The 129,330-nt window shown below is 44.0% G+C and overlaps 3 protein-coding genes across 3 annotated transcripts; all 3 read left to right on the plus strand.

Moving 5' to 3' along the window:
• The first annotated feature begins 48,908 nt into the window (after window positions 1-48,908).
• On the plus strand, window positions 48,909-53,105 carry LOC127585970 (probable G-protein coupled receptor 139). The gene is made up of 3 exons (XM_052043726.1): window positions 48,909-49,049; window positions 50,129-50,303; window positions 52,198-53,105. The coding sequence occupies exons 1-3, from the start codon at window positions 48,909-48,911 to the stop codon at window positions 53,103-53,105; spliced, it is 1,224 nt and encodes a 407-aa protein (XP_051899686.1).
• Window positions 53,106-78,317: 25,212 nt separating this feature from the next.
• Window positions 78,318-89,703, plus strand: LOC127585971 (probable G-protein coupled receptor 139). The gene is made up of 3 exons (XM_052043727.1): window positions 78,318-78,369; window positions 80,588-80,671; window positions 88,796-89,703. The coding sequence occupies exons 1-3, from the start codon at window positions 78,318-78,320 to the stop codon at window positions 89,701-89,703; spliced, it is 1,044 nt and encodes a 347-aa protein (XP_051899687.1).
• A 14,977-nt stretch (window positions 89,704-104,680) lies between these two features.
• Window positions 104,681-107,200, plus strand: LOC127585972 (probable G-protein coupled receptor 139). The gene is made up of 2 exons (XM_052043730.1): window positions 104,681-104,750; window positions 106,293-107,200. The coding sequence occupies exons 1-2, from the start codon at window positions 104,681-104,683 to the stop codon at window positions 107,198-107,200; spliced, it is 978 nt and encodes a 325-aa protein (XP_051899690.1).
• Window positions 107,201-129,330: the final 22,130 nt, after the last annotated feature.

A 129,330-nucleotide genomic window follows, 5' to 3' on the forward strand; every position in this document is an offset into this window, starting at 1 on the left:
GCACATAGCATCATATAAACAGTATTCACAAAAAGCATAAACTAAACATAAATTATACACAATTTTCCAAGGAAGAACACAATGAGAACTAGGAAAACAAAGTCCATTTTAGGACAAAGTGATCAAACTTTTGAAAGTATTTCTGAACTGTCCTGATTAGGTTTATACGGGTTGGTTCAATAACCGAATGGTTGAACGGCTGTTCTTGAACCTGGTGGTGTGGCACTTCAGGTTTCAGTACCTGCTGCCTGATGGTTGCTGTGAAAAGATGGCATGGCGTGCATGGTGTTGATCTTCGACGATGAATGTTGCCTTCCTGGGGCAGAGCCTCCTGTAGATACTACCAATGGTTTTCTGAGACAGTGGGGATCTTGATCAATTTGCGAATCGGGCAGAGGAGTGACAACTGGATTGCAATACAGACAAGTGTGAGGTGATGCATTTTGGAAAGTCATATCAGCGTAGGACTTTTATTGTGAATGATCGGGCACTAAGGAGTGGAATGACACAGAGAGACCTCGGAGTACAAGTGCATAGTTTAGTGAAAGCGGCGTCACAGGTTGATGGGGTGGTGAAAAGGGCATTCAGAAGGCTGGCCTTCTGAAGTTAGGGCACTGAGTATAGGAGTTGGGACATTATGTTGCAGTTGTATATGTTGTTGGTGAGGCCGCACTTGGAATACGGTGTACAGTTTTGGTCACCCTGTTATAGGAAAGACTTGGTTAAACTGGAAATAGTTCAGAAAAGTTTACACGATGTTGCCAGGATTAGAGGACCTGAGTTATAGGGAGAGGATGCCTAGGCTCGGTCTTTAATCCTTGCAGTTTAGGAGAATGAAGGGCGATGTTATCGAAATGTTTAAAATTATGAGAGGCGCAGATAAGGTAGATGAATACAGTCTTTTCCCCAGGGTAGGGGAGTCCAAAACAAGGAGGAATAGGTTTAGGGTGAGGGGCGGGGAGATTTAAAAGGGACTTGAGGGACAACTCCTTCACGCAGAGTGGAGAATATACGTAAGAAGCAGACAGGAAGCGATTAAGGCAGGAGAAATAGCATAATTTAAGAAGCAATTAGACTTGTACATAGAGCGGCAGGTCTTGGATGAATATGGGCCAACCCCAGGAGATTTGGACTAGCTAGGTGGGCAGTGTAGTCGGCACGGACTGGGTGGGCCGAAGGGCCGGTATCCGTGCTGTATTACTCTATGACTCTATGGTCAGCTGCAGGTTCAGGACCAGTCCTCAGTGGGAATATCTCGTGATACAGGTTGTGGAGATTGAAGAACAGGAGTCCATCGGAGAAATAAATGTTCCACGGACGGGATGACCCGGGAAGTGCACACCACGAAGGCAGAAAGAGAAAGCGTGGCACAATCATTCGAGGTACGAAAGGTGCAGCTGGGCAAAAGTTTGATAGTTCTGGTAACAGAGCAATCATTTACTGTCACGGAAGAGGATGTAAGGCCTGTGTTGATCAGATATGATTATATTGAATTTCGAGGAAGGCTTGAGCGACCAGCTGGCCTACTTATGCTCCTATTTTCTGGTGTTCTTCTGGTTTTGACCACCAGACAAACAATTGCACATGGAATATAATTCTAAAAGAGATGGAAAACGGTTCAGATTCAGAGTTTTTAAACTAACAACTTTCATTGTACATCCTTTTGACTTTAATTACAAAGATTACTTGGTGTCAATTGTTTTATTTCAGCACAGCGCACAGTCCGAACCTAGAAATGCGAGGCACAGTGTGAGGAAGTAAATGGTTAAGAAATTGTGACTGTACATATAACTAATGAAAAAAAATACCATGCACGCAAGCCCCTGACTCAAGACCAGGTAGTTTGTATTAAAACAATGAGTGTGTGTTTTTTCTTAAAACAATGAGTGTGAGGTTCGTCTTAAAACAACGAGTTTGAGGTTTGTCTAAAAACAATGAGTGTGATGGTTGTCTTTGTATCCTAGGCTTACCAATTGAAATTGGTGTAGCTGCATTGTTTAAGTGTGTGACAAGGACTGTATAATGTCTGCCCCTCTGTAATGTGGAGACCTCTGATAAAGACTACATGAGAGTCAGGAGAATTCTCCCTGGCAGTATACTGCTAATAAAAGCGTTTTAACAGAATTAATCCGTGGCACTGTGTGATTTTGCAGCAGGCCGGAGTGGGAACTTAAAACTGGGATAACAATTTGGCGAGCCAGCCAGGAGTCCAAGAGGAGGTCTCGGAAGCGGCGTGAGCGATCGACGGGGATAACCTACCTGAGACGGAAGGGCCCACAAGGTAAGATTCACCTTGATCCCTCTCAGGGAGTCGGACACTTGATCGATCCCTTAGCTTATCGAATATCCTCTGACGGACTCTTCGTGAACCTGTCTGAGTGCCACAGGTAAGAGGAGGTTAGAGTCCTCCAGATAAGTTATCTGAGGTTCGAGTCCTCGGAGTAATAACAGTAAGGAGTTCGAGTCCCCAGTTTCGGGTAAGGGGTTCGAGTCCTCAGTTTCGGATTTGGTGTTCGAGTCCCCAGGTGTGGGTTTTAAGTTTGTGAATTTTGAGATTTTGAGCTTTAAGTTTTGAGATCGGTTCTCCTGTACTACCACCCTGCCTTAGACCGGTTCTTAAGAGGGGAAATCCCCCACGGCAAGGTAAGGAACCTGAAGTGGGTGAAGGGAAGATCCCAATCTTATAGATAATCGTAGCGATTTGTACCTGACGGTCGAAAATTGGAAAAACTCTCAATAAGTTTGGGTTCAATACTCCACTATTTAAACTATGTAAAAATGACCCGAAAAATGAGAATAACTTCTGTAAATTATCGGTATGCCTCAATAAGAAATTGGGAAATTAAATACGGCCATTAGGGGGAACCTGGGATGTGGATAAGTGCCTAAAGGCAGAAATAGCGATTTGGGAGCGCAATACAGGGAAAGCATTGAAAATATTAATGTCTACTTGGAGAAAAGCGGCCGAAGACCTAACAAATAGATCCAAACAGAGTAGCTGGTAACATAATGCACGTAAAAGGAGGATTAGTGTATGTGATGAAAAAGGAAATCCCAAGAGTTGGGAAGTTCTGAAGTCTCTCGATGCTGAGAGAAGGGTGAGGGAAGGGGTAGATCAGAAGAATAAGGAAAAATGTAGGAATAAAAACAGAAAAAAATGATAAAGTGGAGGTACCTCCCGACGTCTGGCATGCCTCTGTTGTTCCAAAGTAATGATACGGACGAAAACGAGGAGGATTCGATGGTCCGAACACAGCCCCTATCTCCCCCCCAATTTCACTGCCGCCCCCATATAATGTAACTATTCTGCAAACCGTTCCGCTCTCACCATCAACGACTGCTAACCAAGTCCCGTCCCAAGGACAATTCCATGACCCTATTGCTTCCCGAACTAGAAATCAGCTTAGACGGAGAGGAAGCCCGCATACAAATGGTTCTAAGGCCACACACAAACGACGGAACTTTTTGGTAGGGGACAGACCTTCATAGATCCTCATTTTTCAGTCGGACACCGATTATGACTATGATTGTACCACTGATAATGACGACCCTAAAGATCCCAACCCATCACCTATGTTGAATAAGGTAAAGGGAGCCAAGGCTAAAAGACAGTTCCCCAATAGGAGTGTTCCCAATCCCGATCCAACCCAAGCAAGCGCTAATCCTACGATCCAAATATGCACCCCTTGGAAACCTCAGGGGTTGTGCCTAATTATGAGTCAGGCACCCAACCGTAAAACAAACCGGACAATTTTACTTAACACACTCCATTCTTGGGGATACGTAATACCTCCACAGAAAGTAAAACGAACTCAGCGCCAGGTTAAATTTGTGGGCACCCTTTTAAGTGCAACTAGGCGGCAGCTCACTCCCGAACGTATTGCACCCATCATTGCTACCCCACCGCCGGCTACCCCGAAGGGTATGTGGGCCTTCTTTGGTTTAGTAAATTTCTGCAGTCAATGGCTACCTAACGTGGCCCTCCTTTCTAAGCACCTCACAACCCTGGCTTCAAGCCAGTCCATGGGACCTTTTGAACTTACCAAGGAGTAAAAGGAGGCCTTTGATAAGCTCAAACAGCGGCCCTGGGACGTCCTCTATATGATCGCCCATTTCAGCTTTTTGTGAATTCCTGGAGGACTGCGCTACAGCCGTCCTTACTCAAACCCATGGGGATAGAAAAAGACCGGTGGCATATTACTCTACTCGGCTGGACCCAGTTGCTAGGGGGCTCCCACCGTGTTCACTGATGCTTACAGAGATCTACTCCTTGGTAACAGTAGCCTCCAGTATAACCCTGCAACAGTCAGGAGTTGTTTATTCCTCCCATACCCTAACAGTACTCCTGACCTCCCATCGGACGCAACACCTTACCCAGGCCCGCTTAAACAGATATGAGGTAGGGCTCTTGAATAACCCACTCCTCACTTTTGCCTACTGCACCATCATTAACGCTGCCACCTTTCTAGAGGCCCCACCTGAGGATCTTGAAGATTCCCCACATGACTGTTTAATGCGTAACCACTTTTTGACTACACCCCGTCCGGGCCTTTCGGATGAGGCCTTCCAGTTCAGCAGACTTAAACCTGTACGTCGACGGTAGTTCCTCCGTTTCTGAACAGGGAATCTGCTTTTGGGGCTACCTGTCCCCGGGCAGGAGGAAGGGTACGTGTTCCTCTTCAATGGTACTTACAGTACCGCCACCCCCACTCTGCCAGCCTGGTTTGCAATGGGAACGATCGGGCCGATCAAGGTCCCCTGCCCCCAGAATGCTCATGTCCGACGAAGACTCGTAGCGCAGTCAGTTATTGAGGAGTTCTATGAAGATTGGAGAGATACTATTACGTTGGGATCTGCCTTATCGTCATTAGGCTATGGGTTTCTGAGTACTCTCTCTCTCGGGGGGGGGGGGGGGGGGGGGGGTTCGGCAGGAACTATAGCCGCAAAAAACCGGAACGACCTTATTTGTGAACCGACCTTGCTGGGAAACAGTACCATACAGGGCCTGGAGGCAGAACTTCGACTTTATGCCCAACAGACCCGGTATGCTGTGGACTACCAGTTGGCTCAGCAAGGAGGAATATGTGCCATAGTAGGGGACAAATGTGTCACCAATGTTAGGGATGAGTCCTACAACATTTCCGATGCCATTCAGGTCATTCAGAACCTAGTAGATAGCTTTAGGCAGGGGCTTGCAGGAGGGGAGGGTTGGTTGAGGTGGCTAGTAGGAGAATCATGGACATAATACCTGCTGCATGGAGCAGTAGTGTTTATCGTTATTATTATAGTATGCTGTGTGGTGCTGACCTGTTTAAATACCTGATGCAACGTCTTTTTTAATAAGTTCTCGACCCCGTTCTCGGCACCCCTCTAGGTTATCATGATATGATAAAAGGCGGGAATGAGGAAGTAAAGGGTTAAGAAATTGTGACTGTACATATAACTAATGAAAAAAAATGCAAGCAAGCCCCTGACTCAAGACCAGGTGGTTTGTCTTAAAACAGTGAGTGAGGTTTGTCTAAAATCAATGAGTGTGAGGTTTGTCTGAAAATAATGAGTAGGATGGTTGTCTTGTTGAAATTGAAATTGGTGTAGCTGCATTGTTTAAGTGTGTGACAAGGGCTGTATTAATTATGTCTGCCCCTCTGTATTGTGGATACCTCTGATAAAGACTCTGCATGAGAGTCAGGAGAATTCTCCCTGGCAGTATACTGCTAATAAACACGTTTTAACAGAATTAATCCGTGGCACTGTGTGATTTTGCAGCAGGCCGGAGTAGGAACTTAAAATTGGGATAACAGTTGCAGAGGGAAAATGGTGAGGTATTGAGCGAGGCGTTGGCTTGCATTTCCTCAGAAACTTGAAGTGGATCAGGGAGAAGAAGACACACTGTATGATTCTTTTTGCCGACCTAGTGATGGAATATAAAGCCAGAGTGGTCAAAAGGCGATGGGTCGTCGCACAGAGGACATGTCGCCTGTGATAGGAAGATCACAGTCATACAGAGGGATTAAACGCGTCACTGGATTTTCCTGGAGTCTGTGAAATCTGCCATTCAAAGAATCCGGCGTGGCCAGAATTGAGATCAGAGAGTGGTGCGCCTTGCTGAGCGGAACAGAGTGAATGTCCGCGTAATATTCGCTCTTCAGCTGCAGACTGACTGCCGCCTCAGCTTCATGGGTTCAATGATAAACCGAGTAAAAACTTTAATCCCGTTCTTCAACTCCTGTCTGAACTTTCTTTGAGTCATTGCGTAGATGCACGTGTTGGCGCCTGCGCTGACACGTATCAGCAAGACCCCCACCTCATTGGCGACGGCGGAGGGGCTTGTGAGATCATTGCCCACAAAATTGATTGTGGCACGAGTACAGATGAAAGTCACGGTTGCCGTCGTCCAGAGCAGGATGGAAGTGCCGGACACGGTGAAGAGTAAGACGATGGACTTGCGCCGATTCTCTGTCTCACTGTCTTTGCCATCCTGTCCCTTCAGGCGCCGGCGGACCCTGCTGGCTGCTACAATGTTCCTGACCGTCAGCCCGTTCAGCAGCAGAATTATACCGAAGGGGAGTAAGGAGAGAGAGATGCTGCATATCCAGGTGAAAATCACCCACCAGATGGACGTGAAGTAGGTGGGTTTGGGCCGACAGCCCCAGTTCACATTATCCACGATGTAGCGAGGCTCGTACATGAAGTGATAGGGGACATACTTTAAGCAGCTCAGCGCACACAAGGACACAATAACCACGGCGGCCGTCCATTCTGTGCAATATCTGCGTCTTAGCTTCGGACAGCAAATGCTGACAAAACGGTCAAATGTGAAGGACACGGTTAACCAGACGGAATAGTCCAGGGTGAGGACCCGCAAATGTACATATGAAGGGCACACTGTGCTGCGCGAGAGAAAGGAGTTAGGGGAATGGTAAAGGTAGATTTCTCGAAGCAATACGTGAACGATGAGCACAAGCAGGTCGGAGATCGCCATCGCCATCATGTAACGCGTGATTCCTCTGGAGAGACCGCACTTTCTCCGGTACAGGATCGCAGCCGTGACCACGTTTACTGGAGGAAGTACAAAACACAGAGAAATGACCATTTAAGCAGGTGCCAGTTGTAACAGTGAGGCAGGTGACTGCATTCAGAGCGACGGCCTCATTGGAGCCCACTCACTGTAGGTAGTCAGATGATCTATTTTGTGCAAGAAACCCAAGCTATGATTTGCATGTGGCATTTAATAGGACAATGACACTGACCATGGTGGGGAAGGGTAAGATACCGGGTTGCAGTGTGAGAAATTCATTCTTGTTAACTGAGTTATGCAGCAGTGAAACAGGTCCTTCGGTGCAACCATTCCCCGCCGGTCATCAATCACCTCGTCACACGAATCCAACGCCTATCCTTCCACATCTTTTCTTCACATTCCCATTAACCCATCCCCGCCCGCCCACACCTCAGATTCTACCAACCCACCTTCGCACTGGAGTAAATTTACCGTGGCCAATACATCTACCGATAGCACGAGTCTTTCACATTAGCATGTCTCCAAATTCTAATGACCATCCCTTGAAGGTTATCGATCTTAAACATTTCAGGTGTTTCATTGTCCACAGAGGTTGTTTGACCGGTTCGGTATTTGCAAGCAATGGTTACAAAGGAATAGCAAGAATACCCTTTAAAGTCTGGAAACCTGAAATTAAAACAGTGACTGCTGGAAATAGGCTGATCAGGCAGCATCTGTGGGGAGAGAAGCAGGGTTTAACATTTCAGTTCGATGATCTTTCCTCAGAACTCGGAGAAGTCAGAAATCGGGTGCAACAGAAGGAAAAACCCTGGAGATCACTCTGTTGTGCTTGGCAGCTCGGCCACCAAGGGAGCCTGAATGGGACATTTGGTAGGGATGCCGGCTGAGAGGGGACAGTGAAGGTTTGTTAAGGAAAAGGTTGGTCTGTAGGAGGTGTAAATGGAATAAACAATCTCCCTCTATTTACACCTCCTGAAGATAGATTGGCTTGGATCAAGACTGCATCCCTTCTCTCTACCTACACCACCACCACTTATGCCTTTCCTTCTCGCTTGGTCGCTACCTTGTCACAGAAGTGCTACTATCTGCTGTAGAAGCATACCATTCTGCGATTCTATATTCCTTTACCTCCGTCCACCATTCCTCACAACTTAAAGCACGCTGCCCTCCCATTTAATGTTCTCATCCCTTCTTTCGCTTTCCACTCTGTCTCCATCACCTCCTCCATCCGTACAGCCTAGAGATATCTACTGCCTGGCCTCTTCAGTTCAATACTTTCAACATCCTTTTGTCTGGTGATTTATTACACTCTCACTGTCGTTCCTTCCTCCGTTAGGAGCAGCCTCAAATCTACTCCCTTTGCACATTCTTGGCCATCTGCCAATTGCCTCCCGGTCGCTTCCCTGTCCATATGTTTCTTCCTGGTGAAGCTCCTGAGATGTGCATTCACGATGATTATGTTGTGCTAATAGCAAACTCCCGCTTCTCGCAGTAAGGCAACGGTCAGGAAACCCCTTTATGATATTGGTCGGGAAGGCGGGGTGGTGGAGAGGTGACAGAAACTTCCCCCCTTCTCCTGGTCCATTTCGCCACACCTTTTTCAATAGAATCAATGAAATATATTCCGAAAAGTATATCACATTGGAAGCATGGTACCCCATTCAATGCAGTGTTCACCCAGCATAGCATCAAATGTCAGCGAGATAGTGATCTGAGAATGTACAACCTCAAGCAGGTATCTCTGAAGGAATTCGATGTGATGCCTGTGTTTGTTACCAGAATTCATCTTGGAATCAAGAATATAGAGCCTTCCAAGCCCGGGGTGGTTTTAGCCACCCGCACCAATCGGATGAAATACCCGCACTGAGAGTCAGTCCAATCCCCGGAGCCGCTGTGCTCTTGGGGTCTGGAGTGGATCTTAACCAAGAACACAACGAACTCGCAGGATGGGGAGGAGGAAATTTTGAGAGCGGGAGAGGGCGAGAAAGACTGCAATACAGAACCGTCGTAATACAGAACCCTCGATAACATTTAGACAAAGAAGCAACACATTGAACGACATGACCAAGCTTACCAGGGATCCCGAACGCCGCCAGAATCGGATAGGAGATTTCCTTCACGCACAGAATTGTAGCTCGTCCCATTCTGGAAGTGTCCCAGTGTCGGCTGCAAACCCGGGGACACAATGGAGCAAACAGAGCGGCTCGGATCCTCATTAATACCCGCGCTAATTCTCCGGGGAGTGACAGAACAATGAAATTAGTCACAGGCTCTTTAACAAATATATTTTTTCCCGCAGAAGTGAAGAAATTTCACTTCTCTCTCGGTATAGAAATACTTAGTGCAAAGCAGATGGGAAGCTGCGGGCTCATTCTTGACTCGTCTCTCGATCCAAGGTCTTGTACTGGGGCGGGAGTTCCTTCATTCACAGGATGGCACATATGGTTGATGTTGGTTGTTTTTAATCACACTTATATCCACGGAAGAACAAAGGGACGTATCACAATAGTTTGTTCAAATGGTATTTCTATTTTTTTTATTCAGATCTAATGATTTGAATGGTTAACTTCGAAACTCAGGGAAACAGAGCATGACGCCCACGTGGTAGGTGAGAGTGTGACCATTTTCATGACACTCTTTAATATCACAGTCCAAACTATGACGTAATCCTCCCGCCAAACTTGTCATTAGAATTTTCGCATGAGATCTCGAATTATAGACCAGTGAGTCTCATCTCAGTGGTTGGTAAGCTAATGGAGAAGATCCTGAGAGGCAGGATTTATGAACATTTGGAGAGGTATAATATGATTAAGAATAGTCCACATGGCTTTGTCAAGGGCAGGTCCTGCCTTACCAACTTGATTGAATTTTTTCGAGGATGTGACTAACCACATAGATGAAGGGAGAGCAGTAGGTGTAGTGTACATGGGTTTCAGCAAAGCGTTTGATAAGGTACCCCATGCAAGACTTATTGAGAAAGTAAGGAGGCATGAGATCCAAAGGGGCATTGCAGTGTGGATTCAGAACTGGCTGGCCCACAGAAGACAAAAAGTGGTTGTTGAAGGGTCGTATTCTGCGTGGAGGTCGGTGACGAGTGGTGTACCTCAGGGATCTGTACTGGGACCCTTCCTCTTTGTGATTTATATAAACGACCTGGATGAGGAAGTGGAGGGGTGGGTTAGTAATTTTCGGATGACACAAAGGTTGGGGGTGTTGTGGATAATTTGGAAGGCTGTCAGATGTTACAGAGGGACAGAGGTAGGATGCAAAGTTGGGCTGAGAAGTGGCAGATGCTGTTCAACCCAGATAAGTGTGATGTGGTTCATTTTGGTAGGTCAAATATGATGGCAGAATATAGTCTTAATGGTAGGACTCTTGGCAGCGTGGAGGATCAGAGGGATCTTGGGTCCGAGTCCATGGGACTCTCAAAGCGGCTGCGCAGGTTGACTGTGGTTAAGAAGGCATATGGTGTATTGTCCTCCATCAATCGGGGAATTGAATTTAGGAGCCGAGAGGTATTGTTGCAGCTATATAGGTCTCTGATTATACCCTATTTGGAGTACTGTGCTCAGTTCTGGTCACCTCACTAAGGAATGACGTGGAAGCCATAGAAAGGGTGCAGAGGAGATTTACTAGGATGCTGCCTGGAATGCGGAACATGCCTTATGCAAGTAGGTTGAGGGAACTCGGCCCTTTCTCCTTGGAGAGACGGAGGATGAGGGGGGACCTGATGGAGGTATATAAGATGATGAGAGGCATTGATCGGGTAGATAGTCAGAGGCTTTCCCCAGGGCTGAAATAGTGGCCACAAGAGGACATAGGTTTAAGGTGTTGGGGAGTAAGTATAGAGGAGATGTCAGGGGTAAGCCTTTTCCTCAGAGAGTGGTGAGTGCGTGGAATGGGCTGCCGGCAACGGTGGTGGAGGCGGATACGATAGGGTCTTTTAAGAGTCTTTTGGATAGGTGAGAAAAATGGGTAAGCCTAGTAATTTCTAGGGTAGGGACATGTTCGGCACAGCTTTGTTGGCCGAAGGGCCTGAATTGTGCTGGAGTTTTTCTATGTTTCTATAACTTTGTTTCACGTAAACAGTAATACATTTAGCTGAAGGGCAGAGAAAAATTGGAAAATTGAAATGAAATACAAAGGATGGCTGAAACAGTCGGCGGTTGCTTCTATGGAGAGAGCATCTGCTAATGTTTCATTAAAAGCATGTTGTTGGGGCTGTGAGATACAACTAGAAAAGCGAAACAGCCATTGTGCTGGAAATCGGAAGTACAAACAGAGGATGCTGGGCAGATTCAGCACCAGAGGAGAAAGGAAAGAGAGTTACATTTTCTGGTGAATTACTTTACATCGTGGATGCAACTAGAAAAGTGAAATTCTTTAATTTGTTGGTAGGTCCTGAGTACTTTAATGTGCCAAATCGGAAGATGAGGTGGTGTTACTTCAGGTATTGTGTTTCATTGGAACATTGCAAACAGCCCAGGAGAGAAAGTGCAGACAAGCAAAACAAGCACCTTTTGGAGAATTCAATGTTTAACACTTGATATTTCAATTGCATAAGCTGCAACCCACTGGTATGAAGACCGAACCTTCGAATCTGAGGGAACTCACACCACCTGTTTTCTGTTTCCATCCCATTAGTCCACAAGGGTTCTCTGTCCGATTGTTCACCCGTGCAGCCAACCCTTAACAAGACTCATTTCACTCCCCACCTGGCTTCATATGCCCATCACCCACATTCGTAACGAGATAGGTTTCTTCTGGACAAGAAAGACAATGGCGCACGTTCTCCTCGCTGATCTCCACAATCCCGCTGTCTTTTTACTCCTGATGGGTCCACCTACAGCCTGCAGAGAACAGCTGGTTCAATGCAGGTAACGTGGAACCTTGCGGTGTCCTGGTTAGTCTGGCTCTGTACAACATCTTGCCGTCACTTTTCAGGGTGCTGCTGGGATCGAGAGTCTGAAGAATTCAAGATATAAACGTGATATATTGGAAACACACAGCAACTACGTCAGAGTCTGTGAAGAGAAGATCTCTCGCATTAATCCCCTGCCTTACACTTCCATTAACCTAGCAGATCCCTTTGTTGATAGGGATGAACATTTCCAATATTCCACAATAAAGTGCACGTTCGTTTGAAATGATTGATATTAGTTTGTCTCAGTTGGAGGAGCAGTCTCTTCTTAGTCACATGTTTGTAGGTTCAAATACCCCATCTGTCCCCATATTCAGAACTCAAGACCATATTCTTAACGATCACACGGTGAAGGAATATGAAAATACTGCAAAGTGAGCTCATGATTCACCCATAATTCGCTCCCTCTCTCCAGCTCTCCTGCATCTTCTTTGAAGTACATCTGGGCACCTCTCCTGACATTTACTTCGTCGAGTTGCTGAGTAGTTTGTGTCTTTCTGCCCAGACTGAGTCATTCAACACAACCAGTGAACCTTTCACTGTGAAGGTGTTTGGGCAGCCTCAGATTTGGTTAAGTTGTTACAAAGAGATTTGAATGAGAAATGGTTCCAATAACTCCTCAGCAGGTTATCCTGCACTTGCTTTAAACTTGACAAAGTTACAGTTACTGCTAATCTGCACATAACAATACACAAAATGATAATGGAGACAAGAGACAGTAAATGCTGGAATCAGGAACAAAAAAAACAAACTGATAGAGGAACTCAGCAGGTAAAGCAGCATCTATGGAGACAAAGTCGACGTTGAGATCCTGCATCAGAACTGAAGTGGTGTGGGAAGATAGCCCGTATGAAGAAGTCAGGCGTGAGACCGAGGCCAGTAGGTGATATGTGGAACCAGGTGACGTGTGGGACGATGAGTAGGTGGAGCCATGTGGGGCCGGGGAGAGGGTAGGAAAGGTGAACCAAAGGAAACGAAACCCATTTGGGTAGCTACGTGGATGATAGGCAGATGGAACCAGTTGGGAGAGGATAAGGAGTCCATGTAGTAAGGGGTAAGGAACGGAGATTATTAACAAAGGGAGAGAAAACCTGTGTGGAATCATGGGAGAGTAAGTAACACAGGATGTGTGGGTGATTTGAAATGGAAAATTAAATACTTAACTCCTCCTACCCTACTTGGCGATCGTACAAATCCGTTACGTGCATTGAATTTTCCAATTTCGGGTCACTCACAATCACTGTGTTCCTTTTGAGTTATGCTATTACAGCGCCAGCGACCCGTGTTCGATTCCGGCCACTGCCTGTAAGGAGTTTGTACCTTCTTCCCGTGTCTGCGTGGGTTTCCTCCGGGTGCTCCGGTTTCCTCCCACATTCCAAAGACGTACGGGTTAGGAAGTTGTGCGCGTGATATCTTGGCGCCGGAAGCGGGCTGCCCGCAGAACATTCTACGCAAAAGGTGATTTTCACTATGTGTTTCAATGTACGTGTGACCACTAAAAGATATCTCATCATATCCCTCTAGTTCACCAAGTTTCTCACTCCGCTTGTTCACCTTTCTGAGTCCTGCATCCCATCATTACCTGGAAATTATCTGACCCCCACTTGGTGTCACCTGCTCATCACCCACAAACCTATCCACCTGACTATCTTCTCCCTTAGTTTACTTTTCCTATCTCCATTCCACATCGTGTCCCTGCCGCCTACCATGTACCTGCGTGTACTAAGTTTGCAATAGTTGCATTTGATTCTCAGCTTAATCCTGTCAACTCCCCCAGATCTTGCGCCTTACACATCCTTCCTGGGACAAATTACTGTGGTCAATTAACCTATCAACCCGCACGTCGTTGTCATTTTGGAGAAAACTGCAGCACCCGGAGGGAAACCTGCACAGTCACAGGAAGTACGTGTGAAGTTGGCGCCAACAAACTGGAGGTTAGGGTCAAACCCGGGTCGTTGGAGCTAAGAAGGAATGTCATATAGCTCGACTAGTTAGCGCTCTCTGCCTCCTTTCTATGACATTGCCATTGCATTGGAAGTGCTTATGTAGATGCCACTGGCATGTTGTGAGTGTTCCTGCTTCCACTGCCACCAATTCCCATCATCCCAGCTAACGTTTTCCAGATATCAACAACTCTACCGGTGAATAAAAAATGCCCGAATCCTGTCCAATCTCCATCCTCTCACCTTAAACTTGCACTCCCTCTCGTCAAAAACATGACCGCCATGCTACTTTTGATAGCCCGTCCTGAATTTATATCCATTCCTGAGCCTCCCGGAGGTCCCCTGAGCCACTTCCGTCCCAGCGAAAGCGAACCCAGCCTATCCATCTCTCCCTATAGATGATTCAATCCACAAGTCTAGGCAAGATCCCGGTGAATCTGCAGTGTCTCCGGTGAAATTACATCTTCCGACAGTGTCACCAGAACTGCACAAAGAAGTCCATCTGTGGGCCACCTAATAAGTTATATTTTTGTAGGATAACCCCCTTGCACTCACATTATATGCCCCGATTAATGAAGATTAAGTATCCCACATACCTTCTTAGGCATATTAGCTACCTGCGCTGTCACCTCATTTGCTTATCATGAGGACTTCCGGGATTCAGAAGGGATTCATCTGGATGTTTCCTGGGTTATACAGTATTAGCTTTAAGGAGAGGGAGGGCAAACTTTGATTTTATTCTCTGGAGCGTCGGAGACTGAGGGGCGACCTGATAGTATACAATTATGAGAAGTATAGATAGTGTTGGTAGTGGGTCTTTTTCCCATACTGGAAATCTCAAATACGAGAGAGCATAACTTTAAGGTGAAAGGCGGGAAGTTAAAAGAAGACATACGCGGCAATTTTTTTTTTACAGCGAGAGCGGTAGGTGCCTGAAATGCGCTGCAAGGGGGAGGTGGAAGCAGCTACGAGAGCAACATTTAAGAGACACTTAAAAAGGCACTCTAACAAGCAGGGAGAAGATACAATGTGCAGGCAGATTGGATTAGTGAGTTTGACCTTGCAAGAGTATAAACGAGGCATAGTTGTAAATTGTTACCAGCAGTTGGCTGATTAACAGCACCAAATAGAGGGAAGGTACGGATGAGCGGAGTGCCTATTGACGGAGTGGGCCGGTGTTAGAGTGGGGACTGAGGCTTTGGCTCAAGAGGCTTCAGCGAGAAGAGGCGATGATATATCTCTGGTAAGTTACTTTCTTTATTTCTTGCTTTGATGTTTCCTTTATTTCCAGGCCCGAATAGTTAGAATGGCTCCAAGGTCAGTAGTATGTTCATTTTGTGAGATATGGGAGTTCTGGGAGACATACAGTCTTCCTGATAATTACATCTATACGAGGTGTATTCAGCTGCAGCTCCTTGCAGACAGTGTTAGGGAACTGGAGATGTAGCTGGATGACCTTGGGCTTCCAGGGGATAACGAGGAGATACAGGGAGGCTGTCACTCTTAAGGTGCAAGAGGCAGGTATGTGGGCGACTGTCAGGAGAAGGACAGAGAATAGGCAAGTAGTGCAGAGTACCCCTGTGGCCTTCCCCTCAATAACAGCAGACCGCTATGGATACTGTTGGGGGGAAACAACCTACAAAGGGAAAGCCGCAGTGACCAGGTCTCTGGCACTGAGCCTGGTTGTGTGGCGCAGAAGGGAAGGGGGAGAAGTGGAGGGCGGTGGTGATAGGTGATGCCATAGTAGGGGGGACAGAGAGGAGATTCTGTGGACGTGGAAGAGACTCCTGGATGGTATGTGGCCTCCGGGGTGCCAGTGTCAGCAACGTCTCGCAACGGGTCCACAGCATTCCGAAGGGGCAGGGTGAACAGCCAGAGGTCGTGGTATATATTGGTACCAATGCCACAGGTAGGAAAAGAGATGAGGTCATGAATAGGGAATATAGGGAGCTAGGTAGGAAGCTGAAAAGCAGAACCCGAAGGTTGGTAATCTCTGGATTGCTGCTTGTAACACGCGTGAGTGAGGGTAAGAGTAGGTTGATTTGGCAGATGAATGTGTGGCAGAGGAATTGGCGCAGGGGGCAGTGTTTCAGATTTGTGGATCATTGGTATCTCTTCTGGGGAATGTACGACCTGTACAAAAAGAGCGGGTTGCAACTGAACTGGAAGGGGACCAATATTCTTGCGGGAAGGTTTGCTAGAACTATTGGGGTGGGGGGGGGGGGTCGTCAAACTAGTTTTCCTGGGGGATGGGAATCAGAGTGATTGATCAGAGGTTGGTGCATTAGTGTATAAGGAGATACAGAGTGTAGAAAGACTGAGGAAGGATAGCGATTTGAAAGGACAAATTTGCAGTCAGTTGGATGGGTTGAAGTGTGTCTTCTTTAATGCGAGAAATATCAGGTACAAGGATGATAAACTTAGAGTTTGGGTAAGTACATGAAACTATGACCCGATGGCCATGACAGAGACTTGGCTGTCGCAAGGGCAGGAATAGCTGCTGGATATTCCGGCGTTTAGATGTTTCAAAAGGGAAAGGGGCAAAGGTAAGAGGAGGGGAAGTGGCTTTGTTGATCAGGCACAGTATCACAGCTGTAGAAAGGGAGGACGTCCTGGAGGTCTCATCTACTGAGTCAGTGTGGATGGAAGTCAGAAACAGGAAGGCAGCGATCACTCTTTTGGGAGCATTCTACAGACCCCCTAAAAGCAGCAGAGATACTGAGGGGCAGATCGGGAGGTAGATTTTGGAGAGGTGCAAAAATAACAGTGTTGTGTCATGGGTGACTTAAACTTCCCTGATGTTGATTGGCACCTCCTTAGTATAAAGTGGATAAATGGGGCAGAGCTTGTTAGGTGTGTCCGGAAAGGATTCCTAACACAGTATGTGGACAGATGAACTGGAGGAAAGGCCATTATGGACATGGTACTAGGCACTGATCCTGATCAGGTTTCATATCTATCGGCGGGAGAGCATTTTAGAGTTAGTGACCATAACTCTATGACCTTTACCATAGCCTTGGAGAGGGATAGGAGCAGACGATATCGGAAAAATTTAATTGGGGGAGGGGGAATTATAATAGTATTAGTCAGGAAGTTGGGTGCGTAAATTGGGAACAGATGTTCTTGGGGAAGTAAACTGCGGAAATGTGGAGGTTGTTTTGGGAGTACTTGCATGGGTTTCTGGATAGGTGTGTCCCATTGAGACAAGATAAGGATGGCAGAGTGAAGGAACCGTGGCTGACAAGAGACGTAGAATATCTTGTCAAGAGGAAGAAAGAATCTTACCTAAGGTTGAGAAAGCATGGAACAGACCGGGATCTGGAGAGTTGCAAGGTAGTCAGCAGAGATCTTAAGAATGGACTTAAGAGAGCTAAAAGGGGGAACGAGAAGGCCTTGGCTATTAAGATAAAGGAAAAACACAAGGTGTTCTACACTTATGTGAAGAATAGGAGTATGAGTGGAGTGAAGGTAGGACAGATCTGGGATAAAAGTGGAAACGTACTTGAGTCCGAAGAGGTAGGGGAGGTCCTTAATGTATACTTTTCTTCAGTGTTCACCAGTGAGAGATATCTTGACGTTTGTGAGAACGGTGCGCGACAGGCTGATACGCTAGGGCATGTCGACGTGAGGAAAGAGGATGTGCTAGAACTTTCGAAAACATAAGGATTGATCAGTCACCGGGGCCAGACTGGATATATCCAAGGTTATTCCGGGAAGCGAGGAAAGAGATTGCTGCTCCTTTGGCGATGATCTTTGATTGCACACTGGCCACGGGAGTACTGCCAGATGATTGAAGTATTGCTAATATTGTTCCTTTGTTTAAGAAAGGCAGTATGGATAACCCTGGGAATTACAGACCAGTGAGTCTTACTTCAGTGGTGGGCAAATTACTGGAGAAGATTCTTAGAGACAGGATTTATGGGCATTTGGAGAAGTATAGGCTGACTGGAGAAAGTCAGCATGGCTTTGTGAGGGGCTGGTCGCGCCTCATGAACCTGAATGAAATCTTTGAGGACGTGACAAAGCACATTGATGAAAGTAGAGCAGCGGATATGATGTACATGGATTTTACTAAGGCTTTTGATAAGGTTCCTTTTCTTTTTCAATCTTTTTATTAGTTTTCAAATTAATACAGATTGATATGTAGCATCTATTTATACATGTAATACAAAGATATCAGGATAAAAATCATAGCATATATAATCATAAAGAACAATAAAATATTTTTAAAAAATCTGTAGATCCAACGGTCTCTTAGTAAGTGAATATAATAAAAAGAAAGGAAAGAAAAAGATTTATTATATAAATTAAAAAATACCCAAAACAATAAAAAAATTGTAAACAATATAAACTAAACAAAAAAAAACTTAAAACAAACAAACAACAAAAAAAAGAGAAAAAAGAACTGAGCTAAAATTTTTCAGTAGAAACAGGGCAATATTATGTCGTCAAATCCGTTCCTTCAAGTTGGAAAGTTATTGAAAGGGGATCTACATCATGTGAAAATATTGAATAAATGGACTCCAAATATCTTCAAATTTAAGCGAAGGATCAACAGTACCACACCTAATTTTTTCCACGTTTAAACATGATATAGTTTGAGAAAACCATTGAAAAGTAGTAGGGGGTATTCGATCCTTCCACTTAAGCAAAATGGATCGTTTGGCCATTAATGTAACAAAAGCAATCATAAGGTTTGCGGAAGGAGATAAATGGCCAGACTCTATCCTTGGTAATCCAAAAATTGCAGTAATAGGGTGAGGTTGTAAATCAATCTTCAATACGTTTGAAATAATGTTAAAAATGTCTTTCCAATATTTTTCCAGAAGAGGACAGGACCAAAACATATGTGTCAAAGAAGCCACATTCGATTTACATCTATCACATACAGGATTTATATGGTTATAAAAACGAGCTAACTTATCTTTGGACATATAGGTCCTGTGGACTACCTTAAACTGTATCAACGAGTGTCTGGCACACATTGAAGATGTATTGACTAAATGAAGAATTTTCTTCCAAGTCTCTATAGGTAAAGATGTCTGGAGTTCACTTTCCCATTCATTCTTAATTTTGTCTGATGATTCTAGACGTATTTTCAAAATTAAATCATAAATTATTGCTATCAAGCCCTTCTGATAAAGATTAAGACCTAAATTTTTTTCCGTAGTTTCAATTTTGTAAGGTGTCAGAAAAGAGTATATAGTAGTTTTTAAAAAAAAATCTAATCTGCAAATATCGAAAAAAGTGTGAGCTAGGCAAATTATATTTATTAGACAATTGTTCAAAAGATGAAAAACAATTATCAATGAATAGATCCCGAAAACATACGTTCCCTTCCTTTACCATATGGAAAAAACTGAGTCAGCTCTAGATGGACTGCCGGCAGAGGTTGTTGGGGTAGATACATTAGGAATATTTAAGAGACTCTTAGATAGCCACATGAATGATAGAGAAATAAGGGGCTATGTGGGAGGGAAGGGTTAGATAGATCAGGATAAAATATTGGCCTGTACTGTACTGTAATGTTCTATGTTCTATATTTCATTTGGCATCATGGTCAACACAGACATCGTGGGTTGAAGGACCTGTTCCTGTGCTGTACTGTTCCATGTTCTAAGATCTCATCGGTTTACTCGCGGTGCTCTGCGCCAGTGTGTGATGTGCAGAAAAAGTTGAGCGCAGATGAAGGTGTGGCTGGAGAGATGGTGCTGAATTGAATGATTCAAGTCATTGGGTTATTGGGAATAATTCTGAGGAATAGTTCTCTCCTCCTGTTTTCAGTCGAACTTTTCCAAGCTCCTCCCAGAGCTCTTGCTATCTGTTATTTGATTTTTCCTACTTCTGATGAGAGGATATCAACCTGAAATAGTATCTATTCCTCTCTCCATAAAAGCAACCACATGCTGTGCCTCATCAGACATTCTTTCATGTTCCTTTCAAATTTCTAACTTTTTTTTGCTTTTCAGCTGCTGATGTAAAATGGTTCTCCATCACAAATTGAGAGATCTGATGAGAAAATTATAATGCTATTATTGGTAGGTGGATTGCGTTGCAATATGGCCAGTGATGGGACATCAAAGAGTGACATGGAATTGGTCAGCCTGACACCCACCACGAAGGCTTCATACTCGATTTCCCTGCGATCAAGTGTCGATCATTCTCCTCAGAATTAGAAATATGATTTGAGCAAACCATTGTGAAATGCCTTATTCGCTCTTCCGTTGATATAAATCTGATAAAGAACTGATTGTATTTCAGATTTCCCAGTGTTAAAATCCTCCAACATGAACCACGTCAGCAGTCCTGTGAATGAAACAACTCTCTCTCCCGGGGACAAGCTATCACATTGCATCTTGGATCGAGAGGAGAGTCAGTATATACACCGCACCTTCCTATTCTGTTTACAATGAGTATTCCTCCACCGAGAGACAGGCGAAATTACCTAATCTCTGCGGAAACAAACATGTTTGTTAAAGGGCCTGTGAATAATTTCATGGTACAGTCACTCCCCGAACCACTGGATGATTGGCGCGGGTACTAATGAGGATCCGAGTCCCGCTGCTTGCTACATTGTGTCCCCGGGTTTGCAGCCGACACTGGAATTGTTCCAGAATGGGACGGTCTCCACTTCTGTACGTTAAGGAAATCTTCTATCCGTTTATGGCGGCGTTTGGGATCCCCGGTAACCCTCTTCATGTCGTTGAATGTGTTGTCTCTCTGTGTCAATGCTACCGAGGGTTCTGCATTCTGATATTATTTGTGTAAAGTCCTCCGCTTTCTGTTACTGCTAATATTCAGCAATCTCACTGGCTCACTTGTCCATTGTCCTTTCGTGTTTGCTTCCTCTTCATTGAAAGGAAGTTACTCGTGTTCTGGTACAGAATCTTTTGTTTAAGTTCCAGTCCAGACCCGTCAGTCTCCGCGGCTCTGGGGACCGGACTGACTCCCGGTGCAGGTATTTGATGTGATTGGTGCGGGTGGCCAACACCACAACGTGCTGGGATTATGACGCTTTTTATTCTTGATTCCAGGTATATTATGGTAACCAACACAGTAAGCCCCTCTAATTCCTTCACAAACGGTAGCACCCTCGCCGATCAGGAAGATTCACTCGATGTTTTGAATTCTCTTCCGCCTATATCAACGATACTTAAAGCAGTTCTGAGCGAATGCAATGCTGACGTTGATACCATACCTTCAATGCGACAGGGTGTCAGAAACTAATTCCCCTGATTCCATTGGAAAGGCTGATGAGGTGAAGAAAGAGGGGTGTTTCAAAAAGGATGAGAACACTAAATTAAAGCCAATTAATTTAAGTTGTTGGAAGGGTTGGAGGGGAATAAAGCGAATATAGAATAACAGAGTTATACAGCACGGATACTGCTCCTTCTGTGATAGGGTGGCGACCAAGAGAGAACGAGAGGCACAACTTGTGGTGGTGCCGGCTGAGAGAGTGTAAATGCATCTGAATCCAAGCTAATATGTGCGTCGGTGTAAATAGAGGGAGCTGTCGGAGGACGTTGCATTTGCGCCTTGTCAAAGTTCCATTAACAAATCTTCACCACCCTCTCTCTGCCTGCCGGCGACGCGACCACTTGTCTCACTCAGGCTCCCATGCTCTTCGCTCTGTCAAATACAACATCGTGCTCTCCTCCTTCCGTTTTACACAACACGCACGCGATTTCTGACTTCTCCAAGTTCCAAGGAAAGGTAATCAACATGAAATGGTAAATTATGGTTCTTTCTCCACAGCTGCTGCCTGACCAGCTGAGTTTTCCAGTATCAATTCAGGTTTCGAGATTTTGTTGGTATTTTAGGCTTTTCAATTGTAGCCATTGCTTGCTAGTTGCCAGCCAGGACACGAGCAACAATTGCACCGGCGTGAAGCAAAATACTGCAGATCCCGTCAATATCAAATCAAAACAATAAACCTCTTCAGTCAAACACCATCTGTGGGCGATAAAACATATTCAATAATTGAGGTAGATAATTGCTCAGCAGATGTTCATACGAATTTTCGGACACGCTAATGTAATGAAAGACTCCTGTAGTCAGTGGAGTAATTGTGTACTGTAAAATTGTCCCTAATGTGCAGGTGAGTGGCAGAAACTGGGGCGTGGCCGGGCGGGTTTAGGTCGATGGGACTGTGAAGAGGATATGCGGTGGAATCGGTGTTGGATTCGTGTGATTGGGTGATTGATGGCATGGACTTGGTGGGTCGAAGTGCCTGTTACTGTGTTGAGTGACGTTATATTTTGTCATGAATTTCTCACTCTGCAGGCGGTATTTTGGTTCCCCCATAGGTCACTGACATTGCCCCCATTGAATGCAACACGCGAGTGAACGCATTGATTCCCTTAACAAAGTCGTTCTAATTACCTGCAGTGGCTCGTCTCCACTGTGGCCGTCGCTGTGAACTCAAGCGTTTCCCTCCCTTACACTTGGTCGCTGCTTAAATGGTCATTTCACCGTGTTCTGTTCTCACTCCCCTCCACCACCACGCCCCCCCCCCCCCACCCCAGCAAATGTGCTGACGGCTGCGATCCTGCACCGGGAAAGATGTGGTCTCTCCAGAGGAATCACGCGTTACATGATGGCGATGGCGATATCCGACCTGGTCGTGATAGTTTTTCAAGTGGTGCTTCAAGGACTCTACATTTACTATATTCCAAACTCGTTCCTGATTCGAAGCACAGTGTGCCCTTCATATATATACCTGCGGATTGTGGCGTTGGACTATTCCGTCTGGTTAACCGTGTCCTTCACCTTTGACCGTTTTATCAGCATTTGCTGTCCGAAGCTGAGACTCGCATACTGCAGGGAACGGACGGCTGCCTTGGTTATTGTGTCCTTGTGCGCGCTGAGCTTCTTAAAATACATCCCCTTTCACTTCATGTACGAACCTCGCTACGCCACGGATAACGTGAAGTATGGGTGTCGACCCAATGCCGCCTTCTATACCTCCACCTGGTGGTTGGCTTTCTCCTGGATGTGTAACTCATCCCTCTCCTTACTCCCCTTCGCTCTAACCCTGTTACTAAATGGGCTGACGGTCAAGAATATCGTAGCGTTCAGCAGGGTCCGCCGGCGCCTGAAGGGACAGGATGGAAAGGACAGTGAGACGGAGAATCGGCGCAAGTCCATCGTCTTACTCTTCACAGTGTCCGGCACTTACATCCTACTCTGGACAACGGGATCGGTGACATTCATCTGTACTCGTGCCACAATCAATTTTGTGGGCAATGATCTCACAAGCCCCTCGGCCGTCGCCAATGAGGTGGGGGTCTTGCTCATACGCGTCAGCTGTTGCGCCAACACGTGCATCTATGCAATGACCCTAAGCAAATTCAGAGAAGAGTTGAAGAATGGGATTAAAAGCCTGACACATTTTATCATTAAATCCATGTAACCGGCGCGACAGTCGGTCTAGATCTGGAGTCCGAATATAACACTGGCATTCACTCCATTTTCCCCACCAAACTGCACCCTTTTCTGCTCTCAGTTTCCGCCAGAGCGAAACAGGAGACTTCAAAGGTATTACCCCAGAAACCGTTTACTCGCTTAATACTTCTTCTGACTGTTATCTGCTTCCTATCACATGCCACACCTCCTCTGCCAATTGACCCAACTCCCACTGAAGAGTGACTTCGCAATAAAGTTTGTTAATTTAAAAACGCTGTATGCGAGCCCCCCTAGCAGCTCTTTTACATTCATGCCCGATTTTCTGTCTGGTGGTGAAGAACAGAAGAAGACCAGAAAACAGGGGGAGGCGATCTGGTCACTTCAGCCTGTTGCGCCATTCTGTATGATCATTGCTGATCTACAACGCCCTTATCTCGTCTTCCGTTCAATTTCTTCATTCTTCTTAATTCCCCGACCTTTCAAAAACCACCACCCCCACCTTAATTACGTCCGTTGATATCGCTACCCATCCCCCTTCTGCCTCCGTAGCGGAGTATTCCGGTCACGTGCTCTCTATGAAATATTCAGCGTCTCGGATGGCGAAATTTGGAACCTGGAGCAAGAGTTTCATCCGCCCAGGACTCTTCCTGTACCTGGTGTTGACACGGGCATGTGGAGCTTCCTGGGGGTTTCGTGTGGGACAGTGGGCTCATTTCATTGATGTGTCAGCCCTCTATTTATTTGGCTTACTGAACAAACAGGAAGAATATAATTACAATGATTAAATTTAAACTTCTCTTGCCTGCAGTAAAAAGCATACTTAACTCTGTCTCGTTGGTTAAAGCATGTGCTTGCTCCGACTGACTAGGACTGTTCCTCCATTGTTAGAATTATTAGTGGGGGAGATCCACGGTGGGCACGGCAGTGATGCAGATGGAAGTGACAACTTCCAATTCCAGCCCACTTCCACCTCGGCTCGGATAAAAATGTGTCAATGATGGCTGTGCTTTTGATGGAATCTTCTTGGACTCCGGTCGGGCCTATGAGCAGGCCCCACATGACAGAAGGGTCCAAAAACATGAGAGATCATGAATGGGAGCCGGGTACACATGGCAAATTGGACCTGAAATTGGTTGGGTTACAGGAGGAAAGAATATGATGTTCCAGCTTTGCTTTTGCGATTGGAAGTCTCTGACCAGTGCGTAAAATAGGGATATCCATTAAAAAATTGAAAGTGAGTGTATCAGGCATGATAAGTAACTTGGGAAATGACACCAATTTGTGGCGTTGTTGATAATGCGTAGGATTTTCTTGTCTAATCAATGATGTTGATGATTTGGTAACATTGACAGAACAATGGCACGTGGAACGTAACAATGAAATACGTGGTGGTGCACTTTGAGAGGATTAACGGCGAGGAGATAGGTGCAAACTGAAAGGTAGGACGCTAGGATGTTATGAAGAACAGAGAGACCTTGGTGCCCAGGGATTCCCAGAAAGCAACAGAATAGGTGGGTAACGGTGAGTAAGTCATACCGAATACTTGCCTTGATTATCGGCAACAAAGAATATAACTGCAGGAAGATTGTGATACAGGTATATAATGTATTAGGTGGGCTTCAGCTGGAGTACTAGTTGTATTTACGGTTACCATACTACAGGCAGGATGTGATTGCACTGGAGCGAATGCAGAGGAGATTCTCCAGAATGTTGCCTGGAATGGAATGCTTAAGCCATGAGGAGATATTGGACAGGTTGGGTTTGTTTTCCTTGGAGTGGTCAGAGGTGACCGGATCGTGGTATACAACATTGTTAGATCGCAGTGGGAAGAGATTTGGGAGGCTCAGAAATTTATGGGGTAATTGAAGAAGAAGTTCTTTTCACCCCGAGATGTGTGTGAAATCTGGAATGCACTCCATGAACGAGAGACGGACGCAGAAACTCCCATGGTATTGATGAAGCATTCAGATGAACGCTTGAAATCCCATGACATAGAAGGCTACGAACTGAGTGCTGGGATATTGGTTTAGTATTTCTCGGTACCTGACGACCGGCACGGACACGTTGCGCTGAAGGCCTCTTTCCAATGAATGAATTTTGGCACAGGGGATGTACACTTTGCCGAGTGTCCTGACTGGGTCACCTGCGGGTGGAGCCTTCCCCGAGGATGTCGACTCAGACTATCCCAGATGTTTCCACCTCTCCCGCAACCGAAGTTAAAAGCCGAGGAGGAGTAGATATCGGGGTCATCAGTTAACGCCCGCGTGCTTCATGTGAATTAGATCGCCTTCATCACTGGGATTGGTGTGAAAAAATTAAAATGCAAAAGACATAAACAGCAGTCCCGCTAACACAGGTGAGGTGGGGAAATGTGTGAGTGTTGGTTGAGGGAGAGAGCCTTGAGAGTGGGAGGGCGAGAGAGAGAGAGAGAGAGAGAGAGAGAGAGAGAGAGAGAGAGAGAGAGAGAGAGAGAGAGAGAGAGAGAGAGAGCAACTCTCACGGTGGGCACGGTGGGCTGTTTACAACTGCTTTCCAAAACTTCATTCAAGAGAAATCTATTCAGGCTAAGCTTGGATGTAAACGGGACATAGATAATGGTATCACAGACACAAATAATGGGGCAGAAAAATTCAGGATGCGCAGCGATCGAACCAGAGAACCGGAGAAGCTCCGATATGCAACTTCCCTCTTGTCGAAACAACAATATTTGGGCCAGTGCGGGCAGATAACATTCCCTGGAATACATCAGTGAACCGCATTACTGCTGCTCCCTGTTTATTCCAGATTTATTTTTGTGAAGTCCTCTCGATGCCTGAGAGGGATTCGAACCCATGTTCCCGGATCAATGGTTCGGACGCTGGATGCCGGTCAGTAACTTCACTGTCCAGACGTGCAATGTGCATGGTCAGCTCAGTCTGCACCCTCCCTACGTCTGTCGCTGACAGCTGATAGCTGATCCTGAGTCTCCTGTAGGCGCACAGGACACTCTGTTTTTTATTGTATGGCTGTCTGAACACCACCCATCAGGGTTTGGGCGAGAGCCGCCAACACCAAGAAACCAGTGAGCGTCTCCAAAGTATCGGAACTGAACAAGTTTCTCTTGTTCTGCCCTTCCTTTGTACTACCTCAATACACTGTTGTAATGAAATGATCTGTATAGATGGTTTTTAAAACAAGTTTTTCACTGTTCCTCGGTACCTGTGGCAATAATAATAAACCAATCCAAATGCTATGATAGAATCAGCACACTCGCTGCCTGAACACATTTAACAGCCCAGAACATGAAGATACATGGGATGTAATTGTAAAGAAGCTGGGATGGTTTCATTTTCAGTAAATTTAATCTAACAGCATCTTTACACATTGTATATATTTTGATGCAAAGATTATTCGATGCCAATATTTTTATTTAGGCACAGCTCTGTCTGAACCGAGAAAGATGAGGCAAAGGATAGCGGTTGAATGGTGAAGTGCTGAGTCGAGCCAAGGGGGGTGTGGGCTGGTGTAGGGATGCAAAATGCAAGCAAAGTCAGAGAGAACCCGAGCGGAGATTGATCTCGTAGGAGTGTGAAAGGAACACAGTGAGGTGCGGGTTATCTGAAACTGGAAAATTCAATGTTCATGCCATTGAGTTGTCAGCTATCCAAGTGGAATGTGAAGGGTCAAACTTTGAATTTTCAACCAGGGTCCCTTTTGCTTTTGAGCACTCTGTTTCCTGAGCTTCTTGCAATGTCCAAATGAAACACAATACCTTAAGGAATTGCACCTCACGTTGTGGCTTGACAGAATGAAGTTTTCAGAACATGAAATGTTAACTGTCCTTTCCTTCCCCTCTGCTGAGATGCCAGCATCTCATTTTCCAGCATGTGCACTGCTTTGGTTTCCTAGTTATATCTCACCGCCCCAACACACTCCTTTTTCTCTCCTTTATCAGCCGCCTCTTTCGAAGCTCCCTCCAGAGCTCTTGGCATTTTTTTATTTAATTTAATTCACATCTGATGGAAGAATATCAACCTGAAATATCAACTATTCCTCTCTCCATATAAAGAACCGCCTGCTGAGTATTATCAGACATTCTTTTATTTTCCTTTCTAATTTCTAACAGTTTTTTTACATTTCAGCTGTTTATGTGAAAGAGTTATCTGTCACAAAATGAAAGAACTAATGAGAAAATTCTGATGATATTATTCACAGGGTATTGCATTGTAACATGGCCTGTCATGTGATATCAAAGCGTGACATGCAATTGGTCAGCCTGACACCCACCATATACGCTTTACACTCGATTTCCCTGAGTTAATTTCGATCGTTCATCTCAGAATTTGAAATATGATTTGAGCAAACCATTGTGACATACCCCATTCGCTCTTCCGTGGATATAAATGTGAGAAGGAACTGATTATATTTCAGATTTCAGATTGTTCTAACAGACTCCAACATCAAAGAAGACGGCCGTCCTGTGAATAAAGCGACTTCTGTCCCAGGACAAACTCATCACATTGCATCTTGGATCAAGAGAAGGGTCAGAAATGACCCAACGGCTTCCTATTCTCTTTGCATTATGAATTCCTATGACCAGAGACAGGTGAAATTTCTTCACTTCTGCGGAAACAAATATGTTTGTTAAAGAGCTTGTGACTAATTTAATTGTTCTGTCGCAGCCCGAACCCACTTGAGGATTGGAACGGGTATTAATTAGAATCCGGACCGCGCTGCTTGCTCCATTGTGTCTCCGGTTTTGCAGTCGATACTGCGGCTTTTCAAGAATGGGACGGGCACCAATTCTGTACGTGAAGGAGATCTTTTATCCGATTATGGCGGTGTTTGGGATCCCCGGTAAGCCTCTTCATGTCATTCAATATGCTGCTGCTCTGTCTCACTGCTAACAATATTTGTGTATTCTGATATCTGCTATCGCTTGCGTTCGGCAGTCACGCTGGCTCCTTTGTCCTTTGTCCTTTACCTTTTACTTTCACTTTCTTGAAGGAATTTTGCAGCCTTTCTGTGTCTCTTTTTCTGGTAAAGTCTCCTCGACGTCAACTCGCGAGTTACTCGTGTTCTGGCACAGAATCGTTGGTTAATGTACATTGTGGAGCATACGAGCTCATCGGCATTTTGGAAAGGACTGACTCCTGGCGCGGTTGTTTGATCAGAGTGGTACGGCCGGCCAACACCACCCCGTGGTGGGATTCTGGCAAGCGAACACAGTCAGTCCGTCTAATTGTTTCAGGAATGGCGGCAACCTCGACTATCAGGAAAATTTAATGGATGTTGTGAATTCTCTGCTGCCCATTTCGCCGACCTTTGGTGAAGTAATGGGAGAACAATACCGTAACGGTGCTGCCATGCTTCTAATGCGATATGGTGTACGGAGAATATTCCATTGATTGTACAGGAAATGTTGAGGAGTTGGAGAAGCAGGGATCTTTCAAAAACAGCAAAAATGAAAGCCAGCATATTTTACACTGTAGGAAGGGGTGGAGGGATCAAAGAGAATATAGGGTCACAGTGTTATAGGGCACGGAAACAGACCCTTCAGTGATAATATGGATACAAACGGATAACGAGAGACGCATGTCCTGGAGGTACCAGCTGAGAGAAGGTGAAGGAATCTTAATGGAAGCCAATCCGAGTGTGAGAGGTGTAAATAGAGGGAACTGACTGAGGACGTTCCATTTGCACTTTCTCCTGGCAGATCAGTTCCATCAACAAACATTGAGCACCTTCTTAAGAGTTAACGCCACCAGTTATCTCATTCAGGGTGCCGTGTTCTCCACTGTGTTGAGCACAAAATCGTCCTCTCCTCCTTCTGCTTAACTCAAAACTCCCCCCTTTCCTGACTTCTGCAAGTTCCAATGAAAGGTTATCAAACGAAATGTTAAATCGTGATATTTTCTCCAAAGATGCTGCCTGACCAGCTGAGTATTTCCAGCGTTCAATATTTTAATATGAAGTTTCCAGACTCTGTTGGGATTTTAGCTTTTCATTGGAGCCATTGCTTGTCGGTTTCCAATAAGGCCACGGAATAAGAATTTCACCGGCGTGAAGCAAAATACTGCAGATGCCGTTAATATAAAATCAAAATAATAAAACTCACCGATCAGGTAACCCCCCACAATGATTCAGGTCGCTAACTTCTCAGTAGATGTTCAGTAGATTTTTGGAGCATGCAAATCTCTTGTAAAGCCCATTCCATCGGTAGGATAATTGGCCGTTGGAAGTTGTCCGTTGTGTGTCGGTGAGTGGTACAGTCTGGGGAGTGTACGGTCCGCGATGGCTGGATGGGAATGTAAAGAGCATATGAGGAGGGATGGGATTTGGGTTCGTGTGAGTGGGTCATTGATATCGTCGATGAACCGGTGGGTCGAATTGCCTATTTCCGTCTTGTATGACTCTGATTTTAATAAGGAATTTTTTACACTGCAGACCGCTATATTGGCTCCCCCATGGGTCAGTGTCATTGTCCCATTGACTGAACCACGCTAATGAACACGTTACCTCTGCCAGTGACTCGTCTCTACGAACGCAAGCGTTTTCCTCCTTATTACACTTTCTTGTTACTTAATGGTCGTTTTGCTGTGTTTTGTGTTACCCTCAGCGACCGTGCTCAGGTCAACGTGACGATGCTATTAAATGCCACATGACAATAAACGCTTTGTTAAATTCTCTGTGCGTTTTGACTCTTCCAGCGAACCTGGCGACGGCTGTGATACTGTATCGGGGAAAATGTGGTCTCTCCAGAGGAATAACGCGTTACATGATGGCGATGGCGATCTCCGACCTGTTCGTGATAATTTTTCACGTGTTGCTCGGTGGAATATACATTTACTACTCTCCGATATCCTTTCTGACTCTCAGTAGAGTGTGCCCTACATTTGTGTACCTGCGGATTGTCGCGCTAGACTATTCTGTCTGGTTAACCGTGTCCTTCACCTTTGACCGTTTTGTCAGCATTTGCTGTCCGAAGCTGAGAGTCATATATTGCACGAAAAGGACGGCCGCCGTTGTTATTATGTCCTTGTGCGCGCTGAGCTGTTTAAAGTACATCCCCTTTTACTTCATGTATGAGCCTCGCTACGTCATGGATAACGTGTACTATGGGTGTCGGTCCAAAGCCGCCTACTTCACCTCGATCTGGTGGCTGGCCTTCTCCTGGATGTCGAACATCTCTCTCTCCTTAGTCCCCTTCGGTATCATTCTGCTCCTGAACGGGCTAACGGTCAGGAACATTGTAACGTCCAGCAGGGTCCGCCGGCGCCTGAATGGACAGGATGGCAAGGACAGCGAGACGGAGAATCGGCGGAAGTCCATCGTCTTACTCTTCACAGTTTCCGGCATGTCCATACTACTTGGGATGACGGCAACGGTGACATCCATTTGCACTCGAATTACCATCAATTTCGTGGGCAAGGATCTCACAAGCCCCTCTAACATCGCCAATGAAGTGGGGGTCTTGCTCACACGAGTCAGCTACTGCGCCAACACGTGCATCTACGCAATGACACAAAGCAAGTTCAGACAGGAGTTGAAGAACGGGATTAAAAGAATGACTCGATTTATCATTAAACATTGAAACTGCCGACGCAGGCGGCCTAGAGCTGCAGTCCGAAAACAACGCCGGCGTTAACACATTTAATACTGCTGCTGACTGTCACCTCCTTCCTGTTACATCCGACACGTCCTTTACAGGTCGGCCGAACTCCTATGGAAGTACAGTATGTTAGTTTAAAGACGCTGATTCCGAACAACACCTCCCTCGCCCCAGCAACACTTTTACAAATTCTTTGTAAGCTCAATTTTCAGTCTGGTGGTGAAGAACACAAGAGCAACAGAAAACTGGAGCAGTGTAGGCCGCCAGGTCACTCCAGCCTGCTCCGCCATTCAGTATGATCATTGGTGATCCACACTGGCCCATACCTCCACTTCCCTTCCATTTTCCTATTGCTCTTTCAAAATCTCTCAAAAGCCTACCAATTCCATCTTAAATACGTCTAAACTACACCTTAACTAAATCTTGCCATCCATTCCCCTTCTGCCTCCGTCGTGGAGACTCCCGAAACGCGCTACGAAAAATTCAGCTTCTCGGATGAGCTGCTGCTGTTCAAGCTTCACAACCCGGATCACGAGTTTCACCCGCCGAGGTGCCTCTTCCTGGCCGTCCCGTGTGGGACAGCGGGCTCATTTCATTGATGTGTCAGCCTTCTGTTTATTTGGCTTACAGAACAAACTGGAAGAATATAATTACAATGTTTACATTTAAATTTATCTTTCATTCAGAAAAAAATATTTAACTCTGTCTCGTTGGTTAAAGCATGTGGTTGCTCCGACTGACTGCGACCGTTCCTCCATTGTTAGAATTGCAAGTGCGGGAGATCCACAGCGGCACGGCAGTGACTGCAGATGGTAGTGGACGCTTCCTCTTCCAGCTCATTGCCACCTTGGCTGGTGTCACGAACCAACAACAAAAGAAACACACTGAGCATCATTCAGTGTTAAAAACCATTTTATTAATCACTACTTATGATAATACGTAAAATAAAAGTAAAAATGTTAGTATGTTAGAATTCAAAAATGTTAAACCTCGAACGTTAACCCCAAAACTAAACTCTTCGTGTGTGTGTGTGACTAAGTCCTAAACTCCCAGTTCCGGAATGGTTCTTAAAGTTCAGTTCCGCAAGCCATAAGGTGAAACATGAGCAAGGGCTTCTTCAACAACCACCGTTGTCAGAAGATAAGATGTAGATGTAGAGAACATAGGGAGAGTAAATACGAAATCCAAATGTTCCACGATGGAACCCCAAACGACACTTCAGTGTTTACTCGGTAGTGACTTCCTCACCCCGAAAAGCATCCGAACCGTGGTCGTCCACATACAAATACCTGTTTCCTTCTACAGGTCAGCAACAAAGTGAACTCCACCGGATTACTTCCAACTTCCATACATGGATTTCAGTGGCAAACACAGTTATTGTTTCTCATCCATCGATAGAGAAAACAAGCAGGCTGGTGTCTCTCTCCCTTCTCTCTCTCTCTCTCTCTCTCTCTCCTTCTTCTTCTTCAACAACGTCATTACATCCTTTATCTTCTATTGACGTAAGCACGCCCCCCACACACAAACACACACACTCTGTCTTAAAGGGACTTCCACTGAGTCCGTAACACTGGGATAAAAATATGTCAATGAAGGCTGTGCTTCTGATGGAATCATCTTGGACTCCGGTCGGGCTTATGAGTAGCCCCACATGGGATAATGGTCCCAAATCATGAGAGATCATGGATGGGAACCGGGTCCACATGGCAAATTGGACCTGAAATTGATTGCGTAACAGGAGGAAAGAATGTGATGTTCCAGCTTTGTTTTTGTGATTGGAAATCTATGACGAGTGCGGTAAAATATGGAGAGATCTTGAATGTTCTATATCCATTAACAAACTGAGTGCAGTAAAAAATGATTCTCCAGATACCTTTACCTACAGAAACATTGAAGAAAATTCTCGATTTAGTTAATACATCTTCAATGTGTGCCAAACACTCTTTGATACAGTTTAAGGTAGATCACAAGACCCATATGTCAAAAGATAAGCTAGCCCGTTTTTATCACCTTATAAATCCTATATGTTATAGATGTAAATAGAATGTGGCTTCTCTGACACATATGTTTTGGTCCTGTCCTTTTTTGGAAAAATATTGGAAAGACATTTTTAACATTTTCTCAACTGTATTGAATATTGATTTACAACCTCACTCTATCACTGCAATTTTTGGATTACCAAGGATAGAGTCTGGCCATTTATCTGCTTCCGCTTAGCGTATGATTGCCTTTATTACATTAATGGCCAAACAATCCATTTTGCTTAAATGGAAGGATCCAATACCCCCTACTACTTTTCAATGGTTCTCTCAAACTATATCGTGTTTAAAGTTGGAAAAAATTAGGAGTGGTACTGTTGATCCTTCGCTTAAATTTGAAGATATTTGGAGTCCGTTTATTCAATACTTTCACATAATATAGATCCCTTTTCAATAACTTTTGAATTTAGAGAAACGCAGTTGACGACATAATATTGTTCTGTTTTTCTTGAGAAATTTCAGTAGTTTTCTTTTTCTTCTTTTGTCTTTTTTTGAAATTTTCTTTTTAGTTTGGTTTGTTATATTATTTACAAATCAAATTTTTATTAATTTGGGGATTTTTTTCTTTTCTTCTATATACACAATAAATTATTTTCTTTCTTTTTCAATATTTTATTAATTTCAAATAAGAAGTACAAAATGCATGAAACAAAGAAAAAAGTTACAAAGTAGATTGTATTGAATCACACTAGAAATCACAATGCTTCATATTGATAAACAAAAGAGATATCAATTGATATTGATAAATTGGAATAATTTTATTATAAAAAAATCTAACCCCACTACCAAAACCAAAGCTGTTTAGTAGCATCCTAAAGACATAGTAGTATTGGCCAATATCTGTACATTAAGCACCAAATCAGTGGTTCAAAAAAGGTCCCCATAATATTTGGAAGTCCATAATGGATCCAGAGGTGGAGCAACGGATCTTCTCTAAATTTAGATATGACACTGAGCATGAGTGGGAGGAATAGTTTCCTCTCATTTAAGCAATACAGCTCTCCTGGCTATAAGAGAAACGAAGGCCAATATGTGTAAGTCGGAAGTCTTCAAAATTATATCATTTTCTCCAACAATCCCAAATAATGCGGTTAAAGGATTTGGCTTAAAATTTATTTTAAAATGTACGGGAAAAGTTTGAAATACCTCTACCCAGAATTTTTCCAAACTCGGACATGATCAAAACATATGGATTAAAGAAGCCTCTCTATTATTGCATTTGTCACAATAAGGGGATATATCTGAATAGAAACGCGATAACTTATCTTTGGACAAGTGAGCTCTATGGACCACTTTAAATTGAAGGACGGAATGACGCGCACATAATGATGAAATATTAACCAGTTTAAAAATTCTATTCCAGGTTTCCTCACAAATTGAAATCTGCAAGTCGCGTTCCCAAGCATTTTTAATTTTGTCTAAAGGGTCCTTATTCATTCCTGATAATCTACCATAAATCTTAGATATTGAAGCATCATAAAAAGGCTTCAATTAAAAATTACATCTATTAAGTTCTTCTCAGGACTTATAGGGAAGGTATGTACTTGAGATCAGAGAAAATCTCTAATTTGCAAATATCGAAAAAAGTGAGTTTTTGGCAAATTATATTTAGTTGCCAATTGTACAAACGTTAAAAAATTTCCTCCTACAAACAGATCCTGAAAACGAGTAATACCCAATCTATCCCATTCTTTAAAAACTCTATCAGTCAAAGAAGGTTTGAAGAAAAAATTAGCAAAAGGGACTAGACAAGAAAATGTCAATAAACCATGGTATTTTCTAAATTGTAACCAAATCCTAAAAGCATGTTTAACTACCAAAGTATCAGTTAATTTATTTATTGATAAAGTAAGTAAAGAGCTAAGGAGAGAAATAATAGAATTTTTTTAAACAGAAGTAACTTCTAAAGAAATCCATACTGGACAGGCTTCGTGATTAATATAATGTAACCAAAAAGTAAGATTTCGTATATTGACTGCCCAGTAATAAAACCTAAAATTGGGTAAAGCAAACCCTCCATTATCTCTAGTTTTCTGAAAATGAACTTTATTTAATCTAGGATGCTTATTTTCCCATATGTAAGAAGAGATGATTGAGTCAAGGGAATCAATAAAAGACTTAGGAATAAAAACAGGTAAAGCCTGAAATAGATACATAAATTTAGGTAAAATATTCATTTTCATAGAATTAATGCGACCAGTCAGCGATATAGAGAGGGCTGACCAAGTTGGTAAGATCCTTTTCACATAATACAGTAAGACAAGAAAGTTCTCTTTAAATAAATGTTTATAATTCTTAGTAATAGTTACGCCCAAATAGGTAAAATGATTTCTTACAGTTTTAAAAGGAAGATTAATATCGAATGGTATCAAATTGTTCAAAGGGAAAAGTTCGCTCTTGTGTAAATTCATTTTATATCTTGAAAATTGGCTAAAACAGGGAAGTAAAGAAAGCATAGAAGGTAACGAAGTCTCAACAATAGAAATGAAGAGAAGTAAATCATCAGCATAGAGCGAAACTTTATGGATGGTACCTCCCCTAGAGATACCGACAATCTCTGTATATTCTCGAAAAGCAATAGCTAAAGGTTCTAGGACTAAGTCAAATAACAGAGAGCTCAAAGGGCATCCCTGTCTAGTTCAGCGTTGAAGTTTAAAAGGTTCGGAAAGTTGAAAATTAGTAAGAACACGGGCAGAAGGCAATAAATAAAGTAATTTAATCCACGGACTAAAATTGGACCCAAGTTAAATTTCTCTAAAGTTTTAAATAGGTAACTTCATTCGACCAGGTCAAAGGCCTTCTCAGCATCTAGAGAGATCACATATTCCGATATTTCTTTAGAAGGAGAATATATAATATTTAAGAAACGACGAATATTAAAATGAGAATAACGGTTTTTGATAAACCCCGATTGATCATCGGATATAATTAATGGTAAAATATTTTCTAATCTACGAGCCGAAACATTAGATAAAATTTTAACATCAACATTTAGTAAAAAAAAAGGTCTATATGAAGAACATTCCGTTGGGTTTTCATTCTTCTTAAGAATAATTGAAATGGTAGCTTCATAAAAAGATTGGGGTAACCTTCCTAATTTAGAAGAATCCGAAAAAACAGAACTTAAATAAGGCATAAGCAATGAAGAGAAAGCCTTATAGAATTCTCCCTGAAATCCATAAGGACCCAGTATCTTCCCAGAATGCATTGATCATATAACCTCGGCGATTTCCTCATGAGTAATAAATGTATCTAATTGTTTTCGGTTATCAGCAGAGAGTGTAGGAATACTTAATTGGTCAAAAAAGTTGATCGTTACAGCATCTTCTTTAGGAGAATCATAACTATAAAGTTTAGAATAGAATTCTTTAAAAGTATCATTTATTTCTAAATGACCTGCTGTCCTTTGTCCATTGCCTTTGCGAAATTCTTGGATTTGCTGTCTAGCTATAGAGGTTTTTAATCGATTAGCCAATAATTTACCTGTTTTTCTCCATGGCTATAAAATTGAGTTTTATCTTTTAAGAGTTGATTCTCAGTTGGATATGTTAAAAGGAGATCGTATTTGGTTTTAATTTCAGCTCGCCTTTTATATAAAGTGGGATCTGGATCCAAGGCATATTTTTGGTCTAAAAGTTTCAATTAATTGGCTATATCAATCCTGTCTGTATTAGTTTTTTTTTCTTAACGCTTGCCGCATAAGAAATAATTTGTCGTCTAATATAGGCTTTAAAAGCATCCCATATAATAAGACTAGAAGTCTCTCCCGGGGTATTCTCTTTAAAAAAGAAAGTGATTTGTTTCTCCAAAAATTTTAAACAATCTTTATCAGATAGCAAAGTTAGATTAAAACGTCAGGAACTGTATACTTGAGGGAGTCCGGGGAGGTTTAAAGATAAAAAGACAGGCCCATGATCTGAAAGAGCAATCTCTTTATATTCACAGGTCAGATTGATGAAATCAATTGACTATCAATAAAAAAAATCAATCCTGGAATATGTGTGATGAACATGAGAAAAAAAATGAATATTCCTTGTCTTCTGGATGTAAAAAAACACCAGACATCAGTAACGCCAGTTTTCATTAAAAAGATTGAAGAAATAAAGCTGATTTGTTAAGAGCTGCTGGTTTAGTAGATGACCTATCTAACCTTGAATCTAACCAACAATTAAAATCTCCTCCTAGAACCAGAGAGTAAAGATTCAAATCTGGTAAAAGTGCAAAACCTCGTTCAAAAAATCCTGGATCGTCCGTATTTGGAGCGTAAATATTGGCAAATACCACCAGTCTATTATCTAGCTTCCTTGATACTATAGCAAAACGACCATTAGTATCCGTTATTGCCTTATGTTGAACAAATGAAACAGTATTATCTATAAAGATTGAAACCGCTCTGGATTTAGCCAGGAAAGAAGAATATTATTGTAATCCTCTCTATCGACTGAAAAAGCGTAAAGTTTCACAATTGCGCGCGTGAGTTTCTTGTAGAAAACTAATTGCGGCTTTGAGCTTTTTAATATAAGCAAAAATCTTGTTTCGTTTTACAGGATGGTTTAGTCCTTTAATATTAAAACTCGTTAAATTAATCACTCGATCCATTTTAATATTGTTTAACTGTGAATAATAAACAAGGTAATATACAAGCCATATTAAGATGTAAATTCAAATAAGACGCTGGACATTCTGATAGAGTAAGTAAGCAACGGACTTGGCTAAAAGCCCAAAGCAGCTTCCAAATAACCCAATGCCCCTCCCCCCACCTAAAGAGAGAAAGCAGCCGACCAAAATAAAGCCGGCGTCTCTACCTAAAGAAAGTATAACCCAAATAAAACTGTCGCCAATTTCTCAGGGTTGGTAAAATTCAACCCAGTCAAAACAGTAACTCGAAAAGAAACACCACAGTTTCAAAGTCATGAAATAACAAGTATCTTTGTTAGTTTATTAGTAAAGGACCTCAAAGGAATATATATAAAATAACATGTCAAAAAAAGATCAAAAAATCAAAGTACATAAAACATCCAAAGTATTAGTAAAGAGTTATCGAAAAATAATTTTAAAAAGTAAATGTTAATGAAGATAATTCCGAAGTATTTCAATCCTCAGATTCTAGAAAAGCCTGTGCATCTGCTGGAGAGGTAAACCATTTGTACGAACCATTTTTTACAAATGATTCTTCACTTTGCCGGGTAGCAAAGCAAAGGCTTATAACCTTGGTTAAAAATCTCCGACATGACCTTTTCTAAATTTCACATGTTCATTCATAACTTCAGGTGAAAAATTTTCAACGATTCTAATCTTGTAATATTGACAATTAATCATTCCTTTTCGGCGGTATTCACGAATCAAAAGGTCTTTGATTTGAAAGTCATGGAACGAGATAATGACTGACCTGGATTTGCTTTCCGTAAGAAATTTGTTCATCGGTGACCTATGTGCTCTGTCAATCTAAGGTATAGCTTTTAAAATAGAAGGAAACAATTCAACCAGAAGGTTTGCGAAGAATTCAGTAGGTTGATTGCTTTCGACAAATTTATAAGTCCGAGAATTCTGATGTTGTTCCGTCTGGTCCTGTTTTCTAAATCAATAATCTTCTGCTTTAGCTTCCCTTTTTTTTCTTTTTTTTTAGTCTTTTTTTTTGAAAATTTCTTTTTAGTTTGGTTTGTTATGTTATTTACAAATTTTTTATTGATTTGGGGATTTTCTTTTCTTTTCTTTTATATACACAATAAATCTTTTTCTTTCCTTTTTTTATGTTATACTCATCTACTAAGAGATCGTGAGATCTAAAGATTTTCTATATTGTATCATTCTTTATGATTATCTATGCCATGATTGTTCTCTTGATCTCTTTGAATTACATGTACAATGATCGATGTTCTATATTAATCTGTATTAATTTGGAAACTAATAAAAGATTGAAAAGAAAAAAAGAAAGACGAAGAGTAAACATGACAAGTACCTACCAATTGGTGGCATTTGGTAATACGTAGGATTTTCTTGTCTACTGAAGGATGTTAATGATTTGTTAAGATTGACAGAAAAAAGACTCGTGGAACGTGACACTGAAATACGTGGTGGTGCACTTTGACAGGACTAACGGAGAGGAGATAGGTGCACAATGAAAGGTAGGACGCTAGGATGTTATGAACAACAGAGAGACCTTAGTGCCCAGAGATTCCCAGAAAACAGCAGAATAGGTGGATAACGGTGAGTAATCCATACGGAATACTTGCCTTGATTATTGGTATCAAAGAGTATAACTGCAGGAAGATTGTGATACAGCTATATAATGTATTAGTTAGGTTTCAGCTGGAGTACTGGTTGTATTTGCAGTTACCATACTACAGGGAGGATGTGATTGCACTGGAGAGAGTGCAGAGGAGATTCGCCAGAATGTTGCCTGGAATGGAACGCTTGAATCATGAGGACAGATTGGACAGGTTGTGTTTGCTTTCCTTGGAGTGGTCAGTGGTGACTGGAGAGTGGTAGCCAACATTGTTAGATAGTAGTGGGAAGAGATTTGGGAAGATCAGAAATTTATGGGGTAATTGAAGAAGAAGTTCCTTTCACTCCGAGATGTGGGTGAAATCTGGAACGCACTCCATGAACGAGAGATGGACGCAACAACTTTCATGTAATTGATGAAGCATTTAGATAAATGTCTGAAATCCCATGACATAGAAGGCGACCGTTTGAGTGCTGATAAATTGGGTTAACATTTCCCGGTACCTGACGACCGGCCCGGACACGTTGGGCTGAAGGCCTCTCTCCAATTTATGAATTTTGGCACAAGGGGTGTACACGTTGCTGAGTTCCCTGACTGGTTCACGTGCGGGTGGAGCCTTCCCCGAGGAGGTCGATTCAGATTATCCCAGATGTTTCCAGCTCTCTCTCAACCGAAGTCATTCGGCGAGGAAGAGTAGATATCGGGGTTATCAGTTAACCCGCGCGTGCTTCACGCTGATATAAAGCATTAGTTAGAACGCCTTCATCACTAGGATTGATGTGAAAATAATTAAAATGCAAAACCTTTAAACAGCTATCTCGCTGCCACAGGTGAGATGGGGAAATGTGTGAGAGATGGTTGAGGGAGAGTCTTGAGAGTGGGAGGACGATAAAGGGAGAGAAAGAGACATAGAGACAGAGAGAGAGACATAGACAAAAAGAGAGAGAGAGAGAGAGAGAGAGAGAGAGAGAGATGGCTCGCTACTCTGACGGTGGGCTGTTTTCAACTGCCTTCCAAAACCTCATTCAAAAGAAATCTATTCAGTCCAAGAGTTTGGATGTAGACCAGACGTAGATAATGGTGACACAGACACCAGTGATGGGCAGAATGTGTCTGGATGCTCAGGGATCGAACCGGAGGAGCTCCGATATGCAGCTTGCCTCTTGTCCAAACAATAATATTTGGGCCAGTCCGGGCAGATACCTTTCCCTGAAGTACAGCAATGAACCGCATTACTGGCACTCGCTGTTTATCCCAGATTTATTTTAGTTAAGCCCTCCAGTTGCCGTGGAGGGATTTAAACCCATGTTGCCAGATCAATGGTCCGGACGTTGGATGCCGGTCAGTAACTTCACTGTCCACACCTGCATAGTGTATGGTCTGGTCAGCCTGCACCCTCCTGTGGTCGGTCGCAGACGGCTGATTGGAGACCCTGAGGCTCCTGTAGGCGCACAGCACCCTCTATGCTTCTTACTGTATGGCTGTCTGAAAACAACCCGTCAGGGTTTGGGCGAGAGCCTCCAACAGCAGGAAACCAGTGAGCATCTCCAAAAGTATCGGTGCTGATCAAGGTTCACTTGTTCTGTCCTTCCTTTGTACTAGTTCAATACACTGTTGCAATGAAATGATCTGTACAGATGGTTTGTAAAACAAGTTTTTCACTGTTCCTCGTATATGTGACAATAATAATAAACCAATTCAAATGCTATGATGGAATCAGAGTACTCCTCGCCTGAACACATTTGACAGCCCAGGACATGGAGATACATGGGATGTAATTGTAAAGAAGCTGGGGATGGTTTCATTTTCAGTAAATTTAATCCAATAGCATCTTTACACTGTGTATATGTTTTGATGCAAAAATTATTCGATGCTAATACTCTTTATTTGGGTAGAACGATCAGGCAAAGGATAGTGGTTGAATGGTAGGGTACTGAGTCAAGAAAGGGTGGGTGTGGGCTCGTGGAGGGATGCAAAATGCAAGCAAAGTCAGAGAGAACCCGAGCGGCGCGTGATCTCCTGAGAGTGTGAAAGGAACACAGTGAGGTGCGGGTTACATGAATTTGGAAAATTCAATGTTCATGCCATTGAGTTGTCGGCTATCCAAGTGGAATATGAAATGTCAAACATTAAATTTTCAACCAGGGTCCCTTTTGCTTTTGAGCACTCTGTTTCCTGAGCTTCTTGCAATGTCCAAATGAAACACAATATTTTAAGGAATTGCACCTCACGTTGTGGCTTGACAGACTGAAGTTTTCAAAACATGAAATGCTAACTCTCCTTCCTTCTCCTCTGCTGAGATGCCAGCATCTCATTTTCCAGCATGTGCACTGCTTTGTTATCCAGTTATATCTAACCGCCCCAACACACTCCTTTTTTTCTCATTTATCAGCCGCCTCTTTCTAAGCTCCCTCCATAGCTCTTGGAATTTTTTATTTAATTTAACTCTCATCTGATGGAAGGATATCAACTATTCCTCTCTCCATATAAACAACCGCCTGCTGAGTGTTATCAGACATTCTTGTTATTTTCCTTTCCAATTTCTATCATTTTGTTTTACATTCAGCTGTTTATGTGAAAGAGTTATCCGTCACAAAATGAAGAATCTAATGAGAAAAATCTGCAGATATTATTGACAGAGGATTGCGTTGTAACTTTTCCTGTCATGTGATATCAAAAAGTGACATGCAATTGGTGAGCCTGACACCTGCCATATACGCGTTGCATTCGATTCCCCTGAGTTCAAGTGTCGATCGGTCACCTCAGAATTAGAAATATGATTTGAGCAAAAGATTCGCTCTTCCGTGGATATAAATGTGAGAAAGAACTGATTATATTTCAGATTTCCCTGTTCTAAAAGACCCCAACATCAAAGAGGACGGCCGTCCTGTGAATAAAGCGACTACTGTCCCAGGACAAACTCATCACGTTGCATTTTGGATCAAGAGAAGAGTCAGAAATGACCCAAAGGCTTCCTATTCTCTTTGCATTGTGTATTCCTATACCGAGAGACAGGCGAAATTTCTTCATTTCTGCGGAAACAAATATGTTTGTTAAATGGCTTGTGAATAATTTCATTGTTCTGTCGCAGCCAGAACCCACTGGAGGATTGGCACGGGTATTAATGAGAATGCGGACCGCGCTGCTTGCTCCATTGTGTCTCCGGTTTTGCAGTCGATACTGCGGCTCTTCAAGAATGGGACGGGCACCAATTCTGTATGTGAAAGAGATCTTTTATCCGATTATGGCGGCGGTTGGGATCCCCGGTAAGCATCTTCATGTCATTCTATATGCTGTTGCTGTGTCTCACTGCTAACGATATTTGTGCATTCTGATACCGCTTTGATAAACTCTTTCAGCTTTATGCTATTGCTTGCGTTCTGCAGTCACGCTGGATCCTTTGTCATTTGTCTTTAACCCTTTTCTTTCACTTCCTTGAAGGAATTTTGCAGCCCTTCTGAAACTCTTCTTCTGCTAAAGTCTCCTCAACGTCAACTCGCGAGTTACTCGTGTTCTGACACAGAATCGTTGGTTAATGTACGTTCTGGAGCATACTAGCTCATCGGCTTTTGGAACGGACTCACTCCCAGTGAGTTTGTTTGTTCCGATTGGTACGGATGGCCAACACCACGCCGTGGTGGGATTCTGGAAAACGAACAGTCAGCCCCTCTAATTGTTTCAGGAATGGTAGCACCCTCACCTTCCACGAAGATATGCTGGATGTTGTGAATTCTCTGCTGCCCATTTCGCCGATCTTTGGTGCAGTAATTGGAGAACGATACCGTAACGGTGCTGCCATGCTTCCAATGCGATATGGTGTACGGAAGATATTCCATTGATTGTACAGGAAATGTTGAGGAGTTGGAGAAGCAGGGATCTTTCAAAAAGGCTGGGAATGAAAGCCAACATATTTTACACTGTAGGTAGCGGTGGAAGGACCAAAGAGAATATAGGGTAATAGTGTAATATGGCGACCAAGAGATAACGAGAGGCACATGTCCCGGAGGTACTAGCTGAGAGAAGGTGAACGAATCTTAATGGAAGACAATCCGACTGTGAGAGGTGTAAATAGAGCGAGCTGCCTGAGGACTTCCCATGTGCATTTCTCCTGGCAGATCAGTTCCATCAACAAACATTGAACACCTTCTGTTAACGGTGAACGCCATCACTTATCTCATTCAGGGTGTTTTTTTCTCCACTGTATTGGGCACACAATTGACCTCTCCTCCGTCTGTTTAACTCAAAACGCCCACCTTTCCTGACTTCTGTAAGTTCTAATGAAAGGTTATCAAACGAAATTTTAAATCGTGATATTTTCTCCAAAGATTCTGCTTGACCAGATGAGTATTTACAGCATTAAATATTTTGATATCAGCTTTCCAGGCTTTGTTTGGATTTTAGCTTTTCATTTGGAGCCATTGCTTGTCGGTTGCCAATAAGGCCACGGAATAAGAATTTCACCGGCATGAAGCCAAATACTGCAGATGCCTTTAATATAAAATTTAATAATAAAACTCACTGATAAGGCACCATCTGTGGGCGATGAAACATCCACAATGATTCAGGTCGCTAATTGCTGAGCAGATGATCAGTAGAATTTTGGGGCATGCAAATCGCTTGTAAATCCTACTCTATCGGTAGACTAAGTGGACGCTGGAAGTTGTCCGTTGTGTGTCGGCGAGTTGTAACGTCTGGAGAGTGTGCGGCCCGCGATGGCTGGATGGGAATGTGAAGAACATATGCAGAAGTATGGGAGTTGGATTCGTGTTATTGGGTGATTGACTTGTCGCGGACCCGCTGGGTCACATTGCCTATTTCCGTATTGTATCACTCTGATTTTAGTAATGAATTTCTTACATTGTAGTCCACTAGATTGGCTCCCCCATGGGTCAGTGTCATTGGCCCATTGACTACAACACGCAAACGAACACCTGACCTCTGCCAGTGTCGCGTCTCCATTGTTACCGTTGCTGCTATCGCAAGCGTTCTCCTCTTCATTACACTTTGTTGTTAATGGTCGTTTTGCTGTGCTTTTTGTTCCTCGGCCACCGTCCTCAGATGAAGGTGACTATGCTATTAAATGCAACATGACAATAAACGCTTTGCTAAATTCTCTGGCGTTATGCTTCTTCCAGCAAACATGGTGACGGCTGCGATCCTGAACCGGGGAAAGTGCGGTCTCTCCAGAGGAATCACGCGTTACATGATGGCGATGGCGATATCCGACCTGTTCGTGATAATTTTTCATGTATTGCTCGGTGGAATATACATTTACTATTCTCCGATATCCTTCCTGACTCTCAGCACAGTGTGCCCTACATTTGTGTACCTGCGGATTGTCGCTCTAGACTATTCTGTCTGGTTAACCGTGTCCTTCACCTTCGACCGTTTTGTCAGCATTTGCTGTCCGAACCTGAGACTCACATATTGCACGAAAAGGACGGCCGCCGTGGTTATTGTGTCCTTGTGCGCACTGAGCTGCTTAAAGTACATCCCCTTTTACTTCATGTACGAGCCTCGCTACGTCATGGATAAAGTGAACTGGGGCTGTCGACAGAAAGCTGCCTACTTCACCTCGATCTGGTGGCTGGCTTTTTCCTGGATGTCGAACATCTCTCTCTCCTTACTCCCCTTCGCTCTAATCCTGCTCCTGAACGGGCTGACGGTCAAGAACATTGTAGCGTCCAGCAGGATCCGCCGGCGCCTGAAGGGACAGGATGGCAAGGACAGTGAGACGGAGAATCGGCGCAAGTCCATCGTCTTACTCTTCACAGTTTCAGGCACGTCCATACTACTCGGGACAACGGCTGCTGTGACATTCATTTGTACTCGAATCACAATCAATTTCGTAGGCAAGGATCTCACAAGCCCCTCTAACATCGCCAATGAGGTAGGGGTCTTGCTCACACGGGTCAGCTGCTGCGCCAATACGTGCATCTACGCAATGACCCAAAGCAAGTTCAGACAGGAATTGAAAAACGGGATTAAACGTCTAACACGGTTTATCATTAAACCCATGAAACTGGCAGTGCAGGCGGCCTAGAGCTGCAGTCCGAGTAAAACGCTAAATTCGCTCCATTAACGTCACCAAACTGCCCCTTTTTCTGCCCTCAGTTTCGGACAGTGCGGGCTCAAAGAACACGAGGCTTCATAGATTTTAAACGGAAAAAGCGTTAACACATTTAATACTCCTGTTGACGGTCACCTCCTTGCTATTACATTCGACGTGTCCTTTGCTGTCGGCCGAACTCCTATGGATTACGGTGTACAATTAGTTTTGTTAGTTTAAAGACGCTGAATCCGAACAACACCTTCCCCGTCCTTGCAGCTCTTTTACAAATGTTTGGCATGCTCAATTTTCGGTCTGGTTGTGAAGACCACAAGAACACCAGATAAATCGGAGCAGGAGCAGCCCACCAGGTTACTTCAGCCTGCTTCGCCATTCAGTATGATCATTGCTGATCCACACTTTCCCAAACCTCCTCTTCCGTGCCATTTTCCCATTTCTCTTTCAAAATCTTTCAAAAACCTACCCTCCCCATCTTAAATACGTCTTAACTACATCATAAGTAAATCTCGACACCCATTCCCCCTCTGCCTCCGTCGTCGAGATTTCCCGAAACGTGCGTCGAAAAACTAAGGCTCTCGGATGGGCTGCTGTTGTTCAAGCTTTACAACCCGGAGCACGAGGTCCTCCCACCCCAGGTCTCTTCCTGCAGCTGCCTCTGACCCGTACACGGGGTGCGTCCTAGAGATCCCGTGTGGGATAGCAGTTGTACAATAATGTTGGTTAGTTTGAAGCCGCTGAATCCGAACAACACCTCCCTCGTCGGAGCAACCCTTTTACAAATGCTTTGCATGCTCAGTTTTCGGTCTGTTGTATTTCACTGATCGCGGCGATGTTATCAGCCCTCTATTTATTTGGCTAACTGAATTAACTGGAAGAATATAACTTCAATAATTATATTTACACAGTCCTTACCCTAAATAAATATACTTAACCCTGTCTCGTTGTTTAAAGCATATGCTTATTTAGACGGACTGGGACCGTTCCTTCATTGTTGGAATCAGTCGTGGGGGAGATCCACGGCAGGAATGGCAGTGACTGCAGATGGAAATGGCAGCGCTAAATAACTCCACCCCTTCAAACCCACTGCCACCTCAGTTCGGATAAAAATGTGTCAATGAAGGCTACGCCATTGATGAAATCGTCATGGACTACGGTCAGGTATTTGACCAGACCCCACATAGGAGAATGGCCCAAAAATGCGAGCTAATGGGAACCGTGTCCATATGGAAACTTTGATATGAAATTGTTTGGGTGACAGGAGGAAAGAATATGATGTTCCAGAGTTTCTTCTTTTCTATTGGATGTCTGTGACGAGTGCGGTAAAATATGGATAAGTTTTGAAGCTTGCTCTCTGATTTAACCATGAACAACCTGAATGTGAATGTAGGAGGCATGATAAGTAACTTGGCAAATAACACCGATTAGTGGTGTTGCTGATGACGGGGAGGGGAGGGGGTGGAGGAAATCTAATGAACGATTTCGATGAGTTGGTAAGATTGATAGAACAATTCCACGTGCATTTTAACACTGAGACACGTGGTGGTGCAATTTTAGAGGACTGAGAAAGGTAGGATATAGATGCACAGTGTAAGATTGGACACCAGGGTTTTATGAGGAACAGAGAGACCCTGGTGCCTTGGGATTCCTCAAAGCAGCGGAACAGGTGGATAACGGCGAAGAAGCCAGATAGAATACGTGCCTTTATTAGCGGCAACACATCGTATAAATAGAGGGAGTTAGTGATACAATAATGTAACGTACTATTTAGGCTGCAGCTGACGGACTGTTTGTATTTCTGGTCATCATATTATAGTGAAGACGTGATTGGACTGGAGACGATGCAGAAGAGATGCGCCAGTATGTTGCCTGGAATGTAACGGCATAAGTAGAGACTGGACAGGTTGGGTTTGTTTTCCTTGGAGCGTGGTATAGAAAATAATTAGATGATAGAGAGAAGAGGTTAAGGAAGCTCGAAAATTTATGGGAAATTTGAAGAAGACGTTTCTTTCCCCCAGAAACTCTCGTGGCATTTATGAAGTATTTAGATGGGCGATTGTAATTCCCATGGCATAGAATGCTACGGATTGGGTGCTGGGAAATGGGATTAATATATCTAGTTACCTTAAGGCCAGCACGGAAACGTTGGGCCTAAGGCCTCTTTCCGTATATATGACGTTTGACACATGGGATACGCACGTAGCCCAGTGTCCTGACTGGGTCACCTGCGGGTGGGGACATCCTCGAGGAGGTCGACAGACTGTCCAAGATATTGCCACCTCTCCCGCAACTGAAGTCATAAGGCGAGGAAGAGTAGATTTCGGGGTCGTCAGTGAAACCCCGTGTACTTCACGCAAAAACAAGCGTTTGTTAGATCGCCTTCATCAGTAGGATTGATGTGAAAACAATTAAAATGAAAAAGGTAGAAACAGCTGTCTCGCTACCACAGGTGAGATGTGGAAATGTGTGAGAGATGGTGAAGGGAGAGTCTTGAGAGTGGGAGGGCAAGAGGCAGAGAGAGAGTGAGAGAGATAGGGGAGGGAGGGGGAGAGATAGATAGATAGATAGATAGATAGATAGATAGATAGATAGATAGATAGATAGATAGATAGATAGATAGATAGATAGATAGATAGATAGATAGATAGATAGATAGACAGACAGACAGACAGATATATAGAGATAGATAGACAGATAGATAGATAGATAGATAGAGAGAGAGAGAGAGAGAGAGAGAGAGAGAGAGAGAGAGAGAGAGAGGGGGGGGGGAGCTCGGTAGTCTCGTGGTGGGCTGTTTTCAACTGCCTTCCAAAACCTCATTCAAAAGAAATCTACTCAGTACAAGAGTTTGGATGTAGACCGGACGTAGATAATGGTGACAGAAACACCAGTGATGGGGCAGAACAAGTCAGGATGTGCAGGGATCAAACAGGAGGAGCTCTGATATGCAGCTTCCTTCTTGTCCAAACAGTTATGCTTGGGCCATTCCGGGCACATACCTTTCCCTGAAGTACATAAGTGAAGCGCATTACTGGCGCTCGATGTTTATTCCAGATTTAATTTAGTTAAGCCCTCCAGTTGCAGTGAGGGATTCGAACCCATGTTCCCAGATCAATGGTTCGCACTCTCGATGCCGGTCAGTAACTTCACTGTCCACACGTGCAAGGTGCATCGTGAGGTCAGCCTGTACCCTCCCATGGTCGGTCGCAGACAGCTGATTGCTGACCCTGAGGCTCTTGTAGGCGAACATCTCCCTCTATCTTACTGAACACCACCCATCAAGGTTGAGGTGACAGCCGCCAACAGCAGGAACCCAGTGAGCATTTCCAAAAGTATCGGTACTGAACAAGGTTCGCTTGTTCTGCCCATCCTTTGTACTAGCTCAATACACTGTTGCAATGAAATGATCTGTACAGATGGCTTGTAAAACAAGTTTTTCATTGTTCCTCGGTACATGTGGCAATAATAATAAACCAATCCAAATGTTATGATAGAATCAGCGTACTCTTTGCCTGAACACCTTTAACAGCCCAGAACACGAAGGTACATGGAACTTCATTGTAAAGAAGCTGGGGATGGATTCAGTTTCAGTAAATTTAATTCAACAGCATATTTAGACAGTGTATATGGTTTGATGCAAAAATTATTCGATGCCAACATTTTTATTTCGGTACAGCTCTCAATCTGAACAGAGAAAGATGAGGCAAAGGAAGCGGTTGAATGGTGGGGTACTGAGTCGAGATAAGATGGATGTGGACTCGTCTATGGATGAAAAATGCAAGCAAAGTCAGAGAGAACCCGAGCGGCGGGTAATCCCGTGGGAGTGTGAAAGGAACACAGTGAGTTGCGGGTTACCAGAAATTGGAAAATTCATTGTTCATGCCATTGAGTTGTCGGCCACCCAAGTGGAATATGTACTATCAAACATTGAATTTTCAATCAGGGGTTTCTTTTGTTTTTGAGCACTCTGTTTCCTGAGGTGCTTGCAATGTCCTAAAGAAACAAAATACCTTAAGGAATTGCACCTCACGTTGTGGATTTACAGACTGAAGTTTTCAGAACATGAAATGCTAACTCTCCTTTCCTTCCCCTCTGCTGAGATGCCAGCATCTCATTTCCAGCAGGTGCACTGCTTTGATTACCCAGTTATATCTCACCGCCCCAACACACTTCTTTTTCTCTCCTTTATCAGCCGCCTCTTTCTGTGTTCCCTCCAGAGCTCTTGGCATTTTTTATTTAATTTAACTCACATCTGATGGAAGGATATGAACCTGAAATTTTAAGTATTCCTCTCTCCATATAAACAACCTCCTGCTGAGTATTATCAGACATTCTTTTTATTTTACTTTGCAATTCATATCTTTTTTTAACATTTCAGCTGTTTATGTAAAAGAGTTATCTGTCACAAAATGAAAAATCTAATGAGAAAATTCTGATGATATTATTGACAGATTGCGTTGTAGCTTTGCCTGTCATGTGATATCAAAGAGTGACTTGCAATTGGTCAGCCTGACACCCACCATATACGCTTTACACTTTATTTCCCTGAGTTCTAGTGTCCATCGTTCACTCTCAGAATTAGAAATATGATCTGAGCAAACCATTGTGATATGCCCCATTCGCTCCTCCGTGGATATAAATGTGAGAAAGAACTGATTATATTTCAGATTTCAGATTGTTCTAAAATACTCCAACATCAAATACGACTGCCGTCCTGTGAATAAAGAGACTCCAATTCCAGGACAGACTCATGATATTGTATCTTGGATCAAGAGATGGGTCAGAAATGACCCAACGGCTTCCTATTCTCTTTCCATTCAATATTCCTATACCGAGAGATAGGTGAAATTTCTTCATTTCTGCGGAAACAAATATGTTTGTTAAAAAGCCTGTGACTAATTTCATTGTTCTGTCGCAGCCCGAACCCACTGGAGGATTGGCGAGGGTATTAATGAGGATCCAGACTGCGCTGCTTGCTCCATTGTGTCCCCGGTTTTGCAGCCAATACTGCGGCTCTTCAACAATGGGACGGGCACCAATTCTGTACGTGAAGGAGATGTTTTATCCGATTATGGCGGCGGTCGGAATCCCCGGTAGGCCTTGTCATGTCCTTCGATATGCTGCTGCTCTGTCTCACAGCTAAAGATATATGTGTATTCTGATACCGTTTTCATAAAATCTTTCCGCTTTCTACTACCGCTTGTGTTCGGCAGTCACGCTGGCTCATTTGTTCTTTGTCCTTTACCCTTTGCTTTCACTTTCTTGAAGGAATGCTGGAGACAGTCTGTGTCTCTTTTTCTAGTAAAGTCTCCTCGACCTCAACTCGCGAGTTACTCGTGTTCTGGTATAGAATCGTTGGTTAATATACATTCTGGAGCATACGAGCTCATCGGCTTTTCGGAATGGACTGACCCCGGGTGCGGTTGTTTCATCTGATTGGTATGGCTGGCCAGCACCACCCCGTGGTGGGATTCCGGAATGCAAACAGAGTTAACCCCTCGAATTGTTTCAGGAATGGTAGCACCCTCGCCTATCACGAAGATTTACAAGATGTTGTGAATTCTCTGCTGCCCATTTCGCTGACCTTTGGTGCAGTAATGGGAGAACAATACCGTAACGGTGCTGCCATGCCTCCAATGCGACATGGTGTACGGAAGATATTCGATTGATTGTACAGGAAATGTTGAGGAGTTGGAGAAGCAGGGGTCTTTCAAAAAGGGCGAGAATGAAACTCAATATATTTTAAACTGTAGGAAGCGTTGGAGGTACCAAAGAGAATATAGGGTAATAGTATTATAGGGCACGGAAACAGACTCTTCAGTGATAATATGGCGACCAAGAGATAATGAGAAGCACATGTCCAGGAGGTACCAGCTGAGAGAAGGTTAACGAATCTCAATCGAAACCAATCTGAGTGTGAGAGATGTAAGTAGAGGGAGCTGCCTCAGGAATTGCATTTGCGCTTTCTCCTGGCAGATTCTTTCCAGCCACAAACATTGAGCACCTTCTGTTAGCCGTTAACGCCACCACTTATCTCATCCAGGGTGCCGTGGTCTCCACTGTGTTGGGCAAAAAATCGTCTTCTCCTCCTTTTTTTTAAACTCAAAACGCCCTCCTTTCCTGACTTCTGCAAATTCTAATGAAAGGATATCAAACGAACTGTTAAAACGTGATATTTTCTTCAAAGATGTTGCCTGACCAGATGAGTATTTACAGAATTAAATGTTTTAATACGAGGTTTCCAGACTTTGTTGGGATTTTAGCTTTACATTTGGAGACATTGCTTGTCGGTTTCCAATAAGGCCACGGAATAAGAATTTCACCGACGCGAAGCAAAATACTGCAGATACGTTAATATAAAATCAAAATAATGAAACTCACCGATCAGGCACCATCTGTGGGCGATGAAACATTCACAATGATTCAGGTCGCTAACTGCTGAGCAGATGTTCAGTAGAATTTGGCGACATGCAAATCTTATGTAAAGATCACTCTATTGTTAGATTAAATGGCCGCTGGAAGTTTTCGGTTGTGTGTCGTTGAGTGGTACAGTCTGGGAAGTGTACGAGCCGCGATGGCTGGATGGGAATGCAAAGAGTATATGCGGAGGAATCGGAGTTGGATTCGTGTGACTGGGTGATTGACATTGTCGCGGACACGCTGGGTCGCATTGCCTATTTCCGTCTTGTATGACTTAGTACTGAATTTCTTACAATTCAGCCCGTTACATTGGCTCCCTCCTGGGTCAGTGTCATTGTCCCATTGACTGCAACACGCTAATTTCTGCCGGTGTCTCGTGTCCAATGTTGCCGTGGCTGCGAACGCAAGCATTTTCCTCCTTATTACAATTTCTTGTTACTTAATGGTCGTTTCGCTGTGTTTTGTGTTCCCCTCAGCGACCGTGCTCAGGTCAACATGACTATGCTATTAAATGACACATGACAATGAACTCTTTGTTAAATTCTCTGTGCGTTATGCTTCTTCCAGCAAACGTGGTGACGGCTGCGATCCTGTACCGGGAAAATTGCGGTCTCTCCAGAGGAATCACGCGTTACATGATGGCGATGGCGATCTCCGACCTTTTCGTGTTAATTTTTCACGTGTTGCTCGGTGGGATATACATTTACTATTCTCCGATATCCTTCCTGACTCTCAGCACAGTGTGCCCTACATTTGTGTACCTGCGGATTGTCGCTCTAGACTATTCTGTCTGGTTAACCGTGTCCTTCACCTTCGACCGTTTTGTCAGCATTTGTTGTCCGAAGCTGAGACTCACATATTGCACGGAGAGAACGGCCGCCGTGGTGATTGTGTCCTTGTGCGCGCTAAGTTGTTTAAAGTTCATCCCCTTTTACTTCATGTACCAGCCTCGCTACGTCATGAATAAGGTGAACTGGGGCTGTCGACAGAAAGACGCCTACTTCACCTCGATCTGGTGGCTGGCTTTCTCCTGGATGTCGAACATCTCTCTTTCCTTACTCCCCTTCGCTCTCATACTTCTCCTGAACGGGCTGACGGTCAAGAACATTATAGCATCCAGCAGGATCCGGCGGCGCCTGAAGGGACAGGATGGCAAGGACTGTGAGACAGAGAATCGGCGCAAGTCCATCGTCTTACTCTTCACCGTGTCCGGCACGTCCATACTACTCGGGACCACGGGAGCGGTGACATTCATTTGTACTCGAATCACAATCAATTTCGTGGGCAAGGATCTCACAAGTCCCTCTAACATCGCCAATGAGGTGGGGGTCTTGCTCATACGCGTTAGCTGCTGTGTCAACACGAGCATCTACGCAATGACCCAAGGCAAGTTCAGACAGGAGTTGACGAACGGGATTAAAAGTCTAGCACGGTTTATCATTAAACCCATGAAACTGGCGATGCAGGCGGCCTAGAGCTGGAGTCCGAATACAAAGCCGAATTCATTCCATTCTCCTCACCAAACCGCACCTTTTTCTGCCCTCAAGTTTCGGGCAGAGCGGGCTCAAAGAACACGAAACTTCACAGATTTGCCACGGAAAACACGTTAACACATTTAATTCTCCTGCTGACCCTCACCTCCTTCCTATTCCATTCGACATGTCCTTTGCTGTTCGGCCGAATTGCTATTGAAGTACGGTGTACAATAAAGTCTGTTAGTTTAAAGACGCTGACTTCGATCAATACCTCCATTGTCCCAGCAGCTCTTTTACAAATGCTTTGCATGCTTAATTTTCGGTCTGGTTGTGAAGAACACAAGAACACCAGAAAATCGCAGCAGGAGTAGGCCACTAGGTCACTCCGCCCTGCTCCTCCATTCAGTATGATCATTGCTGATCCACACTGGCCCAAACCTCCTCTTCCGTGCCATTTTACCATTGTTCTTTCAGAAATTTTCAAAAACCTACCCTCCCCATCTCTAATACGTCTAAACTACATCATAAGTAAATCTACCCACCCGTTCCCCCTCTGCCTCGGTCGTGGAGACTCCCGAAACGTGCTATGAAAAATTCAGCCTCTCGGATGGGCTGCTGTTGTTCAGGCTCCCCAACCTGGAGCACGAGGTCCTCCCGCCCGAGGGCTCTTCCTTCAGCTGCATCTGACCCGTACACGGGGAGAGTTCTGGAGATCCCGTGTGGGATAGCAGTTGTACAATAATGTTGGTTAGTCTGAGGACACTGAAGCCGAACAACACCTCCCTCGTCCGAGCAACCCTTTTACCAATGCTTTGCATGCTCAGTTTTCGGTCTGTTGTATTTCACTGATCGCGGCGACGTTGTCAGCCCTCTATTTATTTGGCTAACTGAATTACCTGGAAGAATATAACTACAATAATTATATTTACACTCGCCTTACCCTAAAAAACATACTTAACCCTGTCTCGTTGTTAAAGCATATGCTTAGTTAGACGGACTGGGACCGTTCCTTCATTGTTGGAATCAGTCGTGGGGGAGATCCACGGCAGGAATGGCAGTGACTGCAGATGGAAATGGCAGCGCTAAATAACTCCACCCCTTCCAACCCACTGCCACCTCAGTTCGGATAAAAATGTGTCAATGAAGGCTACGCCATTGATGAAATCGTCATGGACTACGGTCAGGCATTTTACCAGGCCCCACATGGGAGAATCGTCCAATAAATGAGAGCTAATGGGAACCGGGACTCATGACAACTTTGGAATGAAATTGATTGGGTGACAGGAGGAAAGAATATGATTTTCCAGGCTTTCTTCTTTTTGATTGAATGTCTGTGACTAGTGAGGTAAAATATGGACAGGTTTTGAAGCTTGCTCTCTGCTTTATCCATGAACAACCTGAATGTGAATGTAGGAGGCATGATAAGTAACTTGGCAAATAGCACCAATCAGAGGTGTTATTGACAATGGGGGATGGAGGGAATCTAATGCACGATATTGATGAGTTGGTGAGATTGAATGAACAATGACACGTGCAATGTAACACTGAAGGGCGTGGTGGTGCACTTTGAGAGGACGTACAAGGGTAGGATATAGAGGCACAGACGCCACGGTTTTATGAGGAACATAGTGACCCTGGTGTTCTGGGATTCCTGAAAGCAGCGGAACAGGTGGATAACGCCGAAGAAGCCAGATAGAATTCGTGCCTTCATTAGCGGTACAGTATAAGTGGAGGGATTTAGTGATACAATAATATAATGTATTAGTTAGGCTGTAACTGGAGGACTGTTTGTATTTACGGTCACCATATTATAGGGAGGACGTGATTGGAATGGAGAGGATGCAGAAGGAATTCGTCAGGATGTTGCCTGGTATGTGACGGCATGAGTAGAGATTGGGCAGGTTGGGTTTGTTTTCCTTGGAGCGTGGTATACAAAATTATTAGATGATATAGAGAAGAGATTAAGGAAGCTCGGAAATTTATGAGGGATTTGAAGAAGACGTTTCTTTCCCCCAGCAACTCTCGTGACATCTACGAAGTATTTAGGTGTACGATTGTAATCCTATGGCATAGAATGCTACGGATTGAGTGCTAGGAAATGGGTTTAATATTTTTAGTTACCTTATGGCCGGCACTGAAACGTTGGGCCCAAGACCTCTTTGCGTATTTATGTCTTTTAACACATGGGATACGCACGGTTCCCAGTGCCCTGACTGGGTCACGTGCGGGTGGGTTCCTCCTCGAGGAGGTCGACTCGGACTATCCAAGATATTGCTACCTCTCCTGCTGCAAAAGTTATAAGGAGAGGAAGAGTAGATATTGTGGCCGTCTGTAATGCCCGTTGTCCCTGTCCTGACATGGGATCGTTCAGAATCAGAGCCTCTGAAGAGAGTGAGATGCAGCGGAGGAAGGAGAAAGTTAGCGAAGAGAGACAGCGTGAGATGAGGAAATGTGAGAGTTGATGGACGAAGAACGTTTTGAGAGTGGTGGATCGAGAGAGAGACTGGGAGTATAGGGAACCTGCAGGAAACTGTGGGACCCTCCCCTGAAACGGTGGACTGTTTTCATCTTCCTGACAAAACCTAATTCAAAAGAAAACTATTCAGGCTGAGAACTTGAGAACAGACGGGACTCATTATGTTGGCACAAACACCAGTCATGGAGCAGAGAAAGTTCAGCTACACAGGGATCAAACCGGAGGACCTCACACCTGCACACTCCATTTTACAGAGACACTAATATTTGGGCCAATCCCGGGAGATTCCCTTTACCCTGAGGTGCATCATTGAACTGCGTTACCGAAGCACGCTGTTTATTCCAGATTTACTTCAGTTAAGTTGCATATTTGCCGAGAAGGGATTTCATCCCATGTTCCCAGATCAATGGTCCGGGCCGCTGGATGCCGGTCGGTAAATTCACTATCCTCAAGTTCAAGGTGCATTGTGACGTCGGCTTGCGCCTTCCTGTGATTGGTGACTGACAGGCGACCGCTGACGCTGAGGATCCTGTAATCATACTGCTCTCATTGTCTGGCTGCCTGAACACCAACAATGAGCGGTTTCACAGTACCTGGGTACATTGACAATAATAATGAACCAATTTAAACGCGAGGATAGAATCAGCGCACTCGTTGCCTGAACACCTTTAACAGCCCAGACCTTGAAGACAAATAGGACGTAATTGTAAAGGAGCTGAGGATGTTTTCAGATTCCGGAATTTTAATCCAACTGCAACTTTGTACAATGTATCTGTTATAATACAAGAATTATTCGAGGCCTATATTTTTATTTCGGTACAGCTCTCAGTCTGAACCTAGAAATATGAGGAAAACGACAGCGGTTGTATGGTGGGGCACTGAGGAGAGCCTTGGCATGCATGCCCACAGGTTATGGAAGTGAAAGTACTGATAGATTAAGAGGAATCAATATGCACGAAACATTTCCCTTACTGAAAAATAGAGTACAACAGCAATGAACTCAAGGCTTGGCCATGTGGAGCTGAGCTGGCCATTTGGGAAAATAAAGATTAGTCATTCGAGAATAAACTGGATAACGGTGCAAAATCTGATTCCATGGATATTCCTGTTCGGAGTCCGCTTTGGCTGTAAAGTTGATCACAGAATGGCACGACCCTGTGAAGGAATAGAATGAATGGCCTCGACATGTTCGAACTCTAAATCTAGGCCAGCTGACGTGCCAGTTTGATGGGTTTAACAATAAACAGAGAAAAATGTTTAACCGCGTTCTTCGCCTCCTGTCTGAATTTGTTCTGGGTAATTCCATAGATACACGTGTTGGCGCAGGAGCTGAGGAGCATAAGATCCCCACCTCACTGTCGATGTAAGAGGGATTTGTGTGATCCCCGCCCCTTAAATTCATTGTAATTCGAGTACAGATGAACGTTACAATTTCCGTCGAATACGGCAGTGTGTTAGTGGCCGACATGGTGCAGAGTAAGACGATGACGCGCCGATGCTGCGTCTCAATGTCTTTGCCTTTCTCTCGCTTCAGGTGCCAGCGGTACCTCTTAGCCGCTACGATGTTCCTGACTGTCAGCCCGTTCAGCAGCAGAGTTAGATCGACGGGGAGGAAAGAGATGGAGAAGCTGCGCACCCGGGAAAACCACCCCACGTGATGAAGTTGAAATCTGCAGCTTTGCGGCGACAATGCCAGTTCACGGACATGGTACATACATGAAGTGAAGCAGGATGCACTTCAAGCAGCTCAACGGTTCGGGCAACACCTACGGAGAGAAAAAGGGGGAGAAAGAGTGAGTGAGAGAGAGAGAGAGAGAGAGAGAGAGAGAGAGAGAGAGAGAGAGAAGATTTTACATTTCAGATCTTTGTCGTTTTGTCAGAAATCGGAAGTGTAGGGAATTAGCTGTTCTCTGAAGGCTGGAAGAGATCCCACCAGGATGACAAAGTTGTGCTTAGTCTAGTGAGGGCAAAGACAGCCGGAATTCTGGAGATCAGAGAGGGGAACATGGATCATTGTCTTTTCTGGGGAGAAGAAACGCAAAATGATAGGTATATGGGTGATGGGCAGATGAAACCAGGTGGGGAATGGTACTGAGTCTGAACAAGGGGTGGCGGTGATGTAGGGATATAAAATCTTAGCAAAGGCAGAGAGCACCCGCCTGGTCGGGTAGTCCAGGAGTATGTAAGAAACACAGGGAAGTGAGGGATTCCTGGAATTGGAAATGTCAGTGTTCATACCATTGAGTTGGAGGTTATCTAAGTGGAATACGAGGGGTGAAGCATTGAATTTTCCATAAGGCGCTTCTTTTGCTTTTGAGCACTTTGTGTCCTGGGCTGCCTGCAATGTTCCAACGAACACACAGCATCTTAAGAAACTGCACCTCTCATTGTTTCTTGGCACATGAAAGTTTTCAGAACCTGAAATGGTAACAGTCCTTTCCGTCTCCTCTGATGCGCAGTCTTAAGAGTACCTCACTCTCCTGATTCTGCCCTGGGTTGGCTTCCTAGTTGTATCCCACTGCACCAACAACACCCCGCACCCCGTCGTCCTGTTTTAGCCGCCCACTTCTTAAGCTTACTCCAGAAATTTTGTATCTGTAATTTAATTTCTCTCACTTCTGATGAAAGATTGTCAGCCTGAAATATTAATTATTCCTCTCAGACAATCTTTGATTTTCTTTTCAAATTTCTAACATTTTTTGTGTTTCAGCTGCTTATGTGAAACTGTTGTCCATCACAAAGTGATAAATCTGATGAGGAAATTCTAGTGCCATTTTGGCAGGAGAATCGCCTTGTAACCTGGCCTGTGATGTGCTATCAAAGAGTGACATGAAATTGGTCAGCCTAAAAACCGTCACATAGGCTTCATACTTGGTGTTCCTGAGTTCCAGTGTCGACTATTCACCTCATAATTAGAAATATGATTTGGGCAAACCATTGGGATATGCGCCATTCCCTCTTCCGTGAATAAAATTGTGATAAAGGACTGATTGCACTTCAGATTTCCCTATGTTAAAGTCAGCCAACGTGAACCATGCCGGACATTGTTTTATTGAATTAAACATTGAATTAAACAACTTTCTCCCCCGATCCATCCTTGGATCGAGAGACGGTCAGAAGCGACCCCACGAATTCCTATTCTCTGTGCATTTAATATTCCGCCACCGAGAGGCAAGTAAAATTTCTTCACTCCTGCGGAAACAAAGATGTTTGTTAAAGAACCTGTGACTAATCTAATTGTTCTGTCACTCTCCGAAACCACTGGAGGATTGGCACGGGTATTAATGAGGATCCAAGCCACGCTGCTTGCAACAGTGTGCCTCCCCTGTTTGTAACCGACACTGCGGTTCGTCCAGAATGGCACGGGCTCCAATTCTGTACGTCAAGGAGATCTTCTATCCGATTATGGCGGCGTTTGGGATCCCCGGTAAACCTAGTCATGTCGTTCAACATGTTGCTACACTGTCTCAATGTTACAGAGGGTTCCGCATTCTGATATCGTTTTCTTAAACCCCTTACGCTCTCTGTTACCGCTTATATTCAGCAGTCTCGTTGGCTCACCTGTCCTTTGTCCTTTCATGTTTACTTCCTTTTCCTTGTCTTCCTTGAAGGGAACCTGGAGCCTCTCTCTGCCGATTCTCTCTCTCTCTCTCTCTGGGAAAAGTTTCCTCACCCACTTCGCGTGAGGTACTGGTGTTCTGGTCGTAGATGGTTTAAAATCCAGTGCAGACCACTGGAGTTCATCGGCTCAGGGGAACGGACTCACCCCTGGTGCGGGCGTTTGATCCGTTTGGTGCGGGTGACCAACAGCATCCCGTGCAGGGAATGTGAGGCTGTTACCGGACGGAATCTGGTGAACAAACACAGTCAGCCCCTCTAGTTTCTTCACAAATGATAGCACCGTCGCCTATCGGGGAGATTAACTCGATGTTGTATATTCTCTGCTGCCCCTTTCGCCCACCTTTGGTGCAGTATTGGGAGAGCACTACATCGACGGGCTTCCAATGCGATATGTCGTAAGGACAATATTCCATTGATTCTGCTGGAGTAGGCGAGGAGATGGAGAAGGAGGTGTGTGAACACAAAATTAAAACCAAAATACTTCAAGCTGAAAGAAGGGTTGGAGGGAACAAAGAGAATATAGAGTCATAGCGATATACGCAAGGGAAGCAGAGCCTTTGTGTTAAGATAGCGTAGCGCTCAGAGTATCGCTATTACAGCGCCAGGGAACCGGGTTCAATTCCGGCACTGTCTGTACGTTCTTACCGTGTCTGCGTGGTTCCCTTCGGGTGCTCCGGTTTCCTCCCACATTCCAAAGACGCACGGGTTAGGAAGTTGAGGCATGCTATGTTGGCGCCGGAAGCGTGGCGATACTTGCGGGCTGTACCCAGAGCATTCTACGCAAAAGATACATTTTACTGTGTGTTTCAATGTACATATGACTAACAAAGATATAAAAAATGGCAATCAGGAGAGAATGAAAGGCGCAAGTCGTCGTGATAGCGGCTGAGAGAGGGTGAAGAAATCTTAATCGAAGCCAATCTGTGTGTAAAAGGTGTGAATTGCTTTTCCCAGAGAGTAGTGAATCTGTGGAATTGTCTGCCAACGAAAGCAGTCGAGGCTACCTAAATAAATATATTTAAGACACATTGAGATAGAGATTGCATAGTATGAGAATTAAGGGTTATGAGGAAAAGGCAGGTTGACTGATGTGCGTCCACAGCCAGATCAGCAATGATCTTATTGAATGGCGGAGAAGACTCGACGGGCCAGATGGCCTCCTCCTGCTCCTGTTTCTTATGTTCTTATGCTCATGAATAGAGGAAGCTGTCTGAGGACGTTCTATTTTCACCTTCTGCAGGCAGAGCAGTTCCATAAAAAAAACTTCAAAAGTTTCTCTCAGCCGGCGCCACCACCACTTGTCTCATTCAGGCTCCCATGGGCTCCGCCCTGTCAGGTTCAACATCATGCTCTCCTACTGCTGTTTAAATCAAAACGCATTTGCTTTATCCAAGTTCTGATGAAAGGTTATCAATATGAAATGCTAAATCATGATTTTTTTTTCTCCACAGAGGCTGCCTGGCCAGCTGAGTATTTCCAGCATTAACTGTTTTAATATCAGGTCTCCAGACTTTGTTGGGATTTAAACCATGGCTTTCAGGTTGTCAATAACGCCGCGGAATAAGAATTTAACTGAGGAGAAGCAAAATACTGCTGATGCTGTCAATATAAAATCAAAATAATGAAGCTCACCGTTCAGGAACCATCTGTGGGCGATGAAACATCTGCAATAATTAAGGTCGATAACTGCTGAGCAGATGTTCAATAGAATTTTGGGACACGCTAACGCTATGGATGGGTTAATTGGCTGCTCTAAATTGTTCCCCGTGTGCAGGTGAGTGGGAGGATCTGGGTATTGTACAGACCGGGATGGGTTGATGTGAATAAAAAGAGAATATGCGGAGGTATCGGTGTTGGATTCATATGATAGGGAGAGAGATGTTGTCGCGGACTCGGTGGGTCTAATTGCGTGTTTCCGTGTTGTATGACTTCAAATTTCCTAATATATTTCTCACGCTACAGCCCGCATGGGTCAGTGTCATTGTCCTATTGAATATAACACGCTAATGAACGCATCGACACTGTTACACTTGGTGGCTGCTTAGGCGGTCATTTCGCTGTATTTTGTGTTCCTTTAGCGAACATGGTGACGGCTGCGATCCTGCACCGGGGAAAGTGCGGTCTCTCTAGAGGAATCACGCGTTACATGATGACGATGGCAATCTCCGACCTGCTGGTCATCATTTTTCAGGTGTTGCTCGGTGGAATCTACATTTACTATTCCCCTAACTCATTCTTGATTCGCAGCAGTGTGTGCCCAACATTTGTATACCTGCGGATTGTCGCGCTGGACTATTCTGTCTGGTTAACCGTGTCCTTCACCTTCGACCGTTTTGTCAGCATTTGTTGTCCGAAGCTGAGACTCACATATTGCACGGAAAGGAAGGCCACTGTGGTTATTTTATCATTGTGCGCACTGAGCTGCCTAAAGTACATCCCCTTTCACTTCATGTACGAGCCACGCTACACCATAGATAACGTGAACTGGGGGTGTCGACCTAAAGCCGACTACTTCACCTCGATCTGGTGGGTGGCTTTCTCCTTGATGTGCAGCATATTTCTCTCCTTCCTCCCCTTCGCTCTAATACTGCTCCTGAACGGGCTGACGATCAAGAACATTGTAGCGGCCAGCAGGGTCCGCAGGCGCCTGAAGGGAAAGGATTGCAAAGACAGCGAGACGGAGAATCGGCGCAAGTCCATCGTCTTACTCTTCACCGTGTCCGGAACATTCATACTACTCGGAACAACGGGAGCGGTGACATTTATCTGTACTCGAATCACAATTAATTTCGTGGGGAGGGATCTGACAAGCCCCTCCAACATCGCCAATGAGGTGGGGGTCTTGCTCATACGCGTCAGCTGCTGTGTCAACACGAGCATCTACGCAATGACGCAGAGCAAGTTCAGAAAGGAGTTGAAGAATGGAATTAAAAGTCTAACACGGTTTATCATTAAACCCATGAAACTGGAGCGGCAGTCGGTCTAGAGCGGCAGTCCGAGGACAATGCAGGTTTTCACTCTGTTAATCTCACTAAACCGCCCCCTTCTCTGCCCTCTGTTTCGGACAGCGCGGGCTCATCGAACAGCTGACTTCATAGATTTTACTTCGGAAAAGCCGTTAACGCGTTTAATATTCCTGCTGACTCTCATGTCCTTCAGATTACATACTGCATGTCCTACTGAAGTATGACTTCGCAATACGGTGTACAATAAAGTCTTTTAGTTGAAAGACGCATAACCTCGTGCCGGCTCTTTTCGAATTGCATTGCATGTTCAATTTTTGGTCTGGTGGTGAAGAAGACAAGAATACCAGAAGATAGGAGCAGCGGTAGGCCACCTGGTCACTGCAGCCTGCTCCACCATTTAGAATGGTCATGGCTGATCCACACTGACCTTAACATCCCGTTCCGTGCCTTTTTCCCATCACTCTTAATCTCCGATCATTCAAAAATATCAATCCCTACCTTAAATACGTCTGTTGATCTCGCCACCCATTCCCCATCTCCATGCGTCGTGGAAACCTCACCAAGTGTACTGCCTGTGAAACATTCAGCCTCTCAGATGGGCTGTTGTCGTTCAAGCTCCACAACCCGGGCCAGGAGTTTATTCCGCCTGAGGATTCTTCCCGCACCTGCAACTGACAGGGGTATCCGGGGCGTCCTGGAGTTCCCGTGTTCGACAGCGTTCGCATTTCGTTGATCTGGGCGACGTTGTCAGCCCTCTATTGATTGGGTTAACTGAATGCACCGACTACATTTAATTTTTTTCTGACACTCATAAACATCTTTAACTTTGCCTCGTTAGTTAAATCATATGCTTACTTACACTGACTGGGATTGTTCCTTCATTGTTAGAATTGATAGTGGGGCAGATCCATGGCTGGGATGGCAGCGACTGCAGATGCCAGTGGTAGCGCGGAACAATCCTTCCACTTACAGCCTACTGCCACCTCAGCTCGGACAAAATTATGGCAATGAAGGCTGTACTATTGATGTAATGGTCATGGATACGGTCAGGCCTTTGACCAAGCCCCACATGGGAGAATGGTCCAAAAAACGAGAGCTAATGGGATCCGCGTCCACATGGCAAATTGGATCTGAAATTGGTTGGGTGACAGGAGGAAAGGATATAATGTTTACGAGTTTCTTTTTTTCGATTGGATGTCTATGACGAGTGGGGTAAATATGGATAGGTATTGATGCTTGGTCTTTGCTATATCCATGAACAAACCGAACGTGAATGTAGAAGGCATGATGAGTAATGTAGCAGATGACAACATTTGGTTTTTCCGCTGACAATGGGGGGGGGGGAGGGGGGGCGGATTTTCTTGTCCAATGTATGACGCAGATGAGATAAGAAGATTGACAGAAGAAAGGTAGGTGGAATTTATCAATGAAATACGTGGTGGTTCACATTGAGAGGACTAGCAAGGCTGGTATATAGATGCTAAATGAAAGAGAGAACGCTTGGCTGTTATGAGGAACAGAGAGACCTTGGTGCCCTGAGATCGCTGAAAACAGCAGAACAGGTGGATAATGGTTAAGAGACCAATCAGGATTCTTGCCTTCATTAGCGGCAACACAAATTATGTGCAGGGTGTTCGTGATACATGCATTTGATACATTATTCTGTCTACAGATGCAATAATATTTGTATTTCTGGTCACCTTACTGTAGAGAGGATGTGATTGCACTGGAGAGAGTGCAGAGGAGTTCCGCCAGAAGGTCGAACGCCGGAAGCAGCAACTCTCATGGCTTTCATGAAGTAATTAGATAAACGATTGAAATCCAATGGCATAGAATGCAACGGGTCTGAGTACTGGGATATAGGGCTAATATTTCTAGGTACCTGAAGGCCGGCACTGACACGTTAGGCCGAAGGCCTGTTTCCGTATGTATTTCTTTATGGCACATGGGATACACGCGTGGCCCAGTGTCCTCACTGGCTCACGTGCGGGGTGGGCCTACACCAAGGAAGTCGACTCAGACTATACAAGTGTTGACACCTCTCCCGCTGCTGACGTTTTAGGCGACGAAGAGTAGATATTGGGGACGTCAGCTAACCATCGCTTGCCTTACACAAACAAAATGTAATGCATTAATTTGACCGCTTGTTTCACTGGGATTGATGTGAAAAACAATTAAAAGGTTAAATCTATGAAGATATATCGAGCTACCACAGGTGGTGAAAATTGCACCTGCCCCAGATGCACGCTTCCGCCGCCCTTGACGTGACATGGGATTGCTTTGAAGTAGTGGCCTCTGAAGAGAGACAGAGAGAAGCTGGAGGAAGAGGAAGAGGAAAATTGGCGGAGAGGCAGCGTGAGATGGGGAAATGTGTGAGAGTTGGTGGAGGGAGTGGGTCTTGGGAGTGGGACGGCAAGGGAGAGGCAGCACCTCGCTGGTCTCGGGGGGGGGGGGGGGTCGGTGTGCTGCTGTTTACATCCGCCTTCCAACACTTCATTCAAAATAAATCCATTCAGGCTACGAGCTTGGAAGTAAACTGGACGCAGATAATGGTGGCACAGACACCAATGACGGGCAGGGATATTCGGGATGCGAAGGGATCAAACCGGTGGATATCAGATATGCATCTTGCCTCCTGCTGAGACAATAATATTTGGGCCAATCCCGGCAGATTCCCTTCCCTGAAGCATATCAGTAAACCGCATTACTGATGCTCGCTGTTTATTCCAGATTTATTTTATTTAAGTTCCCCAGCTGCCGTGGAGGGATTCGAAGCCAAGTTCACAGATCATTGGTCCGGGCCGCTGGAGGCCGGTCAATAACTTCACTGTCCTCACGGGCAAGGTACATTGTGAGGTCAGCCTGCATCCTCCTGAGATGGCTGACTGACAGCTGACCCTGAGGTTCCTGTAGTCGCGCAGCCCCCTCTGTGGTCGACCTGCACACTACTCATCAGGATTTGCGCGAGAGCCGCCAACAGCGGCAGGCCAGTGAGCATCTCTAAAAGTATCGGTTCTGAACAAGGTTCGCTTCTTCCTCCTTTTCCTTTGTACTACCGAAACGCACTGTTGTAATTAAATGATTTGTACAGAGGCATGTCAGACAATTTCAAACACTGATTTCAAAGATCAACTGTTGGCCGAGATTAGTATGTAACCGCCATTACAGACTTTATCAGCAAGTGTGTTGAGGACTGTGTGCCAGAGAGTACAATCCGGGTGTTCCATAGGCGGAAACCATCGATGAACCGGGAGATTTACTCCCCACTGAAGCCAAGGATTACAGCATTCAAATGAGGTGTCCTTGAACTTCAAAGGAAATCGAGATACGTCCTCCGTAAAGCTATTTGAGATACCAAGAGACCATATCAGTCCAAAACCGAGTTCCAGATCAGCCGTCAGTTGTCGCAGGGCTTGCATGCAATAACAGGCTACAAAACGAAGTCGGGCAGCATCGTTGAAAACAGCGTATCTCTTGCCGATGAGCATAATGCATTCTACTCCCGCTTTGAACAGAAGCAGATCGGGTTGTCACCACCCACCCCGATAGCCTTAAATGAGCCTGAACCCATGGCCACTGTAGAGGACGTAAGGTCAGTGTTCCGGAGAGTGCACCCGTGTAAAGCATCTGCCCCCGATGGCGTCCCTGGCTGTGTCCTCAGGTCCTGTGCTGAGCCGTAGGTGGGGTTATTTGCAGATATGTTTTAACCTCTCCCTGCTGCAACCTGATGTTCCCAACTTCTTTAAGAAGACCGCAGCCATCACAGTACCAAAGAAAATCAAAGTAACGTGCCTTAATTATTACCGCTCGGTGGCTCTGACATCAGCCATCATGAAGTGTTTCCACAGGCTAGTCAGAGTACGTATTAATTCCAGCCTCCCATAAAACCTCGACTCACTGCAAGTCACCTACCGTGGAAACAGGGCTACGGCGGATGCCATCTCCCTGGCCCTCGACCCATCTCTGGAGCATCTGACAGTAAAGACGCTTACATTAGATTGATGTTCATTGACCACAGCTCCGCCTTCAGTACTATAATTCCAAGTTATTTCATCACCAGGCTCCAAGACTGGATCATTGACTTCCTGACAAACAGACCACAATCAGTGAGGATAGGCAGCAACACGTCTAACACGATTATTCTCAACGCTCGTGCCCCAAAAGGCTGCATCCTCAGCCCCATACTCTACTCTCGATTCACCTATGACTGTGTGGCCAGATCCTGCTCTAACAGCTCCTACAAGTTTGCAAATGATGCCAACACAGTGGTCCGTAACTCAAATAAAGATGAGTCGGCGTACAGGAAGGAGTTAGAAAGCTCCGTGACATGGTGTCATGATGACAGCCTTTCCCTCAATGTCAGGAAAAAGGAGCTGGTCGTTGACTTCAGGAAGGGGAGCTGTGCTCATGCACCTCTACTTCAATGGAACTGACGTTGAGAGGGTTGAGATTTTCAAATTTCTATGAACGAACATCACTAACAGCCTGTCCTTTTCCAACCACGTAGACGCCACGGCAAAGGAAGCTCACCAGCACCTCTACTTCCTCAGAAGGCAAAAAAATGGGACTCCTCTTTGACATTCATTATCTTTTATCAAGGTACCATGGAGGACATCCTATCTAGACGAATTTTATATATATATATATGAGAGAGAGAGAGAGAGAGAGAGAGAGAGAGAGAGAGAGAGGGGGGGGGGATTTTTACATTTCAGGTCCTTAAAGTTTCAACAGAAATGTCGGAAATCAACTTTTCCCTGCAGACTGGAAGAGATCTCACGAGAGGTACAGACTTCTGTTCAGTCGTAGTGAGGGCTAAAGCAGCGGGTTTGTGGTGACCTGACAGTGGAATGTTGATCTTTGCCTTTCCTGGGGAGAAGGGAGCCACGCGGATCAGTATATAAGCAGATCCAACCAGGTGGGGAATGGAACTGAGTCCAGCCAAGGTGGGCGGGGGGGGGGTGTTGGGAGAGTATCGTGTATGGATGCAAAGTATGAGCATATGTCACTCTGAAACGCAACACATCTGTTTCATACCCGGTTTCCTTGAGTTCCAGTGTAGATCATTCACCTCAGAATTAGAAATATGATTTCAGGAAACCATTGTGATATGCCCTATTCGCTTTTCAGTGGATATACATGTGAGAAAGAAATGATCTTAGTTCACATTTCCCTGTGTTAGAGTCCTCCAACATCAACTATGTCGGCCATCGTGTGAATAAAATGATTCGGGCCCAAGGCAAGCCAATCACATTGCATCTTGGATCGAGAGAAGGGTCAGTATGGACCCCACGGCTTCCTATTCTCTTGGCATTGTGTATGCCTCCACCGAGAAATAGATGAAATGTTTTCACTTCTGGGGAAACAAATATGTTTGTGAAAGAGCCTGTGACTAATTTCATTGCTCTGTCAATGCCCGAACCCACTGGAGGATTCGCGCGGGTATTAATGAGGATCTGATACGTGCTGCTTGGTCAATTGAACCTTACCTGTTTGTAGCCGACGCTGCAGTTCTGCTATAATGGTACGTCCTCCAATTCTGTACGTCAAGGAGATCTTCTATCCGATTATGGCGGCGTTTGGGATCCCGGGTAAGCCTCATCTTGTTCAATGTATTGCTGCTCTGTGTCACTGCTACCGAGGGTTCTGCCTTCTGATATTTTATTCATAAACTCCTTCCGCTTTCTGTTGCCGCTAATATTCAGCAGTCTCGCTGCCACAGCTGTTCTTTGCCCTTTCGTGTTTGCTTCCTCTTCCTTGAAGGGAACCTGGAGCCTTTCTCTGCCTCTATCTCTGGGTAAAGTCTCCTGGACCGCAGCCTGCGAATTGCTCGTGTTCTGGTACAGAATGGTTCGTCTAAGGTCCAGTCCAGACCACGCGAGCTCAGAGGCTCTGGAGAACGGACTGACTTCCGGTGCAGGTGTTTCATCTCATTGCTGCCGGTGGCGAACACAACTCTGAGCAAGGAATGTGAAGCTATTACTGGACATTGTTGTAAACAAACACAATGCCCATCTAATCCGTCTAATTCCTTCACACGTGGTAGCACCCTCGCCTTTAAGGGAGATTTGAACCATCTTTTAAATTCTCTGCTGCCCATTTCGCTGCTTTTTGGTGCAGTGTTGGGAGAATAATACATTGAGGGTGCGACTATGCTTCCAATGCGATATGGCGTACAGAATATTTACCATTGATTCAGTTGGAAAAGGTGAGGAGAAGAAGGGATGTTTTAAAAAGGGCTAAAACACGAAATTAAAGCCAATAAATTCTTAGGGAGGGGTGGAGGAACAAAGAGAATATCAGGTCATAGCATTATACGGCAAGGGTACTGGCCCTTCTGTTATAAGATCGCGACCAAGAAAGAATGAACGGGACAAGTCGTGATGGTACCGGCTGAGAGAAGATGGAAGAATCTTAATCTAAGCTAATCGTGAGCAAGTACTGTAAATAGAGCTAGTTGCCTGAAGACGTTCCATTTACGCCTTCTGCAGGTAGATCAGTCCCACTGACAAACATTCACCACGCTCTCTCAGCAGGCACCGCCACACCGCCACCACATGCGTCAACCAGGCTCCCATGTTCTCCGCCTTGTGAGGCACAACATCGTGTTCTCCTACTTCTGTTTCACTCGTGTTTTCCTACTGCTGTTTCACTCGGGCTTTCCCAAGTTCTGATGAAAAGTTACTAACATGAAATGTTAAATCATGTTTCGTTCTCCACAGATTCTGGCTGACCAGCTGTGCATTTCCAGCATTAACTCATGTTTCCAGACTTTGTTTGGATTTTTAGCTGTTCATCTGGAGACATTGTTTGCCGTTTGCCAATAAGGCCAGGGAATTAGAAGTTCACCGGCGTGAAGCAGAATACTGCAGATACCGTCAATATAAAATCAAAATAATAAATCTCACCGGTCAGGAATCATCTGTAGGTAAAGAAACATCTTCAATGACTCAGGGCGAAAATTGCGTTTTCCTCTCTATTGCACTTGGTCACTTCTCAGGTGGTCATTAAAGTTTTGAGATATGCTAATATCAGGAAACACCATTTGAGTAACTTAATTGCTCGCTGTAAATTGTCCTTACTGTGGTAGAATCTGGGAAGTGGGCGGGCGGGGATGGGATGAAGGGAATGTGAAGAGAATATACGGAGATATCGGCGTTGGATTCATGTGATTGGGATCTTGATGGTCGTCGAGGATTCGGTGGATCACAGTGACTGTTCCGTATTGCATGACGCTATTTTAGTAACTAATTTCTCATGCTGCAGCCCGTTATGTTGGTTTCCCCCATGAGTCATTGGTATTGTCTTATTAAACGCAACGCACTAATGAAAGCATTAATTCCCTTCAAAAAGCAGTTCTGATTACCTGCAGTGACTCGTCTCCAATGTGGCCGTTGCTGTGATCGGAGGCGTTTTCCTCTCTATTATACTTAGTCGCTGTTGAAATGGTCATTTGGTTGTGTTTATGCTCTCACCCTTCCCCTCCCCCACCACCAGCAAACACGGTGACGGCTGTGATCCTCCACCGGGGAAAGTGCGGACTCTCCAGAGGAATCACGCGTTACATGGTGGCGATGGCGATCTCCGACCTTCTCGTGATCATTTTTCACGTGTTACTTCAAGGAATCTACATTTACTATTCCCCTCATTCATTCCTGATGCGCAGCACAGTGTGCCCGACATTTGTATACCTGCGGCTTGTCGCGCTTGATTATTCTGTCTGGTTAACTATCTCCTTCACCTTCGATCGTTTTGTCAGCATTTGCTGTCCGAAGCTGAGACTCAGATATTGCACGGAAAGGACAGCCGCCGTAGTTATTTTGTCCTTGTGCGCACTGAGCTTCTTAAAGTACACCCCTCTTTACTTCATGTACGAGCCTCGCTACATCATGGATAATGTGAACTGGGGGTGTCGACCTAAAGCCGCTTACTTCACCTCCATCTGGTGGGTGGCTTTCTCCTGGATGTGTAGCTTCTCTTTCTCCTTATTCCCCTTCGCTCTAATCCTGCTCCTAAACGGGTTGACGATCAAAAACATTGTAGCGGCCAGCAGAGTCCGCCGGCGACTGAAAGGAATGGAAGGCAAGGACAGTGAGACGGAGCATCGACGGAAGTCCATCGTTTTACTCTTTACCATGTCCAGCACGTTCATACTATTCGGGATAACGGGAACGGTGACATTGATCTGTACACGAATCACAATCAATTTCGTGGGCAAAGACCTCACAAGCCCCTCTACCATCGCCAATGAGGTGGGGGTCTTACTCATACGCATCAGCTGCTGCGCCAACACGTGCATCTATGCAATGACCCAAAGCAAATTCAGACAGGAGTTGAAGAACAGGATTAAAAGCCTAACTGAGTTTATCATTAAATATATGAAACTGGGGCGGCAGTCGGCTTAGAAATTAAGTCCGAGTACAACGCCGGCATTGACTCTAATATTAACCTTACTAAACCGCCCCCTTATCTGCCCTCATTTTTCGGTCGGAACGGGCTCTGCGAACATGAATCTTCATAGATTTTCCCTGAGAAACCCTTTAACGCATTTAATACACCTGCTGACTGTTATCTGCTTTCCATTGCATGGGACACGTCCTTTTGCCAGTCTTCCCAACACCTACTGAGTAGTGACTTCGCAATTAGGTGTACAATAAAGTTTGTTCGTTTAAACACGCAGAATCCAAACACACAACCAGCTCTCTTCTATTGGATTGCATGTTCAATTTTCGGGCTGGTGGTGAAGAACACAGGAACACCAGAAAATAGGAGAAGGTTTCACTCCATTCGGCTCCGTCAGTCAATATGTTCATGGATGATCTACACTGGTCTCACCTCCTCTTTCGTGCCATTTTCCCATAGCTCTTAATTCCATGCTCTTTCAAATATCTACCAATCCCTGCCTTAAATACGTTTGTTGATCTCGCCAACCATTCCCCCTCTGCCTGTGTCTGTGACGAGTGGGGTAAAATATGGATATGTATTGATGCTTTGTCTTTGCTATATCCATGAAGAAACCGAATGTGAATGTAGGAAGCAGGATAAGTACTTTGGCAAATGACACCAATCAGTGGTATTGCTGGTAATGGTAGTGGGGGGGGGGCGTCTTCTCTAATGAACGATGGTGATGAGTTGGTAAGATAGGCAGAAAAATGGCACGTGGAATTTAATACTGAAACACTTGATGGTGCACTTTGAGAGGACTGACAAAGTTAGCATATAGATACACAATAAGAAGTAGGACGCCAGGAGGTTATGAGGAACATAGAGATCTTGGTGCCTGGGATCCCTGGAAGCAGAAGAATAACCGTTAATGGTGAAGAAGCCATATGGGATACGTGTCTTCATTAGCGGGAACACAGAGTATAAATGAAGGTCGTTTGTGATACTAACAATTACTGTATTTGTTAGGCTCCATCTGGAGGACTGTTTGTATTTATGGTTACCATACAACAGGGAGGACATGATTGCACTGAAGAAAGTGCCGAGGGGATTCGCTACAATGTTGTCCGGAATTGAACGCTTGAGCCATAAGGAGAGACTGGACAGGATGCGTTTTTATTCCTTGGGTGTTTGAATTCTGCGTTTTTAAACGAACATTAGATTATTTGATGGTAAAAGGAAGATATTTAGAAAGCTGGGGAATTTATGAGGGATAGGAAAAAGACGTTTCTTTGACGCAGAGATGTGGTTGAAATCTGGAACGCATTGCCTGCACGAGTGATGGAAGAAGAAACTCCCATGGCATTTTTGAAGTATTTAGATGAACGCCTGAAAACCCATGGGATAGAGAGCTACGGGCTGAGTGCGAGGAAATGGAGTTAATATTTCTATGTCATTGATGGCCGTCACGAACACGTTGGGCCTAAGGCCTGTTTCCGTATGTATTACTTTTGCGACATGTGATCCGAACGTTGCCCAGTATCCTGACTCGGTCACGTGGTGGTGGGGCCTTCTCCGAGGAAGTCGACTCAGACTATCCGAGATGTTGACACCTCTCCCGCGCCTAATATATAAGGCGAGGAAGAGCAGATATTGGAGTCCTCAGGTAAACAACACGCGCCTTACGCAAACACAAAGTAATGTGTTAATTTGAACGCCTTCCTAATTGGGACTGATGTGAAGAACAATCAAAGTTTTAAAGCTATCAACAGATGTGGAGCTACCGCAGATGGTGAACATTGTACCCACGGCAGATGCACGCTTCCGCCGTCCCTGTCCTGACATGGGATCTCTCGGTAGCAGGAGCCTCGGAAGAGGGAAAGGGGACAGCGGAGGAAGGGGAAAGTTGGCGAAGAGAGACAGCGTTAAATGGGGAAATATGTAAGAACTCGTACAGGATGAATGTCTTGACAGTGGCTGGACGAGAGAAAGAGTAGCAGTGTACGGGACCTTGAGCAAGCTGCGGGCCCCTCGGAGATCTCACAATAGTCTGTTTTCATCTGCTTTACAAAACCTCATTCAAAAGAAATCTATTCAGGCTAAGCGTTTGAGAGCAGACGAGGCGCATGTTCTTGTGGCACAGACACCAGTGACGGGCAGAGAAAATCGGGATACGCAGGGATCAAACCGGAGGAGCTCAGAAAGTGCACCTTTTTTCCTGTCTGGACAATAGTATTTGGGTCCGCACTGGCAGATTCCTTTCCCCGAAGTACATCAGTGAACGGCATTAATGACGCTCGCTGTTTATTACAGATTTCTTTTATTTCAGTTCCCAAGCAGCGGTGGAGAGATTCTTAGCCATTTTCTCAGATCAATGGTCGGGGCTACTGGTTGCTTGTCAGTAACTTAACTATCCACACGTGCAAGGAACATTGTGACGTGAGGCTGCTCCTTCCTGAGATGGGTGTCTGCCAGGTGACTGCTGACCCTGAGGCTCCTGCAGTAGCACTGATCCTCCTGTGGTCTCACAATATGGCAGGTTCAAAAACATACGTCAGGGTTTGTGCAAGAGCCGCCAACAGCAGTAAGTCAGAGAGCATCTCCAAAAGTATCAGTAATGAACAAGGTTAGCTTGAGCTCCCTTTTTCTTTCGTACTACCAAAATGCACTGCTGTAATGAAATGATCCGATTCGATGGCACGCAAAGCATGTTTTTCACTGTTCCTCGTTACATGTGACAACAATAATAAACTAATTCAAACGCGCTGAAAGAATAAGCCACTCGTTTTCTGAACCCCTTCAACAACCCAGAGCATGAAGACACATGGGTTTTAATTCTAAATAAGATGAGGAGGGTCTCAGATTCAGTAATTTTAATTCAACAGCATCTTTCTACAAAGCATCAGTTTTAATGTCAAGGCTATTCGATGCCAATATTTTTATTTCGGTACAGCACACAGTCTGAACCGAAAAATATTAGACAAAGGATATCAGGTAACTTGTGGGGTACTGAGAAGATCCTTGGCGTGTATGTCCACAGATGATGGAAATGAAGCAAGACAGAGATTAGGAGGATGTAAGACGCACAGGATATTTCTCTTTACCTATTGAAAAATATAATACAGCAGCAAATAAGTCACATTTTGCACTGGACTGGGCGACCGCATAGGGGAAAGTAGTCGAGTTATTAGAGAATAAACTGGATAACGGTGTAAAATCCGATTCCATGAAAATTCCTGTTCAGAGTCCGCTATGGCTGTAACAATGTCCACATAATTGCCTGACCCTGTGAAAGAATAGAGTGAACGGCCCTGTCAAGTTCGGACGCGATCTCGAGGCCCACTTCCGCGCCAGTTTCATGGGTTTAATAATAACCCAAGTTGACTGTTTAGTCGGGTTCTTCACCTCCTGTCTCAACCTGTTCTGGGTTATTGTCCGATGCACGTGTTGGCGCCGGAGCTGATGAGCATGAGTAAGAACCCCATCTCATTGACGAACTAAGAAGTGTTTGTGTAATCCCCCCACATGAGATTTAGTATCATTCGAGTTTAGATGAATGTCACAGTTTCTATCGACCACAGCAGTATTCAAATGCCCGACACGGTACAAGCCCATCACATTTCATTCTGGATCGAGGTTCGGTCAGTGATGACCCCGCGGATTCCTGTTCTATTTGCATTGAATATTCCTCCACCGTGATATGGGTGAAATTTATTCAATTCTGCGGTAACAAGTATGTTCGTTAAAGAGCCTGTGACTAATTTCATTGTTTTGTCACTCCCAGAACCCACTGGAGGATTGGCGCTGGTATTAATGAGGATCGAGCCGGGCCGTTTGTACCATTGTTTCCCGTGTTTGCATCCAACACTGCTACACATGCAGAATGGGACGACCACCAATTCTGTACGTCAAGGAGATCTTCTATCCGATTATGGCGGCGTTTGGGATTCCCGGTAGGCCTCGTCATGTCGTCCAATGTGTTGCTGCTCTGTCTCAATGTCATCTAAGGTTCTGTATTCTGATACCGTTTTCACAAACACCTTCTGGTTTCTTCTGCCGCTTGTATTCGGCATTCTTGTTGGTTCCTTGGTTCTTTGTCCTTTCGTGTTTGTTTCCTCTTCGTTGAAGGGAACTTGGAGCCTTTCTCTGCCTCTCTCTCTCTCCAGGCAAGTTTTCCGCGACAACATCCTGCGAGTTACTCGTATTCCTGTGCAGAATCGTTGGTTTAAGTCCAGTCGAGAACACACCAGCTCAGCTGCTCTGGGGAACGGAGTGACTCCAGGTGCGGTTGTTTCATCCGATTGGTGTGGTGGCCAACACCACCCCGCGCTGCGAATATGAGGCTCTTTACTCTTGATTCCAGACGTATTCTGGCAAAGTCAGCCCGTCTAATTGCTTCAGAATTGGTAGCACCCTCGCCTTTCAGAAAGATTTACTCGATGTTGTGAGTTCTTGCAGTCTATTTCGCCGACCTTTGGTGCAGTACTGCGAGACACTGCATTTACGGTTCTGCCATGCTTCCAATACGATATGGTGTACGGAACATATTCGATTGATTCTATAGGAAAAGGTGAGAAGAAGCAGGGATCTTATAAAAAGAACGAGAACACTAAGTGAAAGCCAACATATTTTAATCTGCAGGAAGGGTGGAGGGACCAAAACTTTTATAGAGTACTAGAGTTACAGGGCACGGAAATAGACCGCCTGGCGACCAAGTCAGAATGAAAAACACATGTCTTGGTGATACCGGCTGCGAGAAGGTGAAGGAATCTTAATCGGAGCCAATGTTTGTGTCAGAGCTGTAATTGGAAGGAGCTGTCTGAGGATGTTTTATTTTCACATTCTCCAGGCAGATCAGTTCTATTAACAAACCTTCCACTCCTTCTATGAGCTGGCGCCGCCACCACTTGTCTCATTCAGGCTTCCATTGTCTCCACCCTGTCAGACACAACATCGTGCTCTCCTCCATCTGTTTAACTCAAAACGGCCTCGTATCTTGACTCTCCAATTTCTGATGAAAAGTCATCAACATGAAATTTTAATTCATGATTCTTTCTCCACAGATGCTGCCTGGCCAACTGCGTATTCCCAGCATGAACTGTTTTAAGATCAGGTTTCTAGATTTCGTTGGGATTTTATCTTTTCATTTGGAGCCAATGCTTGCCTGTTGCCAATGAGGTCACGGAATAAGAATTTCACCGGCGTAAAGCAAAATGCAGCATTTGCCGTCAATCTAAAATCAAAATAATAAACCTCACCGTTCAGGCATCATCTGTGGGCTATGCAACATTTACAATGTTTCGGGTCGATAACTGCTCAGCAGGCGTTCATTAGAATTTTGGGGAATGCGAATGACAGGAAGGCTCACGTTGTGGGTAGGTCCCCAGTGTGTCGGTGAGTGCTAGAAACTGGGGAGTGTACATGGGGAGATGGGTTGATAGGAATGTGAAAAGAATATGCGGAAGGATTGGTGTTGGATTCACGTGATTGGGACCTTGATGTCCTCGCGGTCTCGGTAGGTCGAAGTTCCTGTTTCCCTGTCGTGTGACTCTATTCTTAGTAATTAATTTCTCACTCTGCATCCCACTATTTTGATTCCTTCTTGGGTCAGTGTCATTGTCGCAATAAATGCAACACGCTACTGAAAATATTGATTTCCTTAGAAAATACTTCCGCTGGCTACCTGCAGTGACTCGGCGCTATTGTGGCCGACGCTGCGAACGGAGGTGGCTTCCTATGTTACACGTCGTGACAGCATAACTGATTATCTTCCCGTGTTTTGTGCTCCCCCAGCTAATACGATGACGGCTGCGATCCTGCACCGGGGAAAGTGCGGTCTTTCCAGAGGAATCACGCGTTACATGATGGCGATGGCGATATCCGACCTGCTCGTGATCATTTTTCAAGTGTTGCTTCAAGGAATTTACATTTATTATACTCCTTACGCCTTCCTGATTCGCAGCACAGTGTGCCCTACATATGTATACCTGCGGATCGTCACATTGGATTATTCCGTCTGGTTAACCGTGTCCTTCACCTTCGACCGTTTTGTCAGCATTTGCTGCCCGAAGCTGAGACTCAGATATTGCACGGACAGGGCTGCCGCCGTGGTTATTATGTCCTTGTGCACTCTGAGCTGCTTGAAGTACATTCCCTTTTACTTCATGTACGAACCTCGCTACGTCATGGATAACGTGAAGTATGGGTGTCGACCTAAAGCCGCCTACTTCACTTCGATCTGGTGGCTGGCTTTCTCTTGGATGTCTAACATCTCTCTCTCCTTACTCCCCTTCGCTCTAATCCTGTTCCTGAACGGGCTGACCGTCAAGAACATTGTAGCGTCCAGCAGGATCCGCCGGCGTCTGAAGGGACAGAATGGCAAGGACAGTGAGACGGAGAATCGGCGCAAATCCATCGTCTTACTCTTCACAGTGTCTGGCACTTCCATCCTACTCTGGACTACTGGAGCTGTGACTTTCATCTGTACTCGAATCACAATTAATTTCCTGGGGAATGACCTCACAAGCCCCTCGAACATCGCCAATGAGGTGGGGGTCTTGCTAATACGCGTCAGTTCCTGCGCCAACACGTACATCTACGCAATGACTCAAAGCAAGTTCATACAGGAGCTGAAGAACGGGATTAACAGTCTAACTCGGTTTATCATTAAACCCATGAAACTGGCGCTGTAGTCGACCGAGAGCTGGAGTCCGTGTCTAACTTCGGCGCTCATTCTGTTTACGTCACCCAACCGCACCCTTCTCTGCCGTCTGCTTCGGACGGAACAGGCTCATTGAAGAAGGAACTTCATAGATTTTACCCCGGTAACCCCGTTGACGCGTTTTATAGCCCTGCTGACTGTTATCTCTTTCTTATTACATGTGACACATCCTCCGCTTGAGCCCAACTCCTATTGAAGAATGACTTCTTAATGCGATGTACAATAAAATCTCTTGGTTGAAAAACGCGAAATCCGATCTCCCTAGCAACTCTTTCACAAATGCATTCTATGCTGTATTTTCGGTCTGGTACTGAAGAACAAACGAACGCCAGAAGAGAAGAGCAGAATTTGGCCACATGGTCACTCCAGTCTGATCCGCCATCCAATATCATCATTGCTGATCTCCACTGACCCTATCTCTTTTTCAGTACCATTTTCCCATTGCTCTTAATTCTCCGATCATTCAAAAATCTACCCACCCCCATCTCAAATACGCCCATATCTCCCTACCCATCCTCACTCTGCCTCCTGGTGGATATATCCCGGAACGTGCTGTGTATGAAACATTCAGCCTCTCGGACGGGCTGTTGCTGTTCAAACTCCACCACCCAGAGAACGAGTTCCTCCAACTGAGGATTCTTCCTGCTCATGCAGCTGACCAGGACATGGGGAGCGTCCTGTGTTCCCTTGTGGCACAGCGGGCGTATTTCCTTCGTCTGTGATATCTGGTCAGCCCTCTATTTATTTGACTAACTCAATTAACAGGAAGAATATAAATAAAGCAAAATCGCATTTAAACTACTTAATATTTTTTCTTACTCTCCAAAACTCATTTAACCTTGTCTCGTTGTTTGAAGCATATGCTTGCTGAGACTAACCGCGATTGTTCCTTCATTGTTAGAATTGTTAATGGGGGAGATCCACGGCGGGGATGGCAGTGATTGCAGGTGGAATTGGTAGTGCTAAGTAAACTTTTCCCTTTAAACTAAGTGTCACCTCACCTCGGATAGAAATGTGTCAATGAAGGCTATGCCATCGATGTAATCGTCATGGACTACGGTCAGGCCTTTGAGCAAGCCCCACATGGGAGAATGGTCCAAAGTATGAGAGCCCGAAAAATCCGGGGCGACATGGCCAATTGGATATGAAATTTGTTGTGTGACAGGAGGAAAGAATGTGATGTTCCAGGTTGCTTTTGCCATTGGAAATTTGTGATGAATGGTGTCAAATATGGATAGGTATTGAAGCTTTCTCTTTGCTATATTCATTAACAAACTGAATGTGAGTGCTGAATACATGAATACTAAATCGACAAAGGACCCCAATTGGTAGTGTTGATCGTGTTGTTGATAATGTAGAGGATGTTCTTGTCTACTGAACCATGTTGACCATTTAGTCAGACTGAAATAACAGTGGCGCGTATAACTTAATATAAAAACACATGAAGTGGTACAGTTTGGGCGAACATACAAGGCTAGGAAATAGAATCACAATGAAATGTTGTATGCTGGGAACAGAGTAACCTTGGTGCATAAGGATCCCTAAAAGCAGCAGATCAGATGGATAACGGTGAAGGTCATACTGGAAACTAGCCTCCAAAAGAGGGGATAAACAGTATATTTTTAGGGAATCTGTGATACAAATATATTACATTGGTTAGGCCTCATCTGCAGTCCTTTTTTTGTTTCTGGTCACCATTATAGAGGGATTATCTGACTGCACTGGAGAAGGTGCAGAGGAGATTAGCTGGAATTTTGCCTGGAATGGAACGCTAAAGCAATGAAGAAAGACTGGACAAGTTGGTCTTGCTTTCTTTGGAGAGGAGATGGCTGGGGGTGGGGGAGGGAGGGAGGCGTTGAGAGACGTGTACAAAATCATTACATGGTAGAGGGAAGATATTTATGAGGCATGGAAATTTATGGGGGATTTAAGGAAGATTTTTCTTTCATCCAGAGTGTGGTTGACATCTGGAACGCATGACCCAAGGGGGTGATGAATGCAGGGAATCTCACAACGTTTATGACGTAATTAGTTGAACGCCTGAAATAAGATAAGATAAGATATGATAAGATAAGATAAGATAAGATAAGGTAAGATATGATAAGATAAGATCTTTATTTGTCACATGTATATCGAAACACACAGTGAAATGCATTTTTGCGCGGAATGTTCTGGGGGCAGCCCGCAAGTGTCACGATGCATCCGGCGCCAAAATAGCATGCCCACAACTTCCTAACCCGTACGTCTTTGGAATGTGGGAGGAAACCGGAGCACAAGGAGGAAACCCACGCAGACACGGGGAGAACGTACAAACTCCTTGCAGGCAGCAGTGGGAATTGAAACTGGGTCCATGGCGCTGTAATAGCGTTACACTATCCACTACACTACCATGCCTGCCCCATGGCACAGAACGCTACGGGCTGAGTGCTGGGAAATGAGGTTAATATTTCTCGGTACCTGACAGCCGGAACGGGCAAGTTGGGCCCCAAGCTTGTTTCCGTATGTGTGACTTTATGGTACATGAGATACGCACGTTGCTCAGTGTCCTGACTGGGTCACGTGCGGGTGGAGCCGTCCCCGAGGTGGTCGACTCAGACTACACAAGATGTTGACACCTCTCCCGTTGCCGAAGTTATAAGGTGAGGAAAAATCGATATCTGGGCCGTCAGTTAACCAACGCGTATCTCACGCAAACAAAAAGTAATGCATTGATTTGAACGCATGCATCACTGGGGCTGGTGTGAAAACAATTAAAATGTGAAAACTACAAACAGATGTCGAGCTTCCACAGGTGGTGAACCTTTTAACCCCCACAGAGGCACGCTTCCGCCACCCCTATCCTTATATGGGATCGCTGGGAAGCAGGAGCCTCTGAAGAGAGAGAGAAGGGGACAGCGGGGGAAGGGAGAATTTGGCGAAGAGACAGCGTGAGATGGGGAAACGTGTGCGAGTTCGTGGAGGGAGAAAGTCATGAAATTGGGAGGGTGCGAGAGACAGAGTGGGAGTACACGGAAGCTGGAGCAAGTTGCGGGCTCCTCGCTACTCTCACCGTGGATTGTTTTCATCTGTCTTACAAAACCTGATTCAAAAGAAATCTCTTCAGGCTGAGAGCTTGCACGTCGACGGGGCGGTAGATAATGGTGGCACAAACACCAGTGATGGGGCAAAGTATTTCAGGATGCGGAGGGATCAAACTGGAGGACCTCACACCTCCACGTTCCCGCTTGCAGTGACACTAATATTTGGGCCATTCCCACCCGATTCCCTTGAAAGACGCTTATCACGAAACCGCATTACTGATGCTCGCTGTTTATTCCAGATTTACTTTACTTAAGTTGCCCAGCTGCCGTGAAGGGATTCGAACCCATGTTCCCAGATCAGTGGTCCTGGCAGCTGGATGCCGGTGAGTAACTTCACTGTCCTCACGTGCAAGGTGCATTCTGACGTCAGCCTGCACCCTCCTGAGGTGGGTGACTGACAGCTGACAACTGACTCTGAGGCTTCTGTAGTCGACTTGTCTCTCCTATGGTCTCACTCTATGGCTCCTGAGCACCGCCCATCTTCTGAATTTGAGCGAGAACCGCTATCAGCAGGAAGCCAGTGAGCACCTCCAAAAGTATCGCAAATGAACAAGATTCACACACCCGTTCACATCCATCTCTCCGAAGACCCATCGGGGAATAGCTAATAAAGCTCCCCCGGTGACGCAACTGTGAAGCGATAGTGAATACCGTGACTTCCTGTCAGTTCCTTGGCTTGCATTTTGTGCCATTCTGCTCTTGCCAGGGATTATGGCGAGTTTCAAGGAGCGTGGACACCCCGTATATCCAGCATGATATTCAAAAACTGGTTAAAGTGCGCTCGAAAGGCATATAACCAGCCTACCTCTGCGGTGAGAGTTTCTCAGTCACGACAAAGTATATCTGGGTCAAATCCATCGTTTAATGGTCTTGCGGAGACACTAACCACTTGTAGAATTAATTTCCAGTTTACTGTAATGCTACCTTCTCGCTCGCTCGTCTTTGAGTTATATTCCCCGCGACTCTACGTCACTGGGTATTTTGCAGGGAAGACGGATTACCTGTGATTGCTTGCATACAGTGTGCATTTTATACACCACACTGTTTCTGTCCACCTTAAAAATCCTTCTGCACCCCATCCCATCCACTCCTAAAGTACAATGGCCCCTCACGAATAATTCTTGTCTTTCCACATTTAAACTCACACTTACTTTAGTAGTTGCTACACCTGGAGGGATGTGATTGGTGGAGTTGGAAGCGCAGACCAGAAGAGCGAGCATAGAAACAGTCCCTTCCAAAACTGAAGCGAGACGGGAGGGGAACGTATGTTGGTGCTGGACTCGTATTGAATGGTATAATCCATTCAATCGGAAGGCTTGTGTGGTGGGAGTTGAGGACAAGGGGACACCTTTCCTTACTCTAGCTTCGAGGTGAGCCAGTGGGTGCAGAGATGCGGAAAATAAATGACTCATTGTTGAAGGTTATTTCAGTTATGACTGAGGGGAAGGCACTGTTATAGGAGGTTAATGAGAGACATCCAATGCTATGGACTGCAAAGATTGTCTGATCGTGAGCAATCCAATGTCTGGATGTGTTTTATCCAGTATTTATTGTCTGTCATTGCGAAGTAGAAAACTGTTGGAAATCCGATGGTGTTTGATGTTTGATAGCGCGATGGTGTGGTGTTTGATACCGTTTCACAGAGCAGGGTTATCAAAAACCAGAGGGCACAGATTTAAGGGGACAAGTAGGAGGTTTCAAGGAGATTTGAGGGGAAAGTTTATCTCCACACAGAGAGTGGCTGATATCTGGAACGTGCTGACAGATGAGGTAGTGAAATCAGATATAATCAAGACGTTTAAGACGCATTTAGATGGACCGAGAATGGACAAATCCGGTCGCAGTGCGGGCAAAATGGGTTGGTCGAAATGTTCAAAAAGGTCGCCGTGGACGTGGTTGGCTGATGGATCCGTTTCTTTGCCCTACGATTCTGTGACTAAAACAAGAAAATTCAACAAGTATTCAGCGGCAGGTAGCATTTTTGGTGGGAGCAATAGACTTAAGGGAAACATGAGATACACTTACTTCGGGAAGGTCCCACCACGTTCACAACTGACAACAATCCAAAGCCTAGGTGTTGCCATACAGTGATCACAATCACATGCTCCTCAAAGTCAGGATCAGAATACTGGATACCACAGAATCTGAGCGACAGAAAACTCAGTAGAGCGCTGCTCGCTGGAGGTGAGACCATCACAACTAACCAGTTTGTCCTCGCGAGCTATTTCAGCGACAGAGAGATGGTGATTTCTACCGTCACGAGAAATGGACCGGTGTCCATAAATCCACTTATATGTCAAGACGCTTTAAGACGATGTGTTCAATACCTGGAAGCCCGGCTGAGATAATCTAATCGACTGCAGACCAAGAACAGAGACCGGCACGTCCCTGAGAGGTGCTCTCACTCAGTGAATGTTACCCAGACACACAATGCACACTAGCCCCATGATCTCGCCCATAGATTATTACCACTTTAAATGAAGCTCTCTGAAATTTCGCTAAATTTGTCCTCTTCCTATTGCCTTTCCTCCACTTAAGTAACGTTGTGTTGACTGCTTCTCATCATTTTGGAAAATATACTTTGCACTGTACCAATCTGGCTGCGGTTAATACTTAGTGTTTCTCAAATGTGAAGGAAATTATTGACAATTAAACGTCCGTAGCTGCCCAGGTGGGTAGAACCCCAATGTTGGAATCGACTCCACTCTAGACTCTTGCACTAAAACCAGAGTCCGGCTCTGCAGCTCACTATTGGGGGAAACTACCGATGGGGCATGAGCCCTAGTTACACGCGTGGACAGAACAAATTTGATACTCCTAACTCAAGCAAGGGAATGTATCCAGGTATCATGGAAGCTTATGTACATAATTAAATATTTTCTCGTCATTATCATATTGCAGTTTGTGTTGTGCAAAAACAGCAACTTGAAAAAACCAAACACATTGCCAGTGAATGGTAATCGAAGAGTAAAACACAATCTCAAATCGTACACAAGTTGTGGTAAACATGGAACATAGAACACAACAGCACGGTACAGTCCCTTCGGTCCACAATGTTATGCCGACATTTTATCCTGCTTCAATATCTATCTAACCCTTCCCTCCCACACAGCTTCCCATTTCTCTTGCATTCATGCTTCAATCTGAGAGTGTCTTAAATATCCCTAATGTATCTTCCCCCACAACCTCTTCAGGCAGTGCAGTCCACGCACCCACCACTCTGTATAAAAACTTACCCTGACAGCCCCCCAACACCTTCTTCCAATCACCTTAAAATTATGTCCTCTTGTGTTAGCCGTTGTCACTGGATAGGTCTCTGATTGTCCACTCGATCTATGCCCCTTATCATCTTGTACACCTCTATCAAGTCACCTCTCACCCTCCTTCTCTCCAAAAAGAAAAGCCCTAGCTCAATCAACCTATCCTCATAAAATATGCCCTGCAATCCAGGCAGCATCGTGATAAATCTCCTCTGCACTCTCTCTGAAGCTTCTACATCTTTCCTACAACGAGGAGACCAGAAATGAACACAATACTCCAAGTGTGGTCTAACCAGAGTTCTATAGAACTGCAATATCACCTCGTGGCTCTTGAACTTAATACCCCGACTAATGAAGGCCAACACTCCATACGCCTTCTTAACGATCCTATCGACCTGCACGGCAACCTTGAGTGATCTATGAACGTTGACCCCAAGATACCTCTGTTCGTCCAAAGTATCAGGTCTGGGTAGAGAGATACAAATCCCTCAACAGCCCAAAGAAGGAAACATCAGGAGAGGTGCCCAAATAGACTTCAAGGAGGATGCAGAAGATGTGGATGGAGGGAGGCAATCGTGGGTAAATCATGAACTTACTTTGCAGTGTTCTGTCATTATTTCATTGTGTGATGTTTAAGAGTATGGTCCAACTTCAATGCTCACTGAAAGAAGACATTACAGGAAGGACTTGGAGGCATCGGAAAGGGTGCAGAAGAGGTTTACCAGGATGCTGCCTGGATTAAAGGGTATGAACCGTAAGGAGATTTTGGACATATTTGGGTTGTTTTCTCTGGAGGGTCGGCGGTTGAGGGGAGACCTGATGGAAGTTTATAAAATTATTGGAGACATAGATCGGTTATACAGTCAGAATCTTTTTACCAGGGTGAAATATCAAGTACTAGAGGACTTTTTGTACAGGGCAGGTTTTTCCACACAGAGAATTCAATACGACAGGTGAACCTTTTGACTTTGTAATTTCCTCTCAGAGAACCAGCAACCGTGAAGGTATTTGAGATGCAGCATCAGATTTGCTCAGTTTATATAAAGATATTTGAGTTTCCCACCACTGCTTTTCAAGCCATCCTGCACTCGCTTCGCAGTTGACAAAGGTGCCTGGGACAAGCTTTCGCGGTAGTGGCGGAAGCAGCTATGAACGTGGAGTTTAGGAGACCGATGGATAGACACATGGATATGCGGGGAATTGAGGAATATGGATCATGCACAGGCAGAAGAGATTAGCTTAATTTGGCATCGTGTTCGGTGCAGACATCGTGGGTCGAAGGATTATCCTCTGATCTACTGTTCTCTAATATAGGCTCAAATTCTTGACCTGGGGAGACATGGGTTCTCAAACCCACAGCAATCTGATTAAGAAGAGGTAGGTCAAACTCAGACAAACTGACACCAATCATTTGAACCAAAAGTGTAGATTGTGGAACTTGAGAAAATGTTCATCCCAATCAACAAAGGAATCTGCGAGGTTGATGGAAGTTTAAAACCGGGGTGAAATGCCACAACCTCTTCTCTTTACAAACTCTGGCGTAGTTTCTGCGTATTTCCAATGTTTCCCAATTTTATCCTGAACTTTTCAGACTCGAGACCCAGCAGCAGCCTGAAAGTGACGGCTAGATGTTGTACGGAGCTGAACCGACCAAAAGAGCCCCAGACACCCACTTCCAGCCTGCACTGAAACAGCTGTTCTCTGCAGGTAGAACGAGATCCCACCAGGACTACAAAGCTGTGCTGAGTCCTGGTGAGGACAAAGGCAACGGGATAGTGGAGACCATAGCAGCAGGGAACGTGGTCATTTTCTCTGTGGAAGAAACCCAGTTGGAAAATTCAACATTGGTGCGATTGGTTTGAGGTACCCAAATGGAATATAAGATGTTAAAAATTGAATTTTCCAAAAAATGCTCCATTTGATTTTGAGGACAGTGTTTCCTCGGGTGCTTGCAGTGTTCTAATGAAACAAAATATCGCAAAGAACCTTTCTATTTGGCACATTGAAGTCCTCAGTCACCTTATTGTCTGCCTGCAATGCACTTCCCTGTCGCTGTGACACTTTAATCTGTATTCTGTTATTGTTTTTACCTGTACTACCTCAACGCACTCTGTACTCATTCAATGTAACTTCACTGTGTAATGAATTTATCTTTACGATCGGTATGCAAGGCAAGGTTTTCACTGTACCTCGGAACAAGTGACAATAATAAACCAATACCAAATATCAATGTTTTGTAAAGCCATTCACCTGAAAAGCTAACACTTCTTTCGTTCTGTTCTCTTTCTGAAACTTCCTAACATACTCTTTCTGTAGTTCCTTCTTCCAGCAGCTCTACTGTTTTGCTTTTCCAGTTTTATCTCAGGGCCCCAACAACACTCATTTTCTCTTCTCCTATTTTCAGCTTCCTCTTTCCAAGCTCTCGCCATAGCACTTGTTATCTCTTATTTAATTTCTCTTTCTTCTGATGGGAGGTTGTTAACCTGATAGGTTCATTGTTTATCTTTCCACAAAAGCAACCACCTGCTATTTTCAGCCATTCTTTGTTTTTTTTTTCTTTCAAATTTCAAGCGTATTTCTGCCTTTCAACAAATTGTTTCACTAATTATCGGAAACAGTGATCCGTCACAAAATAAGAGATCTGAAGGGTAAATCTGAATGGCATTATTTGCAGGAAAATTACATTGTACGATGGATTATGATGTGATATCAAAGAGTGACATGGAATTGGACAGCCTATCATCCATCACGTGGACTTCATTCTCCGTTTTCCAGAGTTCCAATGTCAACGGTTCACCTTAGAATTAGAAACATGATTTGAGCAAACCATTATGATAAGCTCCATTCTCTCTTCTCTTGAAATAAATGTGATACAGAGCGGGTTATATTTCGGACTTCCCTTGCTAAAACATACCAATATCAACCTTGTGAGTTGTCCTGTGAATGAAGCGACTCCCGCCCCAGGACAAGCCCATCAGATTGCATCTTGCAATGAGAGACGGATCAATAATGATTACGCGGCTTCCTATCCTCTTTGTATTGACTACTCTTTCACCGAGAGAAAGGTGAAATTTCTCCACTTTTGCGAAAACAAATTTGTTTGTTAAAGGGCATATCACTAACTTCATTGTTCTGTCACGGCCTGAACCCTCAGGAGGATTGGCGCAGGTATTAATGAGAACCCGAGCTGCGCTGCTTGCTTTATTGTGTCCTCGGATTTGCAGCCGACACTGAGATTCTTCCAGAATGGGACGTGCACCAATTCTCTACATGAAGGAAATCTCTTATCCGATTCTGGCCGTGTTTGGGATCCCCGGTAGGCTCCATCATATGGTTCAATGTGTTGTTGCTTTGTCTCAATGCTACCGAGGGTTCTGTCTTCTAATGTGGTTTTCATAAATCTTTCCACTCTCTGTTGCCGCTGGTGTTCTGCAGTCTTGCTGGCTCCCTTGTCCTGTCTGTTTTCGTATTTGCCTCCCCTACGTTAAAGGGAGGCTTCCCCGCCCTCGGGCCTGCTATTTAAGGATTGGAGCCTTTCCCTCCCTCTCTCTGTGCACAGTTTCCTCGCCTTATCCACCGATATACTCGTATTATTGCAGGGAATTGTCGGTTTAAGGTCCAGTCGATACCCCTCGTGCTCAACGGCTCCCCTGTGCCGTTGTTCGATCCGATCGATACCGGTGGCCAACACCACCCCGTACTGGGAATGTGGGCTTCTTTACTCTTGATTCCGAGAGGTATTTTCGTAACATACAGGGGCCGGCGCTTCTCACTCCTTCACAGGTGGTGTCGCCTTCAGTAAGGTCTGCTCGCTGTTGTAAGTTCTAATTTTATGGTCTCACTGCCATTTGATGCAGTGCTTTAAGAATGCGACCTTAGCGATGGCGCCATGGTTCTAATGCAATTTAATGTACAGAACATACTTTATTGATTTCATTGCAAAAGAAGGTTTAGGTAGGACGGGAGAAAGAGGAAGGTTCCTGTTAACTCTTCTCCCTCCTCGGCCAATATCATTATAGCGGTTACGTGATCATTGCCTTATTGTTATTTGCGGGAGTTTTTCTCACTTTACACCTCGAACATCAAACCAACAACATATGGTTATACGGCAAGGAATCCGGCCCTTCTGTGATAAGGTGGCGAACAAGAGAGAAAGAAAGGCACAAGTGGTGGTGGTGCCGGCTGAGGGAAGGTGAAGGAAACTTAATCGAATCCAGTTTCTGTGAAGTGGGTGAGTGTAAACAGAGGACGTTCCATTTACACCCCCTATGGACACATCAGTCCCATGAATAAGCTTTCTCCACATTTTCTTAGATAGTACGACCACAATTTCACTCATTCATTCTCCCTTGGTCTCCGCCCTACCAAGCACAACATTGAGCTCTCCAATGCCCCTTATTCTATTGAGCATGAAACGACTTATGACTACACCAAGCTCTGACGAAGGTTCATAAACTTGGAATATTCTCTCTCCACAGCCCCTACATGACCAGCTGAGTGTTTCAAGTATTAACTGTTTTAATATCAGTGTCCTGCCTTTGTAGGGATTTTCATGTTTTCAGTTGGACACATTGTTTGCCCGGGAGCAAATAAAGACACGGAAAGTTCGTCGGTGAGCAGCAAAATACGGCAGATACCTTCAGTATAAAATAAACCTAAATCCAGATACACCTAACGGGTCCGGCACAACCTGAGGGCAAATAAACAGCTTCAGTATTTCAGGTCAATAACTGTTCAGCAGACGTTCATTGGAATTTTGGGACATGCTAATGTCATACAAGGCTCCCGCTATCGGTGGGTTAATTTGCCGCTGTAAATTGTCGCAAGCGCGTCGGCCAGTGTTAGAATTTGGGGAGTGGCCTGGTAGGGATGGGTTGGTGGGAATATGAAGAGGATATGCGGATAGATTGATCTGCATTCGTGTGATTGGGAAGTTGATGTCGGCGCGGACCAGGGGCGCCGAAATTCCTATTTCCGTGCTGTATAACTCTAATTTAGGTAACGAATTTTTCACACAGCAGCGCTCTTTGTTGTTTTTCTACTATGAATCAGTATCTTTGTACTCTTGAATGCAACACGCTAATGACCGCTTTGGTTTCACTTACAATTACTCTGATCGCCTGCAAGGATACGTCTCCAATGTGGCTGCTTAAATGCTCATTTCTCTGTGATTTGTGCTTCCTCTAGCGAACTTGGTGACGGCCGCGATCCTGCACCGCGGAAAATGCGGTCTCTCTAGAGGAATCACGCGCTACATGGTGGCCATGGCGATCTCCGACCTTGTGGTGATCATCTTTCAAGTGTTGCTCCGAGGAATCTACATTTACTATTTCCCAAACTCCATCCTGACCCTCAGCGCAGTGTGCCCTTCATATATATACCTGCGGATCGTCGTCCTGGACTATTCCGTCTGGTTAACCGTGTCCTTCACTTTTGACCGTTTTGTCAGCATTTGTTGTCCGAAGCTGAGACTCAGATATTGCACGGATAGGACGTCCGCCGTGGTTACTGTGTCCTTGTGCGCGGTGAGCTTCTTTAAGTACATCCCCTTTTACTTCATGTACGAGCCTCGCTTCAACATGGATAACGTGAACTGGGGGTGTCGGCCGAAAGCCGCCTACTTCACCTCCATCTGGTGGGTGGCTTTCACCTGGATGTGCAGCATCTCTCTCTCCTTACTCCCCTTCGGTATAATCCTGTTCCTGAATGGGCTGACGGTCAGGAACATCCTGGTGGCCAGCAGGGTCCGCCGGCGCCTGAAGGGACAGAATGGGAAGGACAGTGAGACAGAGAATCGGCGAAAGTCCATTGTCTTACTCTTCACTGTGTCGGGCACTTCTATCCTACTCTGGACGACGGGAACTGTGAGTTTCATCTGTACTCGAGTCACAATCAATTTTGGGGGCGGGGATCTCACAAGCCCTATAGCCATCGCCAATGAGGTGGGGAACATGCTCATACGTACCAGCTCCTGCGCCAACACATGGATCTACGCAATGACCCAAAGCAAGTTCAGACAGGAGTTGAAGATCGGGATTAAAAGTCTATTTCGGTTTATTATTAAGCCCATGAAACATGCGGGGCAGTCGGCCTAGAGCTGGAGACCGTATTAAACGCCACAGTTCACTACATTTCCCTCACCAGACCGCGCCATTCTTTGCCTTCACTTTCGGCCACAGTGGACTCATTGAACAGGAGACGTCATTGATCTTATCCCAGAAAACCCGCTAACGCGCTATATCTCCCCTTCTGCATTCATCTCCTTCCTATCACGCGGGGCATATCCTCTGCGAATCCCCCAATACCTATTGAACAGCGACCTCTTTGCTTTTATATTCATTCCTAGGTCAGTAACGGGAAACAATATGTGCTCCTTCTTCTCCCCGACCCACTTCAACGGTTTGAGAGCATTCATTCGAACACCCCGGTCAATACCCCACCATTTGCCCGCTGCACATTACCTCGCATTTCTTGGTTTCGACTGAGCGCTGTACTGAAGTAAAACCATTGGCAATAGGTAATGTTTGCAATTAAATTCAGTACGATTTATAATATAAGTTGTATTTTAAACACACTGAATCCGAACCCCCTATCAGCACTTGATAATGCAGTTATGTTCAATTGTTTGTCCGATGGTCCAGAACACAAGAACACCAGAAGACAGAAGCAGGAGTAAGTCACTTTGTCAATCAAGACGGCGTCGCCATTCCTTACGATCATGGCCGAAATACACTGTCATTACCTCCTCTTCTGTGCCAGTTTCCCACTGCTCTCAATTGCCCGATCTTTCAAAGTGTGTGCACCTCGAACTTAGATATGACCCATGATATGGCCAACTATTACCCCTCGAACTCCATACTGGACAGCTCCCGTTCTGTCCATCAGACATTTAGCCTCTCAGGTGGACTGCCATTTTTCAAGTTCGAAAACCCGTTGTAAGACTTCCTTTGCCGAGGACTCCTCCTGCAGCTGTTCAGTACATGGGGAGCATCTCGGAGGTCCCGTGTGGGACAGCTCGCGAATTACATTGGTCTGGCGGACGTTGCCATCCCTCTATTTAGTTAGCTGAATTAATCAACAGTAAAAATGTAATTACAGCAACATTCCATTTAAATTATGTAATATTTTGGTTGCACTGAAAATAAAAAGGTTCATTTAACACTGCCCTGCTGTTTAAATCATCTTCTTCGTTAAACTGACTGGGACTGTTCTCTTATTGTAAGAATTATTAGTGTGGGAGGTCCATGGCGTGAGGGTAGTAACTGCGGTTGGAATTTGAAGTGCCGAACAAATCCTCCCCTTCCAGCTCATCACTACCTCACCTCCGATAGAAGTGTGTTAATGAAGGCAATTAATTTGATGCAATCTTCATGGACTTCAGTAAGCCTTCACATTAGACAATGTTCCAATAAGTGCAAACGCATGGAATCCGGAGCTGCATGGCAATTTGGATCCCAAACTGATTCGGTGACAGGAGGCGGAAGATGTTTGCCGGGGTTTGTTTTTGCGACTGGATTCCTGTGTCGAATTTCATACAGCAGCGATCGACGTTGAGACTTGCTCTTTCTATATCTATGAAAAAGGTAAATATGAATGCCGGGCGCATATGAGTTGGAGCATGTCAGTATGTTGATAAATGTCACTCATTGGTGGTGTTCGCATTGTTGTTCATAACGGGGAGGGTGAGCTTGTGTAAGGAACGATATTGACGAGTTGGTAAGAAGGACAGGGCAATGGCATGTGAAATTTAGTCCTGAAGTATGTGAGGTGGAAAGACTAACGAGGCTATGATCTGGATAGACAGTGAAAAGTTGAACGCTGGGATACCATGTGGAACAGACTTACCTTGATGTCCAAGTATCCCTGAAAGCGATAGCAGAGGTAGATACATTCCTTCTTCAACGTGGACAGAAATATCAGTGCATGGAGTTTATGATAAAAATATGCAATGTATTAGTTAGACCACAGATGGAATAATGTTTGTTTTTCTGGTCACCATACTATGGAAAGGATGTGACTGCACTGGAGAAGATGCAGAGGACATTCGCCAGAATGTTGCCTGAAATGGAACGCTTAAGTTACGAGACGAGACTAGATACATCGCGTTTGTTTTCTTTGGAGGAAAGATGGCGGAGAGATGTTTACAAAATTATGATACATAGATGTAAGAGTTTCAGGTTATTTATGGGGGATTTCCGGAAGATTTTTCGTTTACGCAGAGGGTGGTTGAAATCTGGAACTCATTGTCTAAGGAGTTGATGGAAGTAGACACTCTCACAGCATTTATGATGTATTTAGGTGAACGCGTGAAATCCCATGGCTTAGAAAGCAATGAGGCGAGTGCTGGAAAATGGGTTAATTCTGCTAGGTACCTGATAGCAGGCACGGATACATTGGCTCGAAGGCCTTTTACCGTGTGTATAACTCTATGGCAAGACGGGCGCATGTTATTTACTGTCCTGATTGCGTCAGGTGCAGTTGGAGACGTTCCAGTATGTAACGTCACTGCTCCTTACACAGAGGGAGCACTGCGACGTCAGCCTGCACTCCCCTGAGGTCGGTGACTGGCAACTGACTGCTGCGACTGAGGTTCCTGTAGTGTCAAAACCCCGTCCTCCGGGTCTCACTGTATGGTTGTATGAGCATTCCCCATCTTCAGGGTTTGGGCGAGAGTTCATAACAGCAGGAAGACAGAGAGCATCTCCAAAAGTATCTCCACAGAACAAGATCCGTACATCCGTTCTCATATTCTCTTCAAAACTCCCCTGAAGACAGCAATTGAGAAGGCGCAACAGTTACTCTAAATTCCTATCATCTCCTCAGCCTGCGTTCAGAGTAACACACACGAAACAGACCAACGTGTGTGTGCACGCCATTTGCTGTTGCCAAGGATTCGCTGGCAAGTTTCAGAGAGCGTGGGAAACCCGTACATCTGACATAACATTGAAAAATGGGTTAAAGTGGCGCTGGAACCATATTTTCCCAGCACGTTTCTACTGTTGAAATTTCCAAGTAACTCCAAACTACGTCTGGGTCAAATCCACCGGCTCCTGGTTTTGTGGATACAAGAACCACTTGTGGATTTAAATCCCAATACTCCGCTCACCCTCCTCCATTCAGCCCTCGGGTAATATCCCCACATCTTACTATAAAATATCCTCGGCTGGTGACAGTATCTGTCAGTCTTTACATTCTATTGCAATGTGTATTTTATTCGTCACACCCGTTTTCTCCATCTAAAGTAACCTCCCTATACTCAGAACAATTCTCCAGAAAAATAGAGGAGGTTCAGAGGGGGCATGATTGAAGCATATTAAATTATGAATATATAGACAATATAGACCACAGGAAAATATCCTTCGTATCAGAGATACATAAACTGGAGGACAGGTGTTTAGGGTTCGAGTTAAGAGATTTGGAAAGGGATCTGAAGGCGAGTTTTGCACCCAGAGATAAATTAGTAACTTGGTTTATTATTGTCACCTGTTTCGACGTACAGTGAAAAACTTGCCTTGCACATCTTTCATCCAGATCAATTCACTACAAGAGTGCATTGGGGTAGTACAAGATAAAACAATTAAAAAGTGCAGAATAAACTGTTACAGTTACAGAGAAATTGCAGTCCGGGTAGACAATAAGGTGCAAGAATATAACCAGGCAGATTGTGAGGTCATACAAGAGATTCTGCAGATGTTGGAATCTGGAGCAACACACACAAAATGCTCGAGGAGCTCAGCAGTGAGGTGAGACGTCAACTACTGTAGAGTGCGGTGGAAGCAGGCGATGGCAGCATTTAATAAGTGACGAAATGAGAACTTCTATCGCCTCGGCATAGAGGTATATGGGCCGAGTGCTCTACAAGGTGTCCACTTGTCGACATGGATGTATTTGGCCAAATGGCCTGTTTCCATGATGTATCACTTTATCTCCCTTCGCAAGTAATTCTTCTCATCCTATCTTTGATCCGACCCAACCACAAATAAATCCCTTGAGACTGCCATCCAGTACCCAAATTGGAGTAATCCAGCGCCGGCATTCTGCCATCCACTGGCAAGTTGCGATCATCCAGTATGTCCCAGAACTATCCACTATCCAGACAATGCCGTCCAGTGCTCGCAAAAGCAATCCAGTGCCAATGCACTGCACCCATTACTCAGATAGAAGCTGAAATAAAAGCAGGAAATGCTGAAAACAGATACCCGGTCAGGCAGCACCTGTGAAGGAAGGTGAACAGTTTTAGATCGAAGACCGTTCCTCGGAACTGTGAAAGTGAGAAAACAAGTTAGTTTTAAGTTGCAGAGTGCAGAGGGATGGATAGCACGACCAGAATCTCTGATTGAGATAATTGCGGTTGCCAAAGTCGTCTGCTGCTTATGAGCCGTCTGATTGATAAGGTTCATCGGATAACTCATGTGGGAGAAAACAACAACGTGTAACAATTGTGAATTCCGGGTCAGATCTGTTGATACCACCTTAAAAGCAAAACGAGAATGTTAGAAATACCCAGATAAAGCAGTTTCAGGAGAGAGTGAAATACAGAGTTCTTATTAGAGGCTGATCAACTTGCAGAAGAATTGGCCAGTTCTCTTCCAAACAAAAAGCAAGTGCCTGAAATGAAATGCAAACGATGGCAGGTGCATCAACCCTCACTGCTCTGGGTTGAAAACTGAACAAGTGTATTCTGCAAGGTGGTCACTCTGTCTGAATTTGTGTTTTCTTCTGTGGAGGAGACCTCATTGTGAACAAACAATTCAATAACGCAGATTGGAAGAAGCACAAGTGAGTCATTGCTTCATCTGAAGGACTAGTTGGGATCCTGATGGCGAGATGGTAAAACCATGTGTTGTATCTGGCCTGTGGTTGTCTGGCAAAGTGACAAGCTTGGTGGGGATGGAGAGGCCGACAGCTAAATCGCAAAGAAGCCGGTATAGTTAAACTTCCGACAGGAGAATGGGGTACGGGTGCGTAAGATGTATGCGGCGGTGAACTCTAATTAAAGGCAGCATATTTTGTGATGGATGATCCACTGACTATGAAGGCCGGTGAGGTGGAAGGTGGGTACTCAGGTCTCTCTATCCTTGCTGTGTCTCGAACCGGGGTTGAGATCAGCGGTACAGGAAATAGATGAAGCATGATCGATGTGTTTGTCAACTATTGTAGAAGGGAAGTCATGGTTATGGATGATTAAGGAGAATTATCCAATGCCCATGTACCACACTCAGTGTCCATGGTCAGCAGCCAATGCTTGACGAGAAACTATCAAATGCGTGATTTGTTGCCATCCATTACCTACATATTGCCATTGAAAAGCAAACTAAAATTCTTGCAGATGTTGGAAATCTGAAATGAAACCAGAAAATAAAATAAATACTCAACGGGTCAGATATTATCTGCCAAGAGTGAGAGAGTCCTATCCAGTCCACAGCTGGGAGATATCCAGAGTCCACAGACTCCCCTCCAGAGTTCACAATCAACTATCTTCGTGACCAGGGCCACAAGACGGGGTTCTACAGGCATATAAAGGTTTCACTTCATTAAAAAAATTGTACAGAATTGCATCTGATGTTCCTTCATTCTATTATTAATAAAACAATATGAACATTCTGAAGCCAGTGAACACCTTCAGAGTATCCAACAAGGTTCGCACTTGTCTCCAAAGGTTGCTTGGGAAATAACCACAGAGCTTCCCTGTGGTCGGCAACTGTAAGTTCCCCACCTCTGAGATAGAATGAGGGGAGAAAGAGAGAGAGAGAGAGAGAGAGAGAGAGAGAGAGAGAGAGAGAGAGAGAGAGAGAGAGAGAGGTCGATGAGTTGGGATTTGGGAGTGATGGTATGGGTTTCTGAATAGGTTGAATATCAATGATCCATATTACCAAAGCTTTCTGTTTATGCAAGCGTAATTTGTTGAAATTCCCGAACTGCCGTGGAGGATTGGAATCCTAGTTCCCAGATCAATAGTCTGGGACGCCTAATGCCGGTCAGTAACTTTATGATCCCCACGTGCAAAGCGCATTGTGATGTTAGCCTGAGCCCTCCTTAAGTGGTTGACTGACAGATGATTCTCAGGCATGTGTAGTCTCACTGACCCTCCTCAAGGACTCACTGTACCTCTGCCTGAACACCACCCATCTTCAGGGTTTGAGCAAAAGCCATCACCAGCAGGAAGCCAGTGAACATCTCCAAAAGTATCGGCACTGAACATCCGTCCTCATGTTTCTCTCCAAAGATTGCTTGGGGAATAACCAACAGACCTCGTCTGGAGACTGTATCTAAGCGGAAACAACACTTATTGGGACTTCCCATCAGTTTCTCTGCCCGCAGACAGAGCCTGTCCGCTCTGGCCAGAGATTCGCTAGTGAGTTTCGGAGAAGGTAAGAAACCCAGACATCCGACCTAACATTCTAAAACTGTATAAAGTGGCGCCTGACCCCTAAGTTACCCGCCAAACACAACGATAGAGCTCCACAAGTCGCTGCAAACCCCGTCTGGGTCAAATTCACAGGGCAAATTGACGGCTTCTGTGGATTTCAATCCCACACTGTTGTCATCCTTTCCTCATCCCTTCCAGGTTAAGATACAGACTTCTCCAACTCATCGGCCATATACATATCATAGAATGATCGGATTATCACCGTGTTTACACTGTTTTCTATCTCACAGACGAATTTTATCCACTAATAATTACTTTTCTCCAACAGAACAATAACCCCTCGCGTATAATATTTTCTCTTCAATAATCCATCCTTCAACGCGTAAATTTCCTTCAGAGGTTGGTACATCAAACCTCGTCAAGTGCCAGACTGGAAGATATCCAGTGCTCGACAGAGCAATCCAGTATTCACGGAGGACACCCAGTGCAAGTCAGGGTTCATCAACCGCAGCCAGCGTGCAACTGGAAACGAAAGGAAGCCAGAAATTGGTGGAAACACGCAATTGGTCGCGCAGCGACCGTTGGGACAAAACGTCGTAACGTTTAAGTCAACGACGCCTGGTCAGAAATAGGAAGATGAGGAAACAATTTTCATGGAGGGAGCGGGAGCGATGGGAAAGACAAATGGAATCGCAGCGAATTTAGGGTTGCCAAGGTCATTCACTGTTTAGAACACGAGGACATGTTCCTGAGAACATGAGAGCTAGGTGTAGGCCACCCGGCATCTCAACGCTGCACTTCCATTCAAAGGGTTCATGGCCTCCTCTCCTCATTTGTGATGGTTATCCATCGCCTTCAATTTCCTGATTTTCTTTTCAATAAAAGGACTTGCTCTCAAAGTATTTCAAATAATCTAGACTTCACACCTATCCAGGGTAAAGAATACACCTTTCTCTGCGAGAGGAATCCCTGAGTACTGCCCCAGTGGTCTCCAAGATCAGCAGTGCAACTCTGTTTCTCCTTTTGCACCATCTCTCTCATGGATGAAACTTCCAGTCCCCAGAACATTGAACTGCCGGACATACTCTTCCTTCAATCAAGTTTCCGTGATTGCAACAACATTATAATCCTAAGTGCTGATCCACGATTTCAGCTCATCCGTTTCACCCAAGGGGATCCTTAATTAATGTAAATGCAGTTAAGCCGACCATCCCTCTCATGATTTCCCCACCTCCAGTCTGCTCTTGCCCACTGGACTTACCTGTTATATTTTCTACACATGATTCTACCTCCCCACTTGATGCACTGACATCCTCTGTCCTACCACACCACCCACGCCGCACGAGTTTATACCCTCCCGAGTGGCACTGGAAAAACTCCTTGCAGAGATATCAGACCCCGTTCATGAATTTCACAGTATACTCCATTTGCGGTGTAACCAACGTTTCGTACAATTGTAATATGATGCCCCAACTCTTGCACTGGACCGACGAAGATAAACATGTCATACACCTTCTTCAGCACCTAGTTCCTGTGGCATTATGACCAGTTCTGGTCTTGAAAAGACTCCCGCATGTCAGATGTGTATTTACTCTCAAACAACTGCCCCAAATCTATAGTCCCTTGTTGCTGGCTAATACTGTTGTAATTAAGCTTCCCCCAATTTATCACTTTCACCCAAAAGCCAGTATTATCTTTATCCATAACAATCTTAAACCTTTCAGAATTATGATCACTGTTCCCAAAATACTCCTCCACCGAATCTTCGATCTCCTGGGCAGTCTTTTTCCCTAATATACTGTATAGTCCATTCCCATCCCGTGTTGTATTATCTATATACTCTTTCGTGGATGCACAGAACAGATTCTGCCCCATCTAAGTCCCTATCAATAAGCGAGTCCCTGTCCATATTGGCTGTGTAACAATCACTCACAACAAACCTGTTTTGTTTGCATGTTTTGGTGAGCTGCCTGCATATTTGCTCCGCCAGCTCCCGTTTTCCACAGGGAGGCCTATAATGCAACTCCACCAGTGTGCTTGCATCTTTCTGAAATAATAAATGGATGATTATTGTCAAATGTAACGAGATAACGTGAAAATCTTCTGTATGCGTGCCATCCATACAGATCATTCCATACTTAAGTATATCGACGTACTACAAAGGGGGAAAACAGGGATAGAAGTGATCCTTGGCCTTGGTGGCACGTGTTACAAGCTTTCGTATCTTCTGCCCGATAGGAGGAGGGAGAAGAGAGAGTGACTGGGGTGGGAGCGGTCCTTGATTATGTTACCTGATTTCGCGAGGCAGTGGGAAGTGTAGACAGGGCGAATGGAGGGGGACTGGCTTGCGTGATAGACAGGGCTGTGTCCTCAACTCTCTGCAATTTCCTGCGGCCTTGGGAAGACCAGGTGCCATACCAAGCTGTGATAATTCTGGAGAGGATGATTGTTGTAGTGTATCCATAAATAATAGAGGATCGTAGTGAAAGCCGATTTATCCGTAGCCTTATCAGGAAATGGAGCATTGATATACTTTCTTTGCCATGGCGTCCACGTGGTTGAACCAGAACAAGTGGTACATCTTAGAATTTGACGCCTTCAACTATCTCAACCTCAGCACCATTGATACTGGCAGCGACGTACACTCCGCCCGCTTCCTCAGCTCTTTTGTTTTGCCGACATTGAGAGGAAGGTTGTTGTCTTGCCACAAGGTTCTCTATCTCCTTACTGTGCTCAGTGTCGTTGTTGGTTGAGATCCGGCCTACTGCAGTGGTGTCATGCACATTCGTAAATGGAGTTCGTGCATAATTTGGCCACAGAGATTTCTGAGTTCTACCTATATGGCCTTGCTAGATGAGCCCTCCAAGATGTCCTCCAAGAAGTCAGCGCAGCAGTTACTTCCTTTTTAACCAGTTATGCAACCACCAGCTCTCCTACATCCCTCGCTGTCACTTCTAAAACACTTTACCCTGGAATGTTCAGATGGCAGTCCCGCACATCTCTCAACCAAGTTTCTGTCATGGCTACAATATCATAGTTACATGTACTAATCCTTAACCATAATACTCCTTCCATTAACGTAACTACACTTCAGACCGCCAGACCTTTTGTATTCATTCGCTGGTCCTGCCCGTTATTACCTTTCGGTTTACTTGCATTAACCCTTTCCTTCCCAATCGCTCCACGTGTTGTACTAATGATCCGGTGGCTGCATCCCTGCCACTCTAGTTTAAACCCTCTTCTGTCCAATACTTTATAGTGGACTGAAACTCATAGAGGGGACAGGGTCAAACTAATGTTGCATTTAATGAATTTATATTAAACCGTGTTCAGTGTCCTAAATGCGAAAGGGTCATCTTTATCTTAATTTCCCACTATTTTTTTTAAAGAGCATCTTTTCTTGAAAAGTAAAAACATATTTAGTCTTTGCGTTTGAAAAAGAAACAAGTTCTATTCTGAGTCAACTTAGTTTCCAGTCAATCTGCCTGGGAGGCAGCGTCATAGAGCCATGACACACCGAAATAGGCACTTCCGACCACCATCTCACTACCAACCATCAAGTCAATTTCTACAGTAATCCCACGTACTAGCACTTGGTCCATAGCCTCGATGGTTTGGAGCAAGTGTTCATTCAGGTACCTTTTACTTGATTTAAGATCGAGTGAGAGGAACACATATTGAGCACAGGGTAATTATACTGAATTTCCAGTCACACGCCGCACTCGGCTAATGAAAAATGTGGTCAGAGAGAATGCCATCAGGGTACACGATTAAATTTTGGTCTCGGCTGATGTTGCAGAGGGTAACATATAGATGAGAAAAAGGACGAGGAACTGGTGAGAGCACTTAGTGGAAAGTCAATACAGGTGTAGCATGTCAGGAAGTGGCGAGATAAGAATGGAAACAGAAGAGGTTGGTCCCATCCAGTTGCACGAAAGTGGAGAGGATCCGGAGCTGCAAGGTGAGGTGAGTCACACCATAAGTGCGAGATGGGTGATTAACATTGTCAAAGAGGCCCAGAGATATTTTTGTGTATTACATTAACTCAATAAACCGATAAAGAATATGGTTACGATATTTCTACTTTCGTACTGGAAGGTGAAAGAACTGTGTAAATTTCCCATCTCTTTGTCAAAACCAAATTCTTGTTTAAACTTGCTGGAACTCCATTTGGCTTGTTCCATTTAAACTCACAAGGACTGTTCTCAGTGGTACTTCTACTCACCGGGACTCTTACTCCACGAGACCCTTTTCTCACTGGGATTGTATATCTCGCGCTCTTTTTACTGACCGGGTTCTGGATTTCGAAGTCCCTTGGCTTCGGGGATTCTGTTTCTCTTCTCTTTCTACAGATCGCGACTTTCTTTTCGGCGCTGCTTGCAATGTTGCAATGAATCCCATTGTAAGCTCGATATACATCACCTCGTATTCCGATCTGACACATAAAAGTCCCCGGAGTAACATCAAAAATTTAAGATAAACGGTCTTCCTGTGTTGTGTAAAAGTTACCCTGTTATGATGTAAACTCTTTAACGTAAAAAGTTAACTCTCTTTTGTGTCTTCACAGACACCGAGTGTTTGCAACAATCTCTGCTTATCCTTCCTATTTCAGCATCTGCAGTGTTTTGTCTTTTCCGGTTTGTATCTCACTATTTCGCCATTCGTCTTCTCTCTCCACTTGTTTTCTCCCGCCTTTTTCTACTTTCCTGCACCAGGAACGAAGCAGCCCCAGAATTTCTCTCAGCCGGCACCTCCATGACCTATGTCATTGAGATTCTCTCCATCTCCAGCGGATCAGAGACCTACCTATTTCTCGACTTTCTCCGCAAAATAACATGTATTATTTCCAGTTTTCCTTCCTTGGTTGAGGATGATAACATTGGTCTGGCTGCACTTGGGACGTTGTGCACAATACTCTTCTCCCCATTACGGAAAGGATGTGAAGGCTTTGGAGAGGTTTCATAGTTTTACCTGGAAGTCGCCTGGATTAGAGAGTACTAGCAATCAGGAGGTTGGGTAATCCTGGATGGTTTTCTCTGGACCTTCGGAAACTGAGAGGAGAGCTGATAGAGGTTCATAAAATTATAAGAGGCATAGATCTGGAGACAGTCAGAATCTTTATGTCAAGGTAGAAATATTGAATACTAGACGGCATATTTCAAAGTTGGGCGGGGGATGTTAAACGAGATGTGTGGGGCAAGTGTTTTACACAGAGTGTGGTGGGTGCCTGGAACTCGCTGCCCGAGATGGTCGTGGAAGCAGATACGATAGTTACGTTCAAGAGGCGTTTTGGTAGGCACATAGATATGCAGGGAATGCAGGGATACGGTTCATGTGCAGACAGAGGCAAATAGTTTAATTTGGCATAATGGTCTGCACGGGCAATCGTGGGCGGAAGGGCTTGTTCGTCTGCCGGACTGTTCTATGTTCCAGAGTCGACCTGATCTGCTCGCTATTCCCAGTCATGCTTTGCAAGTTGTGTTTTGATTTTGAATTAAACGGTGTTCTTAATATGCGGAACGATCCTTTTTTTAAAAAAAAACTAGATTTAGCGAGAAGACTCCACTGGTGGCAATGTCTGGAGGAATATCTTGGTGACTGCGATATATCACAGAAGAATGACGTGGATTTGGTCAGCCTCATAAACACCACACGAGTTTCACGTTCCTTCTCCCTGAATTCCAATGCTGACTGTACATATTTTGAATTAGATATAACATTTAAGCAAGCCATTGTGTTTTGCCCCATTCCATTTTCTGTGCATATAAATCCGATAAAGAGCGGATAAGTTTTCGGTTGTCCCTGTGTTAAAATATCAGCCATATTGACCGACCTGTCAATGAAGAGACTTCTGTCCCAGGACATGCCCGTCACGTTAGACGGTGGATCTAGACACGGGTCAGTAACGAGCCCGAGGCTTCCTGTATTTTTTGGAATGACGATTCCTCTGCCCAGAGGTATATGAAATTACTTCACTTGTGCAGAAAGAAATATGTTCTTTAAGCTGAGCTGTTTGAAGTACATCCCATTTCAGTTCATGCTCGAGCCAACTTTCAACATGGATAGCGTGAACTGGGGGTGTCGGTCCTCAGCCGCCGAATTCGGCTCCTTCTTGTGGGTGTTGTTCTCCTGGATGCGTAACTTCTCAAGCTCCGAACTCCCCTGAGTTAGAATTCTGTTCCTGAACGGGACATGTTCAGGAACATCGTAACGGCCGGCGCGGTTTGCCGGCACCTGAAGGAAGAGGAAGTGATGAACAGTGAGACGGAGAATAGGTGCAAGTCGATCGTCTTACTCTTCACTGTATGCAGCACTTTCATACTACCGTGGATAACGGAAACTGTGACCCACATCTTTATTGGAATCACAGTCAATTTCTTGGGAAAGGATTCCACAAGCCCCTCTTACATTGCCAATGAATAGGGGGTCGTTCTTATGTTCCGCAGCTCTTGCGTCATCACGTCTATCTATAGAATTACCTAAAGCAGGTTCAGACAAGTGGCGAAGAACACGTTGAACATTGAACTCGCCTTATTATTAACCCCATGAAACTGGCGCGCCAGTAGGCCTGGAACTGGAGGCGGATATCACGGCGTCTTTCATTCTATTCCCTCACAATTTCGCGCTATTCTGTGGCCACAGTTCCAGCCAGAGAGGACCCATTGAACATGAAATTACATGCAACCAGATTTCACCCCGTTATCCAGTTTGTTTACACTTGCTTTCTCTATCTTCTTCCGATGCAGTTCAAAAATGATTCAAGCATGACTATTTTGCACATAAGTAAAGAGAATTGACTTAGGCAGGATAAGGCCCCTCTCAGTACCCCACCATTCACCCTCTATCCTTTGACTCCTATTTCTCTGTTCTGAACGTGCGCCGCACTGAAAGACCGATGTTGCATTGTGTAATATTTGCATTAAATTGGTTACATTGCAGAAAAGCACTGTTGCCTTAAAAAATAGAGAATCTGAAACCATCTCAATATCATTTAGAACTACGTCCCATTTGTCACCATAATTGATTCATGATGACGGAATGAATGCTTCATCTTCTGGGCTGCAAAAGGGTTTCAGGCAAGTGGTGCATCGATTCTGTTTCATGTAGGACTCTGCTCAGCTTTCCATCAATAATAACTTTAAATGTACATTTGTTTATGCCTTTCCGCTTTCTGTCTTACACTCAGTGTAATATGTGCCCTAGGAATAAACAGGCACACACACATTCACACACAAACATTGCACACACAAACACGCACAAACACACACAGATACACACATACACAAAGCCAGACACCCACACCCATTCAAATACACACACACACAAAAACGCAGACACACACAGGCACACAGACACAGACACAGACACAGACACACACACACACACACACACACACACACACACACACACACACACACACACGGTGCTGAGTGGCAAAGAGGAATTTCCTGTGTTGATTGCTGATGTCTCTCGCTGTTCCAATACTGTTCCACCACCTTTCATTACTGGTCACAACTCATCACACTCAATGTGACATGTCTCCAGTTTGTTTTGGGGAGATCCGGGCCGACACGATGAACTGAATTCCCAATTCTGCATGATACAATTGCGTATTTCTTTATTCCCTGTGGAATAGCATAGACCTCTTTTCATGGCAATTTTAAATATAATTGCATTTCCACCGTTGTTTTGAGTGTTTCTGTTTTTCGGTTTGTATCCCACGATTCAGAAGTTCTCTCTTATCTTGTTTTCTTCCGTCCCTTTCAATGCTGCTGTAATTGGGACGAACAGACCATGGAGCCTTCTCAGACGGCAGCCCCACCACTTGTGTCCGTTTTCCCTCATCTCCACATTTTCAAAGAATTTCTGATTGATTCACTTTCTCTGCAACTTAAAATGCAGTATTTCCACTTTCTCTTCCTTCCGCTAGAAGGTTATTCACTTGAAATATCATCTTCCTCCAGTCATGTCCCCTGAATGTTGACTATTTCTGGACTTTCATTATTGTTGTTATGGCAAAAATACATATTTTCAGGTTTTCTATTTTGCTTTTGAACAAATATGTGGAATATATTAAAATAGAGGTTTAACAAGAAGACTACACAGGCAGTATAGCCCAGAGAAATGCATTAGTGACTGTCAGATGTCACGGAAGGATGGCATGGAATTGGTCAGCCTCACGCCCGTCACATGTGTGTCACACTTTGTTTCATGGAGTTCAATGCTAAGAATTCGCCGTTGGTATAGAAGCAACAGTGGAGAAAAACATTGCGAAATGTCGCATTCCCCTTTCGGTTGTTAGAAATGTGATAAAGAACGAATTATATTTCAGACTTCCCTGTGTTAAAATGTTCCATGATGAACCATGTCGACAGCTGTGTCAACGAAGCCAATCCCGCCCCAGCATTATCACATAAAATTGCACCTTGGATGGAGATCTGGTCAACAATGAGCCTGCGGATTTCGATCATTTTGCATCGAGTAGCCCCCCCCCATCTTCGCCCACCCCTCCCATCGGGAGATCGGTGAGATTATTTCACTTTGCGGTAACAAATACGTTTGTTAAAGAGCCTCTGACTAATGTTGTTCCGTCACTAGCCGGATCCACTGGAGGATTGACGCAAGTATTGATAAGGATCTGAGCCGCGCTGGCTGCTGCATTGTGACCTTCAGTTTGCTGCTATCACTGCGGCTCTACCAGCATGGGACGTGCCCCAATTCTGCATGTCAATGAAGTAAGTTATCCGATCCTGGCGGTGTTTGGTATCCCAGGTAAGCCCTTAAGAGACAATCTTCTTGCTTTGTTCCAATGCGTCAGTTCTCTGATAGCTTTTGTCTCCTTCGCTTAACAACAAACATATAGTGCAATTAATACCGCAAAAATATCCGAAACCCCATTACCGGATCATCACCATGCATCAAGAAAAGTACAGGAAACAGAATGGAAAATATTTGCACCGATGTCCAAAGCTTAGGGAACGGGAGTGGCTTTAAGGAAGATTGGAAAAATTAAGAATGAATGATGGTGAGTGTGAAATGAAATTTCCAGAGCATGGACGTTTGGAATAATTCAATTGGCGATCATCTGAAGATGCCGTAATTGAAGAGGAATGGTGCTCTCGCGTCTGTGGGGCATGAGGAGGCGATGGAGGTAGCAACAGCGAAGGTTAAAGAAGGAGTTGCAATGGGAGCGAGAACATGATATTGGAATCGAGCACGTAGGAAAGCGTTGCCCGGATAGTGTGGTGATCAACAAAGACCGAAGGACAGAAGTGATGGTGGTGCCAGCTGAGGGATGGAGAAGGAACCGCGATCTGAGCCGAGATGGCTATAGGACGTGCAAATAAAGTTCATTTATCTCCTTCTGTATACCCCTACTCCAGGCAAATTACCCACTGATAACAAGCCTTCACCCTGTCTCAGCCGGCACAATCAACCTTTGTCTTTTTCAGTTGTTGTCTGTCCCAGTAGATGCATCTTCTATCTCTCTTATGTCAACGCTCTCTGCATCACAAAACAACTTAGAATTCCGATAATTTCCAGTTCTAATGAAACTTCAATTACCTGAAATATTAACACCCTCCCAATATTTCGTAAATGATGACAGAATTGACATGTATTTCCAACATTAACTGTTCAGATTTCCTATTTCCCTGTTCTGTAGCGTTTTCCTTTTCTTTTCGTTTCGATTCATTGCCTACTCAAAAGGTTGTTCGTACGCGAAATAATAGTTGAATCAATGTGATGAAATGCGCCGCAAATTCTCTAAATTTGATAAATACAATGTATTCGGAAACACAGACAACCAGGCGGCATCTGTGGAAGGAGAAAGAGAGTCAACTTTTCAGGTTTGAGACCATTCATCAAATCTCTGATGTTCATCATCAGTCTTCCTGAAGATTCTTGATCTTAAAACGTGAAGTTTTTATGCGGATGCTGCCTGGCCTGCTGAGATTTTCCAGAATGTTCTGTATTTAATTTTGTGGTGAAAAGAAAACGTCCTAATCTTTCGGGTTGTTGACCTTGAATCAGAGGTTCACGAACATTTTCCAATTATGAACTTTTGATAAATCTCTCGCAATGAAGCCCGCTCTGTGAACACATTGCGTCCGCCAGTGTGAGGGAGGCATTGAAAGCCAAGTTACAATGAACCCTTTAAACTTCATTTTCAAATTTATTCGTGGAAGTAACTCTTGTGGATCGTCCCCATTGAGGCCGTCACTCTCAATGGAATGTCTAAAACTAACTCTAAGATTTCCTGGATTGTTACTTCTGATTCAATATTAATTGTGCTGTGCTGTTTGCATCCTTCAGCGAACGTGCTGACGGCGGCGATCCTGTACCGGGGAAAGTGCGGTCTCTCCAAAGGAATAACGCGTTATATGATGGCGATGGCGATCTCCGACCTGCTCGTGATCATCTTTCACGTGATACTCCAAAGAATCTACATTTACTATTCCCCTAAATCCTTTCTGTCCCGCAGCAGTGTGTGCCCTTCTAATATTTACATGCGGATCGTCACCTTAGACTATTCGGTCTGGTTAACCGTGTCCTTCACCTTTGACCGTTTTGTCAGCATTTGTTGTCAGAAGCTGAGAATCAAATATTGCACGGAGAGGACGGCCGCCGTGGTTATTTTGTCCTTATGCGCGTTGAGCTTCCTAAAGTACATCCCCTTTCATGCTATGTACGAACCAGTCTTCAACATAGATAACGTGAACTGGGGTTGTCGGCCCAAATCCGCCTACTTCACCTACATCTGGTGGGTCGTTTTCTCCTGGATGTGCAGCCTCTCTCTCTCCTTCCTCCCATTCCTTCTCATTCTCGTCTTGAACGGGCTGACGGTCAGGAACATCGTAGCGGCCAGCAGGGTCCGCCGGCACCTGAAGGGAGAGGATGGCAAGGACAGTGAGATGGAGAATCGGCGCAAGTCCATCGTCTTACTCTTCACCGTGTCCGGCACTTACATACTGCTGTGGACAAGGGCAACTGTGGCTTTCATCTGTACTCGAGTGACAGTCAATTTCGTGGGCGTAGATCTCACAAGCCCCCCTTACATCGCTAATGAGGTGGGGTTCTTACTCATGCTCCTCAGCTCCTGCGCCAACACGTGCATCTATGGAATGACCCAGAGCAGGTTCAGACAGGAGGTGAAGGACGCGCTTCAATGTGCCACTCCGTTTATTAGTAAACCCATGAAACTGGCGCAGCAAAGGGGATAGAACTGGAGGACGAATATGCCGTTTCCGTTCCCAGAATTCATTCACAGGTTCACGCTCTCCTGAACTCGTGGTTCTAGCTGACTTCACGCATTGAACAGGAATCTACGTGGAATCAGATTTTAAATGGTTCTACAGATTATTCTTAATTGCGGCCTTCTACCTTCTTCCCATATTGCGTTTAAAAACAATTAAGTTTGATTTCGTTGATGTTTTCTTATATTTCCTAAAAAGTAAAGATAAATATCCCGTGCATCATGCTTTCCTCAAACCCATCTGTTCTACCAATTTAGCGGTCAATGAACAAGTATGCCAAGACCCCTCGCAGCATCCCACCATTCATCCGCTATCCTTTATTCATTCTTATCCGTTCTGAGTGTGCGCTGTACTGAAATGAAAACATTGCATTGAGTCGTCTGCATTGAAATGGATACATTTTCAATAAAGCATGTAGTTGGATTAAAATCGCTGAAACTGAAACCATTCCCTGTTTCTTTCGAGTTGCGTCCCGTGTGTCACTATTATTTATGATGACTGAGTGGGTGCTTGACATCCTGGGGTGTTAAAGGGGTTCAGGAAACGAGTGCACTGATTCTGTCGCTTTCGCGTTGAGGATCCTGATCAGTTTTATTTTGACAAATGCTTCTATATGCAATATTAAATCATCCCTTCTGCTTTATGTCTTCCAGTCAGTGCTATATTTGTTTGCAGATCACACACACACACACACACACACACACACACACACACACACACACACACACACACACACACACACACACACACAAAGATACACATACAAAGATGAACACACACACACACACACTCAATGAGCAGTTTAGTGGATTTTTCTGCAGCACAGTCATTTAAACGTTGCCCACTGTTCAATTAAAATGTCGCCTGCTCTTTATGCTCGCTACACCTGATGTCGTTTGCTCTGGGGAGTGCATGGCGGACATGATGGACCGGATTTCCCTATTTTGTTATGTGACCGTTGAATGATTCAAATGATTATTTCTTTTTTTCTGCCTTGTAATGAACTAGGTCCCTTCTCACGGCTGCTTCAAACATCATTACCTTTTGACCTGTGTGTCCAGGTGCTCCTCACACCTACTCGCTCTTTTTGGCCTGCATGATTTCCCAGAAACCAGTGCAGTGATATTGACTTCCTCGTTGGCATGAGACATGCTGATCAAGAAAGTTCTCCTGAACAGATTTCAGACACTCCCCCCTCATTACCTATTATTTTTCTGCTGTCACTGTCCATTTTTGTGGAATTAAATTTCTCCCATCATATTAACTGCGAATTCGCTGCAACTGTGCACCGCAAGATCCTTCCAACTGATTGCAGTCCAAGAAAGTAGTCCCTGCCATGAATCATGAACGCATTCTCTTATGTCTAAACAGATCGATTCTGTCCCTCACCACCTCAGGACATCTACTCCCTGTAGCACTGCACTATTCCCCATATAAACACTGCTACCTCACCTCCAACCCTGCCCTACTTTTTCTGAACACATTGGACACAGGAATGTTTTGAAAGCTGTTGTTGCTGTTTACAGGCAAGTCTCAGCTGTTGCCACAATATGGTAATGCCATGTGATTATTTGTGCTCGCAGTTCATCAGCCTTTTTGATGAAACTTCTTGTATTTCCGTACTCCACTCCGACTCTATATCAGACCTTCCTTTACTCGGCCTTATTTAGGTTCCGCAAGCTATTGGTGCTGATTGCCTTTACTAGTGTTTAACCCCCTGCTAATTCAGTTTAGCCCTCCATCCTCAGCATGTGAACCTTCCTCCGAGCACACCGGAGTCATCTTGCATGAGGAAGTACCAATCCCAATTTTCCTAATCCCTCAGTAATCTGAAACAATTCATTCGGCACTCTCTCTCCAGCCACAGATCCACCTGTGCTATCCCCTTATTCTACACACGCCGGTGAAAAGTACTGGGAGTAAACCAGTGTTTTTTTTTACTTCTTCATCCGGATGAGCTAATCATTAGGCTATAGGTTTGGCTCTAACTGTCCTCCCCGAGGGAATCCACTCCCGCAATCAAAGTGAAGATATTTGGAGAGTAAGATCCCCCGAGGGTTCTTATCTCCTTAAATAATGGTGGGCGGCCAGGATTGGTGCTCGGACATTTGCACTTTGTTAAATGAATTATGGATGTCCGCTTAAATGTAAGATCACCTGTTATACCTAAAGTGGTGTTGTTGATAGAGAGAAGAGTTGCCTTCGACTTTGAAGAATGAGTAGTTCGGGCAGAGTAATGGCAGCTGGAAGTTAATCCTGAAGTATGTGTGATGATGCAATTTGAGAGGACTAATACGGCTGTCAGACACAGTACTAAATTCACAACGAATGGTAGAATCTTAGGAAGCTCAGATGCACAGAGGGGACGTGGTATACATGCGCATGGATGAATTGGCAGCACAAGCTGTGAAGGTAGACAGGACAGTTGCTTTCATTAACGGGGGCAGAGATGATGCGGACAAGGAGCATATGTTCCAATAATAAGAAACGTGAGTTGGACCACAGATAGACCCCTCATTACCTCTTATGTTAATGCTGTCACTGTACATTTTTGTGGAACTAAATTCTCCCATTGTATTAACTGTGAATCTCTTCAGATTCGATGCAAAGGTGTACCGCAAGATCCTTCCCACTAATTGCAGTCTAAGAGAGTTGTCCCTGCTATGAATCACGCACGTATTGACTTCTGTCTAAACAGATCGATTCTGACCCTCACCACCTCAGGATATCTACTCCCCGTAGTGCTGAAATATTCCCCACATCAACATTGCTACTCAGCTCCTACACTGCCCTACATTTTCTGAACACATTTTAAACAAGAATGTTTCGAATACAGTCTTTTCCTCTTTTCAGGCAGGTCTCAGTTGTTTCCACAATATGGTAGTGCCATGTAATTAATTGCACTCGCAGCTCCTCAGCCTTGTTGATGACACTTCTTGTATTTCCCTACTCCACTCTGACTATCTCAGAACTTCTGATACTCTCCCTTATTCTGGTTCTGCAAGCTATTGGCGCTGTTTGTGTTTCCGAGTGATCAACACCCTACTAATTCAGTTTAACCCTCCTTCCTAAGCATTTGAACCTTCCTCCGAGGTCACTGGAGTCATCTAGATAAAGCAGCTCTGAAGGTAGACGACATAGTTGCTTTCATTAACGGTGGCATAGAAGATGAGGACAAGGAGAATATGGTGCAATAATATGAAACGCGAGTTGGACACAGATGGATTTCTGTGTGCAGTTCTGGTCGCCGCACCGTCGAACAAGTAATTTCAACAGAGGCATTGGATATTCACCAAGGTATTACCTGGGATGGATTGTATCACCAGTAAGGAGAGTTGGATAGGTTGTCGTTGTTTTCCTTGGAGAGGAGAAGTCTCAGTGAACCTGCAAGAAATATAGAAAATTAGGAAGGGTTAAGATCAGAAGTGGCAGAGGTCAGGGTCGTTTATGACCATACAGCATAATTTTAAGGTGAAAGGTTGGCGATTTAAGGTATATTTGAGTATCTTTCTTCATTGAGAGTGTGATTTGAGTCCGGATCGCCTTGGCTGAAGGAGTGGTAATACCATATAGGATGACAACCTTTCCGAGGTATTTAGCTAAGCACCTGAAAGGAATCTTTAAGGAATAAAGAGGGTATTATCTGGCATTGTCAGATAAGGTAACAGAAAATTGTAAGAGATTCTATCGGTATATTAAGAGCTGAAGGATCAGTTGAGGAAATATGTGGTCCTGTACGTGTGAAACCACAGGAATTGGTCGAGGTATTAAATGGATAATTTATTTCTGTGTTTACCGCAGATACAGTCATGGATCCAAGGAATTAATGGAAAGGAATTGTGACGTAATAGAACATATCCACAGTACAATCAGAGATGCTGGCGGTCGTAAGCCATGTTAAGGTGAATGAATGCCCGGCACCTCATCAGGTGTATCCCAGAACATTGTGGGAAGCTAGGGAAGGAATTACAGGAGGTCTGTCAGGAATATTTGCATCATTTTAACCACGCGTGAGATACCGGACGACAGAAAGGTGGTCGTCGCTATGTCTTTACCAAGGGCTTCAAGGACAAACCAGGGATCTACATTCCGTTGAACCTAAAATCAATGGTGGGAAAATTATTGGAGGGGTTTGTGAGAAACAGGATCGAGCAGCATTTGGGAAGGCAAGAATTGATTGGGAATAGTTAGAATGGCTTTGTGCGAGGGAAGTTGTGTCTTATCGATGGAATCTGGTCCCTCTTTGATATTCTGTCAGTCAAAATGAAAATGAATGATCTGTTCCAGACATCATCTCTGTGCCAGATCACCCTGGCCCTCAATATCCCGATTTCTGAATGCTTCCCTGGGAAACGTACAGTGACTATCTGCCCGACCTATCCCTCTCAGAATTTGACATGTTTCTTTCAGTTCTCCCTTCAGCAATGGACCATAGAAAACCATCTCTGTCCCCTCCTTGAAGCTAATACATGCTAATCCAGGAAACATCCCGGTGAACGACTTCTGCACTCTGTCCAAAGCCTCCACATCTTTGCTCTAATGACATGTACTGTCCTTAGCTCCTCTTATGTGCCAGTTTCCCACTGCTCTCAATTGCGCGACATTTCAAAATGTGGGCACCTCTACTTAAATAAGACCGACGATATGGTCACCTATTACCCCTCTGCCTCCATATTGGATAGATCCAATTTTGTCGATGAAGCATTTAGCCTCTCGGATGGACTGCTGTTGCTCAAGGTGCAAAACCCGGTGCAAGATTTCTTTTGCTGAGGATTCCTCCTCCAGCTGCAGCTGTCCAGTACATGGGGAACATCCCGGAGTTCCCTTGTGGGACAGCCGCCGAATTGCATTGTTCTGGCGGATGTGTCCATCCCTCTATTTATTTAGTTGACTCAATTAACAGTTAAAATTTAATTACAACAAATAACATCTAATTTACGTAATATTTTAATCAAGCTGAATATAAAAAAATACATTTATCCTGACTTGTTGTTTTAAGCGTCTCCTTGGTTAAACTGACAGGGATTATTCTCACATTGCAAGAATTGTTAATGTGGAAGGTCCATGGTGTCACAATAGTTACTGAAGTTGGAAATGGAAGTGCAATATTCTCCCGTTCCATCCCACCACCACCTCATCTACGATAGAATTTTGTTAATGAAGGCCGTGCAAATGATGCAATATTCATGGAATGGAGTAGGGCCTCACGTTGGAGAATAGTTCAAAAGTTGAAAACCCCTGGAAACCTGGGCCACGTTGCAGATTGGATCCGAAATTGATTCGTCGAGAGGAGGGGGAGGATGATGGCTGAGGGTTGTTTTTACGACTGGATTCCTGTGTCGAGATCCTTACAGCAGCGATCGCCGTTGAGACTTGCTCTTTGTATATCTATGAAGAAAGTGAATATAAATGCAGGGCGCATATGGGTGAGCGCATATGAGTATGTTGACAAATGACACTAACGCGTGGTATTGGCATTGTTGTTGAGCTTGTGCGAAGAAAGATATTGATGAGCTGGTAAGAAGTTCAGAACCAAGGGATATGAAATTTAGTCCTGATGTATGTGAGGTGGAAGGACTAACAAGGTTAAGATATGGATATAGATGAGCGGACCATCACTGAATGCGGGCAGTGGAACAGACGGTAAGTCCCAATAAGTGCTGTAGCTGCGCAGATGCAGTCTCGAGTGGAGATCTGTTGGTTATTCCCCGAGTAATCCTTGGAGAGTAATATGAGATCGGATGTTCAGTGCCGATATTTTTGGAGATGTTCACTGGCTTCCTGCTGGTGACGGCTTTCTCTCAAACTCTGAAGATAGGTGGTGTACAGACAGAGGTACAGTGAGTCCTTGAGGAGGGTCAGTGAGACTACAGAAGCCTTAGGTTCAGCTGTCAGTCAACCACCTTAGCAGAGTTCAGACTGACTTCATAATGCACGTAGGCATCATGGAGTTACTGACCGGCATCCAGCGTATGGACCAATGATCTGCGAACATGGGTTCGAATCCCTCCTGGCAGCTCGGGGATTTCAACAAATTACTCTTGCAGAAACAGCGAGGGTTGGTAAAGTGGATCACTGACAACCAACTTATTCCCACAGCCTATACTATCACTCCCAAATCCCAATTCATCCATTTCTCTCTCTCTCTCCCTCGCTCTGTCTCAGAGGTATAGAAGTCACATTTGCAGACTACAGGGGAGCTTTGTGGTTAATCCCGAGTGTTCTTTGCAATGTTGTGCGAAATTTGTTCAGTACTGAGACTTCTGCAGATGCTCATTGGCTTCCGAATGTTCATATTTTTGTATTAATGATAATAGAAAGATTAACTTTAGCTGCAATACTCCACAAAAATATTTGTTTAATGAAGTGAAACCTGGACCATTTGTCTGCCTGCGGAACCCCGCCTTGTGGCTCTTGTCACGAGGATGTTGATAGTAAACTGTGGAGGGCAGTCCGTGGACTCTGGATATCTCCCAGCTGTGGACTGATTGGGAGTCTGATGGACAATTATAAGGATAGATCAACCACCTGAAGCATTAGCTCTGTATCTCTCTCATTCTTAGTAGGTACCATAAGACCTTTTGCGTATTTATTGCATGTTCTGGTTTTATTTCATATTTCCAACATTTGCAGACTTTTTAGTTTGTTTTTCAATGGCAATCTGTAGGTAAGGGATTGCAACCAATCAGGCATTTGATAGTTTCTCGTCGCGCATTGGCTGCTGACCATGGGCACTGGGTGTGACAGTTGGGCATTAGATAGCTCCTCTTAATCATCCATAACTATGACTTCCCATCTACAATAGTTGACAAGCACCTCGATCATGCTTCGTATATTTCCAGTACTTCTTCTCTCAGCCTCTGTTCTAGCGTCAACAAGGATAGAGCGACCCGAGTACTCATTTTCCACCTCACCGGCCTTGACAGTCAATGGATTGTCCATCACAATATCTGCTGCCTTCAATTAGAGATAACAACCGGACACATCTTCCGCACCCCCACCCAACTCTCCTAACAGCATTGCAAAGATACCGACTTCTTTGCAATTTCCAGGTCGGCCCCTCCATCCACACTAAGCTTGTCACTTTGCCAGACCATCACAGGCCGTATCCAACACCTGGTTTTACCATCACATAATCATGTACCCAAATGGTTCTTCAGATAAAGCAACGACTCACTTCTGCTTGTTCCAATCTGAGTTATTGCATTAGTTGTTCACAATGAGGTCTCCACTACAGAAGGGAAACCAAATTCAGTTACAGTGACAACCTTGGAGAACATACTTGTTCCTTTTGCAACCCAGAGCAGTGAGGGTTGATGCACCTGCCATCGTTTTGTTTTGTTTTCTTCTATTTTTTTCCCTGTTTGGAAGAGAACTGGCAAATTATTCTGCAAGTTGATCGGCCTCTAATAAGAACTCTATTTTTCTCTCTCCGCTGACACAAGGAGAAAGGACTAGGTGTAGGTCACCCTGCCACTCAAGGCTGACCTAATATTCAAAGCGTTCATGGCCGATTTACCCCGGGCCTCGTCTCCTCATTTGTGACAGTTCCATATCGCCCTCAATTTATTGATATATTTTTTTCCGAAAAAAAGCACTTGGTCGCTAAATATTTGAAATTATCTAGCCTTCACACTCATCCAGGGTAACGAATACGCCATTCTTTGCAAGAGGAATCCCGATGTACAGCCCTAGTGGTGTACAAGATCAGCAGTGCAACACTATTTCTCCTTCCGCACCTCCTCTCTTATGGATGATACTTCTAGACCCCGGAACATTCTGCTGCCAGACGTACTCTTCCTTCAATCAAGTTTCCGTGAATGCAACAGTATTATAATCCGAAGTGCTGATCCACGATTTCAGCTCATCGGTCTTACCCACGGGACTCCTTAATTAATGTAAATGCAGTTAAGCCGACCATCCTTCTCAGAATTCCCCACCTCCAGTCTGCTCTTGCCCACTGGACTTGTCTGTTCTATTTTCTGCACATGATTCTGACTCCCGATTGATGCACTGGCATCCTGTGTTCCATCAAACCACCAACGCCGCACGAGTTTAAACCCTCCCGAGTGGCACTGGAAAAACTTCTTGCAGGGATAATAGTCCACCTTAGCAGAACTGCACAGTATACTGCATGTGCGCTGCAACCAAAGTTTCGTCTAGCTGTGACATGATGCCCCAACTCTTGTGCTCGTGGCTCGACCGATGAAGATAAGCATGCCATATGCCTTCTTCAGCCCCTTGTTCCTGGGGTATGATGACCAGTCCTAGTCTTGAAATGACTCCCACACGTAGATGGGGATTTACTCTCAACCAGCTTCCCCATCTCTATATTCTGTATTTGCTACCTAATACTGTTATAATTAAGCTTCTGCCAATTTAGCGCTTTCAGTCGAGGATCAGTATTATCCAGATCAATAACGATCTTAAACCTTTCAGAATTATGTTCAGTGTTCCCTACATACTCCCCCACTGAACCGTTCGATCTTCTGGGCATATCTAGTACATTCGCATCCCTAGCTGGATTATCTATACCTGTATAGACTTATCTGGATGCACAGAATAGGTTCTGTACTACCTAAGGCCCGAACAGTAAGCGAGTCCCTGGCAATATTGGCGGCGTTACAATCAATCACAACAAACCTGGTATTGTTGATGTGCCAGCATTTTCTTCCGCCAGCTCCTGTTTGCCATTGGGAGGCCGACAATGTAACTCCATCAGAGTGATTGTACCTTTCTCAAATGGTCATTACATTATTATTGCCATATGTAAGGAGATGCAGTGAAAAGCTTTTGTATGCGTGCTATCCACACAGATCATTCCATACATGAATATATCGAACTACTACAAAGCGGAAGAAGAACAGAATTCAGAGGATAGTACTACAATTACAGGGAAAATGCAATGCAATTAGGCAAATAAAATGCAATCGCTATGGAGAGTTTGATTGAGAGCTGTGATACGTCCGGAGAGGTTTTTTTTTGTAGTGCATCCATAAATAATGGTCATAGGGACACGCAAATTAACCATAGCCTTATGACGAAGTGGAGGCATTGGTTTTCTTTCTTCGCTATGGCGTCCACGTGGTTGGACCAGGAGAAATTGTACTCGTAAGAATTTGATGCTCTCAAATATCTCCACCTCAGCACCATTGATAATGACAGGGATGTGCACTCCGCCTGCTTCCTCAACTCTTTTATTTTGCCTACATTAAGGGAAAGGTTGTGGTCTTGCCACTATGCTACGTTCTCTATATCCTTACTGTGCTCAGTCTCGTCGTTGGTTGAGATACGGCCCACTACGGTGGTGCCATCTGCACATTCGTGAATGGAATTCGAACAGAATTTAGCCACAGAGAATTGTGAGTCTGCCCATATGGCCTCGCTAGATGAGCTTTCCCAGAGGTCCTCGATGATTGAAGCAGTGACTTTCTCCAGAATCAGTTATAGAATCCCCGCTCTTCTACATCCCTCTCTGTCACGTCGAAAACACTTTAGCCTGGGATGTCGAGCAGCCAGTCCCGCATTTTTCTCAACCAGGTTTCTATCATGGCTATATATCACAGTTACATGTATTAATCCTTAACCATAATACCGTTTCCATTAACATTATTTCACTTCAGACCACCATTCCTGTTGTATTCATTGACCAGGTTCTGTCTGTTTTTATCTTTAGGTTTGCTTGACTTAACCTCTACCTTCTCAATCACTCCACGTGTTGTACTAATGATCCGGTTCCCGCATCCCTGCCAGACTAGTTTAAGCCCTCTTCTCTCTAATACTTTATAGTGGACTGGAGGTCATAGAGAAGCTCGTGCTAAACGGATGTTACATTTAAGGGAATTTATATTAAACAGTGTTGAGTGTCCGAAATGAGAAAGGAACATACTTATCTTAATTTTCCACTCTTTTCTTTTACAGCGTATCTTTACTTGGACACTGAAAACATATTTAGCCTCTGCGTTTGAAAAAGAAACAAGTACTATTCTGAAGCAACTTAGTTTCAAGTCAATCTGCTTAGGAGTAAGATTCATTGAGCCATGAACACCGAAATAGGCAATTCAGAATACCATCTCACTGCCAACCATCAAGTCACATCTACGCTAATCCCATTTACTAGCTTGTGGACCATTGCCTAGATGTTTTTGAGCAAGTGCTGATTCAGATATATTTACTTGTTTTAAGATCTAGTGAGAAGAACACACATTGAGCACAGGGTAATTCATCTGAATTTCAGGTCAAACGCAACACTCGGGTAATGAACAATGTGGTCCAATTGAGTGCCATCAGGGTTCACGCTGAAATTTTGCTCTTGGCTGATGTTGTAGAAGGTAGCAAATAGATGAGAAAAGGGACGAGGCAATGGTGAGAGCAGGTGTTGGGAAATCAGTACAGGTGCAACATGTCAGTAACTGTCCAGAGAAGAATGAAAGCAGGTGAGGTTGGTCTCATCCAGTTGCACAAATGTGGAGAGGACCCGGAGGCGCAAGGTGAAGTGTGTTACACCAGAAGTGCGAGCTGGGAGGATTAACATTGTCAAAAAGGCCCTGCGATATCTTTGTGTATTACATTAACTCAATAAACCAATAAAGAATGTGGTTACGATATTTCTACTTTCGTACTGTAACATGAACGAACTGTATAAATTTCCCAACTCTTTGTCAAAAATAAATTCTAGTTTAAACTTGCTGGAACTCCATTTGGCCTGTTCCATTTAAACTCACCTGGACTATTCTCAGTGGTCCTTCTACTTACCGGGACTCTTACTCCACGCGATACTTTTCTCACTGGGATTGTATTTCTCGCTCTCCTTTTACTGATCGGGTTCTGGATTTCGCGCTCCCTCGGATTCGGGGATGCTGTTTCCCATTCTCTTTTTACCGATCGAGATTTTCTCTTCGGCGCTGCTGCAATGTTGCAATGAATCCCATTGTAATCGCGATGTAAGTCACCTCGTCTTCAGACCTGGCAAATACATGACCCCGGAGTAAGATCAAAAATTTCAGATAACCGGTGTTTCCGTCTTGTATAAAAATTACCCTGTTCTGATGTAAAGACATTATCGTAAAAAGTTAACTCTCTTTGATTTCTTCACAGACACCGAGTGTTTCCAACAATCTCTGCTTGTCCTTCCTACTTCAGCATTTGCAGTGTTTTCTCTTTGCCGGTTTGTATCTCATCATTCCGACATTCGTCTTCTCTCTCCTCTTTTTTCCTCCCGTCTCTTTCTATGCTCCTGCACCAGGGACGAACAAGCCCCCAGAACTCTGTATCAGCCGGCATCTCCATGACATCTGTCATTCAGTTTCTCTCCACCTCCAATCTATCATAGACCTCCCTATTTCTCGACTTTCTCCGCAAATTAACACGTATTATTTCCACTTTCCCTTCCTTCCGATGGTTGAGGAAGATAACATTGGTCTGGCTGCAGTTGGGACATTGTGTGCAATTCTCTTCACCCCATTACAGAAAGGGTATTAAGTCTTTGGAGTGGTTTCAGAAGAGGTTTACCAGGATGTTGCTTGGATTAGAGAGTACTAGCAATAAGGAGGTTGGACAAATTTGGATTGTTTTCTCTGGAGCGTCGGAGGCTGACAGGAGAGAGGTTTATAAAATTAGGAGAGGCATAGCTCTGGAAGCAGTCGGAATATTTATCCCAGGGTAGAAATATTGAATACTAGACGGCATATTTTAAAGGTGGGGCGGGGGATGTTGAAGGAGCTGCGTGGAGCAAGTGTTTTACACAGAGAGTGGTGGGTACCTGGAACACACTGCCAGAGGTGGTAATGGAAGCAGATAGTGGCCTTCAAGAGGCTTTTAGTCAGGCACATGGATATGCAGGGAATGCAGGGATACGGAGATGTGGAGACAGAGGCGAATAGTTTAATTTAGCATAATGCTTGGCACGGGAATCCTGGGCCGAAGAGCCTGTTCGTTTGTCGTATTGATCTATGTTCCAAATGCTACCTCATCTGCTCACTATTGCCAGCATGCTTTGTTTTGATTTTGAATTAAATGGTGTTCTTTATATGCTGAACAGTTTTTAAAAAAAGAGAATTCGCGAGAAGAATCAACTAGCGGCAATGTCTGGGGGAATATTTTGGTGACTGCGAAATGTAACGGAGGACTAATGTGGAAGTGGTCAGTTCCGACCCAACATGAGAATTTCACGTTCTTTCCCCCCGAATTCCAATGCTGATTGTTCATCTTTTCAATTAGATACACTATTTAGGCAAGCCTTAGTGTTTTACCCATTCCATTTTCTGTGGATATAAATTTAATAAAGAACAAATTATATTTCATATGTCCGTGTTAAAACATCAGCCACGTTGACCGCCCTGTCAATGAAGCGACTTCTGCCCCAGGACAAACCTGTCACGATAGACGTTGGATCAAGACATGGGTCAGTCATGAGCCCGCGGCTTCCTATTTTTTCTTTGGAATGAAGATTTCTGCAGAAAGAAATATGTTTGTTGTTTAAGCTGAGCTGCTTGATCTACATCCTATTTTATGTTCGAGCCACGTTTCAGCATGGATAACGTGAACTGAGTGTGTCGGCCCAAAGCCGCCGAATTCAGCTCCATCTGGTGGGTGGCTTTCTCCTGGATGTCTAGTTCTTGATCTCTTAACTCCCCTTCGTTCAAATCCTTTTCCTGAACGGACTGACGGTCAGGGACATCGTAACGGCCAGTGGGGTTCGCCGGCACCAGAAGGGACAAGATGGTTTCAACAGTGAGACAGAGAATCGGTGCATGTCTATCGTCTTATCCTTCACTGTAGCCGGCACTTTGTACTACTGTGGACAACGGAAACTGTGACCCACATCTGAACTGGAATCACAGTCAATTTCTTGGTAGGGGACTGCACAAGCCCCTCTTACATCGCCAATGATTAGGCCGTCGTTCCCATGTTCTGCAGCTCCTGCGCCAACACGTCTAACTATAGATTTGGCCAGAGCACGTTCCGACAAGAGGAGAAGAACGCAGTTAAACATTTAACTCTGTTTATTATTAACCCCATGAAACTAGCGCGGCAGTAGGCCTGGAACTGGAGTCGGATATAACGGCGTCTTTCATTCCATTCCCTCACAAGGTCGCGCTATTCTGTGCCCTAAGTTCCACCCAGAGCGGACTCATTGAACAGGAAATTTTATGGAACCAGATTTTACCCCGTTATCGAGTTTGCATTCACTCTCTGTCTCCTATCTTCTTCCCATACAGTGTTCAAAAGGATTCAAGACTGTCTTCGTTGCATTTATATTTATTATTAAGTAAAGAGAATTGACCCGTGCGCTTTCTTTCCCCGAAATCCACCTGTTCTATTATATTAGATACAAGTGAATCTGCAGTTCAAGACCGCTCTCTGTACCCCACCATTCACCCTCGATCCTTTGCATCCTATTTCCTGTTCTGAGTGCTCGTCACACTGTAAGAACGATAGTTCATTGAGTAATATTTCCACTAACACGGATACATTGTAGAAAAACATTGTTGGCTTAAAAAGTTACTGAATCTGAAACCATCTGCTGATCCTTTAGAAGTACGTCCCATTTGTCACCATTTTTGACTCATGATGACTGAATGAGTGCTTTATCTCCTGGGCTGTTAAAATGTTTTAGGCAAGTGGTGCATCGATTCTATTGCATGTAGGTCTCTGCTCAGCTTTTCATCAATAAGTACTTAAAAAGTAACATTTATTTATGCCTATCTGCTTTCTATATTTCACACAGTGCATTTTGTGCACTAGGAACAAACAGACACACAAACATTGCGCACACACACACACACACACACATACACACACACACACGCGCACGCACACACACACACACACACACACACACACACACACACACACACAGTGCAGAGTGGCAAAATGGAAATTATTGTGTTGATTTCTGATGTCTCTCAATGTTCAGGTACTGTTCCACCAGCTAAGCTTTCAATACCGGCCGCAACTCATCACATTGAATGTGACATTTCTCCGGTTTGTTCTGGGGGGAGCCGGGTGGACAAGATGAACTGAATTGTCCCACTCTGCAATATGACTACTGCATGATACAATTGAATATTTCTTAATTCCCCGTGGAATAGCCTGGACCTATTTGCAAGGCTACTTTAAATAATATTGCATTTGCACGGCAGTTTCCAGTGTTTCAGGTTTTCGGTTTGTATCCCACGATTCAGAAGTTATACTTCTATCTTATCTTGTTTTCTTCCGTCACCTTCAGTGCTACTGCAACTGGGATGAACAGACCCTTGGAGCTCTCTCAGACGGTATCCCCACCACGTGTGTCAGTTTTCCCTCATCTCCACATTTTTACAGAATTTCTAATGCTCCACTTTGTCTGCAACTTAAAATGCATTATTTCCACTTTCTCTTCCTTCCGATGGAAGGTTATGGACTTGAAATCTATCTTCCTCCAGCGATGTCCCCTGATCTGCTGACTATTTGTGGACTTTCATTGTTGTTGTTATTTCGAAATTACATATTTTCAGCTTTTCTATTTAGCTTTTAAACAAATATACGTGGAATATATTAAAACAAAGGTTTAACAAGAAGACGACAAAGGCAGTATTGCCCAGGGAAATGTATTAGTGACTGTGAGATGTCACGGAAGGGTGACATAAAATTGGTCAGCCTCACGCCCGTCACATATGTTTCACACTTTGTTTCATGGAGTTCAATGTTAAGAATTCACATTTGCATTAGAAACAATAGTTGAGCAAACCATTGCGAAATGTCGCATTCCCCTTTCTATTATTACAAATGTGATAAAGAACGGATTATATCTCAGATTTACCTGTGCTAAAATACTCCACGATCAACCATGTCGACAGCTATGTCAACGAAGCCACTCCTGCACCAGGACAACACCATAAAATTGCACCTTGGATCGAGATACGGTTCAGCAATGTGCCGACGGACTCTCATGTTTTGCATCGAGTATCCCTCCATTGAGAGATAGGTGAGATCATTTCACTTTGCGGAAACAAATAGGACCTGTGACTAATGATGTTCTGTCACTCGCCGGATCCACTGGAGACTTGACGCAGGTATTAATAAGGATCTGAGCCGCACCGGTTGCTCCATTGTGAGCCTCGGTTTACTGCTGTCACTGCGGAACTTCCAGCATGGGACGTGCTCCAATTCTGTATGTCAATGAAATAAGTTATCCGATCCTGGCTGCGTTTGGTATCCCAGGTAAGCCCTTCTTCGACCATTGTTTCCTCTGTTCCAACGCATTATTTCTCTGATAACTTTTATTTCCATCGCTCAACAACAAACCTGTAGTGCGATTAATACTGCAAAAATATCCGAAACCCCATTACCGGAGCATGCCAAAGCTTCGGAAAAGGGAGTGGTTTTAAGGAACCTTGGAAAAGAAAGGAATGAATGACTATGAGGGTGAAATGAAATTTCCAGAGCATGGACGTTTGGAATAATTAAATTGGCGAGCTTCTGAAGATGCCGGAACTGAAGTAGAATGGTGCTCTCCCCTCTGTAGGGCCTGGGGAGTCTATGGAGGCAGCACTAGTGAAGGCTAAAGAAGGATTCGCAATGGGAGCGAGAACATGGTCTTGGAATCGAGCACGTAGGAAAGCGTTGCCGGGATCAGGGGGTGACCAACACAGACCGAAGGACACAAGTGATTGAGGTGCCGGCTGAGGGAGGGTGAACGAACCTTCATCTGAGTCGATATGGCTGTAGGACGTTCAAATAAAGTTCAGTTGTCTCTTTCTGTATATCCCTCCTCCATGCAAATTATCCACCAATAACAAACCTTCACCCTGTCTCAGCCGGTACAATCAACCTTTGCGTTTTCATTTATTGCCTGTTCCAGTAGACACATCTTTGGTTTCTCTCATGTCATCTCTTCTCCGCATCACAAAACAACTTAGGTTTTCGACTATTTCCAGTCCTTATGAAACGTCATTACCTGCAATATTAACACCCTCCCCCTACTTCGCAGATGCTGACAGAATTTACAGCTATTTCCAACATTAACTGTTCAGATTTCCTTTTTGCCGGTTCTGCAGCATTTTCTTTTTCTTCTCATTTCGATTCATTGGCAACCAAGAAGATTATTCGTACGCGAAATAAAAGTTGAATCAATGTGATGAAATGCGCCGCAAATGCTCTAAATTTGATAAACTGAAACACGGACAGCCAGGCTGCATCTGTGAACTTACAAAGGGAGTCAATGTTTCAGGTCTAATACCATTCATCATATCCCTGATGTTTATCACCAGTCTTCCTGCAGATTATTTATCCAAAAAGGTGAAATCTTTACACGGATACTTCCTGACCTGCTGAGTGTTTCCAGAATGTTATGCGTTTAGTTTTGTATGGATGAGAAAGAGACCTAAAATTTCGGGTTGTAGACCTTGAATCAGAAGTTCACGATCATTTTCCAATTATGAACTTCTGATGCAATCTCTCGCACTGAAACCCGTTCTGTTGAGTCTGTAGGTGGTGCTCGATGGACTAAGTCATAACTTGGCTTTGGTCCAAGTACTTTTCAATCTATTATTTACCACTGTTTAATAAGTCTTTTACAATACTGGCACAAGTTTAATCTTGATTTTTAACTACTAAAATGAATACCAGATCTAAACCGTCAGCTCATGGTAAAGGTAATGGAGACCAAAATACTTTGGAAGCTATTTCTAATTTGGATAGAAAGTTTGACCGGAGCTTTGCCGAATTGAAATCCATTTTACAGGACTTTGAAGAAAAACAAAATACTCTTATCCTGGAGAATGCCAAAGACAACTAATTGCTGACCTCGACCAAGCTGGTAAAGAGAGAGATGCCAAACTTCATTCACTTGAAAAGCTTTAATTACGACCAACCAAAGCCTGGAAAAGCAACAGCAGAGGATCATCGACCTGGAAGGACACAGCAGGAGGAAAAATTTAAGAATCGTCAACTTTCCAGAAGACACGGAGACTGGTAACCCCACGGAATTCTTTTCTAAACTTTCGGTCGATGTGTTCGGCTCCGATATGTTCCCTGCTGACCCCATTCTGGACAGAGCTCATAGAGCATTAAGATCTAAACCTGCTCCGGATCAAAAACCTCGGCCAGTAATTTTGAGATTTCATTTTGTCAGCGTCAAGGAACTCTTGATTCGTACTGCTCGTCGTCGTGGAATGATTCAATTTAAGCAATGGAAGTTTCGAATAGTTGAAGATTACGCCCCAGAAGTTATGAAAGAAAGGCTGACCTATAAACCAATTATGGTTCGTCTCTATCAAAGCAATTATCATCCTACATTATTATTCCCAGCAAGGCTCAGAATTACACTACCTGATAAATCTCGTAAATGGTTTAAATCTGTTCAAGAGGCCGAGCAGTTTCTTTTGAACTAGCTTTTAATTTTAAAAGCTAAGAAATGCGGAAGAGATACAGTGTTTTTCCTTTGATTTACTATTTACTCGTTTTATTATCTAATTAATTTTTTAGATTTAAACCTCTCTTTTTTCGTCTTTTAATATTTTAATGTGTTGTTTTTATTATAATTAAGACTTTAATCAAATAACTGATCGTTTGATTTCTTTCTGAAATAATTATTAAATTGTATTCTTTAAATGTTGACTGTTAATGCTGTTTGGCTCTGTTTTAATTCCACAACTTTGTTGTTATTTTGATATCTCTGTTTGGGTTATCTTGTTCATTCTTAGTCTAAACATGAATGGCTTATATATTTGTTAATTTGGACTACCGCCACTAATGGAATTGGGGTTAATTCAATTATAGGGTAGCTTTCTGGCTGTCTATTGGCCAATTTTCGGGCTGTTGGGGGAGGGGGTTGGGGCTGTTTCTAGGTTTTTTTTCTTCTGGGCTAAACTACAAATTTCCCTAAATTGTCGTCATATCCGTTTCCTCTTCGAACTTTTTTTTACTTCTTCCTGTTGGTAAGATCCGTATATGCTAAGATTAACCCTTTACATGCCATATGTTTTTTTAATTTGTTAAAATTGATAAGACTATTAATTTTATTTCATGGAATGTTAACGGCTTAAACAATTTGCTTAAGCGCAAGAAGATCTTTAAAGTTTTTCGTAGATTAAATGCTCAGATCATTTTTGTTCAGGAGACTCACACCAGGAAGAAAGATAATCAACTTTTTTTAGATTTTGGAGGGATCAACAGTTCCATTCAAATTCACAAGCTAGGTGAAAGGAGTTTCTAGTTTTAAAGACTCCTCAGTTTCATTTGTCCATCATGAGACAATATCAGAACCAAGTGGTAGATTTTTACCAATCACTGGTCTACTTCATAATAAAAAAGTTGTTATGGTTAATGTTTATGCACCCAATGTAGATAACCCTGAATTTGTTTGCATTATTTCCTAATTTAAATGAATACACTGTGATTATGGGTGGATTTTTTAACTGCTGTCTAAACCCTTCGATGGATAGATCTGTGTCAAGTCCGACACTTCCAAACAAATCCTCTGTCTTTGTTAATTCCTTTTTAGTTGAATATGGAATCTTAGATGTTTGGAGATTTCTACACCCATTTGATAAAGAATTTTCATTCTTTTCTCATGTCTACCATAATTACTCGAGGATTTATTTTTTTTACTGATGCTAGATTAGCTCCACTTACTACGGACTGCAAATATGATGCAATTACCATTTATGATCATGCACCATTGAGATTATCAATTAAATTACCAGATGTATCCTTTGATGTCAGACAATGGCGATATAACCCTTCGCTATTACAAGACTTAGATTTCGTCCAATTTATTAAAGAACAGATTTCAGTTTTCTTTTTAAATAATTTTACTGAAGAAATCTCCAGTGGGATAATATGGACTACGTTTAAAGCATATATCCGTGGTCAAATTATTTCATATTCCGCTGGATTGAAAAAACGAACTAATAATGAAATACCTACATTAGTTGACAAGATTAAAGAAATCGATAAAATATATTGTGTTATTCCTAATCTGGAGCTTTTTAAAAAGAGAACAGAACTACAACATAGTTTATTATTAACATATTCAATTGAAAATCTACTACTTAAAAACAAAAGTCAATTTTATATACATGGTGACAAATATGGTAAATTATTGGCCAACCAATTGAAAGCTACTATATCTAAACGTCAGATCAATAAAATTCGTAAACCAGATGGTACCTACAGGATAGATCAAGTTCAAATTAAAAACTCCTTCCAAGAATTTTATTCTTCTTTATACCAATCAGAATCCCCTGAGGATCCTACTTTAATACGTGAATTTTTACGAGATTTGAAGATTCCCCAATCATCTTCAAATGAACGTTCTACATTAGATGCTTCCAGTTCAGAGCAATAAATAAAGAAAATAATATTTTCAATGAATTCGGGTAAAGCACCCGGCCCTGACGGAAACACAGCTGAATTTTTTAAATCTTTTTCTGATATTCTTGTTCCCTGGTTAGCCAAAATTTTTAAAGATGCCCTATCAGTGGGTAAACTACCAGAATCTTTCTATGACACAACTATTTCGTTAATTCCTAAAAAGGATAAAGATCCCACTGATTGTGCATCTTATAGACCTATTTCTTTATTAAATATAGATTCCAAAATATTTTCCAAACTATTGGCCTTTAGTTTGGAAAAGGTTCTTCCACAAATTAACTCTGAAGACCAGACAGGATTTATTCAGAATCGTTATTTACATTTTAACATTAGTAGATTAATGACTATTATATATACCCCTTCATCCCAAATTCTAGAATGTGTTGTTTCTCTAGATGCCGAAAAGGCGTTTGACAGAGTCGAATGGGAATATCTATTCAGTACATTTCAAAAATTCAATTTTAGTCCTAAATTTATATCTGCGATTAAAATGATTTATTATGCACCTATGGCTTCGATACTTACTAATAATCAAATATTTCCTTTGTTTAGGCTCTTTCGAGGTACTAGACAAGGCTGCCCATTAAGCCCTTTATTATTTGATATTGCTTTAGAACCTTTGGCTATTGCACTTCGGGATTCTTCAAATATATGTGGTATTACTCGTGGACAGAAGATCCATAAGATATCTCTTTACTCAGATGACCTGTTACTTTATAATTCTAATCCGGAGGAACCTATCCCCGCAGTACTATCACTATTAGATCAGCTTAGTGTTTTTTTCTGGCTATAGATTAAATTTTAATAAGAGTGAACTTTGCTATTAAATATGCAAATCCCAATTTATAGCCAATTACCTTTTAGATTGGTAACTGACTATTTTATGTATTTAGGTGTTAAAATTACTAAGAGACATAAGGACTTATTTAAAGCTAATCTACTGCCTTTAATTGACCATGTTAAACAATTATTTACTGAATGGTCCCCACTGTCTCTATCATTGGTAGGCCGAATTAATGCAGTTAAGATGAATATTTTACCAAACTTCTTATATCTATTTCAAGCGATTCCAACTTTTGTTCCGAAATCTTTTTTTGACACTATTCATTCTAAAATTCTTTCATATATTTGGCAGAATAAAAATCCAATGCTAAGTAAGAAATATTTACAAAAACTAAAAAAGGATGGTGGTATGGCCTTGCCTAACTTTAGATTATATTATTGGGCAATCAATATTAGATATTTATTTTTTTGGAAACAAGATTCAGATGTAATTCAACGCCCCAAATGGGTACACCTTGAGTCCCAATCACTACCTGAATTTTCATTAGTTTCTATTTTAGGAGCTCCACTCCCTTTTGCACTTACCAAATTAAGTAAACATATGATTAACCCAATTGTTAAACATACAATACGAACATGGTTTCAATTTCGTAAATTTTTTGGATTGAATAAATTTAATCCATCAAGTCCCATTCAATCTAATTTTTTCTTTCATCTATCCAGAGTTCACTCAGCTTTTTCCACATGGACAAGGAACGGAATAGTATGTTGTCGTGATTTATTCATTGCTAACTGTTTTTCATCTTTTGAACAGTTGTCTAACAAATACAATTTGCCTAGTTCACACTTTTTTCGATATTTGCAAATGAGAATTTTTTCAAAACCTACTATACCCTCTTTTCCCACACCTTACAAAACTGAAATTACGGGAAAAAAATTTTGGTTTTAATCCCTGTCAGTCGGACTTGATAACAATAATTTATGATTTAATTATGAAAATTCATTCAGAGCTACTGGACAAAATTAAGAATCAATGGGAAAGTGAACTCCAGACATCTATATCTACAGAGACTTGGAAGAAAATTCTTCATTTAGTTAATACATCTTCAATGTGTGCCATACATTCTTTGATACAATTGAAGGTAGTTCGCAGGACCCATATGTCAAAAGATAAACTAGCTAGTTTTTATCAACATATAAATCCTATATGTGACAGATGTAAATGGAATGTGGCTTCTTTGACACATATGTTTTGGTCCTGTCCTGTTTTGGAAAAATATCGGAAAGATATTTTTAACATTATTTCAAATGTATTGAAGATTGATATACAATCTAATCCTATCATTGCAATTTTCGGATTACCAAAGATAGAGTCTGGCCATCTATCCACCTCCGCTAACAGTCTGATTGCCTTTGTTACTTTAATGGCCAAACGATCCATTTTGGTTAAATGGAAGGATCCAATACCCCATACTATTTGTCAATGTTTCTCTCGAACTATCTCATGTTTAAACTTGGAAAAAATTAGGAGTGGTACTTTTGATCCTTCGCTTAAATTTGAGGAAATTTGGAGTCCATTTATTAAATATTTTCACATGATATAGATCCCCTTGTAATAACCTTTCAGCTTAGAGGAATGGAGTTGACGACATAATATTGCGCTGTTTCTACTGAGAAATTTTAGTCCAGTTTTTTTTTCTGTTTGCCTTTATTTTGATTTTTTTTTCTTTAGGTTAGTTTAGTTTGATATATTGTTTATATATTTTCTTATTGTTTTGGGGATTTTTTTCTTTTGTATTTTGTAATAAATCTTCTTTCCTTGCTTTTATATTATATTCATTCACTGAGATCGTTGGATCTACAGATTTTTTTTAATATACTTTATTGTTTTTATGATTATCCATGTCATGATTGTTCTTCCGATCTCTTTGTATTATATGTACAAACATTCAATT

The sequence above is a fragment of the Pristis pectinata genome, chromosome 34 (assembly GCF_009764475.1).
Source record: "Pristis pectinata isolate sPriPec2 chromosome 34, sPriPec2.1.pri, whole genome shotgun sequence".
In the NCBI taxonomy this organism is placed as follows: domain Eukaryota; kingdom Metazoa; phylum Chordata; class Chondrichthyes; order Rhinopristiformes; family Pristidae; genus Pristis; species Pristis pectinata.

Excerpts from the sequence above, each read along its gene's own strand:
- LOC127585970 (XM_052043726.1), top strand. The coding sequence starts at position 48,909 with ATGAGGCAAAGGAAGCGGTTGAATGGTGGGGTACTGAGTCGAGATAAG. Across the intron at positions 49,050-50,128 it reads GGGAGTGTGAAAGGAACACA|CCCGAACCCACTGGAGGATT; the intron begins GTGAGTTGCGGG and ends GTTCTGTCGCAG. Across the intron at positions 50,304-52,197 it reads GGCGGCGGTCGGAATCCCCG|CAAACGTGGTGACGGCTGCG; the intron begins GTAGGCCTTGTC and ends TGCTTCTTCCAG.
- LOC127585971 (XM_052043727.1), top strand. The coding sequence starts at position 78,318 with ATGGACTACGGTCAGGCCTTTGAGCAAGCCCCACATGGGAGAATGGTC. Across the intron at positions 78,370-80,587 it reads ACATGGGAGAATGGTCCAAA|ATTTACTTTACTTAAGTTGC; the intron begins GTATGAGAGCCC and ends TGTTTATTCCAG. Across the intron at positions 80,672-88,795 it reads GTCCTGGCAGCTGGATGCCG|CGAACTTGGTGACGGCCGCG; the intron begins GTGAGTAACTTC and ends TGCTTCCTCTAG.
- LOC127585972 (XM_052043730.1), top strand. The coding sequence starts at position 104,681 with ATGGGACGTGCCCCAATTCTGCATGTCAATGAAGTAAGTTATCCGATC. Across the intron at positions 104,751-106,292 it reads GGCGGTGTTTGGTATCCCAG|CGAACGTGCTGACGGCGGCG; the intron begins GTAAGCCCTTAA and ends TGCATCCTTCAG.